The sequence below is a fragment of the Pleurodeles waltl genome, chromosome 1_1 (assembly GCF_031143425.1).
Source record: "Pleurodeles waltl isolate 20211129_DDA chromosome 1_1, aPleWal1.hap1.20221129, whole genome shotgun sequence".
Lineage (NCBI taxonomy): Eukaryota > Metazoa > Chordata > Amphibia > Caudata > Salamandridae > Pleurodeles > Pleurodeles waltl.
In genome coordinates, this window is record NC_090436.1 from 58767956 (window position 1) to 58912134 (window position 144179).

A 144179-nucleotide genomic window follows, 5' to 3' on the forward strand; every position below is an offset into this window, starting at 1 on the left:
CGTGTTCAGAAGTCTCCTCCAATGTGGATCACGTGTTGACTGCTTTTCTCCATCCCTGTACAGGACCGATATCCTTTATATCAAGTATCGGAGGTGGGGAGAGCCTTATCCCTACAATTAATCAATCAGGATTTGTAAAGAGCAGCTAATCACCCAACAGGGTATCCAGGCGCTTGCAGGTAACGGATAAAGCAGTGAAAACGAGGGAAAAGCAAGGAGAAGGCACACAAAAAACAGGGGGAAAAGCAAGGAGGTAGCAGTGAAAACGAGGGAAAAGCAAAGAGAAGGCACACAAAAAAACGGGGGGAAAGCAAGGAGAAAGCAACGAGAATGAGGGCAAATGTAGATTTTCCACAGCCTGATGGGCCGAAAATCTGGATTTTGTTAAAGACACAGAGGCTAAGATTATGCAAATCTCCTTTTATTGCCCACTCACAGCAGCAACAATTGAAAGAACATGGAATTTTAAAACATTTTAATAAACTATAAAGTTCAGCAACATGCAGCCAACTTCCTTCTTTAAAGATGCAAACAAGATAAACTCGAAACACAAAAGAGCAGAATTCTGAATCCAAGGTTTCTTGCCCCGTCACTTTTCAAAGTCCACCTCGGGAAGTTTCCTAGTTTGAAAGAAAACACAATGTAATCCATCCAGGAGGGATCATACAGAGGTGGGATAATCTTAGCCTCCATGTCTTTAATATAATACAGATTTTCTGCCCACCAGGCAGTGGAAAATCTACATTTTATGGCATGACACAGAGGCTAACATTATGCAAGTTTAAAGTGCCGACAATACACTATCAATTGCACACTCAACAGGTTTTAAATAGCAATTTCTGAACATGCTTTAATTCGACTAATCTGCAACTCTTAAAATATCCTGCAAACCGACTCCCATAACAAAAGCATTCGATGCAGATGCACCTCTAAGGCCTGTATTTATACTTTTTTAGCGGCGCATTTGCGCCGCTTTTTGACGCAAAAGTGGTGCAAACTTACAAAAGACTATTGTATTTTGTACGTTTGCACCCCTTTTGCGTCAAAAGATGACACAAATGTGCTGCTAAAAAAGTATAAAAACTAGACCACCTAATGCTCTAATGTTTATGGTAGCTTGGTCGAGCAGTTAGGCCAATCTTGGAGAAGTAAAAAGCATTTGTTGTACTCACAGTATCAATAAAGCAAGACACACACTCAGAAGAATAACTCAAGACCAATTTACAAAAATACTTACGATTTTTATAAAATGTTTAAGATAAAGATCTTCAAAATCGGGTAAGTACTTTTTAAGTTAAGAATTTTTAAAGTTTGGAAAATGTCTCTGTTCTGTGCGTAATTACGCACCATAGGAGTCAATGGAGAAAATACTTTAAAAATGCATATAAAATCATGCAGTGTTTACAAATGTCTCCTTTTGCAGATGAGTTGAGGTCATCGGTGGGCCCTGTGGACCAGTTGGAGAAGTTCGGGTGACTCCCGGTTCCGGCAGGAGCAGCTGCTGAAAAGACTTTGGTGCAAAGCCACTGCGGATGACCACTAGGAAAAACACTGCACATGTGGACTTCAAGGTGAGTCCTGTGGGTCCCCTTGGAGTGTCAAAGTCGCAAGGGGTGGGGGACCTTTAAGGCATAGCTGGATCTTCGGTGCAGGGCACAGGGCAGCCGGGTGCACAGCAAATCGGTGAGCCAGGAGCTGTGCGTTAAGATGCCCTGGGAAGCAGGAGGTAATTCTCTTTGAGGGTTGCTTGCAGGTCATCAGGGGCACTCTGATGGGAGGTCCTGGTGTTTTCTGAAGCCCCTCAACTGGAGCTTCCTCCTGGTCCTTTTTCAGTCCGGAGTGGGCTGTCCTTCTAGGAGTCTGACGTGAGGTGACCAGTTCCTGGTGCTATTACATGGGTCAGCCACTGGAGGTCGCAGTGCCACCAAACTTGACACACTTCCAATGTTTGTCCTCTGGGTCCGTTGGGTAAAATGTGGTCTGGCTGCGGCATCTGGTTCCTTGGTCAGCAGACGGTCAGTAAGGTAACCTTCAGTGATTCTTTGCATCTTGGATGCAAGGGAGTGTTGCCTTCATTCTGGAGGGAGATCTTTGGTGATTTTTGAAGAGTGGAGGCCCTCTGGGTTTCTAGAGTCCGTCTGATGTCCGAGCAACCCCTTAGTGATGACTGTTGAGTTCTGGGTGCAGCAGGCAGTGTTTGGTACCTTTTCTTTGTGCAGAAGGACTTCAGTTCTCGAGCCTTGAGCCTTCTTTGTTGCTGGTCTTCTTTTGTCCTTGGAATCTGAATCTCTGGTCTAGGGATGCCATCTAAATACTGTATTTAGAGGGTGTTTTAGGGGGGAACCTGTTAGTGACCAATGGGTCATCTACCTTAGAGTGGCTACATCCACTAAGTGACCAGTTCCTGGGGCGGAGGTCACTTTCCTACACCTGATAGGCTATTTTCCTTCCATGCAAGATGGAGGAAAATGAAATGGAGGGGTCACCTGCATGCAACACCTCAGGGGTGGTGCAAGCTGTAGCTGACCACTCCTCCTGTCCTTTGTGTGGTTTCCCGCAGTTGCTCCCGCCAAACGTGGGGGTTTGTAACGGGAGGCCATCTGCTGCTAGCAGCAGGCCTGGGGGTCGAGTTTCAAAGGCGGCAAGGTTTTTGAAGCTCGCTAGCGGGATAGTGCACACTCTTGAGGAGGGAGGTGCTACACCTCCACCCAGGAAAGGCTTAGCTCCGGGACTCAGAGAGCAGGGTCTCTCACCCCAGGGTTCCAGAATTGTGTCTGGTGGTGGCAGGCTGGTTGTGACTGGCCAGCAACCATGCCAGTGGTAGTTAATTTTGCAAGGGTCACCTCTAAGGTGGCCCCTGGGTACCTTTTGCAATACATCCAATGCTGGTACCAGTTTGGATTTATCATTCTGAGTTGTTTGATACCAAAGAACCCAGGTTTCAGAGTAGCCGTCATGTAGCCGTGAAACTCGTACTGACCAGTGTCCAGCACATGCATTTAAAATGGCCGCCCTGTTTGCTTACTATGTCCCAGGTTTGGCACGAACACAGTAGGGGCATTTTGCTCATGCAGCTATGGTCTCACATGCAATATAGTGCACCCTGCCTTAGGGCTTGAAGGCCTGCCAGCGGGGTGACTTACCTATAGTGCATGCAGTGTATAGTGGACAATTCACACAGGCAGTGCTGGGTGCATCTGGTTGCATGGCCCTTGTGGGTTGCACAATCTGTGCTACTACCCTCAGGGGCCTACCCTTAGTACCCCATGCCCTGGGTACCTAAGTACCATTTACTAGGGACTTATAGTGGCAGATAAAGGTGTTGCCAATTGTGCCAATGCTTCACAACAGTTTTGGTGAAAGGGATCTGGCCCAGGGAACCTGGTTAGCAGTGCCCTGGGCACTAACAACTTTGAGACCACATCAATACGAGGCAAAAAGTGGGGGCTAACCATGACAAAAGAGGCCTTTTTCACAGAGGCCACCTGTAAAAAAGTAGAAATTTAGCAAAATTATTTCTCAAACTCTCCGTTCTCCTCTCGTATTCTCTCAGACAATTTACCACACACTCATTTGATTCAAAATATGGATAGAAAATAGTTATTGATAATGTTTTTGTTCTCCTTTTAATGTAGAAACAAACTCCTTCAGGTTGGTAGGCCCTACAAGTAATGTCTAGAGTTCTTACATCTGAGGTCAGTCTGAAGGACACTAAGCAAAGTGAAAGTGTTAATTTATAAGAGCTCTGTATCAATGACGAAGAGGGATTATCACCCCAGTTCACTACAACTTGTAAAACCTGTTTAACATCCCACAAGGAAGTATATTTTGCTGCAGAAGGATTCAAAACATGCATGCTATGCATAACTTTCCTAGTGAGTAAATCCTGTCTGACAGAGATACCATTTACAACACAAAGCCCAGCCAGTCTTTTGAGGATCTTACCTGATGACATTCCGCTCTGCCTCCTATCTCCTCTGGAGGCTCTGCCACTGCAGTTTATATAGGTATTGCATAATGCCCTTCGACCTTGCCTCAGCCGCAGCAGTTGATCAGAAAATGATGCAGCACATTGTGAAGGGTATTGAAAGTCAACAGTCTTGAGCAGATTAAGAGAAGATGGTCTCACTTTGAAGAAATAGAAATGGCAAGCTAGAGTGGGGTCAGCTACTTACTTGCGTCATGGGCTAAGGACAGGGTAAAACCAAAACATGACCTGGTTAAATTCCTCCTCCTAATAATAAAGATGAAGTAAAATCTTTCCTAAAACATGCGGATTACCATTCCAAAATTGTAAACAATTTTGCATTCCTTACAGAATGTTTCAGGAGAAATTTATAGGAGGAGAATCATGCTAAGCTAAACACATTCTTATCCATAAAAAATAAATTATTAATGCACTTGTCCTAGGCAGCCTTGATGTCAAGAAATATGCTATACTCACAACTGATGTTAGAACCAGAGGACTGGGGACTACCATCAATCAATGAGTTGAAAGGAAAGAAAGATTGGTTGTGTTTGCAGCTTCTTCGCATACAAATTCTGAAACCAAATATTCTGTGGTCGAGCAAGAGTCCTTTACATGCCACTGGGGAGAGAGACATTTTTAATTTCTCTCTTGAGGTTTACCATTTGTCTTGAGAGCGGCCCACACATCTCTGGGGTTTGGTTTTCCCGCAAAAGGAGTGAAAAAATCTACTCCCCGAATTGCCTAATGGTTTCTTGGTTTATCAGGTTTTACTGTTAGCGTGAGCCACTGGTATTAAGAACGTGGCCTCTGATTGTCTTTTCAGAATGTCTGTATCATGACACACACTCACCTGATTCCAACACTGGAGCCAATGTTGGACGACCACTCCCTCCCAGGAAGAAGCAGTACCCAGGGACAATACTGCTAGATTCCAGGTGTCTTCCAGAGGGGGAAGAGGGAAGAAAAAAATAATAAAAGAACACTTGCAATACTGATTCTGCCCAGTGACGATGCTACTCTGCTTAATATGGTTGTCACTCCTGGGACCTTCTGGATAGGCAAAGGTGATGTTTGCGGGACCAGCACTTCTGGTTATCATGTACACACAATGCATTGGTAACAACAAGAAGAGGCAATTACCATCAATACATCAAATCTTCTACTTAAGTTACATTACAGTGCTTCAATTATCCACACTTACAGGTTTCTTCATAATCATTACATCAGAGCAGAACATCCCGGTACTCATATGAAATCTTCTGGAGCTCTTTAAGAAGAACTTGAAATACTGGTAGGAGTTTAAGGCACTCCAAGGGTAAACTCAGAACATTGTTGGCAGCACTAACACTCCCAAGCTTGCACTCGGTACATGGATTGAAGTTGGAAACATTCACAAAGGAAATTGGAAGCAAAGTTGCTCTAGGTACATAGGTTGAAAATGACCCAAACTCTGAAGGTATGTTAGAGACCAGGTTACTCTTGGAAATAGGTTACGTTCGAAATGGTTAAAACTCGGAACAAGGCTATACTTGGCACAGGGTTGGAGTTACTAACACTCTCAAGGTTGTACTCAGTACATTGGCTAATCTTGGGAACAAGTCTATACTCCAAACAAGTTTATTCTCTGAACAAGGTTGGAGTTACTAACACTCTTGCAAGCTTGTGCTTGAAATATGGGTTGGAGTCAGGGACATTCCCAATATATGCTAGAAAACAAGGTTACACTCGGTACAAGGTAAGAGTCAAGGACACTCCCAAGATATGCTAGAAAACAAAATTGCACTTGGTGCATAGGTTGGAGTTACAAGGTTGATTCAGGAGACAGACTCTAGTCCATGAGCAACGCAGTACAGGAGCTAAGACTTGGGGAGGGGTCTTGAATCTTGAAGGGGATGACAGACAGGCCAGCAACTACTTCTAATGATTAGTGTACACTAACGTGGAAGCAAGTACTCAGCCTAGAGTTTGAAGACAGCAGCAGGGGCATAACTTGGTCAGTAAGATTGGGGGGCGGTAAGCTTTAGATTTCCAGACAATCAGGCTGGCATATAATGTTAAAATACATTATATGACAAGCAGAGCACATGAAAGGGGCTTAAGAGGCAGTGGAAAGGGAGAGCAGTTTATTGGTAGGCATACTAAGTGAAAGAAACACAATATTTTGTGAAATAATGAACATTTTTCAGGGCTTTCAAAACAAAGATGAGAGAGAGGTTGTGTGATTTTGTCAGTGTGTGCATGCATAAATCCCAGGTAAAATCCAACACCATACCCGACTGAGAGCACCTGTACCCAACTATTCATCAGAAAATATATTTATTAGGGGTTGTAACACCCCAAACACTCCCTCTGAAGCTGCACCCCTAGACATCAGACAGGTCGGTGTAAGAAGTTTGAGACAAGGCAGAATCGTAGCTCATGGAGGGACACACTGGAAGCTTTGCTGAAATCAGGATCTCAGAGTCCTTAGAAAAGGCTTGGAAGATAGAGCCCTGGAGGGGTCCCAGATGACTCGGGAGATGAGTGCAGGGACGAGGTTGCACAGGACTGGAGTGATGAAGGTCTGGGCGTCTCAAAAAACGAGTGCAGAGATAAAGCTTGCGCTGGACAGGAACACATGAAGATTTGGGGGACTCGAGAGGTGAGTGCAGGGAAGCAGCTTGCACAGGACTGTGACAAGCACAGGTGCACATCCGGGTATAGGTAAAAGACCAAGCCCGATGCAGGTTCCAAGGGGTTATTTATACAGGAAGCCAGGAGTGTTCCAGAAAGCTAGGTGTCCCATGTGGAATCTTCCACTGAACCCTGGGAAAAATCATGTGTCACATACAAGGGATATGAGGCTTAACAGGCAGCAGGTGCAAACAGTAATTGACAAAAAGAAGTACAAGGGAACCCAAGTGCATGTTGGTACAATTCATTGGTCACAGTGGAAACTTCACTATTCCTAAAAGGTATGTGATATCTGCAGATGCTAACTAGTCTAAACTTGCATAGCAATGGAACTAAAGGACTAGTAGTTCAGGCCTTCGGGGAGGGGGGTGCCATTGAGTACTCGAGACGGAAAGGCGCCACAAGAGAAGGAATGACATGAGGCCGGTGAGCAATACCCACCACACATAGAGCACAAGATTGAGTCGTGACATATCACAGGAGATTGAAGGAGAAGAACCCATTAAATAGTTTGTAGTTTCAGCTATTTTGGAAGGCTTAACACCAGAAGAAAGGAAAGAGGGACTGAGTGCTGATCGGGTGTTAACCAAGGTTAGAGAAGGTGGCCCAAGGGTGGCCCAAGAGGTGTTTGGATCTGGAAAAGTGCCTCAAAGTTTCCTGGGAGGTCCACGATGAGCTGTACTTGTTTGAAGAATTATTTTTTAGAATAAGAAAGTTAGTACCTTCACATAATCTTTACAATAGATTAGTTGACCTGGCCCATGAGGGTAATTTATGATGCAGCCTTATTAAAAATAAAGTGAGATTCCTTTACTGTTGGCCCGCATGCACCCCGTGGTTGGGTAGATAATAAGAAATTGTGTACAATGTGCCTATGATGATGAGACAAAGCAAGCAAAGAAGTCTCCCATCTCACCTGTAGATGTTCCATTTAAACCTTGGAGTATAGTTGCTCTTACTATCATTGGTCCATCAAATTGCTTAGGTTTATGTGAGGGATTCATCTTAACCCTAATTGACTACCACACAAATTGGTTAGAGGTGAAAATAGTACAGGACTCCAAAACTAAAGTTATTATTGATTTCCTGTGAGAGGTATTGTCTGATGAAGGAATTACAAAAACTATAAAAACCAATACTTGAGTGCAATTCATTCCAGTGCATATGTAAGACATTTTAAGTGAGATACCAATAACTAATTTGTACTCTATATTAACCTAGAACAAATGGGTTAGCTGAACGCACCAATATAATAGCTATAGAATGCAATCTTCTCAGCCTGAGCAATGAAACTCAGTTTAATAGAGTTTGATAAGGATATTATATGGTCACAATGCACTGCACCGGACAGTGACACTGGTATTTCATCATTCTTGTCTATGGTTTACAAACCTCACCTGCAAGAAACAGCCTTCAACTCCGTGGAGTTTAGAGGAGACACCTCACAGGAGCAACAGAAGAGCATCACAGAACAAGACAATCACCGTGCCTCTGGATTATTTTAGCTGATGCTCACTCCAAGGAGGTTTGGAGGCCTCTTTAAGTATGTAGGTTGGTAATAGCACAAGCCTACATGGTTTATGTTATGAAGCAAGCAATGTTCAGGCCTAAGTTTAACTGTCCCTAAATGTCTGAGATGCATAAATGGAAAGAGAATCTTAAGGCTGGTGCCCGAGTGCCCTCAGAAAAGTAATGAAAATACATCAGAGTGATGTCTCTCAGGTTTAATGCTTAGTGGATTCCTGTATAGGGTCAAAAAGTGCAAACATGTTAATACCAATAGTTAGGGAGGTTGACTTGTTTCATTGCCCTCTATCTTATGGCAGTTCTGGACAAGAGCACAGAGTAACCCATTGTGGATGTCTCTCGTTTGAACCTGAAACACAGGCATGGGGAAACAGTTTTGCAGAGTGGTGGCGCGCAGACACAAACCAATGTAATGTATGAATCAAATAAAACCTGAACCCCTGACATGTGTCTCGTACCAGAGTCAGGAAACAGCCTTTTCAAAGAGCTACAGAGATGACAGATGTATAATGGCTCGAGGTGTGGCAATGCAACAGATACTGTGGCATCGAATCATGGGCTAAAAAATAAAGTCGTATAGAAATATATGTTTGTCAAATAGGCCTGTAGAGATACTTAGAAACCTTTGAAAACCAAGCCTGTCTTGAATGATGTACAGCACTTGAAAAGTCTATAAACACCATTCTCCCCCCAAAAGGTGAGTCCCTCTAATAAACAGATATTTATTTCTAACCTTGGGGGGTGAAGGTATTAGACAGAATGATTCGAAAGAGGCATAACTAGAAGAAAAGAGGCAGAATTTACCTTTAAAAAGACAGGAACTGACTGTCGGGATTTCTAGGTCATTCATCGTGTAGCCCTTTTGTGCCTGGCCTTCTTTCTAAGGCGCTACAGATGAACAGGGAGCGGTGGAAATCCCACTAAGGATTTTGTTGCTTCACAATTGGACTTGGTCAACATGTAAATTCAATCTCAAATAACATTTCAGAATGAATCAAATGTAAAGCACATTAGGCTTCACTATAAAGGCTGACAAGTATTCTAATGAAAAGCATGGAAGTTTATTAAAAGCCACAGTCATTACAGAAAGCAAAATGAATGGCAACGAGCCAACCAGTTAATTATTTGTCATATAAAAGCTTGAAGCTCAGAATGAAATAGCAGAACAGAATATAATGCAGCTCAGTAAATAATTCAGAAAGCAAAGATCAGACCGACAGTTTTGCCTTCTAAAGATCGGGGGACCCTGAACCCAACACTCTCTGGATAAGATTCATTTAAGGAGGTGAAATACAATCAGATTATACATTGATGGGGAAGATTTACTAACAAGTCACTCAAAGCAACGCAGCAAAACAACTTGCTGTGCTGTGTTGCATGGCAGGGAATGGGCAGGAATGCGCCCTATCTATGAAGATTGAGAAGGCAAAGTGCATTGGATATGAAGGTTATTTGCACGCAACACTAACCTCATTATGGCCCCCTGAAGCAAGTTTATGTTGGGGTCAGAGAGTATAGAGTCAGCGCCATATTGGAAGGGTAACAAATTGCTTACGTAAGTTCCGAAAGAATTTAATTAAGAGGACTGCAGACCCCAAAACCTAATATGTCAATATAGGAGTGCCACTTATAGTACGTATCTACCTACGTAGATAACAGAGTCCAATGTCCTTATGGTCTATACTGTATTGGTCTCACAATGCACAAGGTGAAATTATGCCAAAGGAGTAGACACAAAAATAAAATATTACTCACTTTGAATCATATCTCAAACGACTCTGACCGAGCAATAAATGCATGAATCCATCTTCTAGAATCCATCTTCTGCCACCCATCTTTGTTTCTAAAAGTGGCTTCACCTCTGGGGCACTGCGCCCTCAATAAGGTGCCGCCAGGGCATAATTTAAAGTGACTGCCACCTGCCAGGTTTTAGGACAGGACCCTGGTAATGGTGGATCGGTTTGTAAATGCGATAAGCAGAGCAGGTGCACAAGGCAGGCCAATCCTAGTGGCTGTCAATGCCACCCTCGGCTGATGTCCAGTGCGCATGTTGGACTGGTCTCCGGCTGTGGCCCCCCTGACATGCACACTTGAGGCCTTAAACCTGTGCTCTGTTAGGGACACAGCATGGCCCACCTGGTCTCTTTTAGAGCATTGTCCAAACCATTTGCTTTTAATGAAGTTTTAAGTATAAAAAGCGTGAAGGCCAAAGATTGGATCGATTCTGGGCAGGTTCACCAATCCACTAAATCGGACCCTTACTCACTTTTTTGGAGCCTGGCTTCCTCCAGCAGGGCAAGGCTGACAGCTGAAGTCAAATAGGGCTCCACGGATCCAGATAGCCTCTCTGTGATGTCCCTTTGAAATGGATTTGCTGCTGAGGAACTTTCTGAGTGAGAGCAACCTGAATCTTTGGCCCAATGGCAACGCACCTCCATCAGATTGCCTTGACATGTTTGTTCCAGTCCTTTGGAGGTCTTTGGAACCAAAACATTTCTATGTCCAAAGCTTTTTAACTTCTGAATGATGTTTGGAAGCTCATGCAAATGAGCTTCCAAGGGTTTTAGGCAAGCAAAATGTGACTTTCTAAAAGTACATTTTGTAAAATATTTCCTGCAAATCCGACTTCATCAATGAATTGTATTTGTACTAAATATTTTAAATAGTCCAATATTTAACCTTTTAGGTGGTTCCTGGGCAGAGATAGCATTATTTAATTTTAATAATATATCACAATGCTTTCCTATGGAAAAAACCTTTTACGGCCTTGTGACTGTAAGGATATGTTTAACATGAATGAATGAATGCATGAAAATAATATTTGTAAAATGCTACTGTCATACCCAAAAGCAGCATCCTGGTGCTGTGCGGTATTAAGCCAAAATAAGTCAATAACGCTGGGACTACCCAAAAATTAAGAACTACTGAATAAGTGCGTGACACAGTGAGTCAGGGAGCGAGAAGATACAAGTCCTCAAATGTTTTCTGAAAAGGGCTTCAGATTCAGTGAGTCTCAGTGGGATAGGGGTATGATTCCAGGCTTTTGTCCCTAAAACAGCAAAAGATTTGCCAGCTCTGGTCTAACGTTTAAAGGTGGGAGGTTTTAGCAGGTTGACAGATGAAGATCTCAGGGTGCGAGAAGTGGTAGAACTAGAAATTAGATATCTTGATCTTACTGCCCTATAGGCCCTGAAAGTGAACAGGAGAATTTCAAACAAGATCTTCTTGTGCATTGGCAGCCAGTGTAGGGCTTTGAGAGGTTCTGAAGCCGGTGAGCGTTGTGGCTGTTTCAGCACAAGCCTGGCGGCCGCATTTTGTCCCATCTGCAATTTCTGGATCGTTTGTTTGGTGGCACCTGCATATAGGCTATTGAAGTAGTCCAACCTGGAGGTTATTAATGCAAAGGCTACTGTCTTTCTTGCTGCACGGAGGAGGTAAGCAAAAACATTTTTCAGCGATTTAATCAAATTAAAACACGTCTCTGACACTGCGAGGGCTTGTGGGCGAAAAGATAAAGGCATCACATTTTACACCAAGGTTTTTAACTATCTCAAGTGTATTAGGCGCAGGGGGTATAGAATCAGGCCACCATAGGGTGGGGTCAAAGTAGTTGTCCTTACCCAGCAGCATGATCTCCCTCTTATCGGTACTACATTTTAAGTGGTTGGCTTGCATCCATCAGATAACATCAGGGAAACGATGTTTAAAGTTGAGCTCAGAGCCCGGTGATCCTTTATCCAGGGCCAAGATGACCTGTGTATCATCAGCATAGGATGCTGGTTCAACTCCAAAGGAGGAGATTAGCACAATGAGGAGGCCATATATATGTCAAATAGTGCAGGGCTAAGTGATGAGCCCTGCGGTACTCCCGAAGTGACCATATTTTCAGGGGATAAAAAAGGTCCTAATGCAACTGTTTGCCGGCAGTCTGTGAGGAACGATTTTAACCAGGCCAAGGCAAGATAGGATATGCCACAGTTTGATACATTGCAGCAGGATATCATGCGAAATGGTGTCATATGCGGCTGATAGGTCTAATAAGGTCAGCATTGCATTCTTATCACCATCTAGCGTTAACTTTAGTGTATCTGCAACTTCAAGCAAAGCTGGCTCCGTGGAGTGCCTGGGGCGGACGCTGGATAGTTGAGGATGAAGAATATTAGCCTCTTCCAAAAATGTAATTACTTGGTCATTCACCAATTTTTCGATGATTTCACCAAGGGCAGGAAGTAAAGAAATAGGGCAAAAATTTGAGAGAGTTGAGGGGTCCGCCAACTGTTTTTTCTGGAGAGGTTTGATGAGTGCAGGTTTCTAATCCGTTGGTGCTTCTGCAGTGGCCAGTGAGGTATTCAAGATCTCATTGATCACTGGATTCACAGTGTCTACACATTTATGATGGATAGTGAGTGGGCAGGGATTAAAAGAAGATCGCGCTTCACAAGACAAGATTACTTGTCGGGACAGGGCTCAGCTGATTCTTTGAAAAGCTTATAAGGAGGCTCTTGTCGGAAGGGAGTTCACCTCTACGTCAGATTCTGACGAAGGGACACAACTAAACTCACATTGAATGTTGCAAATTTGTTCTCCAAAAAAGGAAGATATTTGGTTGCAGAGGGTCTGCGATGGGGGAATCTCCCTGTCCATTACTTTTGGTTGCAAAAATGATTTACCGATCTTGAAAACAGATTTTTGATCGTGTTGGGCTTCATCAATCTGCTTTGAAAAATAGACCTTTTTTCGCAGTCTTAATCTGGCCGTGGTAAATTGTTGGGGTCTTTCTAAACTGAAGTAGGTCTTCTATATTAGAGGCTCTCTGCCACTTCCGCTCAAGCAGTTTCCTGCGGGGATGATTATCTGCTAGAGTCTGAGAATACCATGGTGCTGAGAAATTTGTTTCCTCTTTATAGGATTTTCCGGAGCTAATTCACCAGTGATCAGAGTACTCCAGATCTTAAAAGCTAAAGCATCCTCCATTACATTTCCCGACAAAGTGGGATTAGAGGCGGATGCATAACTAGCCTCAGGGTCAGCTAGCAACCTGCCCCCTTTACATGTAGTATGGGGAACCAGCGCTGGGGGGGGAAGGTAAATTGGCTGGCTGAAGGTGGATATTAAACAAAATCAACAAGTGGTCCGACCAAGACTGCCGGATGCCGGGTTCAGCTGTCAAGTTAGAAAGGTTGGAAAATATACCATCTGTGTACCCACCAAATGCATAAGTAGGACCACCACTTGATGTAGCCCAAAAGTACTTAGCGTATTCATAAAATTGACTAACTCCACAATATTAGTACATTTCAGATGGAGGTTAAAGTCTCCTAAAATGGTAACATTTGCATGGTGAAGTGCAAGGGGGGCCACAGTTTCACCTAAAGATGCTAGAACTTGGACCTGGGGGACGTTAAATGAGTCTTCCTGCAATAGAAATAGAAAAGGCGGGACTATTCTTAAAATAAAAAACAAGGCTTTCTGCCCCTTTCAAGGGGCCTAAATCAAAAGTATGGCATTGAAGGAAGTCCGGAATATAATTGCTAACCCGCCTCCATGGGACTCAAGTCTATCCTGTCTAAAAATGGTGTTAATGACAGTAAAGTATAAACAGGGTTAGGATTACACCATTCCTTGAGCCACGATTCAGAGATAAAAAGAAAGTCTGGCTGGTGTTCAAGAAGCAAATTATGAATATCTTGGGCATGTTTAAATAAAGAGTGGGCATTAATAAGCCCACCACACAATGATTTTTCATCAGACCTTTTAAATCGTATGAGTTTGTGAATCAAAGGGTGTAGCTCTACAATTACGACATGCCTGGGGACCTTCCCACTTGTTTGGGTAGAGTGCGAAATCACAGCGACTACCAGGGTCATGCAAAGATTTTTTTAAAGCAGATGACATTGAAATACCTGGGGGTAAACAGGCAGTTTGGCTGGCGCTGGTCACGATCCGAACGTGGATGGGTGCAGATGGGCTTGCCTTTGGCACGCCTGCTGCGTGCATCCACTATGCATCCATGGCCCTTTAAATATCAGAGTCCAAATGCAAGATTAGAGCACCAAAACCAAAAAAGATGGCAGCTCTAGACAGAACTCCAGGAAATGGAGTTCAATAAAGTTCGGAGTGCTGAGATTCAGGAACAGAAACAGTTCAGTATTTTTAAAAGGATTTCCAGCATTCAAACTATTTCACATCAAATTTCCCTACAATTAAAGTCCCCACTATGACCAAATAACAGAGATAAAATTGTGTAGTTCACAGAAACAGCGTGTGAACCCCATGACTAACCGCTGCGCATCCGCAGCATGTGGCCCATTAAATATCATGTCTTACTTTTAAATACCATGGAACCTGCCTTACAAACTAGTTAGGATTGACTAATAGTACTTATAAGGAGGTTATAGGCATGTTAAAAGTAGTAATTTGAGCAGGGTGAATCTGCAGTTTTAAAAATGCACTGCAGTCGTGTTATGCACTACCACAGCAGTGGTGGCACGATGAGTGCTACAGTCCACTAATGGCATTTAACTTACAGGCCTTGGGTACACTTTGTACCATATAATAGGGTCTTGAAGGTAAATTAACTATGCCCATTAAGAGTATAGCAAATGGAATTATGTTTTAGGGGTCAGATCAAATGCACTGAGCAATGAACAGCAGTGTTCCAGTGTGCCGAGTCCAAAAACCAGCAAGAAAATCTAACAGAAAATGTGGATGGCATGCAAAAAGGGGCATTTTCCTAGACTGATTAATAATAGAGTTCCAACGAATATGGTGAAAGATAATTTCCTTCTAATTTATGGACTAATTTGTCTTTATTGGTGAGCAAATAATATTTATTTTCACTTTGTCAGAAAATGCCCAGTCATGGCCCCTCGCCCAGTAAGAGTCACCTGTGCCGCGTCATTCACCCCCTCAATGCTCTCTGTTCAGCTAGGGTAGCGCGTCACAATTCTCTTATTTATGAAAACATATTATCACATCTTCTGAACCTTATTTTGTAAACAAGACTCAACAAAAGCAGTCGACATGAGCATGCAGATCCATCTTTAATTGGAAAATTCCCTTCTGGAGTTAGCTGCACAAAGTACACCATCCGAGGGTTTGCTTGAGGCAATGAAATCATATTACAGAAGTGCAAAAAGCCCTCTAAAGGCTCCAAGTAGGTTAGAAGATTATGTTTAAATGCATGATTTACAAGGTCTACTGTGGTGCCAGTGTGGACTAAGTGATTTCGTTTTACTTTGAATATTCCCTAACCTTCCTACACCTAATGGTAACCAAGCAGCCTTAGCATGTTGATAGGACACTAAGCCACCTTGCTTTCCAGTTTCGAATTACCTCCCAGCCCAGCTAAGGACCATACAAGTACCTTCTGATACCTAGAAAGGCACTTAGTCACTCCATTGATTTAAGTCTATAATTCTGCATGGAATGTTATTTTTAGGACTCATCAGCAGGGCCTCTCAGTGGATATTTCCCAATTGTGGCACACAGCTTTGTTGTCACCATTACAAGATGATACAATGTTCAATCAATATTTGCACTGGCGACAGGCAGCCTAAAAATGCAGCTATTCTTGGTGTGTGCATGCCTATCTGAGTGAGAAGGTGCTTGTGGACATGAAAGAAAGAAGGCAGATTGCAAGGGTGGTAAAGAGGGAGGGAGCATGATACTGTGAGAAGAACAAGTAAGGTGGATTTGTAAAGGAAAGGAGAATTTGAGAGGCCGGGTGCTTTGGGTGGGTTGGTTGAAAGGTGCATTTGGATGAGAGAGAAAAGTGCTGGAGTGCAAGTGAAGAGGGTGAAAGGAGAAATGAAGGTGAATCAAGAGGAAGATGAGAGAGAAGAAGGGAAAGAGAGAAGGTGAAAAAGGAGGCACAGAGTGACAGATACAGCGAATGGATGGAGTGAAATAAGAGTCAGGGCACCATACACATAGAGAGAGAAGGAATGTAGAGGCCAGAAGGGGCAATAGAGTCTGAGAACATAAGTGTTGCAAAGAGGCATATTGTTTGTTTGTGCCTCATGAAACATGTTCTACCTTATGTAGAGTTTGGCAGAGTGGGGCATCCACCAAAAAGAGGCAGATGTCCCATCTGTTGTATTTAGTGTCACTGACATCAGCCAACCACTTTTTGGGAAATTTCTCGGCTGCATAAAACTGTAAATAACACTCTTTTTCTTTAATTAACTTCTGAATGCTTCCTTGACCGAAGGCATGGTTCCTTTCCTTGGAAGCTGGCCTTGGTCACACCCTTACTAAAGAAGCCAAATCATGTATCTTGCAGCTCACATCATACACCAAATTAAATGGTTTATTGTAACCTTCGCAATCAGGCTTCAGGGCTGGCCACAGCACTGGATCAGCCCTCCTTTGCGTCACTGAAATACCTGCAATGTCAGCTAGATACTGGTGGCGCCTTGGCACTGACCCTTTTAGACCTCAGTGCCTCCATTCTACACCGTAAAACACCCTACTCTGCTTTTTAGATTAGGAGAAAGGGGAGTGTAGGGCACAGCCCTGTCCCGGCTTTGTTCCTTCCTGCACAACCACACCTTCCAGGTTTACACACACCAACATAGGTCTAAATCTCACCATCTAGCCTCCAGGGTGCTGCAGGGCTCTACTCTAAGCCCAACTCTGTTCAATCCCTATGTAAGACCTATAGCACAGATTGTTGAATCTTATGGCCATTGGTTTAATACGCAGATGATACCCAAATTGTGGCATTCTTATCATCCAAGGATAACCACAAAGCAGAAGCTCTTACCAACTGTCTCTCCCAAATTTCATCATGGATGAATGCCAACTAACTGAAACTTTATGGGGATAAGACGAAGGTTCTGCTGGTGGGCAACCATCCCGCTTATGGGGTCAACATCTGTGGCCGTCGACCAGTGGCATTCCCTCCACAGTACATACAGTAAAAAATCCAGAGTTATGGCTCGATGACAAGCTATCTATGAGCCATTAGGTTAGTAAAGTAGATGCTACTTGTTTCGGCGTCCTTGAACAGATGAGGAAAAGTTTGGTCTTCCTTCTGGTATCAGCCCAAAGAACTGTAGCCCAGGCCCAGGCCCAGGCCCTGGTTGCGCGCCTCCTCCTACACCCTCCCAAATTCACTTCCTCAGCCAGCATGCTATATACTCTTCATTGGCTGACAGTCGAACGTTGCATCCAATTCAAGGCCTTATGCTCTACACATAAGTGACTTTCCAAATTGGGGCCTATGTATCTGAGTCCTTTAGTGTCTTGATATAAACCCAAACGCTCGCTCTGCTCAAGCCATCTGGAGCTGGCCCTGGTTCCTAGAGTTAAGAAACCCTGTCATGGTGGTCGGGCATTCGCATATCTGGGACCTAAGCTCTGAAACACCTTGCCACTGACGCTGAGCGCCTGCAAATCACATCACACAAAGGGAAGATCCCTACACCAGTTTAGCAAGGGTCCCAGTGTGTGAGAGCTAAGGTTCATTAACTAGTGTGCATGTGAATGGCTGCAGCAGATTGTACAGGAAGTGACTGCAGTAAGACTGACAGGATATAATAGAGACAAGGGTTTCATGCAGTGAAAGCAGCAGCACCAGTATGGACTGGCAGACAATGACAGCAGTAAAATGTTCAAGACACAATAGCAGCAAGGCTGCAGGATAAGGCAGCAGGAGTTACAGCAATGATAGAAGAGCTCAGAGCGACCACAGCAGGTTTATGAGGAAATGACAGAAACGTTAGTGACAGCATTGTGAGTGCAAACAGGAGATGTGAAAGAGAGTGGCAGCCAATGTGCCAAGACATGGAACACTCTTCCCACCCACCTACGTCAGACACAGGACCTTTTTACCTTCAGGAGACATGTCAAGACATGGCTGTTCGAGCAGTAGCAGTCCCTCCCCCGCAGCGCCTTGAGACCCTCACGGGTGAGTAGTGCTCTTTACAAATACTCTGATTGATTGATTGATTGATTGAATTGAGAATGACAGCAGTCTGAGTGTGCTTGTAGCACCTTTCCACCTCCAGTCTCATCTCAGGTGACTGAGCACCTCCTCTAGAGATCTGCGTGTACCCTATATGCCACTGATGTCTTAGGATTGCACGTTCTTCGAGCCATGGCTGCTTGCACTACAGCTGTGATGCTATAACCGTCCTGCCGGGAAAGGAATCTCTGGCTGCCGTCTTTGAAAAAGAGAAGCTTGTTTGCTGTTTCCAAGCTTTTCCTTTTATTTGAGAAAGTTAAGCTTGTACTGCTGATGCTTTATTTATGCCTGTCACTTGAGGGAGGGAAGTTTGTACTGCTGCTGTGTAAGTTGTACCTCTTCTGTGAGAGAGTGAAGCTTGCACTGTTGCGGCTATTCCATGACGGGGGAGTATCCACTGCTCTTGCTCTAAAAGCACTGTAAACCTTGCAAAATAAAATATAATCTGTTCTGTAAGAGAGAGAAGCATCCCCTGTTGATGCTCAAGTTGTACCCATTCTGTGAGGAAGGGAAGCTTGCACTGCTGCTGCCTATCCGATACATGTTCTGTGTGTATGCCAGAACCTTGTACTGCTGCCCATGATGATGCAACTTATCCTGTTCTGATTCTGTGTTAGGAAGATTTGCATTGCTGCTGCTCAGGTGGTGTCAGTTTAGGTGTTAGTGAAACTTGGTATTACATTTTTACTATTCCAAAGCCAAAACAATTGGAATTCATGCATTATGCAAATGAAAGCGTTAACCTTATCAAAACATGTGAGCATTCTTTACATTTGTATGTGAAACAAGTGAATTTTTCAAAATGAACTAGACCACTTTGTAAAATTGTAAATCATAGGTGCCAAGTGGCTCCATGTCATGATGTCATGTGTGACACCTTCAGCCAATCCTGACTTTTTACCCAACATCACATTAAATCTTTAGATTTCTGAGCCAATAATGAAGGTATTAAAATTGTCATGGTTTGACTTTTGCTCTAGGCTAGACTGCTGGTTTAAGGATGACAGCACTAATGTTTGTAGGTGACTATGCCAGTCCTACAACAAGTCGCAACTGTCGTCCCAACCCACCCGGCTCACAAGCAGCACCTCACCAAAAACCCACACAGTAAAAGGTGATTTGTGGCAGCCTTCACGCATGGACTCAAGAGTGCGACATCTCAGGGAGTGTTGTGGTTAAACTGAGATTACCCCTTTCTCACATGAACAACATGTCTCAATCAAACACAGGCAATGAAGGAGATGCAGTAAAGTTTTCAATAGGTTTTACTAACAAGACTGCAATCTACAAGAGGTTGCATGGGCTGCAATGATTAGGATAATGAATAATGCAAGGAACAGAATGGTAAAAACAAGGTCATGAATACAAAGACCCCCACCATCTTGCAATAACATGAAATGTAAAGCAGGTGTGGTATAGACCCTAATACCCTAGAATGATTAACATAATCTCTTACCTAAAGAACGCTAGGTGTGCTACACCAAATCCGCCAGTACCATGCCCATGAGAAGAGCCCCCCAACCCTCGGTACCATGGAATAAGGTCTCTAGATCAGACTCCGTGGGGACACAAAGACTGGGGCAGGGCGACGTGTAGCATGGATAGCGTTAATGGCATCTGGTAGGAATCCCTCTATCTGTCTGTGTGAGGTGCATTTATACAGATCTAATCAGACCCCTGGCGAGGTCTGTTCCCAAACAATAGATAACAAGACATGCTTAGAGCGGCAATTACATAGACAATTCCCTCAACAGCACAAAGTGGGAAAGTACCTAATGTGAATAGCCTCTTCTTATCTATCTCTATCGCTGATAGAGCAGAGTGGCGCCGATAGCATGAAACTAAAACATTGTCCTAACTGAAAACAATGCAGTCATCTTGGAAAGATATAATTAAATAATTGTGCTAAAACACAGCAAGCTAAGTAGGGTAAAAGTCACTGGGTGATGGGGCACAAGTCTGCAAGCCAGAAGGCAAAGGCAACTCCTGCTTCCTATTAAAACAAGACAGGATTCACTACAAAATAAATAGCTCAATCCTCAGCAGGCAACATACAGACGACTGAATAACCCGGATTGGCTTTCTTTTGCAGTTTCAAATAGCTCGACATTGGACAAGGACATTGGAGCTATTTACATGAGCTTAATGTGTCGCATGGGTTTAATCAAGTGGTGGTCTTATCAAAAGTCAAATAATAATATTCAGTGTGTGATTTTCTGGCTTTTAATTTTGGAGGGCATCAAGGGTTAACAGTTCACTTGGGGAGAGGGTGGAGATGGCCTTCCAAATGCAGATGTGATTATTCCACTGATAATGGACTAAACAGCGGGGCTATCTAAATGACCCTTTTGCCCAGTAAATGTGAGTACTCTAGCATAGCAGGACCAGTAACACCCCCGTCTGTCATTACACAGTAGCAATAGCAGTTTAACATGTCTGACTCTTTCCTCAAGCCCATCCTCCACCTTCTCGCGGAACACCTGAACCACCTCTGTGAAGCACACTACCTTGAACAGGTGGAAACCATGTTGCAGGTACTGCACCATGAGGGCTATCAGAGGTGTGAGTGCCAGGCAGGTAAAACTTCTTCAACATATGTGGACACTGGAGAACTGCTCCTGATCACCACTGCACCACTTCTAATGTGTGCCAAGTAGGTCTAAACAACATTTTCATTACCCTGATGCATGTTTTTGTAATTCACCAAATATCAACCCGTAATGTAGATTTCCTAAACCCTCTGTAAGTGCAGGCTCAATGGCAACCTACTAGCTAGAGCCTGGAAGCACCTAAACATTACTTTAAGATGGTGTGTTCTGGGTAACAATCAGTCCTTGAAGACTTCCCCAGATTATTGTTAGTAGGCTCCATGTCTCTTTTCACCATAAATAGACACGCTCAAGAATGCACAATGAGGATATGTTTTATAATATTATAAAAATCAACGTCCTATTCTAGTGCACAAAATGAGTACAGTTGTAACTATAAAAGTGAACGAAACAGTGGCAATGAAAATTATGAATTAACAGTATATCAAAAGAGAATTGTAACATTGCAATGATGCTTCAATATTCAGACCTGTCTTGCTTGAAAAGATGGAGCCCACCTCTTTTTTTCAACCCCTTCCTTATTGCCTGTAGCTTAGCTGTCTTAGCACCAAAAGGTCACCAGCATACCTTAATGGAATAACAGAAGTGTTGTTCTATGCGAGTAATGTCGTAGACAATCCCTGCTCATTAGCTACGGAGCCCTAGCAAGTGTAGGAGGCTGGCCTGGCTTATAGTGGGCACCTGATGGTACTTACACCTTGTGCCAGGTCCACTTATCCATTATTAGTAGATTAGTAGTGTTCTAGCAGATAAGGCTGATAGAGGTAGCTATAGCAGAGCAGTTTAGGCTGAACTAGGAGACATGCAAAGCTCCTACTATACAACTTATATCATATAGCACTATATCATAAGAAACAAAATACTCAGAGTTACTAAAAATAAAGGTACTTTATTTTAGTGACAATATGCCAAAAGTATCTCAGAGGATATACTCCCTTAGGAGGTAAGAAAAACACACAAAATATACACACAAACCAAAATCAAGTAAGTAAAACACTTAGAAAAGTAGTGCAAACACTGTAGAACACAATAGAATGCAATAGGAGACAATAGGCCTAGGTGCAGCACAAACCATATACTCCAAAAGTGGAATGCGAACCACGAATGGACCCCAGGTCTAGTGCAGTGTGTAGAGGGTCGCTGGGAATGTAAGAAAACACTAAGGGTGTCCAAGATACCCCACCCCAAGACCCTGAAAAGTAGGAGTAAATTTACCCTACTACCCCAGAAAGACAGTAAAGTCGAGATTGGGGATTCTGCAAAGACAACAACTGACTGCAAAGCGCTGAAGACGGATTCCTTGACCTGAGGACCTGCAAAGGAAGGGGACCAAGTCCAAGAGTCATGCGAGTGTCCAGGGGGGGCAGGAGCCCACTAAACCCCAGATGAAGGTGCAAAAGGGCTGCCTCCGGGTGGAAGAAGCAGAAGATTCTGCAACAACGGAAGGTGCCAGGAACTTCTCCTTTGGTCAGAAGATGTCCCACGGCGTGCTGGAGGATGCAGAGTTGTTCCCATGCAGAAAGACTGCGAACAAGCCTTGCTAGCTGCAAGAGTCGCGGTTGAAGGTTTTGGGTGCTGCTAGGGCCTAGGAAGGACCACAGGTCGCCCCTTGAAGGAGGAGACAGACGGGGCTCTCAGCAACAGAGAGAGTCCATGCGGAAGCAGGCAGCACCCGCAGAAGTACCTGAACAGGTGTTCAAGAAATCTGAGCACAGCGGTTATCTCAGCACAACAAAAGAGGGTCCCACGAAGTCGGAGGTCAACTCAGCGAGTTGAGCAATGCAGGATGGAGTCCTGGGGACCTGGGCTAGGCTGTGCACGAGGGAATCCTTGCAAAAGTGCACAGAAGCCCTAGCAGCTGCAGTTCATGCAGTACACAGGATTACTGTCTGGCGTGGGGAGGCAAGGTCTTACCTCCACCAAATTTGGACAGAAGGACCACTGGACTGTCGGGGTCACTTGGATCCAGCTCCTGTGTTCCAGGGATCAGGCTCGTCAAGATGAGAGGGGACCCAGAGGACCGGTATTGCAGAAGTTTGGTGCCTGCTTTAGCAGGGGGAAGATTCCATCGACCCAGGGGAGATTTTGTTCTTGGATTCCAGTGCAGGGTGAAGGCAGACAGCCCTCAAAGCATGCACCACCAGGAGACAGTCGAGAAAGCCGGCAGGATTAGGCTCTACAATGCTGCTGGTAGTCTTCCTGCTACTTTGTTGCGGTTTTTCAGGCTCCTGGAGCAGTCAGCAGTCGATCCTTGGCAGGAGTCGAAGAGACAAGTGCAGAGGAACTCTGGTGAGCTCTTGCATTCGTTATCTGAAGAGGAACCCACAGGAGAGCCCCTAAATAGCCCTCAGAGGAGGATTGGCTACCTAACCAGGTAAGAGCCTATCACGAGGGGTCTCTAACGTCACCTGCTGGCACTGTCCACTCAGGGGTCTCCATTCTGCCCTCACGCCTCTGCATTCAAGATGGCAGAGGTCTAGTACACACTGGAGGAGCTCTGGGCACCACCCCTGGGGTGGTGATGGACAGGGGAGTGGTCACTCCCCTTTCCTTTGTCTAGTTTCTCACCAGAGCAGGGGCTGGGGGGCTCCCTGAACCGATGTAGACTGGTTTATGCAAGGAGGGCACCATCTGTGCCCTTCAAAGCATTCCCAAAGGCCAGGAGAGGCTACTCCTCTCAGGCCCTTAACATCTATTTCCAAAGGGAGAGGGTGTAACACTCTCTCTCAGAGAAAATCCTTTGTTCTGCCTTCCTGGGACTGGGCTGCCCAGGCCCCAGGGGGGCAGAAACCTGTCTGAGGGTTGGCAGCAGCAGTAGCTGCAGAAAAACCCCCGAGAGTTAGTTCGGCAGTACCCGGGGTCCATGCTGGAGCCCCAGGGATGCATTGGATTGGTACCCCAATACCAGATTTGGCTTGGGGGGACAATTCCATGATCTTAGACATGTTACATGGCCATGTTCGGAGTTATCATTGTGAAGCTACACATATGTATTGACCTATATGTAGTTCACACGTGTGATGGTGTCCCCGCACTCACAAAGTCCGGGGAAATTGCCCTGAACAATGTGGGGGCACCTTGGCTAGTGCCAGGGTGCCCTCACACTTAGTAACTTTGCACCTAACCTTCACTAAGTGAGGGTTAGACATATAGGTGATTAGACATATAGGTGACTTATAAGTTACTTAAGTGCAGTGTAAAATGGCTGTGTAATAACGTGGACATTATTTCACTCAGGCTGCAGTGGCAGTCCTGTGTAAGAATTGTCTGAGCTCCCTAAGAGTGGCAAAAGAAATGTTGCAGCCCATAGGGATCTCCTGTAACCCCAATACCCTGGGTGCCTAAGTACCATATACTAGGGGATTGTAAGGGTGTTCCAGTGTGCCAATCAGAATTGGTAAAATTAGTCACTAGCCTGGAGTGACAATTTTAAAAGCAGAGAGAGCATAAGCACTGAGGTTCTGGTTAGCAGAGCCTCAGTGACACAGTTAGGCACCACACAGGGAACACATACAGGGCACACTTTATGAGCACTGGGGTCCTGGCTAGCAGGATCCCAGTGACACAGGCAAAAACAAACTGACATACAAGTAAAAATGGGGGTAACATGCCAGGCAAGATGGTACTTTCCTACAGCAAGTCTTATGGCTAGGCTGACTCACAGATGCCTGTGGATAGTGAGTAGTGTTTACACCTTCTGCCCCGGTCTCTTGCTTTCTAGTTGTTTGTAATCAGCTTAAATACACTTATCTCAATAAATTATGCCAAATGCAACAATCGCGTTCCACTGTCACTGAAATCTATAGACCATTACAAATCATGTGACCACATATACAAATTATTGCTGAACTATCAAAGCAAAAAATAAAGCAAATGTTATATGGTATAGATCTGCAAACAATGCTCAATATTACGTGTTTATAAACGAGAAATGCCCATTCAAATGAATATATGAAATGCAATGGGGGTACAGAAGCAGAAATTGAGAGAATGAGGACAAACCTGGTGTAATCCTGTGTATTTTTCGCATAGTGCATTGTGCCTGTTACAGGAGATTTCTGAAAGAAAGCCTTCATAACACTTTGTAAATTTGAAATCTATTCAGGTAAACATGCCTTCATGGGCGCACAGAAACAATGCAAACGAACAGAGCACGGGTTTCTATTGTCCATGGCACTTGTATTTTTTGCACTATTTCTGATCAAGTTAAATGTCAGATTTGCATTTCAAGTACTTTTGCATACATTTTCAAAATTTTGCATAATTATTCAAAAGGAAATGACCCATATTTCACACACCCCTGGAACCAACATGGCTTCTATTTGAAAGGGTGGCGTGGTATGCGTTTCTAGCTTTTGATTTCACAGCATTCTCTCATGTTCCGAGAGATCCAACCATGCTATCCTTACGCCCACTGGGACATAAATAGCAAATAAACAGAAAAACCAGACAGAAGATTACTATAATCCAGCTCATGGTGATGTTCTGTGCAGAGCACATCTTGTTCAGACACATTGAATGAGGACGTTTCTGTGCCACAGATTAATGGCAAAACAAGTGCATCCCCCAACATAGTGCGCGCATTGAGAGTAGCACAGTCGTGAGAGAGGGAGAGCCACAGTTTCAAATAGTTGTGTGCCCTTCACTGATTGCAGGCCCGTTACTCGGGGGCAGGCAGCGCCTCTACAGGGAAAGTAGCAGTTCATCTTACTGGAGGTGAGACAGGTTTTGTGGATAATGTCCAATTGGATGAGTCAGAAACGGGCACTCCATGGGATTGGACTGGGCTCTCTGGGGAGGTCGTGGCAGTGTTGGCTGTCTGGTGGCCCACCAGCCATCTAGCCACCCATTGGAGTTGGGATGCCAGATAGTAGTGCTCTGTGGGCAAATAAAGTTTTGAAAGTGGCACCCTGCAGCAGGAGTTGTGCCAGGTGAACTACCTTGTCAAAGTTTTGAGGGATCCGAAGAAAGGATCGTGGAATGTGGAGGGGAAGGTGGTGGAACAATATGAGGCGAGGCAACATGGCCATTTTTAGGAGGGCTACGTGTCCTACAATTGATAATGGCAATGTCTTCCAGAAGTTTGCCTGCGTTCTTAGTGATGTCACTGTGCAAGAGAGGTTGCGGTCAAAAAGGTCCAGAGGTGAGTGATATGCTTGAAGGCCTAGGTACCAGACCATGGTGGGTCACCATGTTATCCTGACTCTATTGATGCTGAAGGTAGGGTCCTGTGTTGTGGGTGTAAATTTAAAAAGGCAGGTTTTGGCCCAGTTGACCTTAAGGCCTGAGAACTCAGTAAATCAATTAAGTGTTAGGGCCACTGCATTGGGGATCGTGTTTACGTCTCTGAGATGCAGGAGTAAGTCATACAAAATGTGGCTTCCTTATACACCTGGCCACACATTAGCACACACATTCACATTAGATTAGTAAAATGATAAAGCATAAGATTTCTCACTGCACTATCCTCCAGCAAACACGTGTGCATCCTTGTCCTGCTTTTATGCTTCATTTTTAGGTCTTGCCTATAAACAGCTTTAGCTGTCTGTTGGCAACACACTTATTGTATCCGATAGAGAAAAACTGGAATGAGCTCCCTAATTTTACACTTTAGAGAAACTGTTGTAAATATTGGACTGTTTAAATTTAATTATTCCGAAATTTTCCTTCTCTTTGAATTTTGCTAAAATCTGCCAACACATGTTTCACAACTCAAATTATAAAACGTTGCCTCTTCATTGCAAGAAATGCTTTCAAAATTATCACAGGAACTGACAAAATCCTTTACTCATGTTGTTATTGTCATATACAATGAATATCTTACTTTATCTATTTATTGACATTTAACTAGTTACAAATAAATGTAAAACAGAAAATGTGAGACAGCCGGTAAAAGTGACAAAAAATGCAAGAAGTAAAAACACAAACAGAAATTCTTTTAGTTCACATTCCAATATACTTGTAAAGTTAATTTGAAATACAATATGTGTCAAAATAAGGATATAACTATCTGCCTGTGACTGATGCCATGTAAATAGATATAATTAATCTGATTCTGTGTGGAGGTGCATGGCTACATTAATATAGTCAGAACCTAAACAGCAGATTTGTCTCAAGTTAGTACTAACTAAGAATCTGACAATAATTCTGTTCTTGACTCATCGGTGAACGGATTTAATAGAGATGAAGAGATGCATATCTCTCTGAGAGTGACGTGATAGTTTTTGTCACGTCACATATCTGTAATTCTAATATGTTTCATGTGTTTAGGAAATCTCTTTGAGCAAGTGTGTGAATTCTTCAGTCCACAAACCTTCAGAGCACAAATATTTATGCGATTGTTCCATTTTCCTCCCCTACCTATTGGCTCTCTTCCCTCAAACCAGACCCACAGACACAAATTTACTCAGGTAAGAGCAGGTGGTAAATATATGTGTTAAACCTAGCAGAATACTATGCAGAATTTCCCATGGTTATTCCAGACTTGTGCAGTTATTCCTCATTTCGAGAACTTAAACTCACAGTAGATTGAATTCCATGTGGAGATACCGACCGGTAACATCAATTGCGAACGCCAGGAATCTCTGTATAGAATTTTGGCCTACTGGTAATCAGGCCCTTAGAGTTGGCTTTGTTTCCATGCATTTCTCATGATTTGGTGGGTTATTTATATCAGTTCTCTTCTCCTGATTCAATGGTTTTACTCCCTATTCTTATGTTTGTCCAAGATATGAAAGGCATGTTTGGGTCTTGCTGTGTTTTGATTGGATGAGTTGCACCATTCCACTGTTGACATCAGGACCTCACATTGCACTAGGCCGGTGCTACTGAATCTTTTCCCAATGGGCTGGCAGTGTCGGGGTAGGTTTCACTGCTGGTGGGGACCAGTTTTTTTGCTGGGGGTCGGGCCGGTCTCATTTTCTGCCCTTAGCGCTTCAGGACCTTTCAAATAAACAACGCAAAACAAGCGTTTGGTTTGTTCCTGTTTCTGCAACATTGCTACAAGCAGAGCTGGCCTTCAGGTCTTTACGGGGAATAGGTGAGTTATCTGCTGGTGCTTGTCTCAGAGAGCCTAGTACATATATGTTAGAAATTGGATTTCAGGTTGGCAGAGGTATGCACCCTGGCCAAGCAGGAACCACATTCCTAGTCAGGGAAAGTCAGGGTAAGTCAGATACACACCATAAATTAAACTGTGCTCACCCTCTGGTAGCTTGGTACAGAACTGGTAGGCTTAGCTCAGGAGGCAACGTGTAAAGTATTTATGTAACACTTAAAACAGTAAAACAGTGAAAGCACCACCCAAAAATAATCCACACTATGTTAGAACAATGGAGCCTAATTTAATAAACAAAGCAAGATCGAAATTACAAAAATCTAATACGTAGAAGTCGAGATATGAATTTTTAAAGATTTCCATGCAAATATACTGCTTACAAGCTTAAAGCACCAGAAAGGGTCAATTCTGAAAAATCAAGCAGACCACGAAGGAGCGTGGGTTGGATACAGGGACCAACCTTGTCCCACTGAAAAAGTACCTTTTGGCTGGATGATGCATTGACGCCCTTATGAGAGGAACAGAGGAGGCGATGCGCAGACGATGCATCGGTTCCGATCCACGCAGTAGGGAATGCATCGTTGGAAACCCTTGCCGATGAAAGTGATGCATCATTGTTAAGCCATGTAGCATGTAGCTGGTGATGCAAATTTGATGCGATGCTGGTGTTGCCACTGGACTTGTGTACCACTGCAAGGTAATCAGTGCGGACACATTTTTCATCATTCGCAGGAATCAAATGCACATCGACATCGACTAACCTTTTGACCCAGTAAGATGCATGATGAACCATAAACAATTACTTCAGCACTACCACAATAATTTATACACCATGACCAAAGTGGCCATGGAAGGAAAACTCCAATCAGGAATATAGTTCAAAGCTTTATTACAAACACAAGTTCATGAAGACGATGCGCAAAACCAAGTTATAAAGGTACATAATCACCAAGGGTTGTCCAAGGCGATTAAATAAGTTCAGGCATACTAACATTAGCAGAACTAAGCATTCAAGAAGAAGAATACAGAAAGTTAAAGAAATCTGAGAGACGGAAATCACGCGGTGCTCAGATTTCACAATCATTTAGTCAATTCAAATTCGATTAAGTCAAGAATCATTGGCCGTGCACAAGTCAACCCTACAACTAACCAAATTAGTGAAATACATGTGTGGTGGGTAACACATGCTGACAAAAAAAAAAAATACAAGATGGGATAAAAATAATTTGGAAAATGATATAACTTGGGCTACAGAACACTAACTGAAAATAAAAATAAAATAAGTGTCAGCATAGTGGAGAGTCTAACTGAAAAAGGCATTTCAAGGGGCAAGGATAAATGGCAGAGAGCAAGATACCTCCCCAAGGGTTACAACCTTCAGGAATCTTCATCAGCAAAGCATTTTGTCAGCATCAGGGAAGTGTCTGTCTCTGACCAAGACAGGATGAAGGCTGCTCTGCATCTCCTCTACATCTGAGCACCTTCGGAGCAAAGTTCAATCCGTAAGTGATATATTCATCCACATGAAATGTTCCATTTGGCTTCCGGAATAAGTTCATATTATGAAAAAGGGGCATCATCCCCTCAAAATCACTAGCAAACTTCAGATTGCAACAGTCCGACAATTTCCTGGGTCTGTCGTGAGAACATCTCCTTTTCTGTGTGACTCCAATGGGTTTGTAACAAAAGTATGCCATGTTCCTGCATTGTATCAAATTCAAAGAAAACTGGGTACAGTTCTTCTATGGTTTAAATGGTGGGACTTTGCTTCTCATGGAAAAGAAATCTGAATTAAGACTTCACAATAAGAAAAACAAATCAGCTCATTTACATGACATTGAAATACAAGCTCTGTAGGCCTTAGTTATGCTAACACAAGGAAAATATAAAATGCATTTGAATAATACTTATTGGTAAAACATATAATATGCAAACTTACAAATTCATCATTAATAATATATCATCAATATGAGTAAAAAATATATAATTTAAATTGAAAAAAAACTTTGATATCGTATTACATTAGGTATAACAAAGAACTGCATTTTCTCACTTGCACATATGTTCAAAGTCATAAATCTTTCACTAAACATTAGAAAATCAAATTAGTTTCGACATTGGCTATTAGTTTAGAGCTTAAGCTTGTCACAGTCTAATGACTATTTACACGAGGAACATAGCTAAAATTTACATTCTTTCATCAGCATACATTAATACTTTATGATTCCTAACTGGCTAGCTCTTATTACCATTAGTTACACTCTGGATACCCTAATCGCAATTCTAAATACATAGCAAGTACAACATGACTCAGCCTTCAGAATATTTCCCTGTATACCCAATGTCCTTCAAAAGAAAGCAACATATCTGAGAAAGGAATCGCTTAACAAGATTCTGACTGCATCAGCATAGCATCATAGATGTCATGTCCCACGTGGGATCTTATTCCAAGGAATCCAAGATGGCCACCACATCTCCAAACTACATGGAGTTTATGTCCTACTGGAAGAAGTAGTTTGCCATCAGAACGCTATGGAATAATGCATTCTCCATGCATGCGCCACATCTTTGCAGAACGTGCCGACACTCTGCAAGGACCATCAGACTTTCCTGCCTTGAGATGGACTCATTAAGAGTTCATGTGGCGTATCGCAGGTAAAGCAATAGAAAATTCATGCCACGATGATGGCCACTGCTTGTGTGTACTCATGGTGGGCCCATCTTTCTATGTATTTCTTCAAGCATAAAAAAAATCCAAGATGATTGTGCACTTACGTACACATGCATAGGCATGGCCAGCCTTAGAATGGATTACATTTTGAAAATGGCTCCTCTGCTCTTGCTCTCTTCTTATACTAACTGCTGATTCCTGCCACATGGTGGCAAGCATCTATAGATCTATACAGAGCAAAATTATACAAGAGGAGCTCACGATAATACACAAATTAGAAGTGGACATGAGCACAGAATTTACAGATGACCAATGGATATTCTGCTGCTCCTAGGTAGTATCACCCAGCAACAGACGCTCCCTCATACACTATAAATATTTACATAGAGCCTATTATACACTTAACAGGCTCATGATGAAGCGGATGAGACAGTGGCCCCTGCAAAGTACATGGAAAAGCCCCCCTCCGGACTCACTTGGGTGCTCTCTGGCCAGGGTACTGTGCTGAGGGGGTGCTCCTGGAGATCAGAGGACCCCCCACACTGCACAGACTGCATTGGCCTTTATTACGCCACTGGAATGAGGATAAATGCATGCTCCCTAAAGAGTGGCACACTTGACGCATGTTGTTATTTAACATGGGGTTGTCAAAGGATTGCTTCCAATTGGGCAGCAGTCTTCAAACAATATCCCTTATGCCAGACATCATTCAGTGTCCTCCTTCCTTATTAGCCCTTTTGAGATATTTGAAGATATTTCTCCCGCACTATGGAAAAAAACAACATCTGAGGGTCGGTGATTGGCTGAATGACATGTACTGAAATGAGATGGCACAGGTGTATGTCATTCTTACTCCACAGTCAACAACAGGATATCTGGAACCCCCTGTGGTTGTATTTGCTGAAGAAAGAGTCGGGAGAACCCGTAGGGTCTGGGAGGGATGTGACGGAACCTGCAAGGGAGCGCAATTGTGACTAAGAGCCTGATAACGAGCCTGCAGAGCGAGGACCGCCAGACTCACAGTGACAGTCGGACTGCCCCAATCCAGGCAGTCTGACCGCCACATTACGACCCTGGCAGTCAGACCGCCATCCTCGCTAGGAACATGGTTCCTGACTGGCTGATGGCAGTCTGAGTTGTACTCAGCCAGGGCAGCGCTGAACTCGGCGCTCCCTGGCTTATTACAAGTAATTTTTTCACCAGCCTTATCATGGTGGGGTCCCCGCCATGGATAGGTTGATGGAAAGCCAGTGCCAGGGGCCGCAGGGGGCCTCTGTACACGCATTGCAGTGCCCCCCCCCACGCCCAGCACCATCAGAATGCGACTGTCTGCTTTGCAAAGCAGACAGTGCGCATTCAGATGGTGCTGGAGTGCTACAATATCGGCGTTGGTTCCCTTAAAGGAGCCAAGGCCAATATCGTAGCACTGTTGAACATGTAATACAGTGGTCCCGCCAGTCAGCCAGGCAGAAACATTGTAATACGCTTGTGGGGGCGCCACCGGTATGACGGTGGCATCCTCCCCATGGCTGGGGGGATTTGAGGCACCCTGCTGCAGGGATGTGCATGGTGGATGTTTACCACATCCAACACTTTAAAAAATATATATATTTATTGGCATTTCTTAGTATTTAACATTTGTCATTTGCCTCACTCCTTACAACTTCAGCATCATTTTATCAATACAAGTAGGTATTTTGAAGAAGTATCCATCAATTAAAGGTCTTCCATTAATGATATTGAACCATATACATACATTTCTCAAATTGATGCATAGATTAACCTCTGTCAGTGTATGCCAATCCCTTTTGTCTTCTGAGGCTTCCCTTTTCCTAGATCTGTCAGCTAAACTAATAAGGATGCCATGCAGTCTTGTTTTCAATGGTATAAAGATGTGTACCTTGAGGGACTTCGTATTTCTGAGTAATGTGAGGTATAGGGAGTAGCGTGTAGTGCTTAAATGTTAAGAAAGTTCCGTGATGAAGGGGGAATGAGAACCTCAGTGAAACAATAAAAAACCTTAAATCAAACTATGGTGTGTCTAGTACTGTGAGTCATTCCTGGTAGTGAGGGAGGTCAACAGTACTCTTCAAGCAGTATTGGTCTGTCTGTGAGCTTCATTGACCATGTATGCTATAGCGTAGGAGTCTGTGAGTCCAGGGGTGGGATATGGCGGTAGTAAGGGTGCTAAGCACTGTGACCCATTTGGAATAGCTATCCCCAGTCTTCCCTTGGTTCCTCCTCTGATTCTCCATGGTCATTCTCCCTGCCTGCGCTGTCGCTCTGGGACCAGTTCTCGGCCTCGTCCCCACCTTCCTGGTCCGATTCATTATCCCCTCCCAGATGTATCCAGGATCCCAAAACTCTGTCCAGAGGTCTGCTATGGGGCGCCTTCTGACCTCTCTTCTGTCTTCCCTCTGAAGGACCCTCTCTTCCGCCTCTGCCCATGTTGTAACATCTTTCACCCACTCATCTAGAACAGGGCATCTGTCAGATTTCCAATCAATCGTAATTCGGTGCTTAGCTAGGGCTAGTGTTAAGTCCAGGAATTTAGAACCTATCTTGCGCTTCTTAGGTCTAGGGAAGGTACCCAACAAGTAAGCCTCTATAGTATGTGTAACTGTACATCCAAGTGTAAGGTGCAACCTGTGAAGAACAGCCTGCCAGTATACCTGGAGAGTGAGGCAACTCCATGTCATGTGACAAAAGTTTGCATCAAGTTGACAGACCTCGGACACCCCTGTGCGTCACCTCCGTATATTACCTGGAGTCTATGAGGGGTTAGATAGGTCATATGGAGCAAGTTAAATTGTATGTATTTAAGCCTAGTGTTACGGGAGACCTTTCTGGGATATGCCATCATCTTGTTCCAATCCCCATCTGAGATCTCTTTCGCCAAGATACCATCCCATTAAGTCCTCAGGGCCATCAAGGGTTTCTGTCCCATGTCACTCAATGATCAATAGAACCAGGTAATCAACCGTTAAGAGGAGCCCATAGACAGTAATAACTGTAACGTAGCATGTGTTGGGGGTTCCTCCTTCCCACAGTTCCAGAGATTAGTGTATGTTTGCACCAAAGCCTCATAATTCTGAAATTGGCTATTGGGCAGTTCATACTGGTCCATGAGATCTCCCAGTGGCATGAGCGTGCCCATCTAAAAGCAATCCCCCACAGTCCCCAGCCCTGCGTCCATCCACTCAGACAGTCTGGCAGCAGTAAAACAAGTTACCGGATTGCCATGTGGGAGGCCTACTAATGGGAGCCCTGGAGCATATGCAATTGCTTTTTGTTTCCTTACTTGGCACCATCTCCAAGTATTTAAGGCTGCCTTTAATAAAATAGTCGGGTGCGAAATTTTCAGATCCCGTCTTAGCAACTGCAGCAGTAAAAGACCTTGAAAAGGGGATAAGCTCATCTGATCCAAAGCACTTTGGTGGGAGTCATTGAGCAATTTAGCAATCCACTGCAACTGTGCTGCCAAGTAGTACAGCTTGAAGTTTGGTGCCCCCAACCCCCTCTTCATTCGGTGTACACCTCAAAATCTCAAGTGTTACCCTGTGCCTACCTCCATCCCATATCATTTCCCACAGAAAAGCATCTACCTGTCTGAACCATGCAACAGAGACACTGATCGGTAAGTTTAGAAAAGCATGAAAAGTGAGGGAGCACACCATTTTGAAAATGTCAATCCTTGCCATTGGTGACAATCTTAACGATCTCCAGAAGGAGACACAACCCTTAAGGAAACGGTACATGGAGGACTCCCATCAAAGACCCAAGGGCATATCTTGTGAGCACTGAGGCCCATATTTACACCTTTTTAGCGCCTCATTTACGCCGCTTTTTGATGCAAAAAAGGCGCAAACTTACAAAATACAATTGTATTTTGCAAGTTTGCGCCGCTTTTGCGTCAAAAAATTACGCAAATGTGGCACAAAAAAGTATAAATATGCGCCTGAGTATCCCTAACGCGGGGGAACAGGCAGGTCTTTGCACAGTTCAACCGTAGGCCCGATACCTTCCCAAACTCCTCAAGATGAGTGGTCACATCATTTGCCTCTCTTGTGCCATTCGCTATGTACAAATAGAGGTCATCCACGTAGAGCAAGATAATATGTTGGTGTCCATCTACCACTCTTCCACCCCCATCACCCTCTCCTCGGAACAGCGCTGCCAATGATTCTATGGCCAGGGTAAACAGCAAGAGCAACAGCGGGCAGCCCTGCCTAGTCCCTCTATAAATGTCATATTTGGGGGCAATTGTGTATCCTGTCCTAGCCCTTGCTATCAGTTTGGTATAAAGCAATGTTACCCAGCTGGCCCATCCTTCTCCCAGGCCCATCTTTCACATGACCCCTATTAGGAAGTCCCATCTTATAGAATCAGATGCCTTCTTGAGGTCTACCAACGAGCTTGGCGTCGGGTTGAGCTTGCACACTGGGATACTGCAAGACATGGAATAGTCTACGCAAGTTGAAGGATGCGGTTCGGTTCAGAATGAACCCATTCTGGTCTTCATTTATGAGCGTCTGCATGTAGGGAATGATTATATTTGGCAATATTTTACTGAGAGCTTTAAAGTCCATGGTTAACATGGACAACGGACAGAAAGCATAGGTGGGCCTGCCCAAACTTGTTTTGGGAAGTGGAACCACCACCGTGCTCCTGGTCAACTTGGGTAAGCGTCCCTCCTCTAACGAGTCTGCATATAGGAGTTTCAGCTTTGGGCCAGTATATCTAAGTAGGTTGTATAAAATTCAGCTGGAAGGCCATCTGGTCCCGGAGTTTTACCAGTGGCTATTTCCTTGACCACCAGTCGTATTTCCCATGACTGGTCCCGCCAGTGCTGTTTTCGCTTCAGGAGGCAGGGTCGGGAGCTGTATAGGAATTTAGTCTGTAAGTGGTCAGGTACGGCTTCCAGACACCTGTAAAGAACCTCATGGTAAATCTGGAGTTCATCATTAATGGGTCCTGGTGAGTAAATATGTGTCCTCGTAGTAGTTGTTAGGTGTGTAATAGGCGTTCCTTGGTACTGGATGAAAAACCACGCTAGTAGCTTCCCAGATTTGGCTTCCTCATTTTCCACTTTTTCTACATAGGTCTTGTAGTTAAGGCACTTCAGTCTGTCCAGAATGCTGTTGTTTATGAGCCACCCGGAGCCGATGAGGGGTGGGGGGGGTCGTAACTCTTGGCTGTTTCTAGGTATAAAGAGAAGTTTCAAGTGCTTGTAGCTCTTCATGTAGCTCTTGGCAGACACCCACCATTTGACCTAAGCACTGCACCCGGACCACAACCTTAAAGGCCTCCCATTTTAATAGGGTGAACAATGCAGGCCCCTGATTCGTTGCAAAGTACCACTTAACATCCATGCACAAGGACTCCCTGTAGCTATCATCCTCAAGTGCTGCAGGTTGGAGCCACCATAGGGAGATTGCTGGTCTATCGACCAGTGGATCAAGCATCAGAAGAAGACAGCTAGGATTTGAGTTAGTACGCCGTGAATTGGACCTCACATATTGGCATATCCTCTCTGTACACAGCAGTCTATCCAGTCTGGGGTGAAGACCGTGTATGTGAGAGAAGTATGAAAAATCACATTCCTGGACGTGCTGGATGCGCCAAACATCTGTTAGAGCAACCAGTCACTGAACCCCCGCTGCTAGTTTGTGTGCCCGAGCTCCCTGCAAACGGGGTGTGAAGCGGTCCAGAAGGACATCATCAACGCAGTTAAAGTCCCCTCCCAACAGAAGGTACCCCAGCACGGAGCCCAGTGGGACAGACAAAGTCTGAAAAAAGGTGACCTCGTCCTGATTTGGTGCATAGATGCTCCACAGTGTCCCCTCCTTCCACATTAGCCTGTTGTTGGCTATCACATACCTCCCATCTTTTTCAACTAATGTCTTTGTAAGTTCAAACTGGATCCCTGCTCTAATATATATCAGTGCTCCTCTCGCATAAGCCGAGTAGGATGTTACAGGGAGCTGTCCACTCCACCTACAGTGCAGATGGTCAGTTTCCACCCCCATAATGTGCATCTCCTGTAACATTGCTATATGGACCCCTAAAAGTCACTGATACTGATAAACTTTATAACGTTTCACAGCAGACCCCATCCCCTGGACATTCCGGGTCATACCGGGTAATCCTTGTGTACTATTAGCCATTTACAATATTGTATTACCACATCTAACGCCCCTCTGCCGCAGAAAACTGCACTGGAGAGGCCCATATTTACAAGGTGACGTTAAGCCACAAAAAGTGGCTTAGCCCCACCGTGTAAATATGGTGCAGTGCACAGTGCCACTGGAGTGTAAAAAAAAGTGATGACCCGGTGGCGCTAGCGGATTGCACATATGCCCCGTAGTACCTTCTGTCTGTCTCTGAATATACATCTGAGTGGGTGACAGCTGGGCTCTTGAGCATTCCCCCAGACAGCCACACACAATGGGAGCTTAGTTGTGACTGATGGACCACTAACATCCTGATGGGCCATCCTGGGCAGACTCGCAGGGAGGAGCGGACACACCTGAAGGGGCTGTGTCCTGAGCCCTCACAAAGGGCTGCATAACCCCATGTAGTGTGTCTGGAGACAGGGCAGGAAGGGCAGGACTTTGTGCACTTGAAAGGTCTCTCTTTAAAGTCTCCCCCATTTCAAAGGCAGAACTGGATTTCTTACCTCACCAAATCAGTACACTCCTGGACCTGAGAACATTCTGTCAGGAAGGAGGACTGCTGTGCTGCTGAAGGGAGAGCCTCTTTGATGGACTTTACTGGACTCCTGCCCTACTGTGCCTGTCCTGTTGCCTAGTGCCCTTCTTGCCTGGGAGTAAGAAGGAATGGACCTGCATCTCTATATCCCCAAACCTAAAGTGACTCCAAGGGCTTGCTGGCTTGCCTCCTGTTCTAAATTCTCAGAGACATGAAAGACCTCACTCAACCCTGCTACAGCCTCTGGACGTTGCCAACTGAGAGTCCTGCCCTGCCACGTGGTGTCAATCAAGTCCTGGGCCATTTTAAGTGGGTTCTGCCAAAAACTGCATCTTTCCCCAACGCCAATGCATCACTTCTGCCGCTGAGGACTTTACCTCATTTTTTACAGGCAGTGCATCGTGATGAAGATGCAGGTAGTTATCCCACTTACCGAAGGAAGTGGTAATGAACTCGTTGTACTCAGCTTTTGCATGTTTAGTTTTTAAGAAGAACAAGTTTCACATCACAGTGCAGAAAGCTGATTACAACAATATATCATCAAGGTGTATCTGTTCACTGTTGCGGTTAAATGCAGGACTGTGGCAGACAATTACTAAAGATCTCCCCCAATGCATTGAGACAATCCACTATGCCTTGTAGACCTCAGCAGAAGTGTGAATCAGAGTGATGCAGCACGGTACCTCTGATTCCTCTCGTCCCTTCGTTTTTCCCTGGTTTTGGTTTGGCGTTAGCAAAGACATTTTGATTTTACTAAAATTAAATGTATAGTATACTTATAAAGGCTTTGAACCTGTTACTGTGTCCACTACCGCATACAGCATGCATGCTTCACTGTGAGTGAGGGCAGTCTGTTCCTTCACACGGCGCAAACCTGCACACCAAGTAGTTCTCGTCGGTGCCAGGGACTTCTATGGCACCGTGGCACTGGGTTTTACTTAAGTGTTGGCATTTTCATTCTGTGCTTAGATCCTTTTGATCCTGATCTTATAGCAGGGGGTTTTCTACCAGCTCTTCACATTGTTTTGGATGTGAGCAAAGGGCACATTCCAGCTGTATGGGTTTTGCATTCTGCTCATGTTGTTGTAAATTCGCTGTTGGAGTGGCTTTATCTGACTGTTGCTATTTCACAGCATACCAGATTGTGTCCATTTGAAACTGTTTTTTTATGAAGTTGTCATCTTTTTAGTATGCGTGCAGTGATGGGACGTGATGCATTTATAACTGCACTCCTGTTTGTAATGGTGCATACATTTTAATTAAGGACTACAGTTATGCTTTTAAACCAATTTAGTTTGCTCTTATCGCTCCTGTATATCCTGCTTGTGTTTCATTCTAGTTTGCTTTCAGTGCTCTTGTACGCTGTGCTCATTTAGACATGTAACTATTATATCACTAATTGAAGCTGTGCCATTTATTTCAATTTGCCATCCTTTCTGATGGCTAATGGGAGGAGAGTGGCTTTACATTCATGTGTTTGTTTATGTTTGATTGAAGTCATTTTCTTTTATGAAAAAGCTTTCATAGAAATTGTATATTTTGCTTAACAAGTCCATGGTACTTCATGTTTTTTCATTCAGATAACCCGTGCAATGTTACATAATAAATTGCATGGGCTTCAGTATAGTTTATCTTTCCATTGGGTGCAGCGAATACACATCTAAGGCGGCCTTGAAAGTTCATTCAGGAAGAAATAGTTTTGAAAGGATGATATTTTATTAAATAAATAATGCCACAGCAGCAACGCCAGCAATTTCCACAGTCCTTTACACATAACATACAAAGAAGGGATTGCACACAAAACAAGTCAACATGTGTGATTTATTTGCAAACTATGTATGCCATTTTATTTTACACTTGCTGGATGTGCCTAAATGATTATTTAATAAACGTTGAGGCTGATTTCAGAGCACCTAGTGCCTCCGTGCACCACATTAGCATCATTTTTTTTTACACTCATGTGGCCCAACGAGGTGAAAACTGCATGCATTGCGCCCCTTTGTAACCCTTTCCGCTACATTATGCCTGAGCCAGGCATAATGTATTCAAAGGGGGCGATCCCCTATTAGGGGGACTGAAAATTTTCTTTGCGTCATTCTTTTCAGCACTTTTTACGCCTGCTCAGAGCAGGGGTAAAAAGGAGGCTTCCATTGTTTTCAGGGGGCCTAAATGGGCTTTGCAGGATTAGTGTCTAAAGTTTTGACGCTAATCCTGCAAAGCTCAGAACTAGCGTAAAAAATGTTGATGCTTGTTTCCCTAACTAGCACCATGGTGCGCTGTATCTTAGATACGGTGCACGCATAGTGGCGTTAGTGGGGCGATAAGAGGTGCAGAGAACGTGCCGCTGCACTGGGTGCAGCGCCACTTTTCTGAGATCAGGCCCTATAGGTTTTATAAACTATCCGAAGGATTAGCTCACGTATGTAATGTAGGTGTTTGCACTTTGCCGCACCTTTTTTAAGACTGGATTGTGGGTGTTAACAATGTAGTTTCAGTGGTTTCACATGTGCAGCTACAGGTATTTCATTGTAGCAAAAGCCCTATCCATCTATCTATCTATCTATCTATCTATCTATCTATCTATCTATCTATCTATCTATCTATCTATCTATCTATCTATCTATCTATGTATCTATCTATCTATCTATCTATCTATCTATCTATCTATCTATCTATCTATCTATCTGTCTGTCTGTCTGTCTGTCTGTCTATCTATCTATCTATCTATCTATCTATCTGTCTATCTGTCTATCTGTCTATCTGTCTATCTGTCTATCTGTCTATCTAGCTATCTAGCTATCTAGCTATCTAGCTATCTAGCTATCTCTCTGTATTTCTGTCTGGATAGCTGTCTGTCTGTCTGTCTATCTATCTATCTATCTATCTATCTATCTATCTATCTATCTATCGATCTATCTATCTGGATATCTATCTATCTATCTATCTATCTATCTATCTATCTATCTATCTATCTATCTATCTATCTATCTATCTATCTCTCTGTATATCTATCTCCCTGTCTATCTATCTCTCTATCTATCTGGATATCTGTCTGTCTGTCTATCTATCTATCCATCCAATATGCCAAAGCATAATGACGTCGCCCCTAGAAAGTTGACCCCCTTTAGTACCTGGATCTTGCGGGCCATTGTATGGTTTTAATTTTGTAATTTTGACTTCTTTAAATCTTTCGTTTCCCTTTGCAAGGGTCCAGTAGCTCGTGAGTCAACGCTCCTGTGATCTTGCTGCCACTTGCAATGCTTTGCACTCTGTGCATCCCCTGCTTCAAGAACCATCCATGTTACGGGGCTTGCGACCCGTTCAAAGATGGCCGTCTTTGGGTGCTGGCGCGTGAGTAAGTAAACTCCAATCTATCAGTAGGTTTCCAACTCATTCAAAGATAGCTGCACATCATTGACTGTTTCTGTAAAACTTTATTATAAAAACAATCTAAAACATCCGGCACGCATACAGAAACGGAGTTCCCTGTGTCTGAGTCCATGTCAGTGTCCTCATATGTATTAAAAGTGGCCAACATTGCACCCCAGGCCATCAAGCCTCCCTCAACCTTATGGGTTTTAAAATAGTTAGCATGCAGCAATTGGGGTAAACAGAAAGGTGTACATGGCATGGTACAGTGAGCAGGACAAACAGGGTAGCATGTATGTAATCAACAGCATGCTGAAGCTGGTACATGCAATCTCAGATCTCAAAGTATTGAGATGTTAGGCAGTGCACAGTAACTGATGGAGGATAGAGTGAGTTACATGTGGGACAGGCAAACTGGGTATAAAGCCACACAACTGAGGTGAGCGGGCGAGCACACCGGTGGGGCAGTGGCAGCAGGTGAGCTCCTGCTACAAAGAGACACACGCATGGTAGGATACAATACCAAAGACAACAGTGCAGAGTTAAGTGACTGGTGTGCGAGGGAGGAGCATAGATGCAAGGGAGGGAGGTGGGCAGGGTGTTAATGGATTGGGCGCTCAGAGGGCGGTCACTGGTGCACAGATCGTGGGAGCAAAAGGAGCTATATAAGGATTATGAGCAGCCTCAGGGGGACATATCGTGTCTACTCACTTTTTGTTGAAAGTTTGACAATGATAACGCGTCCAGTCCTTATAAATTACTTGTACTTGGACACGCTGGAGGTCGGTGAACCTTTTAACCGAGTTGGATTCTCCTCATCCAAGAATAGTCGGATCACTCAAATCAATAATCAATAACCATGGTAATCAATATCCAATACTTAATTAATAAATCAAACAACACATTAGGAATCAATAATAATCAGTATTGACACACCATGACCTTTCAGTCATGAATAACCACACCAGTTTATTAAAAGTTAATGCGTTTATTTCCCTATATTAACAAAGCTAACACAATATAAGTAAGTCTCAAAATCAAATGATATACGTATACGAACATTACTAGCTGTCTATAGCGACGGAAGAAACGCAATCTACGCAATATCTGGATTATAATGCACTCAGTTATAGCAATACAAATCACTAATATAAGCAACTGAATTTGACTAATTGCATACATCGGTCAGCATGACAAGATTTCAATTTAGCATGGTGCATCAGATGAATACCTCAACTAACCTCTAATTAGCATTGGCATGTGGGGCTTCATGCAAAACAAATTTAGTTAACACAAATTTAGAAAACTTCTAGCTTGGGCCCTGTCAAAATAAGCAGTTGGTACCTAAGAAGGAAAACACAATGCATAATACAATTATCCTTTCATTTTTACCAAATACAATCAGCATTCAAGATAAGTCTTTGTCCTTCAGGTACCGGTTCGATCAGCATGGGGCAGATTTCAAAGGGGCAAAGTTAAAGCAAGTTTCCTTGCGGCAGCAAGGAAAATGGGGCAAAAGTTACTACATGGACAAGACGGGGCAAAATTAAAGTTAAAGTCTCTAGGGTGAGAATTCTTAAAAGTCTCTTTCTCTGCGACAGAGAAAAAGCATCAAAGTGTCATTTAAAATGGCGTATTGAATCAGGCTTCAGAATGGCATCAAGGAAAATGGCTGACTTCTCTTTGTCCGGTGGGTTTAAGTAAGAAACATTCCAAATTCTTCAGGGTCTTCCATTGGAGGGTTCATAGGGTGGCTTCCTTTTGACCAATGAATAGTGACTTTCTCTTAGTACTCATTTATGCATAAGGTGTCCTTGGAGCCTTGGAACACAAGTTGCAACAAAGTTTGCCAATTATTTCTATATCAGAGTCTTTATTATCTGCACCTGCAGAAACTGACCTTGCTTCAAAGGGGATGAAACTAGCCTAGCACGAAACCTTGAGATAAGTGTATTAGTCATTTCTACTGGAAAAATACAACCTTAAAGTAAAAGAATATGTCTTTGTTAATACAAGTGAAAACCACGCAGTTAAATTTGAGACCAGGCAACTAAGCCAAAGCCTCTGCTAAATTTAAGCTAAGCATAAAACAGATTCAACAAGAAAATCATAGAATACATTTGCAATTATGACGGATTACTACATTTATCGATTCTTCATGATTAATTAAGCTTGTTTATAATAATGGCGAAATACCTCGTGGGCACATTTTCCCACGTACATTATTTTTCTTTGCTAAAATCACACTACCTTGTACGATTTTGTTACATGATATGTGAATATTTGTTAGTCTTTCTTTTCTGCTTCATCAATCCCTCCTCTGATGACTAATTATGGTCATCACATCAAATCTTCCATCACAAATTTTATTTCATTAAAATTCTGTTTTAGTAATTAGGCACTTCAGTCAATTCCCTCTTCCTTTTTGTTCCCTTTGATTTTTCTCTGTATATTTCTACTATTTTATTTTGTTCTTTCTCTTCTCTTCTCCTCCTTCTTCTTGATTTCAATATTTTAATAGCTTTCCAAATTCCCCAAATACCTAATAAGCAAATTAATATTATTAATATTCCTTTTACAATTTTCAGTAATATTCCGTTCCAAATGTTGCTGAGCCAATTTCCCACGGAAGCAAATCCTTTTCCAACCTTTTCCCATACTCCTGGTTCTTTCAATTCTTTCAAATCTGCACTCTCGTTAGTTAAATTTGTGAGCATTTTCCTAATTTGCCCACTGTTGTCCGGAATATAAGAACAACAGTGACGTGCACTAAGCATTTTGCAAACGCCGCCATTCTTTGCTAAAATAATATCTAAAGCAAGCCCGTTTTGAAGAGTCATAGCTCTTTCTGCAGCAAGTTCAGCATCAATCAGGATTATGGCTCCTGAGAATTTTGTCAACATGTTATCCACAATAGTAGACAACTTTTGTATCTTAATTGAATTCAATATAACTCCTACAGAAGGAATCATTGCTCCAAATATATCTCCTACCACACCAGAAGCTGTCTCCCTTTTCTGAATGCGATGTGATTCAGATAGCTTTGGAAATTTCTTTAAGTCATCCAGTTGATAAATCTTTGGAAATACTATTCCCAAATAACACATCCCATACCATCCTTTAGGAAGACAATAATAGGCGTTAAGTCCACAAATATAATATACCCCTGGAATAACTGGGTCTTGTCCATTTAGCATGAACGTCCACTTAGCCTGAAACGAAAACGTATGTTTACATTCACTCGTTCCCACAAAGATTGTGTCATAATATGATTTAGGTCTATATATGCAAAGTTTCCCTATATGTAATGCATCTAAAGCTAGTTTCCCTTGTGTTTTTATTGCGGCAAAAGCATAGTTATCTACAGACGTTCTTTTGTGTAATTCCCTTTCTAATTTTTCCTTTACCATTTTCCTTCTATCTTCAGTGTGATCTAAAAAACTCTTTTCTACGGGTGAAAGTAAGCATGTAAGGTTGTCTCTATGAGCGTGGACTACAGGAAAAGGCAATAGTGGTTCAAGAAACCTCTAACTAATTTTATATAATAGTCTCTTGCTGTTTTACTCAAATATTCAATTATGGAAATACGACGTCCTGATTGGAATAAAAGTATTGGATATACTGCTGGTTATAGAATCTGGTTAGTAACAAACCACATGAAATTCCATACGTAAGAGGCATGCTATGATATGTCACTCCTTCTATTACTGAGGTAGGTATTTGTGTGCACACATAACAATCTTTCGCATCCATCGTCTCAGTAATACTCATTCAGCAAGCGATAGAAGACGTTAGAAGAAAGCTCTTTCTTGTCATGCAAATATTTCTCATCTTGTTCGAGTCTCTGCAAAGGAGTTAATTCAGTAGTAGTTTTAGAAGCAAAAGCATCATTCGCGTCTCTTTCATTCTTTCCCTGCATTCAAAAAACTATTGCTATAATTATTAGTACACATGCAGTTATTAGACCTATACACATGTATTTACAACACTTCATTTTATGTCCCTTTGTAGTACTGCCTGGCATGATCTATATAGAATCAGAAAGTTGAAGACACTTTATCAAATCAAATTTGCAGATATACATAAAGCTGAACGAGTTAAATGTTCACACGGTTTTCTTTAGCAGCTTAGGGGGTCATTCTGACCTCGGCGGTAAAAGGCGCCTACCGCCGGTCAGAAATCCTCCATAATCCCGCCGCGGTCGCGGAAACCCGCCACGGTCATTCTGACCCGCAGAAGGCAAACCTCCGAAAATCCGACCGCCACAACAGACCGCCAGACCAGCGGTCGGCGGAAAGGTGGAGGTGACCAAACCTCCACCACCACGCCAACAGAAATACGCCCATCCCATTACGACCCACGAATCCACGCGGCGGTCATTCAAACGCGGTATTCCATTGGCGGGACACACCGCCGCGGTCAGAATACGCACAAACGAACAAAACTAAGCCACATTGGACGATTTGAATCCCACACACCTGATACACATACACACACCACTCCCACACACACAATACAATATAAAACACACACCCACATCACCCACAAACCCCTACGCTAAAAAATTCATCAAGAAGGCAAGAGCGAGACACCAGCATCCAAAAAATAACAGCCACAGCCACTCAACACCATCACCCACACACTATCCACACACAAAACAACACACACCACCACACTCAACTCACTTAAATACACATACTCCACCCCACACATCATACACACCACCCCATGGCACCCCAAAGACAACCCCGCTTCACAGACGAAGAACTCAGGGTCATGGTGGAGGAAATCGTTCGGGTAGAGCCCCAGCTGTTCGGCACACAGATACAATACACCAGCATTGCCCGGAGGACGGAGCTATGGCAGAGGATTGTCGACAGGGTGAACGCAGTGGGACAGCACCCCAGAAATCGGGAAGACATCAGGAAGCGATGGAACGACCTACGGGGGAAGGTGCGTTCCATGGTATCCAGGCACAACATCGCCGTGCAGAAGACTGGCGGAGGACCCCCACCTCAACCCCCACAATTCACATCATGGGAGGAGGAAGTCTTGAACATCCTGCATCCTGACGGCCTCGCAGGAGTCGGCGGAGGAATGGATACTGGTAAGTTGAAGCTTCAATACTGCTTCCCCCCCACCTGCATGCCAAATCAGACCCCAACCCTCACCCCCATCCTCGAACCCCATCCTCACCCCCACCCCCATCCTCACCCCCACCCTCACCCCCACCACCATCCTCACCCCCACCACCATCCTCACCCCCACCACTATCCTCACCCCCACCCCCAGCACACCTATTCCCCGCCAATGTCTCACCATCACAACCCACACATCCCAAAACCTAGGCCTGCATGCGTCCACTAAGCATGGACACCCATCACCAAAGCATGCCCAATGCATATACACATCCCCCCCACAAGCCACCCTCACCAAAGCCCCCACACACGAATGCCAGCACTTGGGGACACGAGAACCCACAGATACACCCATATGCCACACATTGAAACTATAACCATACCTCTATACCCCTGCAGGACCCGACCGTCAACACACCGCGGCGGAGGGGCCAGAATTCTCCACACCCCCCACCCAAGAGGCCGTCAGCGATGACAGCAGCTCTGTCGACCTGGACACCGATGACCAGCCCGGACCATCGGGGACCTCTGGACAGTCGGTTCCCCTCACACAGGCCCAGGCCACTACAGACCCAAACCCCTCTGGGAACACCAGCACAGCTCCCACCCAGCGGGCCCATGCCTCTGTCTCCAGGGCGCGTCAATCTGCGGTGTGTCTACCACTACAGGGCACCCAGGATAACCCACCACCCCAACAACAACAGGGACCTGGGGGCAGTGGTAGTGGGCACACCGGCCAGGGGGCAGAGGCCCAGGGAAACAGGGGAACTCGGAGGGCAGCTGTGCGACAGGGGGGGGAGGAGAGGCCCAGGGAACCCACTCTCCACGAGGTCCTCACCACCATCATGGGAGCATACAACCGCTCCCAGGAGACGATGGCGACGGTACTGGCCCGGTTCCAGGAGATCCAGGTGCTGCAGGAGGAACACTATCGGGGGTACAGGGAGGACATCAGAGCCATCAACACCACCCTGGTTACCATGGTAGGGCTGCTGCAGGACCTCGTCAACAACAGGGCGGACACTGAACAACACCCAAGGGCCCCTGCCACTAGCCTGGACCAAGAACAGCCAACCACCTCCGCCGGCGCTAGTGGACAGGAGGCCCCCGCACAGCAGCAGCCCACCAGACCCCCACCTCCTGCAGGAGAAGAACCACCCCGCAAGAGGGCCCTGAGATCTCGCAAGAAGACAGAGTAGGATGTCAAGACCCCCGCCAGCAATGGATACCACCTGATGTCATCCCACTGTCCCACATAGTCACCCTGTCCATCCTTGAACTGCCCATGCTCCATCTCTCCACAGGCCTCTGGACAATGCACCTGTGTGACTGTTACTCTGGACTCTGCCATGGACATTTCTTCACCATAGCCCCCACCCACTTGAAACCACCCATCCCATTTTGAGCACTTAAATAAACACCTATTTTGCACCAAAATATCTGGAGTCTGGCTGTGATTTCAATAGATTGTAATTGACATGACAGTGCAAATATGTCCTTGTACATGGTGAAGTCAACAAACAGCTGCCACAAAGCTGTAGTCCATGGGGAAACGAAGCACAGGACTCGTAGTGGGGACCCCAGATCTGAAATAGGGAGGGAAAAGCCAAAACTCAGTCATCATACACTGGGGCAAAAAGACAGGCAGCAGAGATGCTGGAGAGTAGTTAACTTTTACTAAATTATCTTTGAAATGTTACCTGTGTCCTATTGGAAGTACTGTTCAATGATTCTGTCCCTGTTGTCTGTTTCAGCCCCGTCGTCTTCCTCCTCGTCACTCTCCTCAGGTTCCACCGCTGCCACAACACCACCGTCTCGACCATCCTCCTGCAGGAAAGGCACCTGGCGGCGCAAAGCCAGGTTGTGAAGCATGCAGCAGGCCACGATGATGTGACACACCTTCTTAGGTGAGTACATTAGGGATCCACCTGTCATATGCAGGCACCGAAACCTGGCCTTTAGGAGGCCAAAAGTGCGTTCGATCACCCTCCTAGTACGCCCATGGGCCTCATTGTACCGTTCCTCTGCCCTGGTCCGGGGATTCCTTACTGGGGTCAGTAGCCACGACAGGTTGGGGTACCCAGAGTCCCCCACTAGCCATACACGGTGTCTCTGTAGCTGTTCCATCACGTAAGGGATGCTGCTATTCCTGAGGATGTAGGCGTCATGCACTGACCCTGGGAATTTGGCATTTACATGCGAGATGTACTGGTCAGCCAAACACACCACCTGGATGTTCATTGAATGGTAATTTTTTCTGTTCCTGTACACCTGCTCCCTGTCTCTTGGGGGAACCAAAGCCACATGGGTCCCATCAATGGCACCAATTACGTTGGGAATATGTCCAAGGGCATAGAAATCACCCTTCACTGTAGCCAATTCGCCCACCTCAGGGAAAATGATGTAGTTCCTCACGGATTTCATCAGGGCAGACAACACTCTGGATAACACCTTCGAAAACATGGGCTGAGACATCCCAGAAGCAATTCCCACGGTTGTCTGAAATGACCCACTTGCCAAGAAATGTAGTACTGACATGACCTGCACCAGAGGGGGAATCCCTGTGGGTTGGCGGATGGGGGACATCAGGTCGGGCTCCAGCTGGGCACACAGTTCATGGATAGTGGCACGGTTAAGACGGTAGGTCAGGATAATGTGGCGTTCTTCCATTGTCGACAGGTCCACCAGCGGTCGGTACACGGGAGGATTCATCCGTCTCCTCGCCCAACCCAGCGGACGGTGCCTAGGAAGGACAACATGGAGCACACAGTCAAGCAACCCACAGGTACGTACTCACAGCTAGCACAGTATACGATTCTCTATGCAGTGAATGGCGTGTCTGAGTGGCTATGCAAGGCCTAGGCCTGTGTGACGCAGTTGAAATTGAGCCATGTGGGCCCTGGAAATGGCGGCTGCCTGACCTGTGAAGTGTGACAATGGGATGTGAGGTCAATGCGCTGGCGTGGCACACCGCGGCGGGCGGCGGGCGAAGACCGCGGCGCGAAGCCGCATTGGTTAACATTGAAGCCTATGGGTTTCAGGAGCCAATGGCGAAGGGCGCCGGCGGTGGCGGGACGCACCGCTGCGGTACGCACCGCCGCGGACGTGACCGCCATTTTCTATCTACTTATCCACTTGCGACTTGAACTTTCACAGGAGAGGACCTATACTGCAAGTGTTGCTGTGACCTCGGTCTGGAAGGGACAATGGCTGCTGCGCCTGGGGAAAGGGCCCCTGCCTTCACTGGAGAGGAGTTGGAGAAACTTGTGGATGGGGTCCTCCCCCAGTATGCGCTACTCTACGGTCCTCCAGACCAACAAGTGAGTTTAATTCAATATGGATTTGGGGCCACTGGCTGGCTTGGGGGCCTGGCGGGGGGCCTGGCGGGGATGGGGGGCATGTTGGGCCTGGCGGGGGGCCTGGCGGGGATGGGGGGCATGTTGGGCCTGGCGGGGGGCATGGCGGGGGGCCTGGCGGGGATGGGGGGCATGTTGGGCCTGGCGGGGGGCCTGGCGGGGATGGGGGGCATGTTGGGCCTGGCGGGGGGCATGGCGGGGGGCCTGGCGGGGATGGGGGGCATGTTGGGCCTGGCGGGGGGCCTGGCGGGGATGGGGGGCATGTTGGGCATGGCGGGGGGCATGGCGGGGGGCCTGGCGGGGATGGGGGGCATGTTGGGCCTGGCGGGGGGCCTGGCGGGGATGGGGGGCATGTTGGGCCTGGCGGGGGGCATGGCGGGGGGCCTGGCGGGGATGGGGGGCATGTTGGGCCTGGCAGGGGGCATGGCGGGGGGCCTGGCGGGGATGGGGGGCATGTTGGGCCTGGCGGGGGGCATGGCGGGGATGGGGGGCATGTTGGGCATGGCGGGGGGCATGGCGGGGGGCCTGGCGGGGATGGGGGGCGTTGGGCCACTGGAAAGGAAAATGCTGAGAAACTTGAACGTGGTATTTCTCCCTCCCTGTACGTGTCACATAGGTCCGCGCCCATGAGAAGATCGGGATTTGGCGTGCCATCGCCAAGGAAGTCCGGGCCCTGGGGGTCCACCATCGACGGGGCACCCACTGCCGCAAGAGGTGGGAGGACATCCGCCGCGGGACCAAGAAGACCGCCGAGTCTCTGCTGGGGATGGCCTCCCAACGTAGGCGGGGTGCCTGCCGTCAACTGAGCCCCCTGATGTTCCGGATCCTGGCGGTGGCCTACCCTGAATTGGATGGGCGCGTGAGGGCAGCACAGCAGACACAAGGGGGTGAGTACAAGCATTATCTACTCTGTTGTCGCGCAGTGGAGGTGTCTGGGTGGGGGAGGAGGGCTGGGGGTCCCCCTAGGCCAGGGCGATATCTGTAGGCTGGGCACCCCCGTAAGCCCCTGTGTCCCCAGCCACCACCCTCAGTAGTTTGTCAGTACAGCCATCCCTGGGCCGTGTCATCCATGGGTGCAGTTGTCAACTCTAGGCGTGTAGGGCATGTTCCACGGAATGCGTAGCGTACCCCAAGTGCGCAACTTAGTGCAGGGGGCATCTGTGTCTGTCATGTCCGCTAACTGTACCGGAGATCCATGTACTCAATATCCCTTTATTTCTCTCTCCCCCCCCCTTTTTGTTTGTCTTTCTGTGCTTGTGTGCATCAGCATCATCAGGCGGAGGAGAAGTGGCATCGGGGCAGGAGGGAGCTGCATCTCACATGGCCCAGGAGGGCCATGCCACAGAGTCAGACTGGACCAGTGAGACGGAGGGCGAGGGGAGCTCCACGACGGGGACGACTGGAGCCTGCAGCGACACGGACACGTCCTCGGAAGGGGGCTCCCTTGCGGGGGTGGCACCATCCGTGCCCCCCGCCATTACAGGTACAGCCGCCACCCAGCGCACCATCTCCGCCCTCCCAGCAGCCCCTCAGCGTTCGCCCCGTGCCCGCTCTGCCAGGAAGCCGGGCATCTCCTTCGCCCCAGGCACCTCAGGCCCTGCCCCTGTTACCCCCGCTGCCCTCAGTGAGGAGGTCATTGACCTCCTCCGAACGCTCATTGTTGGGCAGACTACCCTTTTGAATGCCATCCAGGGGGTGGAGAGGGAGGTTCATCGCAGCAATGCGTACCTGGAGGGCATTCATTCGGGTCAGGCTGCCCATCAGCGATCGTTCCAGGCTCTGGCCTCAGCACTGACGGCAGCCATTGTCCCTGTCTCCTGCCTGCCTCTACTAACTCCCTCCTCCCAGTCTCCTGTTCCTCTGCCTGTCCCACCCACACCATCAGACCAGCCTGCACACACCTCAACACCCAAGAGAAGCTCATCCAAACATAAGCACCACAGATCACGCAGACATTCACACACGCAACATTCCGATGCAGACATGCCAACAGTCACTACCACCTCTGTGACCCCCACCTCCTCGTCTCCCTCCTCCCTCCCTGTGACGTCTACACTCACACCTCCATTCACCTCACCATCAGCCAGTGTTTCCATCACCAGCACACCCTCCACTCCAGTCCGCACACGTGCAGTCACCACCCCCACTGCCATTTACACGTCCCCTGTGTCCTCTCCCACTGTGTCTGTCACCCCCTCTTCCACACCACACAAACGCAGCCACCCACCCACCCAACAGCCATCCACCTCACGACAGCCTATCCCTCCTGCACCTGCACCCAAAGACAGCAAACGTGACTCACCTACAACCACATCCTCTCCCTCCACTCCCATTCCCACTGTACCTACCACTCTCCATTGTCCCAAGAAGCTCTTCCTCGCCACTACTAACTTCTTTCCTGACCCTGAGCCCCCCCCTCCTTCTCGTCGGGGTAAGAAGAGCACCTCAGCCACCACCAGCCCTGCAGCCCCCTTGACAAGGGTGCAGGGGTATTGGAGCCCGCCAGCCCGCATGTCTGGATCTTCGCCCAGCAGCAAGGGGACAGCCAGCCCACCCCCTGGGAAGAGGAGCAGAAGGCGGAAGGGTCGCCGCAGGAGCCCGCCTTCTACATCCCCCCCGGACACCACCCAGAGACAGTCACCAGCCACAGCTCCAAAGGGAGGAAAGGGCCACAGGCCCACGACTAAGGAGGGCAAGGGCAGCAAGTCAGAGAGGTCAGGCAGCAGGCCTGCTGCCCAGGAGGAGCCCACAACCCCCATAGCCGCTGCCCCGGGAGGAACCGGCACAGCTGCCCCGGGAGAGCCCACCACCCCCATAGCCGCTGCCCAGGGAGGACCCAGCCCAGCTGGCCAGGAGGGCCCCACCACCCACAGCCCAGGTGGGCAGTGAAGGAGCACCATCCCCGCTGCCCAGGAGGGCACCACCAGGCAATTAGCAGTTGGCCATAGACCGTCCGCCGTCTCAAGAACCGCTGAACTGGGCCCCGCCGTCTCAAGAACCGCTGAACTGGGCCCTTCAGGGCAAGAACCGCTGAACTGGGCCCCGCCGTCTCAAGAACCGCTGAACTGGGCCCTTCAGGGCAAGAACCGCTGAACTGGGCCCTTCAGGGCAAGAACCGCTGAACTGGGCCCCGCCGTCTCAAGCACCGTTCCGCTGGGCCCCGCCGTCTCAAGAACCGCTGAACTGGGCCCTTCAGGGCAAGAACCGCTGAACTGGGCCCTTCAGGGCAAGAACCGCTGAACTGGGCCCCGCCGTCTCAAGAACCGCTGAACTGGGCCCTTCAGGGCAAGAACCGCTGAACTGGGCCCTTCAGGGCAAGAACCGCTGAACTGGGCCCCGCCGTCTCAAGCACCGCTCTGCTGGGCCCCGCCGTCTCACGCACCGCTCCGCTGGGCCCCGCCGTCTCAAGAACCGCTGAACTGGGCCCTTCAGGGCAAGAACCGCTGAACTGGGCCCTTCAGGGCAAGAACCGCTGAACTGGGCCCCGCCGTCTCAAGAACCGCTGAACTGGGCCCTTCAGGGCGAGAACCGCTGAACTGGGCCCTTCAGGGCAAGAACCGCTGAACTGGGCCCCGCCGTCTCAAGCACCGCTCCGCTGGGCCCCGCCGTCTCACGCACCGCTCCGCTGGGCCCCGCCGTCTCAAGAACCGCTGAACTGGGCCCTTCAAGGCAAGGAGCGCTGAACTGGGCCCCGCCGTCTCAAGAACCGCTGAACTGGGCCCTTCAGGGCAAGAACCGCTGGCCCTTTGGCAGACGTGGCAGGGCAGGATCTATCTCGGGCAGGGCTGCAGGATGTCCTCTGGCCAACTTGCCTCCTCCAGTGGCAGTGGGGTCTGTTATGGACTGTATGGACTGTGGCTTTGCTCTCCCCAGGATGGCCCAGTGGGCAGGCCACCCACTGTATGGACTGTATGGACTGTATGGACTGTGGCTTTGCTCTCCCCAGGATGGCCCAGTGGGCAGGCCACCCACTGTATGAACTGTATGGACTGTGGCTTTGCTCTCCCCAGGATGGCCCAGTGGGCAGGCCACCCACTGTATGGACTGTTTGGACTGTGGCTTTGCTCTCCCCAGGATGGCCCAGTGGGCAGGCCACCCACTGTATGGACTGTATGGACTGTGGCTTTGCTCTCCCCAGGATGGCCCAGTGGGCAGGCCACCCACTGTATGGACTGTTTGGACTGTGGCTTTGCTCTCCCCAGGATGGCCCAGTGGGCAGGCCACCCACTGTATGGACTGTATGGACTGTGGCTTTGCTCTCCCCAGGATGGCCCAGTGGGCAGGCCACCCACTGTATGGACTGTTTGGACTGTGGCTTTGCTCTCCCCAGGATGGCCCAGTGGGCAGGCCACCCACTGTATGGACTGTATGGACTGTGGCTTTGCTCTCCCCAGGATGGCCCAGTGGGCAGGCCACCCACTGTATGGACTGTATGGACTGTGGCTTTGCTCTCCCCAGGATGGCCCAGTGGGCAGGCCACCCACTGTATGGACTGTTTGGACTGTGGCTTTGCTCTCCCCAGGATGGCCCAGTGGGCAGGCCACCCACTGTATGGACTGTATGGACTGTGGCTTTGCTCTCCCCAGGATGGCCCAGTGGGCAGGCCACCCACTGTATGGACTGTATGGACTGTGGCTTTGCTCTCCCCAGGATGGCCCAGTGGGCAGGCCACCCACTGTATGGACTGTTTGGACTGTGGCTTTGCTCTCCCCAGGATGGGCCAGTGGTCATGGAGTCCCCTCGTGGATCTGGCGTCGTGTACTCAAGTGGCTGAGGTGCCCCCCCTTCCCTTCCCCCTGAGGTGCCTGTCCTATTTTCTTTCTGATGCCCCTGCAGTGTTCTCTCCGTGGAGTTCTTGTCGTGGGACTGGGCCTTGCCCCTTTGCACAGGACCCCTGTGATCCACGGACAGTGGTTGGACTACATTTAGTAGCTGTATATATTTTGTACATAGTTTATTTATTAATTGGGATTACTGGTGTACATATTTCAATATATCTGCCCGTTTATGATCTCTTCTTTTGGTCTTTGCATTATTTCGGAGGGGGGTGGTTTGTGGGTTGTGACAGTGATCTGTGGGAATGCATTGATGTGTGTGTTGTAGTGGGTGTGGGTGGGTGGGTGTGTGCCGGTAATCTTTTCCCTCCCCTGTGTCAAGGGTGCAGTACTCACCGATGTCTTCCGCGCCGCTGGGCGTGCTCCTGGTATATGAGCAGGAATAGGAGTGCGGGGATGACCTGCAACTCTGGCTCCATACTGCCGGAATCTCGCGTGGAGTGCGTAGAGGTGAGCGTTTTCCCGTTCGTAGTCTGTTTCCGCCGTGTTCTTATCGGCGGTGCTCCCGCCCCGGAAAAGGTGGCAGATTGGTGGGTCGTAATAGGGTGGGCGGTACATTGTCTGCCGCCGGGCTGTTGGCGGGAACCGCCGCGCTGTTTGTTTGTACCGCTGTGGCGGTCGGAGTGTTAAGTTGGCGGGCTGTGTTGGCGGTTCCCGCCAGGGTCAGAATTGCATATTTTAGACCGCCGGCCTGTTGGCGGCTTGGCCGCCGCTTTATCACCGACCGCCAGGGTCAGAATGAGGGCCTTAGTCTCTTATCGGTTTAGCAGCTTTGTCTCAAAATTGGTTTCAAAGTCAATCAAGTTATCAATGTCTTATCCGGTTCAAAAGTCAATCAGGTTGTCAATGTCTTATTCGGTAATGTTCATGGAATTTCACTTTTCAAGTACCAAAGTGTTGTTCTGCTTCTTCGTTTTCAAGACTGAGAGATAGAAATTCATCTGACCAATCGTTAGTGGCTGAGTATGCCCATTCTGGACCAGAAACTCTTCTGCTCAGTATTCTTTTCCTTTTCAATTTTGCATCTCCTTTTGATTCTCTTTCGCTTATGTCTTGTTCTTTGGCTGTGTCTTTTTCTTCACTCGGTGTTGTTATTACGATAGACACTTCTTTTCTTTTCTCTTTCAATTTTGGCCCTTCATTTTCTCTTAATGTTTCTTTAGTTTTTGATTTCACTGGCGATATGCTTTGTCTTCGTTTCGCGCTGCTTTTACCTGATGGACCTGCAACCGGTTCTGGAAGAACTTGAACGATTTCACTCTGTTCTGTCTTGTCTCCTTCCCCTAGGAGGTCAATCAGGTTTTCTCTTTCTTTTCCTGTATCGTCTGCTTCTGGGAAAGCCCTTCTCTTATTAGGCTCTCCTGCTTCTTCACCTGTGACAGGCTCTTTGTCACCTCCAGGATCTTTGTCACTTCCTGAGGCTTCTTCTCTGTTGTCCTCAAAAGGATCGACTGCGTCTTCCTCAGAGAATATTTCTTCTGCTTCTATTTCTTCTCGTTCGCTTTCAGGCTCTCTTCGTTCTGTCTCAGTGCCTGGTACTTTCCTGTCAGTTGCTGGTAATTTCAGCGCTTCAACTTCCTCTTCTGTGGGGCACGTCACCCTTTTCGTGTGACTGGCGTGAATCCAGTTGGGAACTCCCGCACACTTCACAGCGGTGGTAGTTGACAGAATCACTTGAAAAGGTCCTTTCCAACGGGGTTCCAGACATGACTTCCTCACGTGCTTCTTTATCATGACCCAGTTACCTGCTTTCAGGGCGTGCCCTGGACCTTGGATCGGTGGCAAGGTGGTTGCCTCCACCTGGTGAGAAAAAGAGCGTACCACATCAGCCAGACCTTTGCAGTAGTCCAATACCATATCATTGGTAATATTTACAAGTGCATTTGCAGGAACTGCTGGAAGTCTCATGGCTCTGCCCATGAGGATTTCATGCAGTGATAGTCCAGTTTTTCTATCAGGTGTGTTTCTCATTGACATTAACACCAAGGGCAATGCGTCAGGCCATTTCAAGTTTGTGGATGCGCATATTTTCGCCATCCTCGATTTCAATGTACCATTCATTTGCTCCACTAGTCCTGATGCTTCAGGGCGGTAGCTACAATGCAACTTTTGTTCAATGTTCAGTGCTGCACACAATAATTTGATTACTTCGTTATTGAAGTGACTTCCCCTATCTGATTCTAAAGAGATCGGGAATCCGAAACGTGGTATTAGTTCTCTCAAAAGTAGTTTTGCAACTGTAAGGCTGTCATTTCTGCGTGTAGGGTATGCTTCAATCCAGTGACTAAAAATACACACAATCACCAACACACATTTCAAGCCTCCATGCATAGGCATCTCAATGAAATCCATTTGCATCCTGCTGAATGGCCCCCCTGCTCTTCCAATGTGGCTCAAATTTACTACTGTTCCCCTCCCTGCGTTCATTTGTGGGCAAATGACACAACGATGGCAAACTGCTTCGGAAACTTGACGGAATTTGGGATTAAACCAATCAATTTTGAATAATCTAATCATGGCATCCCTTCCAAGGTGGGCTTGTCCACAATACAACCTAGCTAATTGCGTCAAAAGACTGTCTGGCAGGACCAATCTCCCTTCACTTGAAACCCACAAATCATCTGGCTTCTTTACGCATTGTAATTTGCTCCATGAGAGTTTCTCATCCTTACTGACATTATTTTGTAGGAATTTCAATTCTTCGATTGTATCTACAACTTTTAGAGCAAAGGCTTCACTTGGTTCAAGTTCTGGCTCATTTATCAAGTTCCATTCGTCTCTGAGCAATATACAGTTCAATGCGCAAAACCTTGTGACTTCATCTGCATATCCATTTCCCAAAGAAACAAAGTCTTGTGATTTCGAGTGTGCACTGCATTTTACCACTGCTACTTCTCCTGGTAACTGGGTGGCATGTAACAATTCTCTTATTCTTTCACCATTTTTCACTGGTGATCCTGAAGAGGTCATGAAGCCTCTTTGTGACCACAATTGTCCAAAATCATGCACTATTCCAAATCCGTACTGAATGTCAGTGTAAATGGTGACTTTCATTAATGCGGATAGTTGGCAAGCTCTAGTAAGGGCTACTAGTTCCGCTATCTGTGCGGAGTAAACTCCCTGAAGCCAAGATGCTTCCAGAACACCTGTTATTGTACATACAGAATATCCTGCTTTCAATATTCCTAGTGCATCTCTTAAACATGAACCATCAACAAAAATAATTTGATCATTTTCTTCCAATCGGGTGTCTTTGATATCAGGTCTTGGTTTAGTACAAAATTCAGTCACCTGAAGACAGTCGTGCTCAATGTCTTCGGTGTTCTCAATTTCAACATTTTCACTGGGAAACAAGGTTGCTGGATTCAATGTGGTGCACCTTTTCAATTGCACATTTGATGATCCCCAAATTATTGTCTCGTACCTTGTAAGCCTAGCACCGGTCATGTGCTGTGTTCGGGAACGTGTCAAAAGTATTTCGACTGAGTGAGGGACCATAACTGTTAAAGGATGTCCCATCACTATTCCTTCACTCTGATTTAGGCTTATACCAACTGCTGCTACAGCACACAAGCATCCTGGTAAGGCTGTTGCGACTGGATCCAAAGTAGCTGAAAAATATGCTACTGGTCTGTTTACGCCACCATGGGCTTGAGTCAAGACAGACAAGGAACATGCATCACGTTCATGACAAAACAATGCGAAAGGCTTTGTGTAATCAGGCACACCTAAAGCTGGAGCTCTGCACATACATTCCTTTAATTCAATAAAAGAATCCATTTCATCTCTTTTCAACACTATTTCATCCAGCGCATCTTTCTGGGTCAGTTTCAGTAAAGGTTTTGCTAGAGTTGAGAAATTGGGAATCCATTGGTGACAGTAGCTCACCATTCCCAAAAACTTTCTCACCTCTTTTCTCGTCTTGGGTGGACTCATTTGAAGTACAGTTGTTATTCTTTCTTTCATGATTCTTCTCGACCCTTTCTCTATTTGGTGACCCAAATATTTCACTTTCTTCTGGCAGAATTGTAATTTTGAAGGAGACACTTTGTGTCCATTCCTTCCCAAATGGTTCAATAGGGCAATAGTGCCAACCGTACAGTCATTTTCTGTCTTAGATGAGATCAGTAAATCGTCAATATACTGTACCAAGGTTGATTCAAATGGTAATTCCAATGATTCCAAATCTTTCCTTAGAATCTGATTGAAAATTGATGGTGACTCCGAAAACCCTTGAGGAATTCGACACCAACTGTAGACTCTGTCCAGGAATTTGAAGCAAAAGAGAAATTGTCTGTCCTCATGAAGCGGCACAGAAAAGAATGCTTGTGACAAATCAATGACTGAGAACCACTCTGCATCACAGGGAATTTGAAACATTATCACAGATGGATTTGGTACCACGGGACAACTTTTGACTATTATGTCATTTATTTTTCTCAAATCTTGAACAACTCGGACCTTTCCACTTGGTTTTATCAGTCCCATGATTGGCGAATTACATGGACTACTTAGTACTTCTTTCAGTACTTCCTGTTTCACAAACTCGTCAATGAGTTGGGCGACTTTCATGAGAGTGTCATATGGTATTGTGGAGTCTGAGGAAAATTTACATTAGATTTTACAGTCACTTTCACTGGTTCCGCTCCTTTGACCAATCCTACTTCTTTCCCTCTCATATCCCACACTTCTTTTTCAACTGTTTCCTGTAACTCAGCAGGAAAATCTGCTTCAGTGAGCATTGGATAAAGAGTAATCAGGGGATACTCTTCATCAACAGTTTCCACCTCATCCCCTCCTAAACTGTCCTCTTCTTCCTCATCACTGTTTGTCTGAATTTTAATTTGAGCACATAATCGAGCATCCCAATTTGCACAATAAGGCCCGTATTTATACTTTTTGACGCTAAACTGCGCTAACGCAGTTTAGCGTCAAAATATTTTGCGCCGGCTAACGCCATTCTGAAGCGCCATGCGGGCGCCGTATTTATTGAATGGCGTTAGCCGGCGCAAGCAGACCGGCACTGCCTGGTGTGCGTGGAAAAAAACCACATACACCAGGCAGCGCCGGCGTAGGGAAAAATGGCGTTAGAGCGTCTTAAAAATGGCGCAAGTCAGGTTGACGCTAAAAAATCGTCTTAACCCGATTTGCGCCATTTTAAACGACGCCCAGACGCCATTTACATGACTCCTGTCTTAGTAAAGACAGGAGTCATGCCCCCTTGCCCAATGGCCATGCCCAGGGGACTTATGTCCCCTGGGCATGGTCATTGGGCATTGTGGCATGTAGGGGGGCACAAATCAGGCCCCCCTATGCCAAAAAAAAAAAAAAAAAAAAAAAAAATTTATACTTATCTGAACTTACCTGAATGTCCCTGGGGTGGGTCCCTCCATCCTTGGGTGTCCTCCTGGGGTGGGCAAGGGTGGCAGGGGGGGTCCCTGGGGGCATGGGAGGGCAGCTGTGGGCTCATTTTGAGCCCACAGGTCCCTTAACGCCTGCCCTGACCCAGGCGTTAAAAAGAGGCGCAAATGCGGGGTTTTTTGCCCCGACCACTCCCGGGCGTGATTTTTGCCCGGGAGTATAAATACGACGCATTTGCGTCGCCGTCATTTTTTTAGACGGGAACGCCTTCCTTGCATCTCATTAACGCAAGGAAGGCGTTCACGCAAAAAAATGACGCTATTTGCCCATACTTTGGCGCTAGACGCGTCTAACGCCAAAGTATAAATATGGCGTTAGTTTTGCGCCGAATTTGCGTCGAAAAAAACGACGCTAATTCGGCGCAAACGGAGTATAAATATGCCCCTAAATCTCTCCCTAATAGGGATATCGGACTTGAGTCACACACCACAAATTTATGTGACCCTTGAAAGTTACCAATTCTGACTTGCACTGGAGCCGTGATTGGGTTTGTCAGATACCTATTTGCTACTCCCACTACTTGAACTGTTCTCCCTGAAAGTGGCAAATTTGGTACTTCGATACTTCTGACTGTAGAGCGTGTAGCTCCTGTGTCAACCAAGAATGAAAAGCTGTGACCCATGACTCTTCCTTCCACATACGGTCCCTTTTGATCAACTTCCAAAGATGCTGCAAGCATACAATTTCCCTCCTCATCTGAACTTTCACTCTCCCACACATCGTTTATTCCATTCTCACTGTGTAACGGGAATTGGTGTACTGTGTCATTTTGATTCATTCCTTGACCCGTGACCTGTTGAGGAAGCATTGCTTGTTGCTGATTCATTGGTGCTAAGGGTATTTGCATTTTCTGATTAGGTACCGTAGGAAACTGCTGTTGCATTGGCTGCAACTGTGCCATTTGTACACTGGGCATTTGCACCTGCTGTTGTTGTATGGGTTGTAAACCCTGCATCTGATTTACATTATTTTAGAAATATGGATTTGGACCTCTCAGTTTCGGTCCTCTTGTATTCTGAAATATATTGACATCATTGTTTTGCTGACCTACACCCTCCTGCACCAACATTGGGCACTCCCGTTTCCAATGCCCGACAATTCCGCACGTGTGACATGGCATCACCTTCTTCATTGCCTGTATACCATTTGGAATCACAACAGTATTTAAATCAGGACCATTATTCACAAAACCTCCTCGGCCTCTGCCTCTCATCTGTGGCTGAAACATAGCATTTCCCTGCTGTTGCTGCTGCGGCAACTGTTGTTGGAAACCTTGCAAACCTTGCAAACCTGTCTGAGCTGCTCTAATCTGCATCACCATCACTTTTTCCTTCAACCTTTTCTGTTTTGTCTCAATCTCATCACTGCAGTATTTTGCATAGTTCAACACTTCATCGATCGATTTTGACTGCCAACAAATCAAATGCATTTTTATCATCTGGCTGATTTCGGGTCTCAATCCTTCCACAAATCTGAACACAAAATGGAGCATGTCCTTTGCCTCAATCGTTTCCGTACCACTGTAATTTTTAAACGCTTTCAACAATCTCTCATAGTATGCATGTATCGACTCTTTAACTTCTTGTGCTGTTCTGTCAATTCTCTGCCAATCCACATTTTTCGACGTAACCTTTGTTTTCAAATGCTCAATCACCTTATGGTATAAACTCATTACCGTAGGCGATGGTGCACCTGTGTCCCTATCTCTTTCTGGTTCACTTGTTGGCCAACCTACAGCATTTTACAATCTTCCCACAAATCTGCCGGAACCACAATTTCGAATAAGGTATTCAGGTCTTCCCAAAGACATTTTGCGAGTTTCACAAATCTATCTGTTTGTTGATACCATTCGATCGGTTTCTCTCTTAATTTAGGGAAATCCTCCGTAAAGGATTGAATATCGCACCTGTGCCATGGTACATGTACAAGTTTTCCCCCTGCCGTTTCTCTCATTGGTAACATGGTTATCAGATCATCATTCTGTTGTACTTTCTCATTCCGGTCTGGGGTACTTTCTTTCTTCTTGTCCTTTTTCTTAACCCACCTGCTCTCCCATTTGTCTAAACATCTCCAAACCTGCGTGCTTTGCAGTATCTCTTTAAGGTGTGTTTTCATTCCTGCAGACCTCATGTGTTCAAAATCTTTTGTCTCAAAGTCTAACCTGTAACTTCTGCTCAAGTGTTTGGTCTTACCTATGTCTGTCTGCAATTTCTTGTAAATTCTTATGTATGCTTCTTACTTCTCTTGTAATTCTAGGACACATGTACCTCAGCTCTTCTTCTGTGTATGATTCTAACCTGTTCAAACCCATTGTTCCCTCTCCCAGTTCGTCTGCTTCCATGCCCAATCTTATTCTATTCAAATATTCTTCTCCTTTCCCGCTGGGTGTACTCTGTGGAGAGTTCAGGCTGTTCAACCATTGTGTTAACTGTTGTGCGTTCAGTCCCATTAATGTGGCACTTACGTCTACTGCTACTGATGGTTTCTGTAACATTTCTGTTTTTGAGGTTAGCGGTACTATTAGTAGTGGACCTGACCTTACCACAGTTGACGGAACACAAGCTGGAATTGGACTGAATTCCAACAAGGACCCAGATCTATTTAGCAGTGTACCTACCGGAGTTGTTTCTTGAGTATTTTCTATGCATCTCCTCCCTGTCTCATTTTGTGTCATTACCCCTTGGTCGCATACATTCGGCTTTGCCTGTACATACAATGGTACTGGCGGACCTACAGTGATAGGCAAAGATATTGCATCCGGATTCTGTCTGTTCCCCGAATTCTGTGGCATGTTAATTCCCACATTATGGTTCATCATTGCTGGCATATCTAACTGGTTTTCTGCTATTTGAATGCATTTCGGCACTTCTTGCATCTGCTTTTGAGGCATCAAAATTTGTGTTGATTCAGCTTGAATCAATGTCGGTCTTTGGTAATTCTGTCCTCCCTGCGCCATTGAACTAGAAGTCATTTCCAGATTATGCTCATCACAATAGCGTCTTTGAACCTGTGGCTGATAATCATTGACAGGTTTCAATTTAGGCACGTCAGGATATATTCTCTGAACTTGTGGTATTTCTGGTGTAAAAGGCATATCGGGACTACCTTGCCTGTGCGATATTCTCAAATTCGGTGTTACAGTACCCTGTATTGGCTCTGGAGGGGCAGTACTAGTGCTTGGGCCATTTTCGCTTTCCACATATGGTGGCGGGCGGTCATTTAGCAATTGCATAATTAACTCCTCATCGTCTGATTCGTCTGACCTTTTCGAATTTCTATTGTTTTCTCTATCTCTGGACTGACTCCTGTTTGTTTTATGGGTAGCTTTCCTTCCTTCCGTCTCTGCTTCATCAGTAATTGCTGGAAACAATTTAATTCCCTGCAATATGTCTGATCTCCAAACCTTTTGAGTACTATCCCATCTAGCATCCGCTAGTGTCTTTTCTACTTTTCTCACTCTTGTCTCAAATTTCTTTTGTAGCTGTCTCCTAGCCATTTGCTCCCAAATTGCTAATGCTTCAAACTGTGCTGGTCGTGGAGGTACTTTCATGTTGTATAGCGCGAATCTACACTTCCATGCTTTTCTGTTAATTTGCACCATTGCTTTAACCAAAGACATGGTGCGACACCCTTTTCTTCAATCACTATGTAAGCTGGTGTACCCTCAGGCGGTGTTTCTTCTCCTACATTTGCTTTAATATATACATCTCCCCTCAAGGCACTCTTAAGTGCTTTGAAAAATTTCATCTTTCCGTCTTTTATTTTCTTTAAAAAATGTAATCAATAAGTGACTTTAATTCCCGGAATACTCTTCGCTTGCCTTTCCCCACCAATTGCGCTTCCCAGACTGCGTCCAATCCGTGCGCGACCCTTCTTACCAGCCAACCTATCCCAGCGCGGCTCCTAGTGAGGTCACACCCACACACTGCGGCTGAGAAAGTCTTGCGGCTTGTCCTCCTTCATTCAGCTTCACTCAAAACTAATTTCTGCAATATATCACAAGCACTAACCAAAAAGAAGAAAACAAATCTGTCGGTTTACTACAGGAAGGGTAATACAATCGCTTCAGAAACCTTAGGGATTTTTCACTAGCCTCGGCAGTTATTCCATCTTTCTCGGTTTCCCACTTTCGCAAGCAAAATTTGACCCGCAAACTTTACTCTCAACTGATCAATGAACTATTCTAGCGCACCTTAGAATTCATAAAATCTCAAAGTCGAAAATTTTCTTACATTCCTCAATATTCATACTGACTCGTTGACCACGCCCGATCAACCTATTAAACCAAACAAATTACAACATCAACCAAGTGTCTCATACACTTTTCAACATACTCCGGAGTCTCTTGACCTCGCAGGGCCCTTCTCAACATCAACAACCACGTGGACAATTTTTTTCCTGCACAAAGCGCTACACACATGTGAAGTTCGACGACTTCCCTACTCTCACACTTTGGAATATCACTCCTCTAAAATTTTTGATTGGAGTTCGTAACCCCCTAAAATCCTCACAAACTTCACAATTCATCTGCGGCATAAGCTATGCAAGCGCAAAACCCTAACTTCACTCATACTGTCACTAGGAACGCCGAAAACATTCTCACACCTCCATTTCCTCCATTCGCAAGCTCCGAGATTCCGGGAAAGTCATTGGGGATTTAGGGCATCATCATCTCTCCAACTTGTTTTATCAAAGAAAATTATAACTTGAATCCGTCTATTGTTCGGATGGGGTCCCAAAGGGGGAAACCATCAATCTCTGCTACCATCTACTGATAACGCGTCCAGTCCTTATAAATTACTTGTACTTGGACACGCTGGAGGTCGGTGAACCTTTTAACCGAGTTGGGTTCTCCTCATCCAAGAATAGTCGGATCACTCGAATCAATAATCAATAACAATGGTAATCAATATCCAATACTTAATTAATAAATCAAACAACACATTAAGAATCAATAACAATCAGTATTTGACACACCATGACCTTTCAGTCATGAATAACCACACCAGTTTATTAAAAGTTAATGCGTTTATTTCCCTATATTAACAAAGCTAACACAATATAAGTAAGTCTCAAAATAAATGATATACGTATACGAACATTACTAGCTGTCCATAGCGATGGAAGAAACGCAATCTACGCAATATCTGGATTATAATGCACTCAGTTATAGCAATACAAATCACTAATATAAGCAACTGAATTTGACTAATTGCATACATCGGTCAGCATGACAAGATTTCAATTTAGCATGGTGCATCAGATGAATACCTCAACTAACCTCTAATTAGCATTGGCATGTGGGGCTTCATGCAAAACAAATTTAGTTAACACAAATTTAGAAAACTTCTAGCTTGGGCCCTGTCAAAATAAGCAGTTGGTACCTAAGAAGGAAAACACAATGCATAATACAATTATCCTTTCATATTTACCAAATACAATCAGCATTCAAGATAAGTCTTTGTCCTTCAGGTACCGGTTCGATCAGCATGGGGCAGATTTCAAAAGGGCAAAGTTAAAGCAAGTTTCCTTGCGGCAGCAAGGAGAATGGGGCAAAAGTTACTGCATGGACAAGACGGGGCAAAATTAAAGTTAAAGTCTCTAGGGTGAGAATTCTTAAAAGTCTCTTTCTCTGCGACAGAGAAAAGGCATCAAAGTGTCATTTAAAATGGCGTCTTGAATCAGGCTTCAGAATGGCATCAAGGAAAATGGCTGACTTTTCTTTGTCCGGTGGGTTTAAGTAAGAAACATTCCAAATTCTTCAGGGTCTTCCATTGGAGGGTTCATAGGGTGGCTTCCTTTTGACCAATGAATAGTGTCTTTCTCTTAGTACTCATTTATGCATAAGGTGTCCTTGGAGCCTTGGAACACAAGTTGCAACAAAGTTTGCCAATTATTTCTATATCAGAGTCTTTATTGTCTGCACCTGCAGAAACTGACCTTGCTTCAAAGGGGATGAAACTAGCCTAGCACGAAACCTTGAGATAAGTGTATTAGTCATTTCTACTGGAAAAATACAACCTTAAAGTAAAAGAATATGTCTTTGTTAATACAAGTGAAAACCACGCAGTTAAATTTGAGACCAGGCATCTAGGCCAAAGCCTCTGCTAAATTTAAGCTAAGCATAAAACAGTTTAAACAAGAAAATCATAGAATACATTTGCAATTATGACGGATTACTACATTTATCGATTCTTCATGACTAATTAAGCTCGTTTATAATAATGGCGAACTACCTCGTGGGCACATTTTCCCACGTACATTATTTTTCTTTGCTAAAATCACACTACCTTATACGATTTTGTTACATGATATGTGAATATTTGTTAGTCTTTCTTTTCTGCTTCATCAACAACAAGGTGGCCTAGCAGGGCGTTTATGGAGGGCTTGGGCTTTTTCGTGGTAGAGCGGCTCTTCCTCAGCGATCTCCCATTTGCAGTGTGCCCCATACCATCCTCCACCGGTAGCGAGGGTCAGGGAGTGCCAGTAGAGTTTGAGAGGGCGTTTGGCAAGGAGTACCAGGGCTGTGAATCGGTTGCGCACTTTATGTCTCTTCCTGCGCTTGAAAATTCCTAAAGCGCATGCCTCCCACGTTTGTGGGTCTGTGAGCTAAGTGTGCTTCTGGGTAATAGCAGTTCAGCTGCGCAGGGGGGAGATATGTCCTGTGCATCATGAAATATTGGATGTTCTTGGAGCGTAGGTTGAGCGAGTCCTTTTGAGGGTATGATAGTGTCAGTTCCCACTCCTTGTCATTGAAGGGCATCCCAAAGCCTTCCTCTCACTTGTTTCATGTTGTCCTAAGGGGACGTCTAAGAGGCCATGTAGAGCCAGGTAATAAGGTGCCCATCACAAGAATAGTGTGCAGAACCAGATGAGTGGGTGGTTCAGAACCCAATGAGCCCCATAGAGTGAAGCAAGCATTAAGGAGTTGGCTATACATCAGCAATTAACCTGTGGGGAGTGTGTAGTCTATAGTGAGTTGGTCGAAGGAAAGGCGCTTACCTTCAGAGCAAAGGTCCCAACTGTGTGAAGGGAGTGTGTCGTCCACTCCATTACGTGCGTTGCAGTAAAATAACCTGGGAAATGGGGGAGTCTCACCAAGGAGAGGCTGGGTGTGTACGGGGGTCTGCCCCGAGAGAGACGATGTACCTGCTGCATGCATATACGAGCCACTTTCACCTGCAGGGTCCAAGGAAAGGGAGGCGGTACCCTTGGGAGGAGAAGGTTGCGCAGTGTTGCCATTGTGAGAATTCCTCACGAGTCACTGGTCTCATCCATGTAGCGGCCAGCCATCCAGTGAGACAGCCACTGTAACTGTGGAGCCACAAAATAGGCCTCAAAGAAGGGGGCCCCCAGCCTGCCCGCCACAACCAACTGGGAGCTGGAATTTTTTGAGGGCCATAAGGTGGTCTGTGGAACCCCAATATCAGTGTACACAGCAGGGAGTCCAGGTCTGCAAAGTAAGAGCGTGGGGGAGATGAGGGAAAGATTGGCAAAATAATAGAGTAACCTGGGTAATATAATCATTTTTACCAGGGCTATCTTGCCAATAGGAGCAAGAGGCAGGGATTGCCAGTACGCGACCTGAGAGCAGATACCCATCAGGGCTCTATGGAGACTTCCCGCAAAGAGGCAGGAGGGGTATGATAGAGGTGGGTGCACAGGTACCATACTGCTCCAGGGCGCCAATGAAGAAGTGACTCGCCGAGGTAGATGGTGCGTGAGGGTTGGTTGGGTCAAAGGGGGTAAATTGCTGACTTGGACCAGTGTACCTATCATTCAGAGGCATCTGCAAAACTGAAAAGGGTGACATGGAGTGGAGTGAGGGTTGCCGTCATGTCACAAACATGAAGAAGGAGCTCGTCAGCGTACAGAGACCTCATGTATGTGATCCGTTAAGGGTATGCCCCAGGAATAACCCCCCCATCGCAGAAGTATGGTCAGTGGTTCTATTGCTAGGGCAAAAAGTGAGGGAAAAAGTGGGCAGCCTTGGCAGGTGCCACGGCAAGCCAGGAATAGATCTGAGATAAGAGAGCCAAGCCGGATTCCGGACACCGGGATCCGATAGAGCAACCGGGTGTCTGTAAGTAGTTATTTCCCGACACCCATGCCTGTAAGTACTTGAAAGAGGTATTCCCATGAGAGCATGTCAGACACTTTCTCTAAATCCAATGTGAAGCAAGCAGCGTTTGAAAAAACGGTTTGGACCTGATCCTGAATGTGGAAAAGGCACCAGATAATTCGGGAGGTGTTACGGCCAGGAACAAACCTGCTTTGGTCTGCATGAGTAAGGGCTGGGACAACCTAGGAATATGTACTGGTGAGGATCTTACCCACACCTTTATAATCAGTTATTATTAGCAATGGGTCAATAGGATCCTAATTGCATAGGGTCTCGGTCAGTCTTGGGTATAGAGACCAAAAGTGATTCTCCCATGGAGTGAGGGAGTTCCTTAGATTTAAGACTGCTTTATATATCTCTGTGAGTGATGGCGCAAGGACAGCTGAAAAGGTTGATGGCTAGGAGAAGGCCATCAAGGCCTGGATCCTTGTTGTGTGCTAGGCCCTTAATGGCTTGTGTCACCTCTTGTGTGGTAATCGGGCATCTAGCGTCTCTCTAGTAGTGTGGGGATAAGTGGTAGCAGTATGTCCACTAGCAAATTCTATAGTGTAGCCTGTGGGACATCCAGATGGACTTGGTAGATCATCGAGTAACAGGAGTGACACTCCTGCAGAATCTCGTCCTGGGAGCGAGCCATCAATCCTGAGCAAGACCGGATCTCCGTAATAGGGTGGTGGAGGTCTGACAAGCCAGACAAGCAAGCGCCCAGCCTTGCCTACCTCCCTATGGACCCCAGTCGCATGGGCTTCAAATTTAAAGTATTGCAGATGCTCTAGGAGAGCTGCATAATGCGACTTCGCCTCCACATAAGTAGGGACAATGGCAGGGTCATGGTCCACCCTGCTGTCCAAGTCAGCAAGCTGGGTCTTCCATGTTCAATATGTTGCATTCTAGGGTGCTTCAGAGCCCGGTTATCTCCTGCATGCAAGCGCCCCTAGTGACAACCTTCAGGTCCAGGAGGAGCTGTAGGCCTCGCAAAGGGGTGCATTGAGGCAACCTTGGGGCAGATGTATCTGGTTGCTGCACGATCCCCCTCAGCCACTGGCGGCCCCCGGTGCATAAAAAGCAGGCAGCCTGGGTGGCAGGCCAGATGGCAGGAGCCCCCCAGTGGGCGGTGTTGGCTCACCAGCGTTGTTGAAGCTCAAGCAGCATGGGACCCCTGCACGCAAGCTCCCGGGTGGGCACTCCAAAGGTGTGTGTACGCCAGCCCCGTGGGAAATGGCGATGAGGAAGCTGGTCACTGTCCAGGCAGTGGCAGCAAGGAGGCGGCTCGATTGAGCTCAAAGCAGCATGCGGGTCGGTGCTGGGATAGCCGGGTGTGCAATGGTGCCGCTCACCGGGATGTAGGCAGGGATAACAGTAAAATATGCGGGCAAAGGTCCGGAACGAAATCAGGTTGTGATTCAAAGATGACTCCTTGTGCATGTGTTCATGTATATATGCAATGGTGGCCAGTTTTTAAATGTTTTTATAACAAAGATTTACAAAATCATTACAAAAAGCATTGGAAAAAACAGTAGGTTAGCAGCCAATGCCAGACCTGTTGTCTTTGCCAACGATTGTTACACTGGCCCTCATATTCATATGCATGTGCTCATTAGTGGTGTTGGTGAGAAATGGAAGAGTGCATCACCCCCATTAGATTGAAAGTACAAGTTTAGTAATTTCTGACTGATTGGCTTACCCACATTTTCCAACCTGAGCATTTGATTTTGACACTACCATCTCTCAGATTATAGTGGTTATAACTAATTGAGAAATATAGGTCAGTTCAGTGAAGTCAAAAAATGCACTACATTCAGAATTAACTGCAGTGAAATGAGAGCTTTTGTGTAAAAATGGTGATTCATGGGTGTGATCACCTCCTTTAAGAAATGTCAATTCCTTTAACACATTCCTGTTTGGTAGTGACTTCAATTATACCCTTACTACCTCCAGAGACGTTTCTTGGAGGCACAAACATGTTTGCATTATTCCTTAATCAGTGTCAGTTACTTTATTGTACACACCTTTGAATTTTCCTGATGACAAATCTAAAGTGGGTTTTGCTTTGTTTCATATTTAATTGGAAATGCAGAATATTCGAGCATTCCATTGGTAATAAGAAATTATATTTTGCTTTAAAATAATTTCCACATTCTATGATTAGATGCAGAAATTATTTGAAAGTCAAGCACACATTCTTTAGATAATGAATTGTGAACTTTAAAATAGGGTCACCAAGGTGTATTCAGTTATACAAACAGAAAACTGTATCAGAGTACAAACCCTTCTTCAACAGTCAAACGAATTTGTCGTTCCTTTTCACATAATACAGCCACAGTCAACACGTGTTTTGCAAACCCATGAAGAATTTCTTCAGGGCTGTCAAATGAAATGCAGTCTCTTAACTTAAGGTTATCTTTTTGTTTAGCATTGCCATGAAATTGAATTTATACATTATATAATACAACTCTCAGCTAAAATAAACATACCAACTAAATAAAAATTAACATCAATATCATAACAGATCAATACATATCCCTATTACCATTATCAGACAGTAATACCATATAATCATGATAATGATATCAAATCATTATATGTACTTATTAAGATTATCAGACAATAATGCCAATCGACTATCATTTCATTCCAGAATGCCCTGAGAATAGTGTCATTAATTTACCCATGGTGCAGAACATTATATCATACTTCATCCAATGACAGCACATTCCAATAAAGCATTTTTATAGTGTTTAGATTCTTAACAAGATCTTCATATAACTTGAAATGTATAATTTAATAGAAATCTCATATCCAAAGTAGAAAATTATCACATGGATCTCCATCAGAAAAGAGGCATTCATAACACATCAATCATCATACTACATATCACTGTTATAACCAAAATCTAATATAAATACCTGACACTTCTCTTTAAATTACAAACACACACCACTCTATAGTTACTCACTACAGTCCTTTAATGCTTAAGTTAACATTAACATGGTAAATAATTCCCTCACTAATTTTCTCAGATTCTTAAAAGTATTTGTGATATACAATCTTTTGTTCCTTCAAACTTCACGAAATAGATCTCTAGAATAATACATTTGTATGCTAAACTTGAAAAATCTAAACAATAATCTCAAAAATATTCTAATGGTTTAGATGCCACTTTGCCATTTGTCTAACCAAATTCTGATAATCCAATTAACTTTCTACAACAGTATCACGTTATAATCCTTTTTGTTCAAAGTTCAATTCAACCACAAATCATATGATCCATATTCCCCTCGCCCTCCTATATATCTTCTGTAAATCACTTAGAATAACAACTGAATTACTCACCCGTTGATGAGGGGATCTCATGTATTTTCTTTAAAAAAGTATTCCAGTCTCAATGATATTGTTCTCCCCTTGATAAGGAAATCTAAAAAAATATATCTCCTTAAACTTTTAAGTGCATAATGTCCTAAAGTTATTTTATCTATAAGGAGCAAATAAATTAACATTAACAATTACCTAACAAGTAAGATTAAAAGCACAATATGGCCAGGCCAATCCAAACCTTCCAGCATTTTGTTCCAACTATTGATACCAAATTCAAATCACCCGCTAAACTCAGACCACAAAAAAGTTAACCAATTGCTTTTGATTGTCCTTCCACATCGCAAGCAGTTATTTCCAAATGTGCATACCAATACATGAAACCTATCTAATACATACAAATGGGCACTAAAAGTCCAATGTTTATTTTTGCCATCCTTACTTTTTTTTTTAATTAAATTTACCACTTGAATGATTTATTCAACAACATAAAAATCAAACATTGAAATATATGTTGCACTGAGTCATGCAGATTTCATCCCATCTCCTGTCAATCTAATATAGTCTCATGCTATCAACTAAGTAGTGAGTAAGACCAGCAATATCTACCTTTAGTTTCACTCTATTCTCTTATGACATGCTGTTTTCAAACACACCAATTTTAAGTAACCGTTCACTGTATTCTTTAACTGTTGAAAGAATCTAAAAAACTTTAAAAAAGGGGAAAATGAAATAAAGACAAAAATAAAGATTGAGGAATAAATAGTATATTGAGTAACAGAGGTTTGATCACACTGTTTACCAGTCCAAAGCTTAATTACCACATCATCTTCCTATTGTATCACTTGTAAAAAAGACAAACTTCTTCTACTTTTAAACTAAATCTTTATGTCTCTGTTCAAATTATCAATAGATCTCTATGTTTATTACATGAGGATATAAACACTTAATTCTTAGATAATCTAAGAAATAAAAGTTTGCATGCTCATGTAATAAATCATATATAAGAATGAGACCAGTGGAATCACAGGTAATAGGTTCGACTTTTGGAAGTGTGTTCTCGTAGAAATTCTTTATTTTTTTCAATTCATATAGATCTGTTAACAATTTGGATGGAGTCTTATTGATTTAGTTTTGGATTTTGATTTTATTTTTGAAAAGTTGTTGAAAAAAGGTTGTTGAATCTTGACAATCGTTATCTTTTTGTAGGCCTATTTCAAATTGGTACTAGTAAAATGAATTATGATGATACGCTTGTTTGAGTGAAGAGTTACTTAGAACTGGCGTGTTTGAAAACAGCATGAAAAATGTGTACATAGTTTATGCCTGTATTCTGGAAGGGCACATCATTTTATAAAACATTGTAGAAGTAAACTTAGGACATTTAATAGAAGGCTGCAGAAAGTGGAAAACTAGATTTCTCTGCAATGAAAGAAGCAGTCTTTTCGAGTGAACACATTACGTTGATTTCTAGATGAGTAGTAATTACTATGCTATCAGTTGTGGCTCATTTGATCTTTCCTACCAAGATGATTTTGTCAGATTGAAAGTAGAAGGTGGTTTTGGGACTTTTAAATTATGGAGCCTCAGGGACTTTTAACGAGTTTCCTAAAATCTTTCACATTTCTTTAATTAAGACATTTATGAAAAGGTTAAGACAGTGGAGGGCACTATTATATCCTAATGAGGCCTAGTGAGGTTTCATATTCGGATGGTTTCTTTGGTGTCTTTCTGAAACAATCAAGAAAAATTTACTTTAATTTGATAAATGCCTCTAAGTTCAAAGAGATCTTGGGAATGCCTTACTTGGCCTTATAAAATACTTTTCTTGATTGGGCTGGAGGGACAATACATTTTAATTCAAATTTTGTGAAGATAGTTTTATAATGTCATATTATTCTATAGGGAGTTGCCATTCTAAAGTATTTTTTAGTATTAAGGTTTCACCAGCTATTGACCGTGTAACCCACCTTGTGATGAAGAAGTTAGTGATGTATTTGATGAGGAGCAGGTGAATGTTCTTCTGCCAGATTAGTGCTATAATTATAAGAATGAGTTGGAACCTAGTACTCAAATACCCTGTATTCGAGTACATGTACTCTTTCTGAACTTGTTGGGGGGGGGCAGAGAGCAAGCATAAGATACCAGGGCTCAACTGTAGGGGTTGAAGCCATTTGCCTCTGATGTCCTGGGGTCTCTCCTACTATTGTTCTGCAAACTGGGCCAAGTAAAACCCCTTCAACATTGGACTCTAGGTGGTAGGGATGGCAAAAAATCATAGGCTTATCAGGGAGGCAGTGTGGGGTGCTTGAACCACACCCTCGCGCTTGACTTATAAGAAGAAAAGTACTTTAATGTCCGCGAGAACTAAATACTACAAATGAGCATGTACACAATACAATTTAGTGCCCTGGAACTGTAGAAAGTATGTGTCTCTCCCTGCAATCACCCCCTGTCTTCCACTTATGCCCCAGGTAGATTCCTCCCTAGGGTCAATATTTAGTGAGATTAGGTTCAGGTGAAGATTGCCCAAAATGCTCTTGTAATTATGCTCAGCCTGTTTTACAGTCACATTTTCTGACCCAACAAGTCTCTCCGTCTGTGTTCAGACCAATATTCTCTGTGGTTGCCCTGCTTCTCCTAAGGTCATTCGCTCCTCTTTTTCTGGGTTGAGCGTAAGTTGTAAGTTCCCTTTCGGCCTCCTGAGCGGACGCATCTGCAGTGATGCAGCTGCTCCAGGCAGTTGAAGGCAGCTCGGTGAGGTGCAGTCCCACTCGGGCTGCTCAGTTTGAGTGGTGCATCCGTGCACATGCTGGGCTGCAGCACAAGGTATGGCTTCTCATCAGCTGGTGTGGAGACCACTTCTCAGGTCACGCAGACGTTTCAGGTTGGGCAATGGCTTAGCTCACACTGCAACTTCTCAATTTGAGCACAATGGCTCAGGCCATGCCACAGGTTCATGCTTCTGGCACAGAGGCTCAGGTCATGCTGCAGCTTAATGCTTTTGGAACAGAGGCACACTGCAGCTTTACTATTTCCAAATGGAATCTCAGAGGAGAATCTGAGGCAGGCTGACACCTGGGCAGATAGACTGTCCTCCATTGTCTCCCACTTCTGCAGATCCACCGCACCGGAATCACACTGCACCTTGTTTCCCCTGGACAGGCTCTCCTTCTTTAGGATTTGAGGACTCCTTCCCTCTCTCAGCAGGTAGGCACACATCTAAGTGCTTCAGAACAGGTGAACAGCTCGTTGGGAAGGGGTAGACTCAGGTGACGCCCCCTCATCTCTGGGAAGGTGGCTGTTAGCTAGACAGCAGCTCTAATTGCACAGCAGTCCTGTGTGCACTCCCCTTCCATAGAGAACTTTGAATTAGAACAAAAAGTGGGTTCCACTTTTTATTTATTTATTTAGAGTATTTATAAAAGGACGTGATTACCCAAGAGTGCCCTGATGATGAGACTCATTAGTCAATCAACGCTTCTAGTGAAAGTTAGCAAGTAAACAGTCAACGTTTAGGATAAGCTGTTTTCTGAAATTCAAAAAAATGTTTGTTCTCTCAGACTGGGGGTAAGAGATTTTCAGAGTTGTTACCTTGTAAGAGAAGGACCTGCCCCTTTGCCGAGATGTATTGACCTTTGGGACCTCAAGAAAATGGCTGAAAAAACAGAATGAAGAACTTTAGATGATGCATACCTGGAAACAAATGCAAAAACATTTGGATACAGTACATTTTTCTATAGGAAGCCAGTGCACAGCACGGATGTGGCTGGAAATGGAATCCTTAAACGGTAAATTGAGGAATAAACATTCTCTGCCAGTTGGAGGTGTTAAACTTGGTAAGTTGAAAGTCCTAAATAAATTCATTTGCATAGTCTAACCAGGAACCAGTCAATACATAGCTGATGGGATAATGAGCAGATTTAGGGATGAAGGACAATATTTCTTTTACAATCAAAGCAGACAGCAAGTGAAATGTGAATCCACTGTCTGCACTCTCAGAACTGGTTTGGGGTGGTTCTCCTTTCAGATGTCTTATACAGGTTGCTCTCCAGACAGAGCCTTTGGAGGAGTTAAACAACAGAAGGTGCCATCCCACCTTTCAGCCCCACAATCTACCAAACTGCAGTGCTACAGGAGGACTCATCAGCAGTTTCTTGCTGAGCAAAGGGCTAATAGAATTTCTGTTTTCTAAAGGAAGCTTTTCTCCTCTTTCACTATCTGGAAAAACAACATCTTGTGCAGCAAGTCAGACTTGGGGAATCAAAAATGGATCCCAGAGCCCTCCATTACTCTCAACAGATAAGACCACAGCACACAAAACCTACATAGTAGTATAGTACAAGTGCGAACTTCGGTACAACGGTAGAGGACACGTCCAAACAGAATTGGAAGCACGCACCCAGCACAACCCAGGGGGCTTACCAAGGTCCCCTATTCTTTGCTCATTTAGGATGTGTCTTCTATTTGTACATGTGGTACACACTACCCTGGGTGTCCTTATACTATAGGACACCGGAATGACTTACCTCCCCACTCATCTAATTAGGATACAAATTCAGCTCCATCATTCCATCTTTTTCAGGTGGATATCCTAACTACTCGTCTACAGAATACACTATTCATGTGCCTTGGGGTGGTAGGGCAGTAGACCGCTTGCACCACATATGGACTATTATATTAACTTAACCAAATTGGGCACTACCAGGAGGTGTATTTTTTCTTGCCATTACTACCTGAGGTTATTGCCTCCATTACTCTGCTCACTCATACAAACCATGCACAACATTCACAACAAAGAATTGGGATGTTATGCCCAGGATATGGATAAGTACATCGTAGTGGAACTTTACTTAAGTATGCCAGAAGCCCTCTACTCTAGTGACACAGATAAAAACGTCTGGTCACAACTAGGATCACAAAACATGGTACAAAGTCACCACTTATCTATGTTGTCATGTTCCAACACACGTTTGGGCACAGGCTACTGGGAACGTGGAAGAGATGGCGCATAGGACAGTAGAAAATATGCACTTGCCCCCTGAAAAACAAAGGGGCTCATTTACAGGCCCTTGCACCGCAGTAGCATCATTCTTTTTGACGCTAGGCGGCGCAGAATAGTCTCCCACCCCGCGCCATATTTACAAACTGGTGCCATGGGACCATTGTGCCATTTTGTAAATCCTTGCGCCACATTATACTTGTGCAAGGTATAATGTATGCAAGGGAAGCCCTTAGGAATGGCACAGTGAAATCTACGAAATTTCACTGCTTCATTCTAGTGACATATTTTAACACCTACTTAGGGCAGACGTTAAAGTGGCGCTGTGCTTTGTTCTATGGGTCTCCCACGCTTTGCTGGACTAGCGTCAAAACTTTTGATGCTAGTCCAACAAAGTGCCACCACTGCGTCAGAAATTCTGATAATACTTTAAATACGGCATTGCCACAGTGTTGTTAGGTGGGTGCAGTGCGCCAAAAGCAAACTGGTGCATTGTGAGTGATGTGCCAGTTTCTTGTAAATGAGGCTCAACATTTCTAAGAGTCATATGCAGAGCAGCAGACACTAGAGAACCAATAAAATCAGACAAACTTCTTGGTCGAAGGAGGCAACCCCCACCTATGTAGAGTTCCATTGTCTGGCAACAATATTTTTGTGACTCTTCGCTTTTTGGTGCATTTTGCACTCATTTTGTTTGACACCTCATCCTTGTTGTTTTTTCCTTGTTCTGTTTACTTTGGTCCTTTAGTTTCCATACCCTCTGTTTGCTATTACTGCCTCATTACCTTTTTGTAAGTTTGTCTCCTTGTCCAGACCTCATCTATGCAGGTGTGTGGGATGAGGATTGGACAGCACCCCTCATGATGTCCATGGTGGTTGGGATCTTACCCCATTTTCAGCACCTATGGTTCAAATATTGGCATAGGCTCTGTTTCCATAGTGGCATCTTGTAACATATGAAGATGAGTGTCTTGTCTAGCTGTTTCTGCTTTAGAGTTGAAATGGAGAGAGTTCCTACACACTGTGCAGTGATGTACTGTGGTCCACATCATCTGGACTGAGGTGGCTGATAACGTTTATAGGGTACAAGCTGGGTGAATTACTCACACTCCTAGAACGGTGCTGGTGGGTCTTTTGAAGGCCTGGAAACAGATACACAGAAGTGTTAATTAGTTTGGGTCTCACATTGCTGTATACCAAATGGTGAATTCTGGAAGTGTCTGAGATAAAGACTAGACAAGACTCATGGACAAATGTTAGGCCATGGAAGGTTCAATTTATTGAGTGCTGAGTGCCCAAAGAAGCACAAGAAGATATGGGTATGATGAATGTTACATTTTAATGTCATTGTACCTTGCTGAATGTATAGTGTGGCCCATTTTGCAGGTGTACCGTCAGCGTCTTGTTTTCCATTTGGACGGGATGGATGGTGTTGGTCTTGGCACTGCGAAGTTATGGGAAATCTCTTTGCTCTTACTTTTACATAATTAGTTCTTGAAATGGCAATAAAAAGGTATCTTCCAGGAGAGGATCTCCTTCATGCGGTGCTGCACAGGGGCTTTCCAGATCGACTACCCAGGCATCCCTCAGGAGTTTTAGGACTTCTACAAAACTTTATGCATGATTGAGCAGGTAGGTACACAGGAGCACCAAGACTATGTTGGCAATGCTTCATTCTCGGACCTCCCATCACCCCATGGGGGGGGCCTAGAGAAAGCAATAGATGAAGTGGAGGTTATCTCAATAGTTGCCCGCTTATAGCTGCAAAAGGTACCAGGCTCAGTGGCGTAGCGTGGGGGGTGCAGGGGGGGCCGGCCGCACCGGGCGCAACATCTTGGAAGAGACTCGAGTGCTAAAATCCACGGGTTAGGGGGCGCAAATTACTTGCCTTGCCCCGGGTGCTGACAACCCACGCTACGCCACTGACCAGGCTTGATGGGTTCACAGGCCTAGCCTATAAATACTTTTGTACCAACTTGGCTCTGATTCTCACCGGCTTATACAACTCCTTTCCTGCTTCCTCCTCTTTCACTGACACAATGCATGAAGCTTCCATTTTCGTTAATTCCAAACCTGGCGAGGATCCTACACAGTGCTCCTCCTATAGACTGATATCCCTGCACAATATTGAAGCAAAATGTTTCTCTGGGATATTGGTGGCACACTAGGTCCCATTAATGCAGGGCTTTGTTGATCATTAAAAAATAGGATTTATTCCTGGCAGAAACACTGCTCATAAAGAGTTGCAGCTGTTGCCATGAAGAGGTGGGGGCGTGAGTGGGGGGGCAGTGCGTGGAGCGGGGTGGAAGTTAATAAAATAAATAAATAGACTTACCTGCCCCTCTGCCATCCGCTATTCCTTCCAGCTGCCTTGTGTGCTTCCCTCCCCAACCAATCACTACGCTTCTCTTATACTGTTACCCAGCATGAAAGAAGTGCCACCATTGGCCTCAGCTGGCAGAAATGCCGCTCAGGGAGGGAGTGGGGCACTGTGCTTGGTCTCCACCTGGCTGTAAAATACAGCCGGGTGGAGTTATTCTAAGTGCACATGTCAGTTTGGTCAGCCTAGGATGACCAGCCAAACTGACATGCACACTTAGAAGCGCACATATCACTCCTCCTCCACTTGACATTGAGGAGGCTGGCCCCACCCAGTCCTACGAAGGCGGAAAAATAAAGGGGAAATAAAATACTTTTAATGTCCCTTTATTTTTCTGCTTTTCATCAGTGGGGAGATGCTCCTCCACCATAGTGGGGGGGGGGGCACCCCTGCAGATAACAGTACACATGCCCTACACTTAATTGCTAAGGTTCAGCAGTTCCGTACCCCTGGGCTGTTTTTAACTTTTGATGCAGGAAAAGCATTCAGCAGGGTGCATTGGCCATTTTTATTTTCAATTCTGGGGGAGTACCGTCTGATCCTAGATTCAGGTCATTGATCGCCAGCATTCACGCCGAACCAGTGGCCAAGGTTCTGGTGAATGGATAGGCCTCTGACCTGTTTCAGATAGAGAGTGAGACGAGGCAGAGATGCCTCTCTCCCCTCTTCTGTTTGACCTCTATATAGAGCCACTAGCTAATGTGATACAGGCTGACAGGGATATCAAGAGGGTACACATGGTCAAGGAAGAGCGCAAAATCTGTCTATACGTGGATGATGAGGTCCTAACATTAATGGATCCTACCAGTTCGTTGCTGCCCATCTTGAGGAATTGGACAGATTCAGCTGGGTAGCGGGTTTCAAAATTAATCTTCAGAAGTACCTTTTTTGAAGACCTCCCACCCTTTAGTCAGGGTCAAGAAATCACATACCTAGGAATTAAGATCTATTTGTCTCTGGCAGAGAACGTTAGAGTTGTGAAACTTATATCGGCTCCTTCGGCTGACCTCCAGAGATGGCACAGTATAGGCCTCATGCGGCTGGGGCTCATAGCTGTACTTAAGACTGCCTTACCCAGGTTCCTGTATCTGGTCCAGTCCCTCCACCGATGTTAAAAGATCAAAGGCATCCTTAACAATTTTATCTGCAGGGTGGAGAAGAGGGCTACAAAGCATGATGTATGCTCCCACAGGAGGACTGGGTGCTTCACGTACAACACACTGCTATCAATTGGCACAACTGCGGAACATGTTTGAGCAAGTTTGATGGGACTGTGGCCTCCCTGAATCTGACAGTCTGCATTACTGTGAGGTAAGGCACTGGGTCCTACACAGGGACGTACAGGAGGGTCTCTCTATGCCTCTGCTCCCTCTGAAAAATGTGTATTTCTTAAACAGGATGATAGAGACCTGGGCCCAGATTTACAAGGTGCCATGCATAGCAGCGCAGCACCCAAAGTTGCTGCGCTGTGTGGTAGGGCTAGAGCAGAAGAGAGCCATATCTACAGAGATATGGCACTCTCCTCCCCTCTCCAAAGCGCCAGTCCAGAATTTGACTGCCGAGTGCCGCACACACACAACTTTGTGCCATAGTGCAAGGTTGTGTGTGTGTGAGTCTAGCACAGGTTTTGTACTGGAAGGGTTCTCTTCTTGTACAAAATACTATGACTAGACAAGGTTTAAAACTTTCCCTACTTTGTATGTGTGCTATACAGTGCAGCACACATGCAAAATCTGAAAAGAAAGGCAAAATTAAAACATTTCTCATTTTAACTCCTGATTTCCAGCAGCAATGTTTTTGGGGAAAAACCTTATCTGGTAATGTGAGTAGATAGGTTTTGCATAGAAAATCATGAGTGGTTGCATGGGAACGCCCATGTGCCACCCATGTTACGCCCCCTTGATGCATAGTAACACAAACAATACTTTGCACTGGTTTGCCTTACTTTTCCTCACAAATCAACGCAAATACCAATTTGCGTTGCCTTGTAAATCCCCAAAAAGCTTTTGTGTCGGGTTTGTGTTAAAAAATCAAAGCAAAACCAATGCAAAACCTTTGTAAATCTTGGCACTAGTCTTTAAAATTTACAAATCCTTGAATTCAGACCCATATCACGTCCGAACAGAAGGACAGTGGAATTGGCAGGTGGAGACAGGGTGGACCATTAGGAACAAGGAGTGGGTTGGAATCATTGCTTGTCCAAGATTGAGGGGGATATTTACGAGTTCCTAGCGCCATTCCAAAGCCTCATTAGTGTTGTTTTTTTATGCTAATGTGGCGTTAAAAGGCCAAAAACGCAGCGCCAAATTTACAAAGTGGTGCTTTGCGCTACTTTATGTCTGTGCAAGGCATATGTATGCAAAGGGAGCGTTCCTCCATTAGGGGGGGCCACAAAAGCAGAGTAGGCGTTAAAAGAAGGCTTTTTTTGCTTACAATGGGCCTCTGGGTGCTTTGCAGGATAAGCGTCAGAATTGTTTACGCTAATCCTGGAAAGTGCCGGACTAGAGTCCGAAATTCAGATGCTAGTCCCCTAACTACCGCCATGGTGCGCTGTTTTTAAATACGCCGCACACAAGATGACGTTACGGGGGTGCTAAAGGGTGCAAGAAACGTGAATGCAGCGCCACTTTTCTTAAATGTGCCCCTGAGTACCTTGAGTGGGTCAATGAGAGAAACTCTTATGAAAAGCGCATCCTGTTGGTACTGCTCCGCTATTAGGATCCATAGGGAGAACCACAGCAAATACAATCTTTGCAGGGGGAATTGTGCCCAATACCCAGGAGCGGCTCTGGTGGCTTTGTAGGGGTGGGGGCGGGAGCAAATTAATAAAAAAAAAAAGAAATTCACATACCTGCTTTGCTCCCGCGACGCTCCTCTCCCGTCGTTGCTGCAGGCACAGGCTTCCAGCCTGCCCTGCGGTCAATCCTGACACTGCTTAGAGTAGCGTCAGGATTGGCTGGGAGCGCCCAGCCAGGGCACTCCCAGGCAGACTGGGAGCCTGTGCAGGCTATCTACAGCCCAGCTGGGCTGGAGAGAGCCCTGTGGCCATGTGTGTTTGGCCAGCCCAAAACGGCCGGCCATACACACATGTGCTCTGAGGGGAGTGCTCTGTGCACTCCCCTCAAGTGCTTGTCACCCCCAATGACCCGTCCCTTTCACATGGAAAGGATAAGAAACAGAGACATCTGAAATCTGCCATGACAGCAGGTGAAAACCCGAGACTGTCTTGGCAAAACGGGGCGCCTGGTCACCCTACATTAGGCAGAAGTCCTCTGTGAGATAGATCGCTTGTATGGGATCCCATTGCTGAGCTTTCCAACATATGTTATCTTGGGGGCTTCGGACCCCTCTTGTAGCCCTTGAAATTGAAACAAGGCTGGTAGATTACCCTTTTGCTGTGGGGTGCTAAACAAGCTATTCTGAGCCTCTGGGGAAGGGAGCAGGTCCCCACTAACTGGACTTGGTTGCATCAGGTCTGGGACCTGCTTGGGATGGAAAAGATTCAGTTGGGGTTTACGGGCGGGGGCGACAGGCTTGAGTCTCTCTGGAAGACCTGCCTACGCAAACTTTTCAGTAAGTTTCTCGATGTTATTCGTCCTACACATCACACTGATGCAGTGCTCAATTTGTAAATAAAAACTTTCCGGTGCCCAAAGCTCTCCTCTGAAACTCACTGCTGCGGTAATTAAATGTGGGAGCAGAGAATAATGAGGCAGTGTAATCCTGAAGCCATCTCACACCTCTTCAATCCATTTACAGCCACTCCCTGCCCCTTCACCTCACTCTTGCAGCTTTCTGCTTTCTCCCTTTGTGAAGCTTTTTCGCTTTTCTTTCCTCGTCTTTCCCATATGTGTCTGTTGCTCGCAGTAAATGCTTGAGGCAGAAAAATAAGGGCCGGCCCTCAAAAATAAGTGCCAGTCCCCCCGTGCCGGAAATCACCGGCTCAAATTAAGCACTGCCCTGATTATGTGTACAAGTTTCAGGGTTCTGGCCCGCCAGTGATCGGTCTGATGAGCTTCCGTTGACATCCCCTGCTGGGTAAGAAATTTCTGGAGGTGGCTAGGGTGGGGGGGTGGATTTCAGGGGTTGGAAGGTGGGAGCGGGACTTTTCAGATTTGTTGTTTATTTTCACAATACTTTATCATATCGATTGGGACTTGTTTATTGCTGTGAAGGGTCCATCACCCCCACTTTGGTGCTCAGACATTTTTTTGTTGTTCAACGTGTGTTTCCCATCGGCCGAGTGATGTAGACTGGTGTATATGTACCTAAAACAGGAAATTCTACAAATATATCTTCCTTGGCATCAATAAACCACCTCTGATGCAGCTAGTTCAAACTTAATCAAGGAGCTAAAAATGCTCTCAGATCCTATTGATATCACCATGGAGTCTTTTGACCAAAATAGCTCCTCTCCAGAACTCAAGTGCAACAGGAGGGTCACTGTAGACTGAAGATACAATCCTCTCATTATCAGAGCAACACGTGATCATGTCAAGAGCCTCTTGTGACCAAGAATGGGATGCTGAGAGCGCAGACAGGACATCTGTCTTGACGGAACAGCAGCTGTGGCTCATTATAGCTTCCAGCCATTAAAGGCCCGCTCCAGCGTTAAAGGCCCGAGCCAAAAGCGGGCGGTGAAGCTATTAGAACATTCTGCCCCATCAGGGCAGAATGTTCTAATTAGTAAAACAAAGACCTCATGGAGCCAGAGGGGGCTGAAATACCTGCAACTAACTAAGTATGAATCTAACTAAAGGGTATTGTAAATATGCCCACTTGTATATAAAAGAAGGATGTAGGGACCAAAAAGATCTACCCGGAATCTTAAATACTTAAATATAAGGTTCAGCCTTGATGAGCTTCCCAACAAGGAAATATTCAGTAATGAGCAGCAGGCATCAAAGGGGAAGGATAATCATGATTGCACATTTGTGAAAAAAAATACTGTTAAGCACCGTCTGCTATTTTGCACTACGTTTTTCTAGGCTTGTAAACAGTGTCTACTCCTTATATTAAGCTGCATGGTGCCCGGTCTGAGTCAGGGGCTTTGACACCCTGTCTGAGAACAGATGAATCAATAATGTGTAGCTTGGTGTACATCTTTCGATGGGTCACATGCTCAAAAATTAAGCATTGGGGGGTGTTGTGTTAGTTCGGGTCAGGTGTGCTGGGGGTGGCATCTTACTGCTCTGGGAGAGATGAATAACCAACCCTTAGATTTGGGTACCTCGGTGTATCAGTGGTAGGGCTGTTAGGGCTGTTAATCGGATGCTGTGGGCTGCCAAATTAGATTAGGCATATTGTACCACTGGCAGGATTACATGAGCAGCAACCCTTGATAATGCCTGATGCATGTCAGTCACGGTGGGTGACCTGTTTCCATGAAATGACTGTCATCTACTTTCACACAATGGAATATGATAAAATGTTGGCTTTTAATATGTTTATAATAGATGAGGGCCTATATTTAGGAAAACGTGGCACATCCGCCATGATGCGCCACTTTTCTTGCCCCCCTCTACTGGCGCCTGACGACACCATTGTTGGGCCATATTTATAATACGGCTCACCAGGACGGTGGTTAGCTCAATAGCATCAAACATTGTTGACGCTATTGTGGTGCATTGCTACACTAGTGTAAAAAAAAATTACCCCAGCGCAGCAAAGTGCAAGGAAGCCATAGGTTACTATGGGAGCATCATTTTAATGCCTGCTCTGAGCAGGCGTTAAAGATGACGCCAAAAATGGTGCCGTGAAATCTTTTGAATTTCACTGTGCCATTTTTGTGGACCCCCTGCTCCAGAATCCCTCCCTTTCATACATTATGCCTGGCGCAGGTATAATGTATGCAAGGGGTTACAAAATGGCACAATGCATGCATTGCGACACTTTGTAAATATGGCGTGGCAGAAAAGCCACTTTAGCGCCGCCTTAGCATAAAAAATGACACTGTGGTGGTGTAGGAAAGTACCATCTTGCCTGGCATGTTACCCCCATATTTCACTGTATGTATGTTGTTTTAGTCCATGTGTCACCGGGACCCTGCCAGGCAGGGCCCCTGTGCTCATAGTATGTGCCCTGTATGTGTTCCCTGTGTGGTGCCTAACTGTCTCACTAAGGCTCTGCTAACCAGAACCTCAGTAGTTATGCTCTCTCTTTACTTACAAATTTGTCATTAACAGGCTAGTGACTAAATTTCCCAATTCACATTGGCATACTGGTACACCCATATAATTCCCTAGTATATGGTACTGAGGTACCCAGGGTATTGGGGGTCCAGGAGATCCCTATGGGCTGCAGCATGTCTTTTGCCACCCATAGGGAGCTCTGACAATTCTTACACAGGCCTGCCCCTGCAGCCTGAGTGAAATAATGCCCACATTATTTCACAGCCATTTTACACTGCACATAAGTAACTTATAAGTCACCTATATGTCTAACCTTCACCTAGTGAAGGTTGGGTGCCAAGTTACTTAGTGTGTGGGCATCCTGGCACTAGCCAAGGTGCCCCCACATTGTTCAGGGCAATTTCCCCAGACTTTGTGAGTGCGGGGACACCATTACACGCGTGCCCTACACATAGGGCACCAACTATGTGTAACGTCACAGTGGTAACTCCGAACATGGCCATGTTACATGTCTAAGATCATGGAATTGTCACCCCAATACCATTCTGGTACTGGGGAGACAATTCCATGATCCCCCGGGTCTCTAGCACAGAACCCGGGTACCGCCAAACTGCCTTTCTGGGGTTTCGCTGCAGCTGCTGCTGCTGCCAATCCCTCAGACAGGATTCTGCCCTCCTGGGGTCTTGGCAGCCCAGTCCCAGGAAGGCAGAACAAAGGACTTCCTCAGAGAGAGGGTGTTACACCCTCTCCCTTTGGAAAAGGTGAGAAAGGCTGGGGAGGAGTAGCCTCCTCCAGCCTCTGGAAATGCTTTGATGGGCACAGATGCTGCCCATCTCGGCATAAGCCAGTCTACACCGGTTCAGGGATCCCCCAGCCCTGCTCGGGCGCGCAACTTGACAAAGGAAAGGGGAGTGACCACTCCCCTGACCTGCACCTCCCAGGGGAGGTGGCCAGACTTCCTCCAGTGTGCCCCAGACCTCTGCCATCTTGGATTCAGAGGTGTTGCTGGCACACTGGACTGCTCTGAGTGGCGAGTGCCAGCAGGTGACGTCAGAGGCTCCTTCTGATAGGCTCTTACCTCTCTTAGCGCAGCAAAGTGCAAGGAGGCCCATAGGTTTCTATGGGAGCATCATTTTAATGCCTGCTCTGATCAGGCATTAAAAATGACGACAAAAATGGTGCAGTGAAATCTTTTGAATTTCACTGTGCCATTTTTGCGGACCTCCTGCTCCAGAATGCCTCCCTTTCATACATTATGCCTGCCTGCAGGTATAATGTATGCAAGGGGTTACAAAATGGCACAATGCATGCATTGCGACACTTTGTAAATATGGCGCGGCAGAAAAGCCACTTTAGCGCCGCCTTATCATAAAAAATGACGCTGTGGTGGTACTAAGAGGGCCCAAGGGGCTTGTAAATATGCCCCTAAGTTTGATATTGCCAAATGCTCAGTTGGGTTGAAACGTATGTCGTAAGTTTCTATTTTGGGATTTATTTTTTAGCAAAAACTGTGTTATTATACTAAATTGTAAAAGTTGTAAAAAAAGAGCAGTGCTCTTTTTATTTTGTAGGAGCCTTTCTCGGTGCATACATCGTTAGCCTTGTTGTAGAAAGATTTATGATGTTTTTATTTTAGCAACACAAACTCATGCATTTTGTATACATTTAAGAGAAGAGTCATGGGCTTTGGAAGTTGGGCATCACACTGCAGATGTTATGTTTATCAATCATGTGTACATGTTATGGTGAGTGACTTTTATTGAGCATTTTTTACTAATTATCATGTAATTGATTAAATGTCGTTTATTAGTACATTTTACATTCTAAGGCAATTATGCTGATGAGAATAAATTGGTATTTGGTGTAAAACAGGCGTGGCCCGTCCTTTAAGGCGGAGGGGCCACACCCCCTCCAACTTTTGCCCCTCATGAAGAGTGTCTGTCAGGCTGAACAAAGGTCAGCCTGAGTGACACTCTTCATGTTCAGGTCAGGCAGCCAGGAGCAGACGTGTGATTTGCGCAGACTCCTGGCTGCCTGAGCTGAACTTTGCTGGGCTGAGGAGGTCAGAGCTCCTATGGGCGTGACCTCCTCGGCTTAGCAAAGGTGCCTCGAGGCCCTCCCCCGGGTGACGAGGAAAGCATCACCCATTGACTCTGACCTGGGCGCTTCATGTTTAAGCCCTGAAGCGCTCAGGGGGAGTGTCAATCAGTGACAATTTGTCACAGAGTGGGCTGGGGTCAGCAGTCTCACTGACCCCATCCCACTCTGTGACGAGGCTGGGACTGCTGCCTTTCCTATTGGCTGACCTAAGGTCAGCCAGAGAGGGAAGGCAGCAGTCCCAACCCTCATGGGACCTCCGAGGCTGAAGGTAAGTGTATGTGTGTGCGATCTTTTAAAATGAATGTTTGGTGCATGCGTGCATGTTTGAATGTTATGAGTGTTGTTAATGGATGTGCATGCATGCCTGTGTGTGTTTGTGAAAGAGTGAGTGTGTGTGCTTCCCGCCTGCCCCCGCCTCGTAAAGCTGCCGGCTGCCACTGGTGTTTAATCAAGAATGCTGCAAATGAACGGGAAAAGGTTTTGTGTGCATCAGGGAAAGGAACACCAGAGATGCCGCATGGGAGCACATACAGGGTGTGGGCAGAACATTTCTTAAATCTTCTCATTTTATGGTTACATTTTTTTTATTATTATCAGCATTCCTATGTAAAGATATACATTTGCATATCAAACCTCCAGCAGAACAGTGGAGGCGACCAGTATCTCAGGTAACCACCCCCCACCCTTACCTCCCACCCAGGAGCACACCAAACGAGCCATCAAAAGGTGGTGCAGGAAGTTACCAGTGAAAAAAACCCTAATGTACCCCCGCAGGCTGTGGTTGAGCTGGTGTTTCTGTGAGTTGCAGAAGTCTGAGATATTTAGGGCAAGTCAGCTCCCGGAATTCCTTGGAGAGGAGAGCTAGGAATGGGCGCCAGAGTTCGCCAAAGGAATCACCCTGAACGTTAAGTGCCAGGTAAGCTTCTCCATACCCAACACATGCAACAAGCGGTGGAGCCACCCCAGGTGAGTAGGAAGAGTGTCAGTGCCCCAATGAGTAAGGATGTTTTGAGTGGCTGCTCCCAATACCAATCCGATGTAAGAACGGGGGCCAAAGCAGAAATGTAGCAGGTTCGCTTCCTGATGCGGCTAGTGCATCTGGTCAAACTCATTCCCCGGGTCTATGGCTAGAAGCATAATTTCCCGATTGGAACAATTAGCTTTGTCAAAGAGGGGAAGGATACGTTTTGTATTGTCACTGCATTGCCTTTGCGGGACAAAGCACCCTTGTCTTGGGTCAGTTATCCCTGGCACGAGTGGACTCAGGCGGGTGGCCAAAATACTGGTGAAGAGTTTGATATCAATATTTATCTTCTCATCAGAGACTTACGTCTACAATTTTCACAAATGCACTCATTTCAGGGATTCCCAGAATACAAATAAATATGAAAATAACGCCCCTGACAAGAGATTTACACCACTCTGCAATTTGCCAAACTTGCAGAGTGCCCATAGGAGTAAGTCTGATTTGTGGCTGGAAATGTCAACTGATCTTAAACTGAGAATTAGGAATTTCCTGCTGTAGATCAGTTTTTGTGCACACATAAATGATGCTCATGTGTCTAGTAATTTTTGTGAATCCAACCCTCTAGTAGTGGGCATCAAGACTTCCCTATGAACAAGTACAATCACCTTTCATACATCCATGGAACTTGGACGATGAGCAGGCTGTGCCCAAAGTCCTCAACCAGCTCCTTTCTGCTTCCGTACCGTCTGCTGTAAGCTGACTCAGGGTTGGACAGCTGAGACCATCTGAGGAGAGTTGGAGGCAGAGAAAGATGTCACTTATTGTGAGTCACAGCTTGGTGGTGGAGAAACGAGAACCACAGCCTGTGTGGCTAAAGGGGCACAATCAAAAATGCAGGGACAGCTCTGTCTTGTATCTTTACAAGAACCCTCAAAAGTAGAGGAAAAGAAGGAAGGGTGTAAAAACACTCCTTCGGCCAGGGAAGGACATAGGCCCTCAATATGACATTGGCGGTAAGTGCTGCATACCGCCATGCTGACTGCCACCAACATACCGCGACGGCAGCGAAATCCCGCTACCCGTATTATGACCCACATATAGAAATCCGCTACTATACAGGCACACACACAAGTCCGCCAGACCAAAGGTCAGTGATAAACTGGAGGTAGCAAAACCCACGCCGTTACACCAACAGAACTACACCCACAGCATTATGACCCACGAATCACTGCGGCAGACATTCAACCGCGGTAAACCATTGGTGGTACATAGTGCTGCGCTCAAAATACACACACACTAACAAAACAACACCACATTGGACAATTCAAACTACACACACCTGACACACATACACACAACACACCCACACAACCACACCACTATAAAACACACACCCACAGTGCCCACAACCCTTCACCACTACAAACAATTTACAACAGAGAGAGAGACACACCAGGAGCACCCACAGAACCAGAGCCACAGAACACCATCACCCATACACCATCCACGCACCTCACAGCACACACCCCAACACATCACCCCACGCACACTCACACACACCACACACACTACACCCATGGCACCACAAAGACACCCCAGGTTCTCAGAGGAGGAGCTAAGGGTCATGGTGGAGGAAATCATCCGGGTAGAGGCACAGCTATTCGGATCACAGGTATGCAGACATCCATTGCAAGGAAGATGGAGCTATGGTGGAGGATCGTGAACAGGGTAAACGCCGTGGGACAGCACCCCAGAACAAGGGATGACATCAGGAAGAGGTCCCATACCACTGTCCCCAGGACACGTCAATCAGCAGTGTGTCCACCACTACAGGGACCCCAGGCAACCCTACAAACACAGGACGAACAGGGACCTGGGGTCAGTGGAAGTGGGCACACGGTTCATGGGACAGAGGCACAGGACAACAGGGAAGCTGGGAGGACTGCTGTGCAACAGGGGGAGGACAGGCCCAGGGAACCGACTCTCCACGAGGCACTCACCAACATCCTGGGAGCATACCACCACTCCCAGAAGACCATGGGCCAGATACTGGCCAAGTTGCAGGAGACCCAGCGGCTTCAGTAGGGACAGTACCTGGGGATCAGGGAGGACCTGACGGACATCCACACCACCCTGGTCACAATTGCAGGGGTGCTGACAGACATGGCCAACACCATGAGGGAGGCAGTGGCACACCAACGGGCCCCTGACACTAGTCACACTGATGAACAGACTTCCACCTCTGCTGACGCTAGTGGACAGGAGGCCCGCCAAAGGAACAACAGGCCACCAGCACCCCACCCCCTGCAGAAGGAGAACCACCCCGCAAACGGGCCCTGCGATCAAGGCAGAAGCTAGAGAACATTGCCAAGACTCCCACCAGGAAATAAGACTCTCCTGATTGTCACCCTTGTGTACCACTCTGTCACCCTGTCCACCTTGAACTGACATTGCTCCCGTTCCTATGCCCCCTTGGACAATGCACCTGTGACATCAATAGACTGGACTCTATCCTGGACTTTCCTCCACCATCACCCAAGCCCATTGCACATCCCCATTTACTTCTCAGCACTGAAATAAACACCCTTGGAAAAAACAAGTATGGAGTATGTCAAATGATTTAAGGATGTAGTTGTTTAACAATCTGTAGACATTTCAAATAGACTGTACAGTGATGTATACATAGGTATGACCTGTAATGTGCTGCAGTCAATACACCAGGAGCCACAGGAGGGCACAAATATCTGCAAAGAGACATGTTAGAGGGTACAATAAGTGGCCTTTGTAGTGGGAACAGCAGCCAGCCAGAGTAAATTCACTTCACAAAACAGCAATGGAAGGTGAGGTTACAGTGTCTTACCTGTGTGTCACTAGAAGTACTGTTGTATTATAGTTGTTCTGCTGTCCACATCCTCTTCCTCTGCCTCCTCTTCGTCACTGTCCACAGGCTTCACCGCTGCCACACAACCATCTCCAGCCTCATCCTCCTGCAGAAAAGGCACCTGGCGTCTCAAGGCTACGTTGAGCAACATGCAACATGCAACGATGATCTGGCAGACCTTCTTGGGTGAGTAACACAGGGATCCACCTGTCAGATGGAGGCACCTGAACCTAGCCTTCAGGAGGCCAAATGTGCGCTCAATGATCCTCCTTGTTCGGCCATGTGCCTCATTGTAACGTTCCTCTGCCCTTGTCCTGGCATTCCTCACTGGGGTCAGTAGCCATGAAAGGTTGGGATAACCAGAGTCACCTGCAAATATCGAGGGATACCTGTTAGGCAGACACTCACCCTTAGGGCCAACCCACACCATATACCAACATACACTGGGTGGGGACCATGGGCTCACATATTAGCCACACCCGGTGCCTCTGGAGTTGAGCCATCACATATGGGATGCTACTATTCCTCAGGATATAGGCATCATGCACAGTACCAGGATACTTTGCATTCACATGGCAGATGTACTGGTCCGCCAGGCACACTATCTGCACATTCATAGAGTGAAAGCTCTTTCGATTTCTGTACACCTGTTCATTTCTCCCGGGGGGGGGGGACAAAGGCAATCTGTGTACCATCAATAGCACCAATGATGTTGGGGGTATGTCCCATTGCATAGAAGTCAGACTTCACTGTGGCCAAATCCTCCACCTAGGGGAAAACGATGTAGCTGTGCATGTGTTTTATTAGGGCAGACAACACTCTGGTCAGCACGTTTGAGAACATAGGCTGTGACATCCCTGCTGCCATGGCCATTGTCACTTGGAAGGAGCCACTTGCCAAGAAATGGAGCACTGATAGGACTTGCACAAGAGGGGGTATCCCAGTGGGGTGACGGATAGCTAAGATCAGGTCTGGATCCAATTGGGCACACAGCTCTTAGATTGTGGCCATATCAAGTCTATAGGTGAGGATAATGTGCCTGACCTCCATTGTTGCCAGGTCAACCAGGGGTCTGTACACAGGGTTATGTCTCCATCTCCTATTCATCCTCAGCCGTTGAACTCTAGGGTGAAAAATGGTGAGCAGATGGTCATATTCAGACATATCCTCAGAGTCAAATGCCTTGCATGTTGTGACAGAAACAGTATGTTAACGTGTAGTTCCGTAAATGTGCCTATGTCTGCTGTGACGCAGTTAGGTGCCATGGCCTGCTCCCCACTGAAATGGCGGCCGCCTGACCTGTGTGGAGGGACAAGTGGAAATGAGGTAATTCCGCTGACGTTGTGAGCCGTTGCGGGAGGCAGTTGAGGACCGCCGTGCAACTCCTCATTGGTTATCATTGGGCCCTTTGGGTTGCAGTAGCCAAGGGTGATGTACGCCAACGGTGACGGTACGCACCACTGCGGACGTGACCGCCATTTTCTTTCTGTTCACTCACTTGCGACCTGACCTTCAACAGGAGAGGACCTAGACTGCAAGTGCTGCTGTGACCTATGTCTGGAAGCGACCATGACTCGAGTGTCTGGGGAAAGGGCCTGTGCCTTCACTTCGGAGGAGTTGGAGAAACTAGAGGATGGGGTCCTACCCCAGTACAGTTTATTTTATGGTCCTCCAGACCAACAGGTGAGTACACTGTGAGCACGATGCATGGGGCATGAATGCATAGAGTGCTGTGTGTGTAAGCCTCGTGTAAGGATGGGGTGGCTGAGGGGTCTTGGGCTGAGTGCTGCATGTATGGTGGTCAATGTCTGTGCGTAAGGGGATGGGAGGGACATGGTGGGCCATGAGTGTAACAGGCCGGATGGTATGGCTGATCCCATTTCCTATGTATCATTGTCTGCAGGTCGGCGCCCATCAGAAAAAGGGTATTTGGCGTGCCACCGGCAAGGACATGCGGACCCTGGGGGTCTTTGACAGGTGGTGCACCCGATGTCGCAAACAGTGGGAGGACCTGCGCCGCTGGGCAAGAAAGACGGCGGAGCCCCAGCTGGGGATGGCCTCCCAACGAGGAAGGGGTGCCCATCGACCCCTGACCCCCCTGATGTTCCTCATCCTGGCAGTGGCCTCTCTGGAGTTGGATGGGCGCTTGAAGGCACACAGCAGCCACAAGGGGGTGAGTACAGTTTCAGAATCAGAAAATTGTGCGTGGTGGGGTGTTATCTGGGTGGGGGATGTGGGCCTGTGGGTGCTCCTAGGCCAGGACAAACATGGCAGGGTAGGTTCCATGTTGGGCAGGCTCTGATCACTCCAGCCCCAAATATGCTAGTGGGCATCTACTACTGGGCAGGGTCCTGTGGGTTTCAGGTGTGCTGCTATTGCTGTTAGGCATTGTACTCCATGGCCTGGTGACTAGCATTGTAACTGGTAGTGCATGGCCTAGTGCATAGGACTGTTCCCTGTGTGTTGTGTACACCAACGGTGTTGTTGTTGCTGGCATTGACCAAGTGTATCCTCTGTCTCATCCCCCTCCTTTTTTGTTTTGTTACCCTGTCCTTGTGTGCATTAGCATCATCTGGCAGAGGAGCAGAGGCACAGGTGACAGAGGGATCTGCATCCCACATGGCCCATGAATCCACCAACGGTGAGGGCACCAGTGGGACGGAGGGTGAGGGGAGCAGCACGGCGGAGACTGGAGGGGACAGTTCTGACAGCGACACCTCCTCCGATGGAAGCTCCCTAGTGGCGGCGGACAGCTCTGTGGCCACCCCAACTACAGGTACAGCCACCACCCCGTACCAGCACCGCCCTCCCAGCAACCCCTCAGCGTGTTTCCCGTGCCCGCTCCCCAAGGCAAGCACCACACTTCATCCCACAGGCACTCACACAAGCACCATCCAGGTGCAGACACGCCAGCATCCACTGCCTCCACTGTGTCCCCCTCCTCCTCGTCCACCTCCCTCCCAGTAGCATCATCCACTACCTCCATCACCATCACGCCTTTCACTACACGCCCATCACTGGCAGTCACCACCCCCACATCCATGCACATGTCCCCTGTGTCCTCTCCCACTGTGTCTGTGCCCCCTCCTCCCAAAGTACACAAACGCAAGCACTCAGACACCCAACAGCCATCCACCTCACGACAGCATCCAGCCCATGCACCTGCACCCAAACACAGCAGACAGACACCTCCTACCACCACTCCCTCTTCCTCTTCCTCCACTCCCAAACCTTCACCCTTTTTCAGCCACAGTGTCCCTAAAAAGCTTTTCCTCTCCACCCTTGACCTATTCCCTGCCCCCCCCATCCTTCACTTTGGGGCAAGGGTGGTCAGGACCCAGGCTAGCAACTCAGCCACCCAGTCCACAGCCACTGTCGTTTCTGCAGCCACTGCAGTTCTGAGAGGTTCCAAGGAGACGCCCGTCCACACAGCCAGTGTGCATGCACCATCTCTCAAGGGCAAAAAGGGAGCACCAGCTGGCAAAGGCAATGAGGCACCACCAGCTGGCAAAGGCAAGGAGGCACCACCAGCTGGCAAAGGCAAGGAGGCACCACCAGCTGGCAAAAGCAAGGAGACACCACCAGCTGGCAAAAGCAATGAGGTGCCACCAGCTGCCAAAAGCAATAAGGGGCCACCAGCTACCAAGGGCAGGAAGGGACCACCAGCTGCCAAGGGCAATGACAAAGGGACAGATGCCGCAGGCAGGCTGGATATAGAGTCTGGTGCTGGAGCAGCATCTGAGCAAACAACATCAGCCATGGCACTTCAGCCGTCGGAGGCTGCAGGGGAAGGGCTGGAGCCTCCCCCCACCACTGGCAGCAACGCCGCCAGCACCGCCACCTGCACCGCTGCCAGCACCACCACCTGCACCACCACCATCACCACTGCCAGCAGCAGCAGCCCCAGTAGGCAGCCGTCGAGGCTGCAGGGGAAGGGCTGGAGCCTCCCCCCACCACTGGCAGCACCACCACCAGCACCGCCACCTGCACTGCTGCCAGCACCGCCACCAGCACCTCTGCCAGCAGCCGCAGCCCCAGTGGTCAGCCGTCCGAGGCTGCCGGGGAAGGCTGGAGCCTCTCCCCACCACTGGCAGCACCACTGTCAGCCCCGCCACTGCCTCCACTGAGCAGCCGTCACTGCTGGCAGGCAGTGTGTAGTCGTGCCTCCATGGGCTGTAGTGCGTCCTGACCCCTGCAAAAAACTGTAGGTGAGACACCCAGGTGAGAGACTGTGACCTTGCACTCCCCAAGATCTGCATCTCAGGGCACAAAGCCCCCTCCAGGACCAGTGGAAGAAGGCACCCACTCACCACCTCCTTGCCAGGATGAAGCACACTGAGCACAAAGCCCCCTCCAGAACCAGTGGAAGAAGGCATCCACTCACCACCTCCAGGCCAGGATGAAGCACACTGGGCACAAAGCCCCCTCCAGAACCTGTGGAGAAGGCATCCACTTGAGAGACTGTCGCCTTACACTCCCCAGGACCAAGCAGTGGGCAGACCACCCACTAGAGAGACTGTGGCTTTGCACTCCCCAGGACCAAGCAGTGGGCAAACCACCCACTTGAGAGACTGTGGCTTTGCACTACCCAGGACCAAGCTGTGGGCAAACCACCCACTAGAGAGACTGTGGCTTTGCACTCCCCAGGACCAAGCAGTTGTCAAACCACCCACTAGAGAGACTGTGGCTTTGCACTCCCCAGGACAGAGTGATGGGCGTGTGGCCCCCTCCAGGAGCAGTGGCGTTGTACCATCTTCTGGCTGAGGTGCCCCCCCCACTTCCCCCTGAGGTGCCTGTGTATTTTCGACCTGATGCCCCAGCAGTGTTCTCACCGTATTGAGGCAGGAGTCAAGTGGGGCCTTGGCCTATGTGATATGGCCCTGTAGCCCACAGACATTATGGACTGGGCAGTGTCCCTCCATTTGTATATATTGTAGATACTGTTTTGTGCTTTGAAGACATATTTCTAAAACTTTATATTATTACACTGACTTTACTCACTTCCTTTTGTCCTTCCGTTATTCCTGAGAGGTACGGGGTGGATATGTAATGTTGTTGCATCTGTTTGTGTGTATGTTGTTGGGGGTGGGGTTGTTGCGTGTTGCGTGTGTGTCACTCTATTTTTCCTCCTCCCCTCCCTTGTGTGCTAGGTGCGGTACTCACCGTGGGTGTCTTCGCCGCCGTTGGTATTCCTGGTGTAGGAGGAGGTAAACCAGCATGGGTAACACCTGTAGTTCGGGCTCCATGGTGTCGTGGTTCTTCCTTGAGTCTCCAGAGGTGAGTCGTTTCCCTTCTGTGTACTGTTTCCTCTGTGCTTTTGATGGCGTTGGTACTGCCCCGGAAAAGCTGGCCAATTGGTGTCTCGTAATACAGTGGGCGGACCCTTGTCTTCCACCTGTCTGTTGGCGGTTACCGCCGCGGTGCTTATTGCTACCGCCGTGGCGGTCGGTGTGTTAAAGTGGCTGTCTGTGTAAGCGGTTTCCACCGTGGTCATAATTCAATTTTTTTTACCACCGGCCTGTTGGCGGTATTACCGCCGCTTTATCACCGACCACTAGGGTTGTAATGAGGGCCATAGTTTCCACCCCTCCTTCGATGGATAGACAGAGTGACAGATAGATAGATGGATAGATAGATAGATAGATAGATAGATAGATAGATAGATAGATAGATAGATAGATAGATAGATCAAAAGGCAGGAACCTAGGAGTTCTCTTTGGAGACAAAGAGGTTCAGCCATGGAAGGCTCCACTATTGTTCCAGTCTCTTGAACATTCTTGAATGAAGCAGAAAGTCTATGGATGATGGGAACACCCTATAGAGCACATGCTTGAATGTCCTCCTCCAGTGGAATGTAAGGATTCTCTGAGGGAGGGCAGATGAGTCTCCACCCATGACAGCAGTGAGAGGGTAGGAGAGTCTGCAGAAGAGAAGCTGTCATTGATATAGTATTTTTTCCACCAGCTTTGGCTGTCTGGACCAGAATGCCAGCGCCTAGTTTTTGTGGTGCCCGACTGCATGTGTATGGGGTATCCTGACTTTCAGCATCTACATAAAAGTTATCTTCACTTAGTCAGATATTGCCCACTATGATGTACTGTGGTAGCAAACCATCACCACCGTTAAATAAGCTGGGATAACCGAGCATGAGGTAGGATAAATTATTAAGATTATTTAAAAATTACATGTTGACAATAGATGAAGAGTCATGTAAGTCCCATGGAAAAGAAGCACTGGCAAAGCCAATAGGTCTTTATTTGACCTGGCATCCTTGCTGTGGTTTTTCCCCTAACTTTTTGCCTTCAACCTTCCAGTATGCTGACTGTTTTTTGCTGGCTTTAGGACTCTGCATACTTTATCACTGCTACCCAGTACTAAAATGCTTGTGCTCTCTTCTTGAAAAATGGTAGAAATGGCTAATAACCAATTGGCATATTTAATTCACTTGTAAGTCCCTAGTAAAGTGGCACTACCTTTGCCCAGTGTCTGTAAATTAAATGCTACTAGTAGGCCTGCAGCAATGATTGTGACAACCACTTAAGTAGCACTTTAAACATGTCTCAGGCCTGCCATTGCAGCCTGTGTGTGCAGTTTTAAACTGCCATTTTGACCTGGCAAAATGAAGCATTTGTGAGGTTCAACCCTTCCTTTTTAGCACAAATAGATCACTCCTCTGGTTTGTACTGGACAGCACAGAGGACAGGATGCAGTGTATTTCAAATATTGGACATGTACTTTTTAGGTTTACTTGTTCTGGTAGTGAAAAACTCTTAAATTTGTTTTTCCTCTATTGCAAGGCCTGCCTCTCGATAGGATAATATTGGAGTTACCTTATTACATTAAATAAGTGATCATTTCCAAATGGGAGCAGGTGAACCAGTTCATGCTTGGTGTCTTCAGAATTGTAATGAAGAATCGTCTCTCATGGTGAAGTCGGATTTTAAATGACATTTTTTAAAATGCCATATTTAGAAAGTTAGCATTTTCCTGCCCTAGCCATTTAAGGCCTGCAGCCTGATTCTGGATCATGTGACTTTGTGAAGCTGACATTTGGCCTTTGTGTATTCCTTCTAGACAGCCACACACAATGGAGAGCTTAGGTGACATGATGGCGGGCAGAGCTGACCACAGCCCCACTTAAACTTGTATAGGCTGTGTCGTGCCCCCACACAAAGGGCTGCATACCCCCTATAGTTAGTCTGGAGCCAGGAAAGGGAAGGCAGGATACCTGGGGACTTCAAAGCGAAGCCTTTAGAACCTTCGCCTTCCTTCAAAGGTACAACTAGGTACTAATATAGAACCCCAGACACCAACCCCTCAGTACACTTCTGGACCTGTAGACAGTCTGCCAGGATGAAGGACTGCTGTGCTGCTGAAAGGAGTGCCACTCTGCTGGACTGCTGCCCTGCTGTGCTGACCTGCTCCCTGCTGCCCTCATGTCTGATTGAGAAGGACTGGACCAGCGCAATGCATCCTCAATGCCGGACTTCCCCTTATAAGCCCCGTCGATGGGACCCTCAACGATAATACAGACCCTTGCATGGCAGCCTCACCGCTTCTTAGAACCGATGCATTGCTTTGACTGCGTAATGCATGTTCGATGCATAACCTTGCAATGCTGCGCAAACCAGGATTTAAGGTACTTTGTTCATCGAACCTAACTGGGTCCCTGTAGCTTGCCCTGTGTTCCATTAAGGTCGGCCAGAACTTGTGACTTTGCCCTGGTTTGTCACAACCAGATATCCACAATGGTGCCTTTTTTAATAGAAACATTTTATTGACATTTTGCAGGTTAACATCAAACACTTAACCTTGTGCTGTAATAAAACTGACACAAATAGCAGCATTGATATCACAGGGAGATGGAATGAGTCCCACAAAGTAACCCCCCACATAAACAAAAAGTGGTGTAAATGGCTGTTAGATCGCCAATCCGTGATAGCCCCACCATTTTTTCCAGACTTTATCATATTTGCAGGGGCATCCTCCAGCCTCATAGAGCGTTCCCTCCATTTTGGGAAACCAGTCCATCCCTTTAGTCTACACCTCTAGTGAAGGCGCCAATTGCGAGCAATATCACATTTAGCTAGTCGTGCGCCTAGGTCCCACCAAAGTGCTGTCTCCCCGGGGGCCGCCCCTTCAGCCAGGATCCCAAGCAGGGCAATTTTGCCTGAACATCAATGGTCATACCCACCACAGTAGACAACACGGTTAATGCAGCAGACCAACATCTTTGTATTACAGGGCATTGCCACACAGCGTGAAAAAAGTCCCCGTTGGGTGCTCACACCTACAACGTGCCGGGGAGTCCATCAGCCCCGCCCTCCACAAGTGAGGAGGGTCATGTAGGCCTGATGAAGGTATTTGAATTGAATAAAGCGAGCCTGGCTGAGATAGGTAGAGTACGAGGAGACATGTAAGCGCCCCCCTGGTCTGCTTTTCCTAAAGACCACATCCAGCCCTCACACCGTTCTTTGAGCAAAAGCAATAAGGCCGCCCTTGCCTAAGTGGGACAAGAGAGTTTTGTTTTCCTGGGGGCTGTAATTAGGGAGATCCCGGAGCTCATCACCATGGGCATTAAGGGCGTGCCTGAGCTGTAAATAATGATAGAATTGGGAGGATGGCATTTTAAATTCTGTTTGGAGCTCGTGGAAGGATTTCATATGTTGGATGCCACAGGCATTGCCAAGATTTAACAACCCAATAGAATCCCACCATTTCAATCCCTCCAGAGAGGACACCTGGGTCAACCATCTACCCAACCAGAGTGGGTTTCCTTAGTGAGTTTGCGATCCCACCTCAACCATCGGAAGGTTGCCCGCCACACTTTACATGCTACCTGGGTTACTTCTGGGACATCAAAGGGAATTGAGCCACTATATAAGACGTGGGGCACCTTGTCCAGACCCAGCAGGGCCAACTCACCGGTGTAGGCTGGGTCGTCCCATCCCTGTGCACCTAGTCATTAACAGGGAGTAGATGAGCCACCTGTTAATATAGTCGTATGTCAGCCATGGCCAGGCCACCTTTGTACACTGCCGAAGTGCACTTCCCAAAGGCCACCTTGGGTGCCCCTCCAGCCCAAATAAATCTGTGGCTCAAGACCAGGACCGAGTTAAACCATGTTTGAGGAATATGAAAGGGATAATTTTGTAAAGTGTAGAACAATCTGGGCAAGATCATCATTTTGTACAAGGCTACCCTACTCATGTTGTTGATGTGGAGATGTTGCCAGCACAAGAGGTCCTCTGTGCATCACAGGGTGAGATTCAGGCTCCACACCAAATCCAGTCCCCATGATACATATACCTGAAGTTAAGGGAATCTAATTTGATGCACCAGTATTATGGATTGCCCTTCATCCTCGTGGTCCCTTTTTATCAGAACTAATAGGGAGTTGACCTGAAGCCCAGATGCCTTCCCAAAGACATTGAGGATTTGGAGTATTCTAGGACCAGTTTCAGCTGGTTTGGACATAAATAGGAGGCCATCGTCTGCATATAGATCTATTAAATCCTCCATCACCAGCCCTCAGTCGAATCCCCACACCTGGGTGTCGCACCAAATCCACACTGCCAGTGGATCGATAGTGAGCCATAACAAAAGCGGAGACAACGGGCATCCCTGCCTGGTGTCTCTCCGCACAGGAAAGAGGTCTGATAAGACACCATTAACCCAGGCTCGAGCTCCCAAACAGAGGACCCTCACATATGCCCAGAACCAGGTCCGAAACCCATACCACCATCTTCGTCAAGATAGGTCCAGTCAGCCATATCAAAGGCTTTTTCAAAGTATAGTTACAGGAGAGCTGCAGGGCCTCTGAGATTTCTGATACGGGAAAGTGCTATATGTACACAATGGATGCAATTACTGGTACTGTGACGGGGAATAAACCTGCATTGGTCTGGGTAGACCAAGGCATGGAGGACCTTCAGCAGTCGATTAGCCAAAATCTTTACATACAGTTTAACCTCGCTATTAATGAGGGATGTGGGCTGAAAAGAGGCACAAGTGGTCAGAGTGGGACCCGGCTTGGGGAGGGCAATAATAGTGGCCTGGTCAATCTGTGGGAAGAAGAGACCGTGAGATATTGTCTCAGTGTATATTTTGAGGAGAAGTGGAATCAAATCAGAGCTGAGTCTGTGGTTAAACGCCACAGAAAACTTGCCTGGTCCCGGAGTTTTCCCGGGGTTGAGATCCACCAGTGCATCCCCAATTTCATCTGTAGTAATATCTTGGTCCAAAGCAGTTGTATCTGAAGGGGATAGACGGGGCAAAGGAAGCTCCTCCACCATAGGGATCTCTGTGGTGGCATCACGGTGTGGTTTATGAGCATAAAGTTCCCTATAGTACTTTGCGAAATCTTCAGAAATCCCCTTCGAATCCTCCACCCAAGTCCCGGAGTTCCCCATAACACAGGCGAACACTCTGTTCTCTGCTTGGTGTGTGGCGAGCCAATGTAACAACTTATTCGACTTAATGTAACAACTTATTCGACTTATCACCCTACTCATATACCTGGCATGTATAAGCCATCCAGCATTTGTGGGCTTCATGCAGACAGAATTGGAGCAGTGAAGTCCTGTCCAGTTCCACCTGGCGTTTCTCCAGGGCTGTAAGTGTCCCTGAGTTCCTCTGGTCTATGCGTGTTACTGAAGTTCCGAGCTCAAGCCATTGGTGGTGCTTTTTGCGGTCGGCTCCCTGGATGAAAGAGCAAGCTACACCCCTCATACAGGCCTTACCCAACTCCCATAGGGTTGTGGCAGTCAACGGAGCCCCCATTAGTCTCGCATAAAGCTTGAAATTCGGCTGACAAGTCGTCAGTGAACTTTTCATCCTGTGAGAACCAAGTGTTAAGATGCCAATAGGGTGGGCACCCCTGGGGGACAAGTTGAATTGGAGCAAAACCAGTGTATGGTCTGATATCCTCTGAGGCAGGATCTGGGATCCTGAGCTGCGAAGGAGGTTATTGGCTGGCAAAAACAGGTAGTCTATGCAGGGGAGGGAGCCGTGAGCGGCTGAAGCATGAGTAAAGCCCAAGTTGCCAGGGTGCCACACCTGCCATGCATCATCAAGGCCAAGTCCCTTCATCCAGTCCCACAAACCCCGGCTACGTCTTGGAGTGTGGCCTCCAGGCCCATACCAGTCCTTTGGGTCCATAGCATCATTGAAGTCATCCCCTAATATCCTTGTGCCTGGGGGAGGGCGACCACTAGGTCCCCATGGGTCTTTGGCGTGGTTTGATGCATGGTAGGCGGAACATATATGCATAAAATATTGTGTAGGATACCTTCCAGTGAGCCCTTCAGCAAGATATACCGACCCTGAGTGAGACGTTCAGCAAGAAATACCTACCTGAGTGTCTCGTGTGACCCTGATGATGGCCATCGGGAGGCACTTGTGAAGGATAATATCGACACCCCCTGGCGTACCCAGCATGGAATACCCTATCATAACCCTTGCAGGTCAAACATTGGCAGTGGTGCCCTGGAGGTGTGTCTCCTGCATCAGCACAAGGTTAGGGGAATGGCGCTGAAGGAACTGAAAAACAGCCCCTCTCTTAATGCGATCTAGTAGGCCATTAAGATTCCACGTCAAAACCGTGAAAATGTGAGTCATGGCTTGGTGTAAACAGATAAGTGTCAGACCGCATGTGTGGGATGGGAAGGAAATCGTAATGGCAGTGGAGAGGAGGCATGTGGCAAAGACCACTGGCTTGAGATCCCGTCTGGGGGATTGTGAGATTTGCGCTCATCCGAGGTATGTGCAAGGCAAAAAAAAAGCACAATACAAACAAAACCAAATCATAGTGAATATTCCCCAGTCCCTCCAACTCCCTCCCACCCTATACTTCCCACGCAAAAGAAGCATCTGTCGCCCATACCCAACAAGAAAAGAAAAGCCAAGCATTATTTGGGGGGGGATAATACTAACGAACCCAAGAGTCCCCCATCCAGTGCCCCCTTCACCATAATTAACCGTAATTGTGCAGGATACCGGTGCTGGCTTTCTGACAAGAAGAGCATTCTTCGCCCTTCGGCTCCTCTCCCCTCAGAGTCTGTAGTACCGTCCATGTCCAATTGGCCTGTTGGGCATCAGCGTGACTGTTTCTGCTGGTGATGATTTTTGGTGTTCATTCTTTGGCACAGGTCATTGGACTGGGGAAGGTCGGAGGTTCCCCACGGGAGGGAAGGATTGATATTGAGTGGGCACTGTTCCATGAGCCAAGTCCAGGCTACCTTTGGGGACTTGAAGAAGACTGTTTTGGAGTGATGAATGATTCTGTGTTTGGGAGGGTAGAGGAGCATATAGGAGATATGCATCCGTAATTTGGCCGTGACTTGGTCAAAGGATTTGCATTGAGCCTGAACCTTGCGGGTGTAGTCTGGGAAGATCAATATTCGTCCTGCCTGAAATTTAAGGTCTTTGGTCTGGCAAAACCCCCGCTCGCATTGCGCCACTTTGTAAATATGGCGTGTATAAAAACCCACTTTAGCGCCGTCTTAGCGACAAAAAACATGACGCTATGGCGGCACTAAGGTGATGCTAGGGCCTCTTAAAACCGGCCTATAGTGTCCTGGAGGCGCTATGATAGCATATTTTGTGGATAACTCTGCTCTGTCTGCAGCTTCTATGTCAATGCATGAGTACAAAACTTCAGTGGTTCATAAAGAGGCGCCTCCAACTACCAATGTAAATCTGCCCCCGCAGTGGGAATCCCCTTGCTGTCAGATGGGCATTAAGGGCAGCACAGACATTCTCTAGAGTGACTACTGTTCCTATTTCTTCCAGCTTTCCCGCTTTGCTTAAAAAGACTCAAATATCAGTACTATCAATTCATTTATATGCTTTGTAGCTGTTAAGCGCGTAAGAGCTGGGCAAGGGGACGCATTTCCTAGTCCTGGGGAGCAGGCGCCCAACGCCCATAGGGCTGGAAGAGCTTTAGACCCCGCCCCCTGTCGTGTGTCTCAGCCCGGGCTGCTACAGCGTGAGATGCTGTGGCATTGACTGGGCGGTGTCTCTCCGACATGCCCAGTGCTTAATTTGTGCTTGTTGTTTCTGGTGCTGAGCACCGGCACTTATTTTTGAGGGCCGGCGCTTATTCTTCTGCATCAAGCATTTGCTGCAAGCAAAAGACACATATGGGAAAGACAGAGAAAGGGAAAACGAAGAATTGTCACAAAGGGAGAAAGCAGAAAGCTGCAAGAGTGATCTGAGGGGGCAGGGAGTGGCTGTAAATGGATTGAAGAGGCCCGAACTGGCTACAGGATTACGCTGCCTCAGTATTTCATGTTCAAACATTTAATTGCAGCAGCGGCGTGTTTAAGAGGAGGGCTTTGGGCACCGGCACCTTTTTATTTACAAATTAAGCACTGGACATGCCCGAGTTTTTCACAGTCCTTTAAAGGACCATTTACATGCCTATGTGAAGGGGTTAAGGTGACTGTTTATTTTACTGGTTCCAGTACTCCCTGAACCCCTCCCCCCCGTGACTCCCCTCCCCCGGTTCCCCCCCTGCCTATTCCTTAAATTTGAATTTTACTTTTACGGTGGAAGAATGCATTTCATGAGAAGGCATATCACCAGTAGGATTGCTACCTTTCCAAAAGAACTAAACTGGCCATTTGTTGTTTAAGTCCCTGCAAAGGCCTTGCCTTGACACTAAATAGGGCTGTAAATAAAATCGTATCTATTCCTTTGTAACATGACTTTCTGTCTTTGTTTCCTTTAATTATCAGTCATGGATCATTAATACAGTCCTAGCACACACTTAAAAGTGCTTTCTATGTATATTTGCTGTTTGAAGTATGCACAGGTAAATGCTAAAAATAATGGCTTTAGGTGATTCTACTTATTTTTGTAGGTGCTGGGACATCAAAATACTGAGCTGGCAACCCTAATCACGAGACTGAAAGTGTGTTGCAAGATCAGCACATTATTTATTTCCTTCACCCTCCATCCCTGATTGATGCCATAATAGCAATAGTTTAACTTATATCTGAAACCCTATGCAGCCATCAATAACATGCTAAGTTACTCAAAGTGTCTGGGAATACATCTTGCATTCAACCAATTCACCCCTCATTCTCACTGCTCACCCTTCACTTTCACTCCTACCTCTGCACTCATAGCGATCACACTGCACTCACGGAGATCACACTGCACTCACGGAGATCACACTGCACTCACAGAGATAACACTGCACTCATGCCATTCTCCTTCCACTTATCCTGCGGCCACATGAAGCACACCACTCCCCTGCACTTACAGTGCTCACACTGCACTCATACCACACATCATGCACTTGCACTGCTCACCCTGTACTAACCCTGCAGTCACATGAGAATACTACTTACTCTGCACTGATGTGAGACTTCAGGACAGGATGTAGTAATGGCCTGAGCTGCCGGTGTGGGAGATGGGGGAACCAGGTTCGAGTCTTGGCATCGGCTCAACATCCTGCGATTCTGGGCAAATCACTTAATCTCCCCATGCGTACACGTCAGCATCTTGTGACCCTCACAGCTGATTTACTGCACTTTACAAATCCTGGATTTCTTAACGTATTCACTAACCTGTCACTCTCACTGCTCACAACAAGCACATCACTAAACATGCATTCATTCGTCCCACTCTGCAGTTTCACCCGCACCTAAATTCATATGGTCACATCACCGACCCTGCAGTCACTCCTCTCACCCTACTCTTAAACTGTCACATCACTCTCTGTGCACTCACGTAGGCGCTCCTATCACTCACACAGCTCACACTTCAATGACATGAACATAGCCCTCACCCTACACTCACACCATGCAAACAAGCACATCACTCCCCCTGCACTCCCTCCTTTCACCTGCCACTCACATGGACAAACCTCTCAGCCTGCACTCACACCATGCAAACAAGCACATCACTCCCCCTGCACTCCCTCCTTTCACCTGCCACTCACATGGACAAACCTCTCAGCCTGCACTCATACAGGCACTCTGTTCACCCTGCCTGCACACAGGGACAATATTCTGCCCAAACTCATAGGGGCACACCATGACCCTGCACTAACTCCCCTCACCATGCACTCACCAGTCACTCACCGATCACGCTTCACTCTCGCCGCTCACCCTGCACCACACACAGGCACACCTCTCACCCTGCATTACACCTCTCAAACCACCCTGCTCTCACCCAACACTCACAGGGACCTCCTCTCACATTGCATTCACACAAGTCACCTGACACTCACATCGGCACACTTTTCACCCTTCACTCACACTATTCATGCTGCATTCACTCACACTATTCACCTTTACCCAGCACTTCCACGAGCACACCTCTTACTCTGCACATATAAAAATTACACAACTCTCATGAATGTACACATATTTCTACAAAGGCATCCAGAGAATACCTGCTCTTTCCGTAGTACTACATGCCTACTTAATTCTATCTGCAACAATGGGCCTGGTGCAAGAGGGGAGACTGGACTGAGAATGTGGGATGGCACAAGGAGGGAGAATAGGGCTGAAGCTTTGGGGTATAGTGCTGGGTCAGTTGGGTCTGAAAATCTGAAAATGCAAAGTGTTGCTGGATAAACACATGGTTTCAGAAGAATTCAAGCATTTCATAAGATCAGTTGGATGCTGTGATATTTATGTTAGAAAGTGAATTAGTTATTTCCAATTCTGTAACTGCTTGATACACACGTGAAAGCAAATATAGAGCCTGTACAGCTATTTTAAGAAAGTGCACTTTCCATTCCCACCGAACTTGTAACAAACATTGACAAGGCAATATAATATTATTTTTGAATGCTTATAGGTTTTTATTAAGCTTCACTACAAGGCAAGACAGGAATAGCAGAAGCAGCAGGACAAACTTTTCCAAGACAATAGAAGCAGATTGACTAATGGTGTGAGTGGCAGTGTGTGTGTGTGTGTGTGTATGTGTGTGTGTTTCTATGTGTCTGTGTGACAGAATACAAATGTACGAAAGAATGTAAGAGATATAGGGGGTCATTATGACCCCGCGGTGAATGTTAATGTGGCGGAAGTACCGCCAACAGGCTGGGGGTACATACCACCACATTATGAGAATGGCGAGTTGGCTGCAGCCTACCCGCCACTTCTCCACTCATACCGCCATGGCGGTATCAGCCGCCGGGCCGGAGATGTCAATTCCAGCCCAGCAGCCGGCACAGTACCGCCAGCGGCATTATGAGCCTGCCTACCACAATGGTTTTCGTGGCGTTAGCAATGCCACGAAAACCATGGCGGTAGGCCCTACAGGTGACAGGGAATTCCTTCCCTGTCACAAGTAGGCGGCTCCCCCACTCCCCAAACACTCACCTGACACTCCCCACCCCCTCCATCCAAACTCCACCCTACCCATCCATCCAAACGCCCATCCCCACACACCCCCATACACACACTATCCCCTCCACCCCCCAATATTCAAATACACCCCTCACCCCCTCTGATCATCACACACACACACCCCCATACACGCACACACCCGCAGACACGCACCACGCATACACCCAATCAATCACACTGGCATACACACATACTTCCAGACATGCTCGCACACATTTTTACACCCAATCACACTGACATGCAGACACGCACTCACTTCACCATTCTTACACGCATTCACTCACACGCATAGAACCACGCAAACAACACAACACACACAGACGCATTCACACACACATTCACACATTCATGCACACACTCAGACATACAATCATATCACCCCCCCCACTCCCACCCTCTCCCGTGTTGGAAGCCCGACATACCTTGGTCGAGGAGGTCTTCCGGCAGGGAACAGGAAGGGGCACTGCTACCGCCAGCAGCACCCCGCCAGCAGAACACTGCCAGGCCGTATCACAGGTCATGATACGGCTGGCAGCGTTCAACTGGCGTGGCGGTGCTGGTGGTAGCAGCGCCAGCTTACCACTGTCCGCCAGTCTGATCACTGCCGGATTTCCGCCCTTCTTGTGGCGGAAGTCCGCCAGTGATCATAATCTGACAGACGGATGGTAGCCGCGGTGACGGTATTTTGGCGGCCATCACCACAACGGCAGGTGTTTTTTACCGCCATTGTTATAATGTTATAATGAGGGCCTAAATAGGTTCAAAGTTCCAGAACATCATTCATCTGCAGGTCAAAAGTGAAGGGACTGAGGGCCACATGTCAGGAAAGTGGTGCAGCATCAACAGCAGCGCCACTGTAATTGTGCCCCCTTGCCTCACCCTACTGCCACCATGTGGGTCCTGTATACAATAAATGGCGCACCATGGTGCAGAGTAGGTGCAATAGTGTCAAGAAAATGGATGCCATAGTTGGACTCTGCAGGAGTGTTGAGGACATACATGACTATTTCATGCACAGTACATGGGGACCCATTCTCAAATATGGGCCCCTCCTAACGCAAGCTCTGTGTCTGTGATAAATCATGCCTAGGAACCTTGGAGAATCCTTTGTACCAATGTTGCTAGTCCTACTATTGTGTGAATCTCACACTTGTACACATGCTGGCTGGCACAGGCATAATCTGCCACAAAGGGTCACTAAGTGTCGCACTGCATGCGTAGTGCCACATGATAACATGGTGGCCTGAGTTTGGCAATGTAAGACTACCATAGTGTCAATACAAATGATGTTACTGTTGTGTAAGGAGGTGGTATGTTCCACTAACATTAGGATACAGCCTCAAATACGGACCGCACAACACATAATTTGCATGGTTCAACTGTCAGTCCAAAATTAATATGAAAATCACCAGGTTCCTGATCCACAACCCATGATAGCAATGTCCGCTACCACACACCAGCGCAAACATTCTACAAAACTGAAACACACAATATCAGATGCAAGTCTGAGTCAACACTCTATCAAAAACTAACATCTGCCATGGCACATATGACACCACAAATATGCATAACAGACACATCTTCTCACATTTCTTTGCAGCCGACCAAGGTTATGGCATCCAGCCATGGGTAATGACTTCTTTTGGCAACCCGACAATGGAGGAAGAGCGGGCATACAATGAACGGCACAGAAGGACATGAAATTTTGTTGGAAAGGACGTTTGGGCTCCTGAAGTCAAGGTTCAGGTGTCTGGCCCTCACAGGAGGAAGCCTGTTGTATGCACCACCCCTAAAATGCAAGATGAGCCTTATATGTGAAATCTTGCATAACATATGTGTTCGGACTAATGTCCCCTGGGATGAACTGGTAGATGTCCCCGTTGAGGAGGAGGATGACAATGATGCAGCACAGGTGGAGGGGGAATGACAAAACACTGCTGCAGGAGTTCGCAGGAGACAACAAATTGTACTGAACTTCTACACCTAGACGCTGTACAACAAAAATCACCCTGTAAATATTACCATGAAATCACTTTGCACCAGATTGTCCATGGTGTACTCATTCTCTGCTACATATACCATTGGAAAGTTGCTCATACCACAGAGAGCAGGAAAAAACCACAACAGTTACAAAGAATGTTGGAACATAGGTTGTGATGTAAGAGGGTCTAGCACCTCCTTGCCTCACATCAGCATCACGTAACTCTTAAATACTTAGTGGTGTAATGTAGGCATAGCGCCAATTCCGACCCCTTGCACCACATCATTGCTATGCCAGGCAAGATGTATGCAAGGGGGTGTACATACAGTAGGGGCTGTATCAAAATGGTATACTTTAAAATAAGGAACTGAACTGTGTCACATCTCAGGTAGCTGTAACACCTGCACTGAGCATAGTTTTAGCCTAACCCTGCACCATAAATCAATGATGTAACGTACAGTGAGCGCTGGTGGCCCCAACCCTGCCACATGGTGTGCTGTCTCACAAATACAGAACACACATGTTGGCTGTGGTGTACGCTAAGAGGCGCAAGACAAGTGGAGATGCAATGGGTGCTGATCCACTCTCCACACATGTACCCCATAGCCAGGAATGATCAATAAAATGAGAGAATGCACCACCACATGAATGTGTGGGTGGAATGTAGGCAGAGTCTGTAGCACTTCCCTTGTACATTCTTACACACATGTCACACAATTGTGTTGTCTTGATATATGCTGGCAGCTAATCTGGAAATACAGTTAAAGACTGATGTACCGGTTTATGGCTTAGGTCGGAGAGGGTTAGCAATTACCTACAGTGGTTGATGTGTGTCTGCAAGGTAACCCAGTATAGTCTGCATGATACCATCACACACCACATATGAAAACACACCTCTCATTGACATTCACATGCCTTCCCAAGAGAAAGGGACCTACTGGGACCAATACCATAAAATGTTTAGGTCTCCCACATGGCAATCCGGTTTGAGGTCTGCATGTAAGTCTAGCAATGTCCAAACATGTCACAGACCCATCCTACATTGTATGGGTAAAGGTGAAGACAGAAATGCTGCATGTGGCAAATCAAATATTCATAGCTGAGATGACTTCACACCACAACAATAAACACCCGTGGTGAAAATGACATAGGTTGTGGAATGCAGATGTGAGTGCATGCCCATGTACACCAAGAGTTGTGGAAGAACAGCTTTTTGTCTGTGATTGTGAAAGGGTGTGTGGAGCTGGTGCTGGTTGAGGAGTGGTAGATTTTTTAGAGTTTTATGCTGTGTCCTGTTGCTGTCCTGTGCATTTTGTGATTTTGCTGTGTCTTGTGTAGTTTATTTTTCCTGTCATTGTTATTGCATTGTTGGGTGTTTGTCTTTGGGTAGCATAGTCTGTTGGGGTATTTGGGGTTAGGTGGGATAGTGTGTTATGATTTTTGGGGCTATTGTATTTGCAGTGAAGGAAAACTGCAATTTGTTGGGAAAGGGGAGAGCACAAAGGATGAGTGGAGATGAACTGGCTGGTTAAACATTACCTCCCCATGATGTTGAGTTTGGGTGGCAGGGTCATCCAGAGCTACCTAACAGAGGCACAGAAGCTGCGGTGGGGTGAGGTGCTCCACCACCTATGCCGGATATTTGGAGTTGTGCGGACCGACCACCAAATAAAGCACCTTTGGGCAGACCTGATAGCACAAGAGCGACATCTCCTAGATCACCTGGTGATTCATATTGGTGGACCAGTTGGTAAGTACCCTTTTTGCATTACAACATCCTCATTTGCATGTGCATGAGGGGGACATAAGGTTCACTGTAGCATGTTTTGTCAAGGGTCAGGACAGGAAGTTTTGTGTCTTAAGCAAACAGCATTTAAGAGAGCTTAGCTATGCACAGGTGCAGACTACTTGCGCATTGTGCACATTGTGTATCACATATACCCCATAAAGTGTCAAATATCAGACACACATGTGCAATGGTGCAAGGGTACATGTTTCATAATCATAAAAGTACTTGTCCATCATGGTCATTACAACTGTGTAAATGGGGTAAGTAAAGTTGAATTGATGAGAAACATGACACAGGAGTATTGTCAGTCATGGGTGTGTGTGTGCCGAGAGTCATGTTTGTGCAGAGTGACATGACATTTACTCATATATAAGCAGGAGTGAATGCCTCATGATGGTACATCTGTGTCTAAGTTTAGTTATAGGTAATATTGCCAATGGAAGCAACTACTACCTAACCATATGTAAATTATTTGACAAGTGCAAGGATTGTGGCAGTGTAAAAGGCTGGTGCCATATGATGGCAGAACCAGGCCTGAGGAATGGAAGCTGTGTATTCCTGCTGTCGGAGGCACCCACAAAATTTAGACTCGACATCAACGTGGTTACACTGTTTCTTCAGTGGAGTAAACTTATATATCTGCCTAAAGCTGGTTGATTACATGACTGTTACCATGTCATCAAAAAGCCAATTTCCACTTTGCACGTGTAGCATATTCATGTATGGTGCCAAACATGCCAAGTGCAACCATGCTGACAGGGTTCCCAACATCAGTGTCCTGACATACACTATGAGGTGCCATATGTAACATAGGGCACGCACATGATGGAGGTATGTGTTGGTGCTATGTGTATGACAATAGGCAAGCATCTGAGTGGTTGCCTGCTTCTTCACATAGATCAACTACAAGAGTCAATATTTTAGCCAATGGCTAGTATCCTGTCTCCCTATATTGTTATACATATGTATCTAAAACATGTACATATGTCTGGCAGCAAACTCTGTGCACGTTCTTGTGTAATTACTACGTGCCACATATGTGTGAAACAGGTGCAGCACAGTGCTGTGTCAACATCAGCTGCACTGCGCTGCACTGAATTTGAAACACAGGCCTGCCCTGTATTACCGAGGGTACGGGGCAGGCCTGCGTCTGTGCCTGCACCGGCACATAACTCAGCAGCCTGCACCAATGCAGCCATACTTGGACCACAGTGCAAGTGTGTTTGTGTTGAAGGGAGTGTCTATGTGCAGGTAGGTATCCCTTCCTAGGCATAAACAGTCTTCAATGGCGATATGGCACTTCTATGTGTGTTTCAGAATGCAGCCCACATAGTAGTGCCAAGACATCCGTTGTGTTATCTTGTTAATGTACAGGAAGGGACACCTACGTGCACATCAGCAAACATCCATGGTGTTTTACCTCTACTGTGTGTGGCTTCAAATGGGGAACACATGTAAGAAGCGAGAAACAAGGACGTATCAATGCACTCCTCCACACTTTGCTATGCTTACACCATCTTTGGGCTGTTAGTCTTTTGGCGCAGCCAACAAGTAAGATTTCTTCAACATCTGGGGCAGCGTCAAAAGCAATGGGTGTTACAATGGGATGGCCACTGCAACAACCATTGCATGCCCTTGTGACGTAGAATACTGTGTCATGCTGCCCCATATGTACATGGAGGCGTCACGCTACAAAAAGCTGCATAACAGATCCTTGTCCATATGGTGCAGTGAAAAGCACCACAGGAGCGTCAGGGAAAGTGACGCTCTGGTGGTACCAGCGCCTCAATTATCTGGCCCACTGTCTTACAGACATATTTGTAATGTTTGACAGTTTTTCAGTCCTAACACAGAGTTGACTTGCTTACTCACCTTAACAAGTTGAATGTGTAACAGTTGTCCATTCACATAAATGTTCAAAAATCACTAAACTATGTGTTCCTGTCATGTCTTGCCAGTGGACCACCACCCTACACAACTGGAGAGGTGTCCCAGTTTGAAGACCCCGATGCAGCCAGTAAGTGCCACCTTGTACGTCACCTGTGTCATTCCAGGGTTTTGTGTGAGAGGGTATGATGCATGCAATGCAATGTTGAAATGGCATGTGTGACCAATGAGATGACCTCATCTGAGTTAGGATATAGGCATCATGTCTGATGGAATGTTGAGGATGTAGAATACGTAGATTGTTGCACAAGTGCCAGCCTGTGAGGGAAGCATGCCCTCATACACAGTGATGTCAGTTAAGATATGTGTCACAGGTGCTGTTTATCTGAACAGCATGCCTATTGCCTTCATATTTGTCATAGCACTTTTAACAGCACTGTGTGCCACATGTAGCTTTGAGTTACTCAGGAAATGGTACAGATGATGTATATGTGTTGAGCTCTCTAGGGGGCTTATGTAGGAGACACTTCCACAACCGGTGCCTCACTACTCTTCAGATTTTAAGTGAGGCAACGCTGGGCAAGGAGCCTTATTGTGCTGGCCAACAGTCAGTTGAGTACACACTGAGAATTCAACTCTGTCCCAGGTGGATGTGGGACATGTCTACAGATTGTAGAAAACTAGATGTGTACAGATTTACCAACATGATCTACCCATCATGATAAATGTGAGTGAGCTTGGCCATATAATGTGTGTGTAGGATGTGGATGCTGAGTGTATTCCTGGTACTTAGGAGATGTTAGACATGCATGTGCACAGGTAGTTCAATAAGCAGGACTCCTGTAGCTGCACCCAGTGCAGTGCCACTTCCTGTGCCCCTTAGGTCACCCATACAGCCACCATGTGTGTGTGGCATGAGAAATTTTGCACACCATACCACAGGGTAGGGGCAATAGGTACAAAATCTGTAGACAATATAGATGTACTGTTCAGGCTTAGGGCAAACTATATGGGCACTAACCCTGAACTGTACAGAGGAGCCTATTGTAAGCAATGGTGTGCCCCCTTGTAACGCGTGCTCTGAGCAGGTGTTGACCCACTGACACATGATTGATGCACTGGCATTCCTTAGAATTTCCTCTGCAAATGTTTTTGGTCCTCCATCCGGGTGACCCCCACCTTGCATCCATGATGCCTGCCCAAGGCTTGAATGTAGCGCAAGGGATGTCAAAGTGGTGGAATGTATGCATTGGGCCACTTAGTCACTATGGCACAGGGATTTGGGACTTGTTGGGCCACTTGATCCTCACTAGTATGGTGACACAAATGTTGCGCAAGGTGGCAGTAGTCCACTTACCTCCGGACGCTAATGGTCAACAATGGATAGCCGTTAACCCAGTGACATGTGCATGATACAGTAGATGGCTGGTAAGAAGTTTAGTCTGGAATTGGAGATGGGCATTGTTGTGGAATGTCTTGTGGAGAGTATGGCGGTCATTACAACCCTGGCGGTCCAAGACCGCCAGGGCTGTTGTGACGGAAGCACCACCAACAGGCTGGCGGTGCTTCCAAGGTCATTATGACCGCGGCAGTTGCGCCGCGGTCGCACCGCCGGGGCCAGCGGTTTCCTGCCACATTTGCCACAGCGGTGATAATCCGCCTGGGCAGCGCTGCAAGGGATTACGAGTCCCCGACCGCCAGCCTTTTCCTGGCGGTTTGAACCGCCAGAAAAAGGCTGGCAGTACGGGGAGTCGCGGGGCCCCTGGGGGCCCCATGCAACTTTTCACTGTCTGCTATGCAGACAGTGAAAAGCGCGACGGGTGCAACTGCACCCGTCGCACGGCCGCAACACCGCTCCATTTGGAGCCGGCTCCTGTGTTGCAGCCGAGATCCCCGCTGGGCCGGCGGGGATCTCAAAATGACCATGGCGGGAGTGCTGCTGCATTGGCGGCAGCCCGGCGGTCAGATCTTGGCGGGCGGCTAAATAATGAGGGCTTATGTGTCATCTGAAGATGCTGTATACATTGCATGTTTGGTCTACCTCTTCCCAATGCAGTAGTTGATGCCATGTTCTCCTCATGTTTTAGCTGCCACTATGACCACAGCACAGAAGTGTGCTTTTGAAAAGAGGGCGGAGCGTTTCTGCCACATCATGGAGGTACATGCAGTGCACCGGAAGATGTCCAGGAGGGATCGGACTGAGAAATCTTTGGGGGCTTGGCTTGCCTTACAAAATGGGGGCCCTTCAAAACAGGCTGCAACTGTGCAGGGCACCGTAACAGACACTTGCAGCGGCCACTTCCTCAAACTTTGAGGCGGACATGAGGAGGGACATGGCAGCCATAATGGCAAGGTTGGACCAGCTAGAGAAGGACAATGCAAGGAATTAGAGGTTGCTGAGGTTCTGTAAGAAGAAGCTGAAGACACTCTGAACATCCTCCCAGTTCCTTCCCTTCTCCCGTTGTATATTGTTATCAGTTTCAGTGAGTATTAGGTGGGTAGTGATAGGTTAATTAAAAAGATTAGATTAGTTGTGGGATTGAGTAAGTATAGTTGGGGTGTGTTTTTTAGTATTGTTTTTTGTTCAGGGGGTTGGGTGGGGAGTTATGTATGGGGTTCTATGTTTATCAAAATAATTTTAAACAAATTAAAAAATATTTTTAAAAAATCACAAAAAATATATATATTAGTTTAGGATATAGGTTAGGTTAGTATATGTGTAGCCTTAGTTTATGTCGTCCTACTCGTATCTTGTCTCTTAAGGGGGCTGGGTGGACAATGTTTAGTGTGTGGTGCTAAATGTTTAAGATAAGTTTAGGTTAGGATAGATAGCTGTAGGGGTAAGTTAAGATACGTTAGTATAGGTTAGTTTAGTGTAGGATAGTGTATAGGTTAGGTGTAATAAGGTGTTGTTTTTATGTTTCAATAAATCCATTTAGTTTTAGACAAGTATGTCTCCATGTTGATTCAGTGTCTCGGTGTTCTCATGTGTGCACTGGCCTAGTTAGAGGAATGCCTTAGGCTATGCTTTCTGTATTGATTTACATGTATGACTATGTGTATTCCCTATGACCAAGGAGCTGTCAGATTGGCTGCAATAATATGATACTCAAAACATTTTTCATCCCCAGTTTCTGACATTCACATTTTGTATGTATAGAGAATCTTTGACAGGTAAGTATGGAACTTTCATTGATGAGGTCTGTCAGAAAAAATCTTGTAAAGTGTGGCACATATTTCTGGGACTTATTTGGGGTGTATATCCTGGCACACTGACAGCTGCCCGTAACTGATCACATTTGCCTCTTCTGTTTCACACATATTAGTTGCACTGGTGCTCTCATCAGGGAGATGACCCAATAATCCCATATGTCAACTTGCATGGATATGTGTTCATTACATGCTTTTAAGGCTCTGTAATTTGGTTGTAGCCCACAACACCATCAGTCACCTTTTTCATGTTAGAGTCCTAGTGTGTGACATTGTGTCTGACAGTAAGCTAAACATGTAATTATGTTCTGTTCTCAGTGACATAGCTTCACACAATGCATACATTTAGGTGAGTTGATGGATCTCAGTAAAAGTTGACATGATACATGTGTATATAGAGATTTATTTACATGTGCAAGTATATTTACAAAGTACAACAGCACAAACGCTGATCACAGACATGCCCCATGTGTTGTATGAGTTCACTTTTGTGCCCCTTCCCAAATGGCGCATGGAGGTGTGTGAGAGTTGTTGTTGGGCCACCCTGTGTGGGATGCGTTCCACATGTTGCACACTGAGGCCCTGACTTTTTCTTAAGTGGCGAGGCTCGGTACAGCAGCAATAATAGTTGCACCACGCTGGGCCACTTTTGTAACACAAGGATGTGCTGTGTTTTCTGGAATACGGCACACCATAGTGCAAGGGGGCCTGCGTTGAGGGGATAGATTGTTTACATGCCGGATGGTGTCCGTTCCTACACATGAACAATCTATTATGGCAAGGTGGCATTTCTATGTATGCTGCAGGATGCAGCACACATGAGAAGGGCAACGACACGAGGAGGATGGAAAGCATTTTGCCTTGTTGCAGCATCCTGACACCACTCCTGTGGTGGTGTTGACTTTAGTCACAGTCTCTGGTGAACATGGTGTCTTGGAACTGGGGCAACAACAATATGCAATGGGTGTTGTTGTGGCAGAGCCACAGCCACACTGATTGCACGCCCCTTCCAGGCAATGTGCTGTGTGTTTAGGGGCCATATTTACAAGGTGGTGTTAAGCCACAGTAAGTGGCTTAAGACCACGTTGTATATATTTCAGAGTGCATTGCGCCACCAGAGCGTCACTAAAAGTGAGGCTTGGGTGGCGATGGGGCCTTTTGATTCTGGCCCTGTGTCCCGATGCAACCCTATTGCATGCATTGCGTGTGTCCTATGTGCTTCTCCGTTCTGCCATTTATGAGATTCCAGATAGTTCCCCCTGCAACTTACCCTGCATTTGTGGTAGTTCTTGGTAGTCTGCGCTGTCCTACGATTCCAGTGACCAGCTCTTCCGGGTTGACCGCTGCCACCATCTCGTCCAGCTCATCCAGGTCCTCCTGTGGTGCCGGACTTCCACCTCCAGTCTGCAGTGCTGCCTTTAAGTTTCTTGCCAGTTTCTCCTTAGTTCAGCGCTTGCAATCGTGCCAGCGCTTCTTGCAATCGATGAAAGTCCTCTTCACATTTGCAATGCTTTTGACTTTATCTACTATTGCCTGCCATATAGCGTCTCTCCGACCAATTGGCAATTTTGAGGTGATGAAGAGCTAGTGTTGGTGTTCCGTCACCTCTCTGACCAAGATGTCATTCTCCTCCTCACTAAAGCGACACGACCGCTTCCTCTTCTCCTGGGACTTTTCTGGACTCTCCTGGCTGGTACTTGGCTGATTGGGATCTCCCTGGGGTCTCTCCTGGCCTGCATTCTTCATCTTGTCTTCCCCAAATTTTTGTTCTTGCTCGCACTTTTTTTTTATTGCTAATGCTGTTAAATATGGCGCTCACGCGTTTTGCATAAAAAAACATGCCGCAAAACGTTCTAACGCCACTTTTGCAGCATTAGCGTCATTTTTACGTACAGCATGTCACAGTGGTTAGCGTCATTCTTTTTTATGCTAACCATTCCTTAGTGCCATCATACGTCATTTTATAAATATGGTGCTAGGGACTGGTGTTAGCTCACGGTAATTTTTTGACGCCAAACTGCGCTAGCGCAGTTGTGTGTCATTTTTCTTAAATATGGGCCTGAGTGTGTGAGAGAATGAGTGTGTGCCAGTATGTGTATGTGTGTTATGCTGGCACGTGTGTTGCTGGTCTAGCATACTGGAGGTTACTCTTGCCTTATGGACAAGGGCACTAATAGCATATGGGCAGGAGGTGTTACCTACGGCAAATTCCATGCTTCCATTAAGACACCATCATTGGCTGTAGGGACTCGAAGGACACAGAACAGGCAACCCTCACCTGGCCAAAGACCCTGTGATGATGCACGTAATTCTTAGCATATGGGGTGGATCCATAGCAAAATTTTGGAACTGCTATTTAAGGTAATTTTTGTCATGAGATTTCCTGTACTCATTTTATAGGGGATATAAATGGCAAAATGCTTACCCTTGTATACCGGAAATAATTTTTACAGGTACCCTTGACTATGGCTGAAGCATTCATGGGAAATCTCAGGCACTGTCATATTGTACGTGCTCCTTGGTAAAAAAAGACTCACCCATGAAAAAATGCTGACCTTGGTATAGTGGAAATCCTTTCTGACTTATGACAGTTGAAAAAAATGGGATCTACTGTTAGGAAAGGCCAGGCTTCCCTGGTGCACCATAAAAGTACTAGAATCTTTTATGAATGCCCTGTGAGGGTCTGCAGAGTTTTAGCAAATTTGACCCGAAAAGTTTCAAAAAATTCTGAGGGGAGAAGCCGACTCTCCCTTAACCCACCTACAAGAAATCTGTTAACTTGTTTTGCTTGCTGGAATTCTGGGGAAGTATCACCCCCCACCACGTACACAGATCTTTTGTCTGCACTAGTGAGCAGAATTTGCAGGGTGTAGAGGGATCAGTTTAAGTCTTGAGTCTACACTGTCTCTGCAGAAAGGATTGGAGCAGAGATTTTGTAATGAAATAAAAGCATTTTCTAATCGTAAAATGAATGTATTGCTTACCATTAAAAAGTGCCTAAGCCTGTCACTTTCTTAACCTATCTGTAAGTTTTCACAATTTATAGTCAAAATCGAGCCTTGTGGTCTGGGCTATCCCGATAACTTTGAATCTAGCTCCCATGGCTTCGGGGAGCTGCACGTGTGCTGCACGTGTACGGGCGGCTGCAGCTGGGAGAGCAAACTGAGACAGTGCATTGATGCAGAAGGTAGGATCAGCATGAGGCATGTTGGGGCTGCAGCAACAGGCGTGTCTGTTGGAGTACTGGGATAGAAGGGCAGAACCAATTGCTTATTCTTCATACCACAAATGTAAATGGAGAAGAAAAAAACCCGCACAGACGACTTTGCAGCATTAATGTGGATGACACAGCCATTTTGAATGAGTGAACATCCTCAATGAAAACCTCTATTCGTCAATAGGATTTGCCAGTCAATAAAAGTATGGTCTACGGTGTAGTTAGTGCACACACTGATTATGTCATGAGGCTTTGGGAATATTATTACCTATTACTATCACCACATTTCCATTGTGGACTGGCACGTCATTACATTTTTGTAGGTGACTGAACTCCCCTCAGGTTCCAACAGGAGTACGACAAGCACTATTTCTCAATGACAGCACACGCCTTCTGCCCAATCAAATATTGTACTCAAGGCAACAAACATGTGGGCGGAGACAAAGCCCCTCTCTTAGGTGTGCTACTTAAAGCTCTTTTTCTGTTGATCACATATGGTCAGGTGACTGCTGCAATGTGCATCGAGACCTAAAAAGCAGAACTTTGAATCTCAGATGTTCTGAAACACATGCGTTAACTACAGTGCTTTAAAAAAACACTATACAAGATTCTTAACTTTTCCAGACGGATGCATGAAGTTGTGTCAATGGCTGCAGAGTATTAGTCATTATCCAGAAGCAATGCAGTGGCTTTATTACACTCTGCTTTATTCAAAATCACATTGTTTACCTTTATTGCCTATCATTTTGTACAGTTCCTGTCTGCATCTCTTCTGCCTTTGATTCGTTGAAATCTTAGTGTGTGGATGACAGCGACCTCAAGGAGCTAGGTAGTGCACAGTGGTCTTGTCGGAATATTTATCCTATCTAGTAGAGCATATTCTCGCAACATTATATTTTCCCTAAATTAATATGGGTTCACTCATGGTTTGTTCACTCCATATATTGTTTAGTGGTCTCCATTAAATGTGTCATTACATGGATACTAAACTGATGCTTCTTTGTGCCTGAGGATGTAATCATTGAACTCAATATATTTTATTTCCAATACTTTCCCATGTGTGTAAAGCAAACACCTACAGGAATAGCCACTGCTCAGCCTTTATATGACGAGCAGCATGGATGTTTAATTTTCTTTTCCTCCGAAGAACAATCCATAAGTAGGAAGCACGAAAACCTGACTGGAGCCAGGAATGCCATGAGACCGGATGGCTGCCTTGCTTCGGAGTAAACTGCCTTATGTCCTGAAAAGCTGGCCTGTGGCCTGAAGAACACACAGTGGTCAAGAGACCTTAACATGAGACAGGAGATCTGAACAGGGAGAGCTGATGATGGGCCTCAAGGTCACAGAAACAGACCTGCTACAAGAATTCACAGGAACAAGGGCCCTCCAATCACAGTACCTGAAGTGGCAATAACTTTGGTCATCCTGGTGCCTTGGCAGCACAGTTGAAAGCCTCTCCACCTGCCCTTGCTGTGTGCCTGGCATACCTGCATGTCAATAACCAATTGTTTCTAGCCAAAAAGATTAAAAGATGGGCTTCAAGACAAATATCTACAGTCATCTAAGAAAGTAACCTTCTCCCAGAATATCAAAACAGAGTGTGGTGTGGCTGTGGCACAGAAGCAGCACTGACGTCCACACGGGATGATATAATCACTGCAATGGATTCAGATTGAGAACCAGAATGTCCATCCTTGACCTCTCTCTTGCCTTTGGTTCTCTTCATCTCTACTGAGAATTGTACTAATCTTCCTAAACAAATAACTTTGAATCTGTATTCTAGCTAGACCCCTACCATCGAGGATGCCACCTCATCGCCATAATACTCCATACTTGCCAACTTTTTTTGAGGGTTTGTCAATAACAGCCTGGTGCATTCCTGCATGGATATGGCTCTATACACTACCTATGCAGGAACTGCTCAATATGGCAAGGTAACAATAACTATTGGACTTTTATTTAGTGTAGCACAGGTGTGTGGCATTTACAGGCATCAATATTGCCAGCCCACTGCACACAATTAACTCAGGAAGAAGGAATGGTATTTTGGGAATTGAATCTGTGGCTCACCAGTCACACACTCCAATGTAACCTGGTGTAACCCACTAAACAGTCCCTAATTTGTAAATAATAAATGCCGGGCCCAAACTCTTGCTCAGGGGCCTGTACGTGGCAAATTCAAATGCCATGAGAGCTGAATACCAAGACTGCCTGGATGTGATTCTACTGTGCCATTTTCATCCACCACTGGGCACTCCCTGTGCTTTTTCTCACTCTTCCAGGTTATTTCTCATAGTTGCTTTCTTCCTTGGTCATAATTTCACCATCTTTCTCCTCTTTCACTTTTGGGTTTTTCTCTCTCTTGTTCTGCAACAAAGTCTGGTGAGGAAAAATATGTGTGAGGCCCTGCAAACAATTACCATAGATGCCACCTTCAACTACTGGCTCAAATTGAGCACTGCTACTAAGCCAAATATTTTGATACTGCACATAAGGGCAGCCTTACCCAGGAATATTTTACAACATCTCATTCGGTAAAATAAAACTGTACCTTCAGCCAACAATGGATCAGGAACATTTTTCTGGCCCTGCAATGAGTTGAAGCCTAGGAACAGTGTCAAATCTACAACAAATATGTTTGTTATACCATCAGGTTTGTCCAATATGCTTAAACTGCACAATTGGTCACTTTTTTCCTCCTGCAATGGGTATAAGGTTAGCTCTGAACCCATTTCTGGAAATGCTTCTCCTCCCCCATTGCTGGGAGCAGGGCTGGCTTTAGGGCCGGTGTGACTGGTGCAGCCGCACCTGGCGCTGACTTTGATGGGGGGATGTGTGTTTAAAAATAACGTTTGGTTTAAAAGCACATGAACGTCCTTGCGCATTCAGCAGTTTTCAGGCAACAATATAAAAGTCACAATAACTCTGATGCTCAATGTTCCTACAGGTGAGAGATCGGAGTACTGTCTAGTGGCAGATTAGACTCATGGAAAGTAGCACAGAAGGTTAATGTGCCTGCTGCAAAGAACTTGTACCATGCAGATCACAGAACTGAGTGTGAATGAACTATGGAATGCTGAGCAGCACTATAAAAAAATGTAATGTATGTCAGAGAGAGGTTATGGAGAAATGAGGTGCATTGTTGAAGAGCGGTAGTGAGGAAATTCATGGAGAAGGAGTTCATGGGGGAGGGTGCCACAAAAGACTGTCACACCGGGCGCCACCAGCGCAAGAGCCAGCACTGGCTGGGAGTGTTGGCCCCCTCTGAAGTTCAGTTCTAGTTAAGCCCCTGCTGGGGAGTATTGTAAAAGACCTTTGCCTATGGCAAAAAGAAACAGATATGGTGGGAAACTTTGGGATCACTATTTGTTTTCGGAGAGTAACAGCCAAAGTTGCTGCTTAGAAGCCGTGGAACCAAGTTGGAGTCTTGGTTGAAGGCTCAGCATCCTGTTATACTGGGGAAATGAGAAAATCCCGGATTCCTAAAATACACAAACTACAAAAAATGAATGTATCAATGTGAAATGTAACTGGTGCTCATGTAAAGCGCTCCAATATCTTCGGTTCGATTTTGCACTATATAAAAAACTGCAAAAAAAATCTTTAGAAAGTTGCCAGTAATAATGGCCAACATGTGTTTGGCTGGGGTCATCAGTACAATATGGAAATTTCACTTAAGCCTACTGGCACGAATGCAGTGTTTAGTGTGGTGTGACGTTCAAGAAAAGTATTTGGGCGGAGTACTTGGGCTGACTTGCAACATTCAACTTTAGCAATGGCGCCATTCAATGCAAGAAAGGTTCTATCCAGAACATTCAAGATAGATGCTTGGAAAGTGCCATTCAGCCGGTGGATGCTGCTGAATGGGTTCTCCCATCATTGTGTTGAGGAAGGATTCTGGAAACATAAGACTGTGCACTTAGATTTGTGAACTAACAGATTATAGTTGACTACCATGGCTTGCCTCACGTACAAGAGGTACTGGCAATGTTTGATGGGGTGAAAATGTTTAGCACCTTGGATCTCACATCAGCATATCACCAGATAAAATGTACCAATGATTCTTGCTAGATTTCCACATCTGTTGCACAAAATTGAGCATTCAGATATACCTGCATGCAATGCTGGTTGGGCCCTTCCATTTCAGTATTCCAAAAGCTCATACACACCTGATTATTCAGGAAGATTGCAAGGGTAGGAGCATTCTAGGATGTCATTTTGATGTTTGCTAAAGACACAAGCAAGTTCTTGTCCATTCTTCAAGACAAGGCGCAACATTACGGTTAGACAACTGTTAATTTCATGCTTTGGAAGTTGACTATTTAGGCCACAAAATATCAGAAAAGGGAATTTTTCCAAAAGACAAGTTGATTCAGGCTATGAGGAATTCTACCATCCGAACAACAAAGATCCATTTGAGACCATTTTTTTATTTTAGGCTTGTGTCCACTTTATTCAATGTTTTTCAGTAATTCTTCATTAACATCTGCTCCATTAAGGTAACTGCTTTTAAAAAAGTGCTACGTTTGTGTGGTCACAAGAGCAAAATGTTATTATACTAACAGGTTATTATTAAGGCTGCGCTCCCTCAGTCCATTTCTACTTTCATCAAAAAGTACACATATGGTCAATGCATGTTCTGCAGTGATGGGTGCAATTTTTAGTTACATTGAGGCTGGTACGGAAGTCACTGTGGTTTTTGCTTCAAGATCTTTAGCAGAGGTTCAATTTAAGAATTCTGCCATTGCGGATAAGGCATTGCCATGACCCTAGAGTGTTTTAACACTTTAAAACATTTCTTTGGAGGAGAACATCTTCCATTAGCACAGATAATAAAAACCTTCTATCGTTACTAACAATATTTTGAAAGTTCTTGCATTTCTGCATAGGATTCACTCAAGGTATCATGACTACTACCTTGAAACTACCTTTTCAAATAGTCCAGGTTCCTTAAACATAAGGGTCGACTTCGAACAATGTAGCAGTTCTGCTTATTTCTCGTTTGACTGTTTAACTTTATGGAAAGCTCAAAGTATCCTCTAATGAGCCCCTAGAAGAGAACATCTAGTAAGGAGATATCTTCTGATGTTTCTGATACTGAAGCTAAAGGACATCTAGAAGATGGATTTCATTGGGTTTTAGTTTAGTTGAAACTAAGGAGCATGCTTTATCTTTCTGTTTCTTAAACCTGATTGTCCCCTTCATCCGGGGGAGGGGTATGTAGGTGTACTGAAATGTTTTTAGCTGGTGTTATGCAGACTTAGAGCTCAAATTGTACCTCTTCCCTTCCTTGGAGAAGCTTAGCTTGACTCTTAGGTCAGATGCCTTCTCCTCTTGCTAGACGAAGCTTTACTTGATTCATATATACTGTGTTTCAGAAGCTTCCCCATGCTGACACCTTCTTCCTTACTACTCCCCAACTTCCATGATTTTTCCTAGTTTTCCAATTAGGGTTTCCCCTTCATGGGAACTTGGGTCTGCTTTCTATCACTTGAGACAACTTTACAACAGTTTGCCTTTGCATTTATGATTTGAATTGTTTTGAATTAATCGACTAATGGAGTCATGTATTGCCTACTGGTTTACCAATAATTTGAAGATTTGAATTGAAACATTGCTAATATTCTAATAAGCCTTTATAGTTTGCAAATCTAATACTCTGTTATATTTGTGGAGGCCCAAATGTGCTTCATGTTATTGAAATGCAGTGATTGCTGTGTCAGTATTGGTCAGAACTAAAGGTCCATCCGTTTGAGTGCATCTTATATTTGAATTTGCACCAGAAATGTGCACGGAGCAAAGTGCTGTATTGCCTTTCTATGCCCCTTGGATTGCATTTCCCAAAAAGCAAGTTTTTTTCTCTGAAAAAAAAATAAATGGTATGACACACAGGGAGTTTCTCTGGGACTTGAACATTTTCTTCCTGCCATGTGGACATGGGGAGCAAAATAAGTGAGGGCTGCCCTGCCATCACCAGGACCAGATGATCGCCACCGTGTTATAGTGGTCCTGTGGTGGAAGAACTAGGGGTCTGATGGTGAACGACCACTGCCAGTTTGTTTCATTTCTCCTGCTCTGCCAAACCCTATAAGTCCCTTAGTCGTGAATTTCAAGGCGCGTGGGTCACAAAGTTGTCATACTCTGGGAAATTCTAAGTCTAAGACTCAGTGGTGTAGAGAGCCACTCGGGCTCTCTTATGTTTTGTTGCCCTGCTCCGTGACGTGTACGGTGTCCGGAATGTGGGCTATATAATAAAGCAGGGCGGGACCCTCGTGGTCTTTTACGTCCGTGTAGCCAAAGAAGTATGTCTGTGTTATTGCAACGCACGTGCCGCGCATAGCATGTCATCCCTGCACCCGGGGTCGCTGGTTAGCACCCCTTTACAAGTGGCACAGAGAAAAGGCTTTGTGAATTGTTCCCTGAGTCAATTTCAGGTCTTGCCTTTATTTCTGCCCTAACCCAGTGGCAAATTTGTGCTTGTTGTTTCCGGTGCTCACCACCAGCACTTATTTTTGAGGGCTGGCGCTTCTTTTTCTGCCTCAAACATTTACAGCGAGCAAAAGACACATATGGGAAAGACGGCAGAAAAGGAGAAACAAAAAAGCACCACAAAGGTGGAAAGCAGAAAGCTGCAAGAATGAGCTGAAGGGGCAGGGAGAGGCTGTAAATGGATTGAAGAGGCCCGAGATGGCTTCAGGATTTTGCTGCCTCAGTATTCAGTGCTCCCCAATTTAATTGCAGCAGCCGCGAGTTTGAGACAAAGGTTTTGGGCACCGGCATGTTTTTATTTACAAATTAAGTACTGACCCAACCACAGCACCGAGTACACTTATTCACACAGTGCCACCTTCATGGAGACAGCCTGAGACAGCACAATACAGTGGGACGAGGAGGCATCAAAGCACTATAGATTCAACCTTCAGCTTTTTCTGTACCTCTGCTCTACACCAGAAACGTGCATCTCTCTTGTTGAAACCCCCTCGCTAAACTTCTGCGTCCTACTTTCCACTACGTCACCTACTGCGTGAGTAACGGCTACGCACGCGAATTGATACCTTTTAGCATTTTATTGCTGTTTTTCTGCTTTCTGCTCTGCAAAGTGCTTTTGTGGAGAGCACATCAAAGGCAGGCCAGAGCCTCGAGCAAGCTTCTGAAAAGGGTCCCGTCTCTTCAGACAGAATGAACATGATTTCTCGGCTGAAGATTTCCTGCGCAAAGCGGACTTTTCCAAAACCGATGCCCAAAAATAAATTAAATTTGGAGGGTTAAAAAAAGCAAAACATTTTAGATCAGCATTCAGCATCCATGGCAACACTACTTTTTGGGGGGAGTCTTCATAATTATTTTCCAATTTTATTACAACAAAGTTTTAAAATTATTGCATGCCCTTCTTGATAAAATCCTAAGAATTGAAAAAAAAATTTGGTTGGGGTGTTTAACTCTAAATTACTGAGTGGGTATTTTGCAGGTTGTGCAGAGTTTGGTGTTCGTTTATCACGTTATGTAGGTTGCACATAACTGCCTTCACACTGCTGCATGACTAACATCATTACAGGCACATCTCCACTACCCTGACAGCAGTGCTTAATTTGAGCCGGTGGTTTCCGGTGGAGGGAGGGTGCCACCACTTACTTTTGAGGGCCGGTAAGACTCAAGCATTTACTACAAGCCAAGAAGATATGGGAAAGACGGAGGAAGACAAAAACGAAAAAGTGTCACAAAAGGAGAAGGCAGAAAGCTGCAAGAGTGAGCTCAAGGGTCAGGGAGTGGCTGTAAATGGATTAAAGAGGCCCGAGATGGCTTCAGGATTACGCTGCCTCAGTATTCTGTGCTTGCACATTTAATTGCAGCAGCGGTGTGTTTCAGAGCAGAGCTTTGGGCACCGGCACCTTTTTATTTACAAATTAAGCACTGCCTGAAAGAGCTGGCTGTCTTTCCCAGGCTCCACTTCACTGTGTGCTGTGTGATGTATAACACACTCCACCTGAGTAAACCTGGCTATCGTGCAGGGCCGAACTGGGGAACCAAAAGCAGCCCTGGCAAAGATGCTGAAACCAGCTATGCTGCCTTCCTCTCCTCGCACAAACTCTCTCTTTCCATCCATCCATACTCCCTCTCTCTTTCCTTCTGTCCTCTTTTCTCCCTTTCCGAGTGCTTGCTTTCCATCCCTCTCTCCCTCTCTTTCTCTCTCTCTTGAAGCCGTCTGTGCCTGCTACAGTTAACCTCGGGGAGCTGCAAAAAGTGACAGATGCACCAGGAGCGGCCCTGGGCTTTCAAAACCTACCTCCAAGCAGGCGTGGCTCCTCCGCTATGGTGGAGGAGCGCCTCCCCCGCCAGCAGGAGCAACTGCAAACCTTTTACTACAAAGCGATAATAAACTATGTTTATTATCGTTTTGTAGTAAAAGGGGCAGGGCCACGGGCTGCGACGAGCACTGGGCACTCCCCCTCATTGCGCATGAATATTTGGCCGGCCGTCTCGGGCTGGACAAACACACATGCGCACAGGGCTCTCTCCATCCTGGCACTGTGTTGCCGGGCTGGAGAGAGTGGGCCCAGGCTCCCAGTCTGCCTGGGAGGGCCCTGGCTCGGCTCTCCCAGCCAATCCTAATGCTAACGCTCTGAGCAGCGTCAGGATTGGCCTCAGGGCAGGCTGGGAGCCTGTACCTGCAGCAGAGAAGTGGTACAGTGGTGGCGGCAGCGACGGCGGGGACAATGCAGCTAAGTGTTTTTTTTTTATTAATCCCCCTCCACGTGCCACCCCCCCCCCTACAAAGCATCGCGAGCCGCTCCTGCCTCCAAGAGCTCCAGCCCACCGGGGAAATGCCCTTTGGAATAAAAGGCCTGTCCTGCCTATGTTGCCTCTAAAACTGGTGCATCCAGGAGCTCGCGCACTGCTACATACATTCTGTGCAGAGATTGGGACTCTGGAACAACCTTCCCTAATATCTCAGACTTGCTGCTTTGTTAATGCAATTCAGGAAAGTTCTCAGAGCCACGGCGCACAATCTTCTGACCTTGCAGGTGGTCTATATCTTTTCCTCCCATGCTTCCCCTTGCTATGTTGACCTGAGTGTGTATGTTTATGATCCCAACTCCATTTTTAAGCACGTATGGCCCTCAGCCCACATTGTAAACATATCCGTGTGCCTCTCAGGAGAAAATCTACCAGGAGTGCAGCAGGTTCAGTGGCACTGGGCCCTAGGAGTTTTAGGGACCCTCTGGACTCTGGTAATGGCTCTATTTGCTACCACTGTAAGGGTAGGGTGGGCCCATTTTCCTTACTTCCCACAAATCCTATGGTTCTCTTCATACATCCTTAGTGACCCTGTGTCTACAGATGTCAGATACATATCAGTTGACTGTGTTCAGTGGCCCAGTGCTGGCCAGCTAGGTTTGTGCTTCATATATACCCTTAATAAAATAACAATAAAAGCTATTCTATCCCTGCCCCTTACTGAGGCCTGCAGAGGGGTTTGGTATCCTACAGCAAGACATCTTTTTAAGTATTAGAGCAGGGGTCTCCAACTTTTTCTGCAGCGAGAGATACGTCTGATCAGTGAAAATCATTGTGAGCTACTGAAGGCCAAGCAACTCGCGTATTATTACCAGACACCCCGAGCCCAGCTTCATCGACTTTCAACCTAATGTCCATAGAGCCAGACACTCTAGTTTGAACAAAATACTTTGACTAGGGGCACTATGACAGGTCTGCCATGTGTGTCTGTGAGAGAGTGGTCTTGGGGATGTATGAACATGTGTACATATGAATATGTTATATGTGTATGAGTAACTGAGGGCCTGTGTTGTATGTACTTGTGGCACAGGACATACCTTTTGCCATATGTGGCACCGTTACACATATAACACAAACATACAACCATTTTTTAAACAGGAGAAATTAACTTAATCTTCAGGTACCTTTACATTTAAACTTTCTCTCATTTAAAAGCATTGAGAAACATCTTTTTGTTTTCACCTCCAATATTGAGTTGGCAAGGACTTTTATTTAAGATTGTAATATCTTAGTGCTCCAGTTCTTCACCTCTGTGCCTCTCCATGGGTCAATAATCTGACACCAGTACTGCTTATTCATCAGGTCCTGCTATCTGCAGCCTGATGATAATGTAAGATAAACACAGCCTTCCCTTAACTTACAAAGGGAAAATGTGACCCTGTCCTTATTTAAAAACAAGCTCCAGGCTTCGAAGGGGTCTGGGAGCTACTGGTAGCTTACGATCGACTGGTTGGAGACACCTGCATTAGAAGAAGGATGCTGGGGACAAGCGCATGGTTGAGACCACAGACTATCCTACAGGCATTATGTGGACTGTTGACACTTGATGGCAAGTGAAAAGGCAGAGAGCAGGTTGAGAAGCTGCAGCAGGTGCATGTTGGAGGTGCCTGCCTCCTCAGGTTGCAGGATTGATACCGCCATGATATAAAATAATATATCTCTCTGAGGGTCCAATAGTTGACTAGAGTCCTGAGGTACTGGACTAACTAGTCCCTACTGTAAGGACCAAAGAATCATTGGAACGACTGATGCAATGGAATGAATGCAGTGACACATGCTGTATCATATATTACCATGTCATTCTGTATACTGCAGTTTTTAAAGAGAAAAAGCAAGGTCTGACGTCTTGAACTGAAAACGTATTTTACTTGTAACTGTATGTAATTTTTAGATCTGGAGTTTACCAAGACTTTTCACTTTTACTAAAACTTTAATTATTTTTTTACTTAGGGGCATATTTACAAGAAAGTGGCGCATCGGTCCAGATGCGCCACTTTTCTTGTGTTGCCACTGCCCCATCTAACGACACCATGGTTGCACCGTATTTACAATAATGCGCACCATGGCGGTCGTTAGGACAATAGCGTCAAACTTTTTGATGCTTTTGTGGCGCCTTGCTCCACTAGCATCAGAAATGTTGACGCTAGAGCAGTAAAGCACAGGGGGGCCCATTGATTAAAATGGGTGCGTCATTTTAACGCCTGCTCTGATCAGGTGTTAAACATGACGGAAAAAATGCTTCAGTGAAATGCTGTAAATTTTACTGCACCATTTTTTGGGCCTCCCAGAGTCAGAACGCCCCCCCCCCCTGCATACACTATGCCTGGCGCAGGCATAATGTGGCGCAAGGTTATACAAAATGGCGCAATGCAAGCATTATGCCACTTTGTAAATACAGCAAGAGAGAAAAGCCTCCTTAACTGTGCCTTAGCGTTAAACAAATTACGCTAGGGAGGCACAAGGTGGTGCTAGGGGCTTGTAAATATGCCCCTTACTTTTAGGGGCTGTTAGCCAACCTTCTTTATCCACTGGTCTGGTACTGTGTCATTAACATTTCCTTCCGCCCACTACAGCATTCATCATGGACCAATGGGTCAGTCTATACTGTAAGTGACAGTATTCTGCCCCATCCCAAGAAGCCCATCCTTACGCAACGCAGTACCATTCAGTGTCAGTGACTGATATGGCAATATGTTTTTTTTTTTAGATCAAAACAAAACATTTTCATTTTATCTTTTTTTTGCTTTCGATTGAGAAGGGTCCGGAGGCTTCCTATCAATGACGTTTAGCAAATTAAATGACAAACCTCAACAAGCACATCAGACCTATTGTTTTTTCCCTATGTGTGTTTAAACATTGTTTTGCCTTATTTAATTTGAACGTATATAATTTGTAATATTGTGTACATTGGCTAGATATTCTGCTTGTTTGTGTATTACAGCTATCTATTTAATAGTGCATTGCAAGGTATTGTGTTTACCTTGCCAAAGACACACAACTGGACACTCACTGGAAGTCTGGGAGAAACCCTCATGTGTGAACATGACTGAAAGACTATATAAGCTGGCTCTGTGTCTGACCCTGGTATCATAACTTCGAATCATCAGCTATTCATTCTTTCAAGGTTGATAAAGTGAGTACCATTGAGTGGGATACAAATAAACAGCTGTGATTAATCACCAGCTCCAAGGAACCTCCTTTAGAGTGAACATGCACTGTACTAATATGCCTGTTAAGTATGTTGGACTGGTTTGCCCTCATGCTCTTAAATAGAGTTGCCAAAAGTTTGTTTCTATTCAGATGCATGTTAAAAGTGATCTACAGAGGTAAGACACTTCTGTGGAAGTGAAAAATACACTGGTGAACATTATATTAATGGAGGAAAATATGTTACCACTGCTTTTTGGGGACTATACATTACCATTCGTTTATAAATCAGGCTCTCCTTAAACCTATATCAGGGCCACTGAAATTATGGGGCATAAGAGGGCCAAATTATGCAGTAGGGTTTAGTAAATAAAGCGGCAAGAAAAGGCAAATTATGCAGCATAGTGCAGCACACTCAGTAATAATATTAGTTCATTATTTCAACATTTTTAAACGTGATAACACTGTCTGGGCATTGGTTGCACCTCGTTAGTATCATTTTAATACCAAACATAGCAATAAGCAACAAAAAGGTGACCAGTCAAGTTTTGCAAAGGGCCTTTCACTGTGCAGCAACATGTGTTGCTGCACCTTTAGTAACTTTTGAACCATTTGAGCTAGAAACATTTTTTTTTGGTTAAAATCTGCAGATTATGCGGCTAATGATGGATTATGTGGCAAATCTGTAACTATGCGAAAATCGCTGCGGCTGCACAATCGCATAATTCCAGTGGCCCCTGACTTATATATCACCACAATACCTGTCACAAAACGATGGCTACGAGGACCTCTATTAATTAGGGTTCTGAAACCAAAAAAGCACCAATTTTAAGGGTTATCTGAAAAGAACAAAGATCCTCATCCACCATAGTGACATGCTTCATCATCGGTCCAATCCTCACTGTGGTGAGAACCCTTCACACGCCCTGGGTGCCCTTTAGAGCTCTTTGAACAAGTACAGAAGCTGTACCTGAAGTCAAAAGCGGAGCAGACTAAATATGTGTAGGGGAGAAGGGGAGTGGGACATCCGCTGATGGAGTCCTCACTGCCACATGCTTATGAAAAATTGTACTTGAGGGATTGTGTATTGCAGCACCCTAGTTCATGTCAAAATGTTTCCGCCCGCTCTGGAAGCACCTCTGAAGGGACACTGGTCAGGAATGAAGAACGGTCCCCCTAAGATCACTAACATTGTCCCTTTTTTGGGGAGTGTGATTTTGGTGAGTCAGGCTGTTAGGGTATCCTAATCCAGTCCTGCTCTTGCGACACGCAATGGTATATCTGAATGGTGAGCAACATCACCTCCCCAGCTACACCAAGACTATTATGAGCTATTCTTATGGAATAACTAATACAGTGAAGAACATGTTGATTGATGAGGTCACTTGACATCTCCTGGGTCTCATCGTCTGCCAGAACCTCCTGGATGCACTTGGGCCCCATGGTCTGTTGTGGTCCTGTCACCTGAACCTCTAGTATTGGGGGACACTTCTAGCTCTCTGGGCTAGGCTGGCCGACTTGGGACTCCGCGGGTCCACGCTGGGTGCCTGCTGGACTGGTGGTGGCTCGTGGTCCCTCCTAGCATCTGCTATCGGGGTGTTAGGTAGTGGTGCTCTGTGGTGGTCTGGTGGCTGCTCATGGTTCTCTCTGAGGCCTATTGATTGCTGGGACTGGGTGTCTCCTCTATGGTCTATGAGCCTCCTTTCCATGGGCCTCCATTCCTCAGAGCTGTAGCTGCTCTTGGTGCCAGCTTGCAAGATCCCGGGCATCATGCCCCCCCGCCCTTTGGCAGCTACAGTGGGGGTGGGGTCTTTTATGGGCCTCTTCTATCTGCAACTGGCAGACAAAGCTCATAATTACCCAAAGCAAGATGGGTTGATAGAAAAGGGGAAGGAGGATGGGAGGTTAAAAGGAAGGATGTGTGAAAGGGTGGATGGGTGAAAGCATGGCTGAAAGGGTGGATTGGTGAAAGGATGCATGGGTGAAAGAGTGGATGGGTGAGTGAAAGGGTAAGTGAAAGGGTGGATGCATGAAAGAATGGGTGGATGGGTAAAAGGATGCATGAGTAAAGGATGCAGGAGTGTAAGGATCTATGAGTGAAAAGATGTGTGAGTGAAAGGATGGGTGAAAGGATGCATGGGTGGTAAAATGATGGGTGCATGGCTGTAAGGATGCATGGGTAGGTGAAAGGACTGGTGAAAGGGTGGATGGTTGAAAGGATGCGTGGGTGAGGGAAAGGATGGGTAAAAGTGTGGATGGGTAAAAGGGTGGGTGAAATGGGGCATGGGTGAAAGGATGCATGGGTAGATGAAAGGATGTGTGGATGGGTGAAAGGATACATGTGTGGGTGAATGAGTGAAAGGATGCGTGGGTGGGTGAATGCGTGAAAGTATGCATGGGTGAAAGGATGGATTGGTAAAAGGATGGATGGGTAAAAAGGTGGATGTGTGAAGGGATATGTGAAAGGATGGATGGATGGAGTGGTGGACATCAGCGGGTGGATGGAAGGGGGAAAGGATGCATGGGTGGGTGAATGAGTGAAAGGATGGGTGAAAGGATGCATGGGTGGGTGAAAGGACTGGTGAAAGGGTGGCTGGGTGAAAGGATGTATGGGTGAGGGAAAGGATGGATAAAAGTGTGGATGGGTAAAAGGGTGGGTGAAATGGCGCATGGGTGAAAGGATGAATGTGTGGGTGAATGGGTGAAAGGATGCGTTGGTAGAAGGATGGATTGGTAAAAAGGGTGGATGTGTGAAGGGATAGGTGAAAGGATAGATGGATGGATGGATGGATGGACAGATGGATGGATGGATAGATGGACGGATGGATGGCTGGATGAAGTGGTGGACATCAGCGGGTGGATGGAAGGGGGAAAGGATGCATGGGTGGGTGAATGCGCGAAAGTATGCATGGGTGAAAGGATGGATGGGTAAAAGGGTGGATGTGTGAAGGGATAGGTGAAAGGATAGATGGATGGATGAAGTGGTGGACATCAGCGAGTGGATGGAAGGGTGAAAGGATGCGTGGGTGGGTGAATGCGCGAAAGTAGGCATGGGTGAAAGGATGGATGGGTAAAAGGGTGGATGTGTGAAGGGATAGGTGAAAGGATGGATGGATGGATGGATGAAGTGGTGGACATCAGCGGGTGGATGGAAGGGTGAAAGGAGGTACAGATCAATGCTTGGCTGGAGGAGACAGGGCAGCTCCTCTAGGTAGGGTCATGCTCCTTTGCTTCGCTTCCTTGGTTCCATCAGGGCTCTGGTTCAAGGTGGGGGGTATTTTCATTTTGTGGCGTCTCCCCTGACGGAGGCGCGGCGCTGCCATCCTTCAAAGCGTAGCTTGCAGCACTAATCTCCCAGTTCATACAGTTCTCCACAGCTGGACCTCAGAGCAGCACTTTATGCGACTGATTTTATGTTCCTCGTTCTCCCTGATTCCATTTCTCTGCTGGGGTCTCAGTTCCCAGCAGGTGTCAGACACTGCCATCCGCCATGCCCAGATACACAGAATATTGACTTCCAGGAATATCTCTGGTGCTTTCTATGGTAGGATACTCCCTGCTGTCGCCCTCAGTGACACCAGCAGTGACACAGGTATTTCAAGCAGCCCCCTCCATGCCCCCCCCCCCACGCTGTACCAAACAAACAAGCAGAATAAAATCCAAGGCTCTTCAGAGCCAGAGAGTGCATTTAACAGAAGCATTTTCAAGTAGATTTGCTTTTCTCTGGAGGTCTGACTGACAGCCCTGAAGAAGAACTAATGAAGGGGACAAAACTTCACAGCCTGAAACGTTACCTCAGAGCACCATTTATCCAGTTCTCATACCCAAGCAAGTTAGTGAACACACACAGACACACACCACACACACACACCACACACACAGTGTATCACTCCCAGACATTTGGCTGGGGTAGCAGGAGTTCAAGAGCAGAAATATCCTTTTCATTCCCAAAAACATTTCATCATTACTTCAGTGCTAGCGTGTCTACTTTTTTTTTTTTAATCATGTAAAAATGATTAGCACAGGTTGCTGGTAACACTCCTATACAGATGTGATACCTAGCCGCTTTCAACTTTAAAAATACACAACTGGTAACTTTTTGAACCTATTGGTAAAGCCATTGGGAGCGGCCTTGGAGAGGCGGTATTGCAAGCATATAGCACTAAATCTAAATCTAAAAGAAAAAAATAAAACATGCAGCTGAACGTGGTTGCCATACGCTTGAAATGAAAATTTCACACATAAAAAAAAAAAATGAACAATCTCACAAAATGTTATTAGAAGATAATGGCATCTTCCTAGCAGGCAGGTATACTTAGATCAAGTAAAACAACTCTGTTCAGTTTCAATGCACATCACAGGAAAATATACTTCTTCCTCGTGGAAAGACAAACTGTTGTTATTGGCTTTGAATTACTGTAACCTGAAGACATAGTTTAAACACATCCGGGTGACAAGGAAAGAATATAGAATTGAAAGCAAAAAGCATTGGCAGTCGGTGGTGCTGGAACACGGGGTGCGGGGTGATGCAGCATCCCCAGAAACTCATGATGGAGTTCAGATCTACAAGTAACAAGGCAGATGCCTTCCTGAGTCCTGAACCATTTACTGTGTTTCAAGTATAAAATGTCTCAGGACAGGCAACCTCGTTTGACAAAGAGCTGCTAATTCTCTTAAAATGATGAGGTGTTTACTATTCCTCTTATTGCATGTTTCGTGTATTTTGTATTTTTAACTAATGACACTCTTGGCGGGTACAGGTGAAAGGAAATGTCTTCTACAGTGCTTAATTTGTAAAAAAAAAAAAAAAAAGTCTCAGGGCCCATGTCAGGAGGACACTGCGGCTTGCCCCATCCATTGTCCCTGTCAGCACTGCCAATGACAGTACCAACACAACACCCAGCCATCACACTCCTACAAGTGCAACAATCCAGACTATTCCAGGACCCCAAAGCTATAGGAATGGCTTGGGAGGCAGGTAGTTGTCACTGTAAGTATATATTGAATGAAGAAATAGCTGGTGTAGTGCCTATACCTAAATTAGGCAGACAGCACCCCATGTGTAAGACTGTCATAAGCGCCGGTGCTGACAATTAAGTTCAGGTGCTGAGCACTGGAAAGCACCGGCTCAAATTAAGCACTGGTTTTTTAACGCATACATAAATAAAGACAGTTGCTTTACAAAGTAAAGTACAAATATCTCAATAAAAATACAACGGCAACATTGAATAGTCGAGGACCTTAGGTCAGGTAATGTCAGTGGCCAGCACCCTCAGTCGAAAAATTGTTTCAGCTCCGCTGTTGGCAATATAAAGTACTTGCCCACTAGCCTTTGCACTGAAGTGCACTTCTTTAAGGCAGATGTTCACATATAATCAGGCGAGATATAATCACTCGCAGCGCAAAACAGTCAGTGCTAAAGTGGGCTGACCCATTGTCCCATGCTGATTCCCCTAGTGGGCGGAAGCAAAATGCGAATGACAGCTGAACAGACCAATGGACAAAGGGAGCTGACCCGAAGCCTCTTTATGTATGTATTTGGTTTGATGTATAATTTTTGTGTTTGCATGACCTCTGAATTGTGTAAAGCTGTTTCTAGGCCAGACCTAAAACATCAAGCAGCACATTTTATTTAGTGAGTGACAGGGAAATGTACACGTTTTAAGAGTCACTAGCTGTTTGTTTTTTAAAGCTTTCACTATGAATTAATTCTAAAATCAACCAAATCCTTAAGTGTAAAGAGATACATGAGAATTAAAAAAGGTGAAAATGACATTTGCATTTTTTCACATGTATAATGTCGTACTGTTTCAAATACTTGTGTTCCTATATCACTTAAGCAGGCGGGTACTTCAGATTCCTAATAAAAAATAAATGAAGGGAAATCTCATATGCCATGTTACATGTTTTTTCACAGATCTCTGATATCAGTCTTTATTGATATAAGAGTTATCTTGCGACCCTGGATGTTTTAGATCTCTCAGCTGCGCCTGCCTCTCAACCTCTTGCTTCAAAAAATGCAGGTGAAGTCAGGCGTTCAAGAGAGTGATCCATTAGGATAATGGGGAATAAATATTTGTGGCGGGTGATGTAAATCTGAAACGTGGGTGATTCCATTACAGTCTATGGAGGCATTTTGTTTGTCAAGCGGGTGAACAGAAGTCAAAAACGCAAATGGGGGTGAGTTGACAGATATGGGGGCAGTCTCCTGTCTTGTAGCCTGGTGTGGTCTCTCTTGACATTACGTTTGTGCAATGTTTGGAGGGGAGAGGTATTCGGCCTCATTCACTGGAGAGGTGGGGGGCATTATCTTGCAGCAGGCCAGTTCTGGCCTTCACCTAACACTCCTTCGGATTCAGCTGTTCTTTCCACAACCTCACTATGAACCTACAAGTCCCAGAATTCAAAGCTCTATTGGCTAAAATGCAGTGCTTAATTTGAGCCGGTGGTTTCCGGTGCTTGGCACCAGCTCTTAATGGGCAACATCTGCGCTTGTGACACTCTGCCACAAGCTGGCGTTGTCTGGCTATTTTAGAGATAACCACAACAGTTAATTAGTAATTGAATAAAGATTAAAACTGACTAGTACCTGCCTGCCAAATCATTTCTATAGGTTTGGTGGCCTGTAATAGTCCGAAGTGTCATACTTGTAAGAGTGTGGTGGTTAGTTGCTGTGTTGTTACTGTCAGCATGGCAGGGGCAATGTGTGGTGCAATCTTCAGTGGCCTCCTGACGAGGGCCCTGGAACTTATTTCTTTTACAAACCAAGCAGTGCTAAAAAGCCAGGGCTGCCAGAAGGGGCCCTGGTGACATGAGACCGCCAGGAATAGAAGGAAGACTAAACTCTTGTGTGTTCTGTTGTGGGCAGAGGGGATAGAAACAGAGGAGGGACTTGCTGCAATGCTTAGACCCACGTTCACAACAGAGGAAACTTTACAGCTCATAAAACAGAGCAGGAAGTTGACACAGCTGCTGCCACGCCTGTCGTAAATGACTCGTTCCTTCCGGTTTACAGCAGATAAATATATCAGCAACTGTCCGTTGCTACTGGAAGTGGAGTGGTCACACTGAAACTTTGGCGATAGGAACCACACTTGGTAACCCTACTGATTCAGGCCACAGATTACCACGTTTTTGGCAAACAGACTGGAATTCAGAATACAATACAGAATTATCCTTCTGCTTTTGTGGAGGCTGCAGCGGTGAACCCCAGCTCCCTGCTCTGAGGGAGAATTACCCACAAGTCTCTGAAAGCAGCATAGTGCCTGCACTCTGCTGCATCTGTTAGCTGGCATCGCGGCACTACATAGGACAGTTTGCTGATGAACTGATGTGTTTATGCGGGTACACTGGCCTCAGTGGCCAAAGGTCAATCATCGACGTAATTACGTGTATTTCTCATGACGTCATCTGGGTCAGACATTACATGTCCTATGATCATCATTGGCCCAGAGGTCATGCAGTGTCATTTCCAGAGATGTCATGATTGTACCAATTAGCAGTTTTGAGCGCTTGAAATATCCTTCGTGCTATAGCCAGGTAAGGATGTAATTGGCCTCCATGAAGTAGCAGCCATGGGCTTGCTTCTCTTGTGGAACACTAGGGCATGTTGTTTCTTGTCTTTTTTTTTTTTTTGCCTGTACCACGCTTATGTATGTTTGTGGTTAGTAAATAAAATTGGAAAATAATCCAGTGTGCTGTGCAGTAGAAAAATATCGGTTCCCTATGTCGGTCCAAGGCCCCCGAGATTACAGATGTATCTCGCTTTTCGCAAGAGTCCAAGACATAGAAAATGAAATTGATAAAAAATAAATAAATTAAAATTAAAACAATAAAATGTAACACAATCATTGTTTAAAGAGTGCAACAAACGTAATTGATATCATTTTGACATAAAATACAAAATGGGGTTTCTTGATAAGGTCCGATGCCGGGCCCCTCAATTATGAAGAGGTGACCAGAGAGACAGTACGCAGAAGCCATCAACACATCTTGTATGATGGATTAACGTACTGAAACGGCACAGGACCGTGAGCTTTGCTGGGTTTGTTAGGTCATACTGCCACCGTGAGGTTGATGATAGTATTGCAACAGTCACATTCCCAATATTGTATCCTCTTCACACCGCACTTGCAGCACATACATCGTGTTGATCACAGCTGCACACCAGCATGTCACTTTACTGCAGTTTGCTCATTTCCCTGACGGCTGTAACACAACAGATTGTACTATTAGCCTGATTACAACACGGAGTTTAATTCCGCTTGGGACAAGCCTCCAAAGGGGTGGTGTTTGTCCAAAGTGCAGCATTCAAAATATAATGTTGCACGTGTGAAAATGATGTTATCTGCACTGTTTGCCCACAAGTGGCATGTAAAACCTGGTGAGGATTCTACCTGCAAGTATTGTGAAATTAGGGTCTATGCACCAACGCCATGGCAGAGGAGCGACCCCCCCCCCCCCCCCCCCCCGCCGCCGCCAGCAGCAGCAGCTGCAAAACTTTAAAAATAAAACAATAATAAACATCGTTTATTATCTTTTTATTTTTATAGGGGCGGGGCCATGGAGAATGACAGGCAGGTAGGGGGAGTGCACTCCCCTCACTGCGCATGTGTGTTTGGCCTGACGTCTCAGGACTGCCAAAACACATGCGCACTGAGCTCTTTCTAACCCAAGCTGCGTTACTGGGTTGGAGACAGAAGGCACAGGCTTGCAGTCTGCCTGGGAGCACAGGGTGAGAGCGCTCAGTGCCTGCCTGCAGTAGAGACCTGAAGAGCGGCAGAGCGGCGATGCGGTGGGGATCGAGGTAAGTCAATTTTTTTTACATTTTTTTTTTTTTTGTTTAGTTCACCACCCCACCCTGCCACTTTGCCTGCTGCCAACCGCAACTGCTATGCACCCTGGAACAGTTTCCAGGGTGCGAAAATCTGACTTTCATGCATTCTTGGGCAAATAGCACATATGCAATTATCGAATAGAGAAATACCACCCAACTTGGAATAGTATTTCAGATGTGAATGAGAGTTTGCATTATAAATGGAATTACAGTTATAGTTGTAATGAGGTCGGAAGTCAGAAGAAGAATTGGAGCCAATTCACAAAGATAATTATGAGTATTTGAAGTAGTAATTTTGTAGGACTACTCCATATACTCTTAGATGCCTTTATGAATTGGCCCCAAACCATGTAAAATGGGAATACAATGGGAATATTCCTATACAATTGGTACAAATAGAAGAGATTCTACCCTCTTTTCCCTTTTCCTAATAGGGAGCTGGGAATTTCAAGGGTGATTTACAAAGTTTGTGAGAGTACCTATAAGAATACTCGTGTAATACTGCATCCAGTACCAATTGCTTGTGAAAATTTGCGACATTCTTTTTGCTCACACTTTGATTGCTACCCCTCATCTGCTACAAACTTAAGGCCAGATTTACTATGACCTTGCATTGCCCTTGTGTCACCCAAGGTGATGCAAGGAAATGCAAGGGATAAGTGAGACTTACTAAGCGATGCAATGCCACCTTGCATGGCTCTGCATGGCTCTGCATGGCTCTGCATGGCTCTGCGTGGCTTAGTAAATTCAAAGTAATGTGAGGCAGTGCAAATCGCTGCCTTGCGTTAATCTACTTTGAGAAGCCATTCCTTGGAGTGGAGCGTGGGAATTCCCATGCATCCACCCTTCGATTCTCACGCACTGTCAGATTTACAAATGGTAGTAAACCTGGAAATGCGTCAAAATGCTACGGCTTCCCAACAGAGGTGGAACGTGGAGAAACATCTTTATTTTTCCTTGTTATTTCCTCTTTCTACTGCAGCACACATAGTAAGAGGAAAATGCCTCCAAGGATTGTTTTGTGAAATAAGCTGTCCCTTCCTGCACAGAAACTATCCTGCCTGTAATGCAGGAACCTTGCACCATAGTGCAAGGGTGTCGGCGTTGGAGCTAGGTAGTGCAGGGAGAGGGGAGGAATATGTCATATCTTAGTAGATATGATGCATTGCTGCTCTTTCCCTGACACACAGCGCAGCGAGCTGTCTTGCGTGTTGCGTTGCGTGACGTTATGATAAATCTTCCCCTAATTTTACACCCACAGCACTTGCTTTCAGTTAAGTAGGACTTCAATAGGGAACCATTTCTCAAAGTTGTGAAGTAAGACGCACCCACTAGTTATGTTTGGAACATTTTTAGAGCGCCTCGTACACCAGAGGGTATCTTGGCACTAAAATAACCAGAACTGATGGAAGAGAGCAATCAGGAGATAAAGTGAAATGTCTTTAGTATTTTTCCTGAAGCAAAGCAGAGTGTAAATAGATCAGAAGGCCTCAGGGAACCGATTCCAATGAGTTGTAGAAAAATAAGAGCATGACTTTCCACAAGAGAAGGATTTAAGGACACAAGAAGTTGGCATTTGACGAACGAAGAAAGAGGTGGGCTATGTCTTCTAAAATGAGTTTAATGAAACTGAGGGGCCTTTCCATAAAGACATTTGTGAACAGTAGACTGACTTGAAAAATGATCCTTTTATATATTGGTAACCAATGAGGTTTAAGAAGAATACACTTAGTGGAAGACAGCAATATGTTTATACAGTTTCTCATGTAGCTTGGTTCATGATTACCTGCATCCTGTGTTTTGATGCTTGGAGATCGTGCACTGCAGCAAGTCGCAGTAATGAAGATGAGAGCCAGTACTGGCTAATGCAATAGGTTTGCAAATATCCAGTGGGCTCAGAGGCAGGATAGGGTTGAGCCTGCTGAGAATCAAAGAGCAGAAGCACACTGGATGCTGATGTGAGAGCACCAGACCCATGGATGATGTGGGAGTTTAAGATCAACTAGTGATGTGAGAGGCTGAGACCTGCTGCTGATATGAGACCCTAGGAGGTCATGACAATCTGAGGCCTGCTGCTGATGTGAAAGTCCAGGGCCTGCTGTTAATGTGGGAGTCTAAGATCTGCTACTGATGTGAGAGGTTGTGATCTGCTGCTGATATGAGACCCTAGGAGGTCATGACAATCTGAGGCCTGCTGCTGATGTGAAAGTCCAGGGCCTGATGTTAATGTGGGAGTCTAAGATCTGCTACTGATGTGAGAGGTTGAGATGATTATTAGTTGTAAAGGTACTGTGGTTGGCAGTGCTGGCAGGGGCAATGGGTGGTACAAGCTGCAGTGGCCTCCTGATGAAGGCACGTCTTTTTTTTTTAACAAGTTAAGCATTGAGTCACAGGCCCTTAGCTGATGTGAGAATCTGAGACTTGTTCATGTGATAGCCTATGGCCTGCTGCTCGTGGGGGGGTCTCTTGGTGTGTGTGACAGGCAGGGGCTGCCACTGGTGTGGGAGTCTGACGCCTGCTGTAATGTGAGAGGAGTCTGAGGCCTTCTCCAGCTGTGAGAGTCTGAGGTCTGCTGCTGGTATCAGTCTGAGGTGTGCTGCTGGTGTGAGAGTATGAGGTCTGCTGTAATGTGAGAGGACTCTGAGGCTTTCTCCAGCTTTAAGAGTCAGAGGTCTGCTACTGAAGACAGCCTGAGGTCTGCTGATTGAGTGATGCCTAGAGCCTCACTGTTGATGTGAGAGCTTGGGGCAAGCTGCTCATGTGAGACTGACTGGTTTGAGACTTGATGCTCATGTGAGAGTCTGAGGCCCATTGCTCTATTGAGAGTATGAGGTCTACTATGTCTTCTATGTGGGAGCCTGAGTCCTTCTGCTATTGTAGCAGCCTGTGGACTCCTGCAAATGTCAGAATCCGAGGCTTGTTGTGATGTGAGAGTCTGAGGCCTTCTGCAAATGTGAGAGTCTGAGACCTTCTGTGCAAATGTGAGAGTCTGAGACCTTCTACAAATCTGAGAGTCTGAGACCTTCTGCAAATGTGAGTCTGAGGCCTTCTGCAAATGTGAGAGTCTGAGACCTTCTACAAATCTGAGAGTCTGAGGCCATCTGCAAATGTGAGTCTGAGGCCTTCCTCAAATGTGAGCGTCTGAGGTCTTCTACAAATGTGAGAGTCTGAGGCCATCTGCAAACGTGAGAGTCTGAGGCCTACAGCTTATATGAGTCTGAGGACTGATGCTAGAGTGAGGCCCAGAGCCTCACTATTATCAAGCTGCTCATGTGAGGCTAGTGAAGTTTGCTGCTCATGAGATATTCAGAGGCGTGATGCTCACATGAGAGTCTGAGGTTTGCTGCTCATGTGGGAGCCCGAGTCCTTTCACTGTTGTGTTAAGCTGTGGCCTGCTGCTGATGTGAGAGTCTCAGTTCTGCTCTGTGACAAGCTATGGTCTGCTGCTGATGCGAGGAATATTGCTCATCGAACCTCTCTAGTTTTCCAGATCTATGCATGAGGAGCTTTGCCAGGCTACGTTTTTTATTTGCATTTTGGGACTTGTAATCCTTATTTTTATTATAGCCTTATAGCCCACCGTAGCAGGCTATACCAACCATTAAAGGCCCGCTCCAGTGTTAAATTTACTGGAGCAGTAGGCGAGGGCCTTTAACAAGGGAGTTGGCCTTTAATGGCTGGTATAGCCCACTTTGGCAGAATGCTCTAATTAGTAAAAACAAAGGCCTCACAGACCCCGAGGGAGTTGTAATCCTTTCGGTCTCCGTGAGGCCTTTGTTTACAGTACCAGCTATGAAAGGAAAACATTGGAATGTTTATGCTCCTGCCTTCTACCAGCCGTTAGAACCCCGGAACACCCCATTGTCTTCAAAGGAGCGCTCAACATTCCAATGTTCTAAAATGGAATAAAAGGTCTACAAGACCTAGAACACAAAAACAAAAATGTGGACTGGCTGAGCTACTCAAAAGGAACCTGGGAAGCCTCAGCTCTTTGGGTCCTGAGACACGGTGTAGTGTTTCTGTGATGGACTGAAGCCTGCTGCTGGCATCAGGGTATGGGGTCTCCTGTGAGATTTCTTATTTGTTGCAGATGTGAGATTATGAGGCCTACTGTCATGGTGTGGCCTGCTGCTGATGTCAGTCTGAGGTCTGCTGCTGGAGTGAGAGTCTGATCTTTGCTGTAGAAGTGAAGGTTCTTGATTTAAAACAAATTAAAGGGGAGGACATTCCCAGGCAGTTATTGGCCGGGAAGGAGTTAGAGATTTCTACTGTTGGATTTTTTTCATGACAAGGCACTGCCATTTTTGTCTCAATGAGATGCATTGCAATAAATGCTGGGGAATGAGGGCACAACAAGGGTAATAGCTGACTTTAGTAACAAGATAAATAATTTCTTGATGGTATCATACTCGTTTTAAGAATTGTGTTGCGTTCTCAGGTGACTTCACGCTGAGACAAATGTTGACCCTTTACTGGGATTTGATGAACCATGCTTGAGGCAGAACAGCTTTCTCTCATGATTTTCTTATGAAAAGTATGCAAGGTGCTCCAGAAACACAGACAAGGCCACATTTCTTAGGAACTAATAAAAATCCTGTGTGAGGATTTGTTTTTCCAACATGCTGAGTAAAATAAGGGCTTTAAACAGCAGCCGCTTGTCATTTGAGTCTACAAGAGGACGAACGCAAAGACTGGTCTTTACTGATATTCACATCAGCCAATATGACAAAGAACTGCATTA